A 143,713-nucleotide genomic window follows, 5' to 3' on the forward strand; every position below is an offset into this window, starting at 1 on the left:
TTGAATTCGGGGTATCTAGGCCTCTGAGCCTGAGCCTCTCCCCAGCTTGTCTCTGCTTTGGGTCTGTTCCATTGTCCCCGAAAGAAGGGCCTCTGTTCCTACCAGCAGCCACCCACATGGCCTCAAAGGACAATGGGACAGATGACTTGGGCCCCGCCTTGTCCTTTTCTCTGCCCTTCTGACTGGCTGACTGTGGCCTCCAGGTCAGGCAGGCCGGCTGCTGTGGGTGAGAAGAAAGGAGGTAACCCTTGAGTGGCCTCCTCATCTTTGTGTGCCTTTCATGGTGGCCTGCAGACAGAGTGTTAGTCTGTCTCCCTCCTTTCTTGGCCTTTTCATCCTCCTGACCACAAAGGCACAGAGGCCAGGCCAGCCCCTGGGGCCCCACTCAGTGGTCAGGAGGAAAAGAGGGCTCTGTCTGCACTCTTTACCCGCTCTGACTTCCTAGCCTAGTGTTCTGACACCTGACTGCAGGGCAGGGGAGGCCTCAAGAGACAGAAAAGCTGCAGATACACCAGAGACTTGTCACACCCAGGGCTGTCACACCCAGGGCGGGAGTAACCCTTCTCGGAGGCGGTGCTGTCACTCTGTGGACAGCCTGTGCTCAGGTTAGCATCCATGCACAGGTTCCTGCTGCCACTGGGCTGTTTATGCCATCTGTCTGTCTGTGTGTCAGTCCTGGGTCACAGAGCACCAGGCCTGCTGTTTCCTTGGAGCGAACAGTTAGGGGAAGGGATACTGGTATATCTGTGCCCTCTCAATAACACTCACTGATGTATCTAAGGTGCAGCACAGGTCGATGGGGACGGAGTCCTCTGAACTATCCTCAGTGTAGACAGGAAACCCTGGCATGGGGACACGCCTAGGTTATGTCCGACCGGTTCCTCCCTGGGCTTCACTGTCTAGAGCCTTGTAAGTTCCTAAGTCAGACAGAAGTCCCAAAGTATAATAGGGTCTTAGGTCTTCTTGGGGTATACATGTATCTAGGAGTCCGGTCCCCTCCTATTGAGACCAGCAGTCCTCCCAAGGGGATGCTATCATGGCTATATAGTTCCAGGTCTTCTCTCCCACAGTGTCTCATGTGAGGCGAGGCCTTAGCTGCTTTCTCCAGTCCCACAAGGCAGCCCACCTGGACCTAGCAAAGGTTTTGCCTCCAAGACCATACAGTTGAAGGTACGAGTGGCAGCTTTGTGGCTCCTCAGTACATGTCCTAGTATGTGTGACCAGGACCTGCTCCCTGGGGCCAGGAGATCATCTAAGTATGATAAGTGTTTATATTCCATTTCTGCATCCTTGAGGGATTTGGCACAGGTTTTGGCCATTGGAGCATGCTTATAAAGTATGGCTTCATTAATAAATGAATGACTGTAAGTGTGTAAGTAGTTACCATATTTTTTTAGGTTGGTAGGCAAGGTGGTGGCCTGAAGAACTCAAACAGATATTCCGGGGGAAATATAACACGTAAAAGGACAAGGGGAAGTCAGAAGCAGGAAGAGACCTCTAGTTCACTTGAGGAGCGGGAGATGCTCAGAAGGGCGGAGTACCAAGACAACCTGTCGAGTCAGCAAGAAGCTCCTGAGCTCCAGTGACAGAAGATAAAAATAAAAATGTCAATCCCAGGCCTGGAGGTTTTATCCCGAGGTATGAGAGTCTCAGGAGGAAAGTTGGGAAACTCGGTTCTAAGAAACTCATTTTAAAGTGGTTAAGATAGAACCAGGCTGTGGTGAAGACAGGGGTAAGAACTTCAAAACCCTGCTCCTCAAAGACTCTCCAGGGACTAAGCTTTGCCACAGATAGACTTAGAGCAAGAAATTGCCCAGTGTACCAGGCACTCAGCATCACAAGGGGGACAGCAGATGTAAACACTTGTGGAAACTCAGATACGATAGCAATCCAAAAGGTAAGTCTGGTCGTCTGTCAGAGTCTGCAGAAGAATGGTTCTTGGACCTCCCGTGGATGCCAAAATCCTTGGATGCCCAACCTCTTGCATCCACTGGCATTGTGTTTGCACAGAACAGTCATGCATCACATACGTTAAGCCATCTCTCCAGAGCTATAACACTTGGGATGATGTTAATGCTGTGTGTGTGGCTGTAACACTACGTTGTGCAGAAACAGTAACTCTACAGAAGTATGTTCCTTAGAGACCCAGCCCTTTCCTGGTATCCTTGGACGTCCATGGATTGACTATGGCATACAGAGACCTTGTTTAAGAGAAGACCAACTAGGTCTAAAAATTATAGAGGGTTAAATGGAACCCACAGGACAGAGCAGGATGAAAACAGAAGCTTGGTTTGGAAAAGGACTAAAAGCAAGTCCTAGAGATGGGAAATGTTATCAAAGAGTTACAGCTGGGGACAATCCGGGCTTTGGCTCAGCTGGGTCCTTCATCTGTGATTTCAATAAAGCCACCAGGACCCTTAGTCAACAAAGTTTCAACCTTAGAGCATTCTTACTTAGTATCAGAGTGGAAGGTTCTATGAAGTCTATAAGTCATGCTGCCTCATAGACACGCCTTCAGAGCCCTTGGAAGGGTTAGCACGGTGTCACCTAGGAGGGCAGGAGGGCTCCCATTTGTTCCTCCTGGATGCAGACCCCAGGGTAGCACAGAGGAGGGAAGGTCAGGTTAACCCCTCAGGGATATCTGAATGCCGCACGATGCATAAGCAGAGGCGGTGTGTCGTCCCCCCACCCCCATGCTGCAGGCTTATCCCTTGGGGTCTGAGTTGCTTGGTGATAGGCTTTGGGGAGATAGTGGGATTTTGAGAGTGCTGACATAATCAATATAATAACTCCCTGATGGATCCATAGCATGGCGGCATTATTGAGGGATGGTGAAAAAGATGTGGTAGGGGCTGGTTAAAAGGACCCTAGAACATGTCCCTGTGAGCTATAGCTGACCCTGGATCCTTCATACTCTTTCTCTGTGCTCACTGGTGGTCATTTGCTTTATGCTGCTGTTGCCTAGAATCATCCAACCCAAGCACTATGAAACCATGATCCAAGACAAAGCTTTCCACACAGAACCTGAGTAACACACCTTCCTGTTTGCAAAGCATCCTGTGAATGTTTGGTAGGGATGACTAGTGGTGAAACCCCAGAGGGCGGTTTGTGCAGGTGGGGTTTCCATCCTGCCTGTTACTTACCGGGTCCTGCTTAGTACATCACTGGCCTGGTTCTCTTGTCTGTGATACAGTAAGAACAACCTTCAGGTTAGCTTTGAGCTCCCATGCATTTACATGGAAGGATGCTTAGCAGCCATAGCCTGCTAGCTTTGGCCTCAGGAGATGAGCAGAGGTCTGCCTCCTGGGCTAGTCATTCGCCTGCTCACAGTGTGGCCTTCACATGGAGTATTTGCCCTTTGATACTCCGTTCTGTCCTTCCAGACTCTAGGGTGCCTGGTCTTTCCTATTCTCTCCAGACACTTGGCATTTCATCTGAGCTCTCTACAGCTGCTATTTCCTCTTCCTTAAGAATGGAACTCTGATTGTACCTGGGGCTCACCAGTACCATCAGTCACCATTGTGGGTAGCAGCAGAAAATGATATAGTCTGTGCCAGTAAGATCCTTATTTAAGTTCTGAATACAAAGGCATAGGCTCCTTGGGGAGAGTGTGGTGGTTTGAATATGCTTGGCCCAGGGAGTGACACTATTAGGAGGCATGGCCTTGTTGGAGGAAGAATGTCACTGTGAGGGTGGGCCTTCAGATGAACATGCAGAATTCTCAGTTCTTTCTGCATCATGACTGCCTGGATGTTGCCATGCTCCTGCCTTGATGAGAATGGACTGAACCTCTGAACCTGTAAGCCAGCCCCAATTAAATGTTGTCCTTTATAAGAGTTGCCTTGGTCATGGGGTCTCTTCACAGCCATGGAAACCCTAGCTAAGACAGAGAGCACACCCCTCTTCTTGTGCCTGAATGGTAGATGTAAGACTGTAGGCATTGTAGCCATCCTGTAATCAACGGAACAGCAGCAACAACAAACGTGTGGAGTAGAAGGGAGAACACTGGCTGTGGGGCAGGCAGACCATAGTCTTCTACTTTCTGGCTGCATAATCTCAGGCGTGTTTAAAATGGTATCTGTAAAATGGGGATCAAGACCTTCATTTTGCACAGTCGTTTCGCGGATCCAGTGCTGCGATAAACAGGAATCTATGTTCTCTACTGAAAAGCTCTCTCCTGTGTTGCAGTTGTTTTAATGCATAAATAAATAAGTGTGACTTTAAGGCAACACGAAGGAGACCATTTGTTTCTCCTCATGGACATGAACCTTCTGTCAACCAGCTCTGATCTGTAGCCCATCAGCTATGCAAACAGGAAGAAACTATGCAAATATCTGGAGCTGCAGGGGGCTGGCCAGGGTCAGCCTCTCCCAGCTGAGTGTCTCTGAAGGCCAGGATGAGGCCCCTCCTCCCAGGACAGAAGTTCAAAGCCATCCCTTTGGGTTGTCCTCCCCTGGCCTTGGTCAGATCACCCTCTGTCAGGGGAGACCCATCCTCACTGGCTCCTCTAAGCTGTCCCTGTTCTTTGCCCCTCCTCTCTGTCCCATCACAGTGGGAATGGGGTAGTTTTTTGTTTTTGTTTTTGTTTTTTTAATTGTTGCTTTTTCTTTCTGAAATGCAATCTGCTTGGGTCGCCTGTCTCAGAACGTTTCCATGGTTTTCTGTTCTCTAAGGATTAGATAAAGGCTATGCTACCTTCCAGGCTCTAGATGGCTGGCCCTTTCCCTCTTGTTTCCAGCTGTACCTCTCCAGCCATGCTGACTTCTGTTTAGTTTCTGGAATGTGCTATGGTGACCCTGAAGGCTTTCATACTGTTCCTATTTTCTCAGCTTTTAGCTCCTACTTCTGGGGCAGGGGCCAGGCTAAGCCTGCAGCAGGAACAGGCCTACCCCAGCTCTAGCGTTTGTCCCACCTCACATCTGTTCCTGTGGAAGTCTCATGCTCTCTAATTGCAGCCCAGGACAGGGATTTTGGTCTGTTCTCTTCACAGCCACATCCCTTGCCAGGTAGACAGTGGCCCAGAAGGTCTCAGCTGTGGTGCAAGTCAGGAGACAGGCCTGCCCTACCATGTGAAAAAAAAAACGCGCACCAGGCACAGCTAGGCTGAGAGAGCCTCACGGCTGTTCTGCTCTGCAAAGGCTCCAGTCTGCTCCACCCAGGAGCAACAGGCTAGAGGACAGCTGGTGACTTGCCAAAATTACACATCTGTCAACAGCCTTGCTAGAATTGGAGCCTGGTCCCAGAGTCTAGCTTCCTGCCGTGTCCAGCTAGCACAAAAGGTCACTCTAAATCTGTTTCCTCATCTGAAGAATGGGATCATAACAGGTCCCTCTTCACTGGGCTTCCTAAGGATGAACTGAAACAAGCCCATAAAGTGCTTTTACTTGGGCCTGCCTGTACACAGTGCGCAGTCAGTGACAATCAGGATCAAACTGAAGAGCCAAAAGTGGGTATCACTGATTGCAATCCGCGAGTAACAAGTGAAAGGATTTCATGGATGAACAGGAGCGTAAACAGATGGATGGGCCGATGGATGGTAGTGGAGTACTGACTTACGCAATGGAAGAATCATTTGTACGAATAGCTGAAGACCGGAATGAAATTAGAGTGCATAGCGTGGATGCTCGCTCGGTTTGGGAAACAGGACCCCGCCCCATCTGCTCCCTCCACCCCCCCAGTTGCTGCCCCACTCACCGCTCACCTGTAACCTCTAAGCTCTGTCTCCAGTCGCTGCACCTGGCGCTGCAAGCAGGGGACGCGCCGCGCCAGCGCCTCCAGCTCCCGTACTCTGTGCAAGCTGCGTCGCACCGCCTGCCGAGCCTCCTCGGTGCGCAGTCGCACCTCCACCTGTCCGCGCTGCAGCCGCCGGGCGCGCGCCTCCGCCTCTGCCAGCGCGCCCTGCGCTCGCTGCAGCTCGTGCGCTGCCGCTTCCGGGATGTCCGACTGGCTTTTCCAGAGGCCGACCTGCCCACGGGAAGCCACAGTGAGTGACCACTGCATAAGTCTACGGGGTCATCCCCTTACAACCTCAAAGCTCGCTCACTGAGCAACTGGCACAAGCGGCTAAGGCAAGTGTATGCAATCCCTCCCCCTCCGCCCCCAACGAGGGAAGTTGGGACAGGAAGTCCACCCTCTGTTTTTCTGCATGGTGACAGTAATTCCCCAAAGTCGTGCCTTCTAGGCTTAATTCCTGCATCCAGTGTACGCTGCTCCTAATTCACTGGACTCAAGGCACAGATTAAAGAGCAGACTGAAATTTCCGCCCTTTCTGAGATCTGTGCTCTGGACTGTCCTTGGAAACGGGGGTGATCTGTTTTGTTTTCTGCAGTGTTCCAAAGCATAAAGGAAGCTGGAACAATGTGCCCAGTAGGCACTTGAGCGTGAAAGATGGAGAGACCCTTTTAAATGAGAGACCCAGTCTCAGGCAACACACACACACACACACACACACACACACACACACACACACACACACACGACTCTACGCACTCTCAGGGTTCCTTCTGCCCCATCTTACACTCTCCTGGCAGACATATGAACTATGGAGGCCACTTTGACACCTAGTTGTACTCTGCAGCAACTAGGAGACAGGAGACACCAATGTAACGCAGGTCCTCTTCCTATACGTCTATAAGGACCCCTTTTCTCCCTTGGCTGGTCACCTGAGCTACACTCAACACGGAGGGCTCAAGTGTTCGTTGACTGATCCCAGAGACCAGCTCACTCAATGGCTCCACCTCAATAGCTCAGAGTGAGCCTGGCCCTCATTGCTGGCCATCCGGTGTCTTTCTCACCTGGGCTAGAGGCCTGTCAACAAGTTTCGCTGACTTGGGGAAGGGCAGTCCTTTCTGTTTTCCTTAAACCTCCCCGAAGAAGGATGTGTGCTGACCCATCACTACATGGCTACTTAAACAGGTTCCTTCTAGGATTAGAAGGGACTTGGGTAGGAAGTTGGGATCTTAAGGAATGATACATTGGGGTGAAAGTTGGAATGAAGGGGGTGGAATGGGGAAGGGAGAGAACCAGCTGAGGAGGGGCTGGGCCGTGGTGGGGCGCCTCTGTCTCCACCCACGGCATCCCGCGCACCTGAAGGGCCAGGCAGCGCGCGTCACTGCTCTGCAGCGCAGCCCGTAGGTCCTCCACCAGCTCGCGTAGGCTACTGTTTTCCTCCTCTAGATGTGCCACGCGCTCTCCATAGGCGCCACTGTGCAGGTTCGGTGAGCCAGGCCGGCGGCGGCGGCGCGGGCGGCGGAGGCGGATCTGTGTCTCGATGTGCTCGCTAAGAGCTCCGCGGGGCAGCCGGGGCCCCGCTCGGCTACTGAAATAGCCGCAGAGGCGCGCGTGGAACTGGCGGAAGGTGAGCTCTGGAGGGTCGGCGCGCAGAGCCAGGCGCGCCTCTTCCCTGACGTCCGCGTCCCCGCCAGCGATCATCCCAGCAGCCGGGTTCGTGGAGGCCGTCTCCGCGGAGTTTGCGTCCTCCGTGGCCGTCTCCCCGTCAGCGTTCAGCCCCAGTACCGCGCAGAGCGCACGGAAGTCGGCGCGCGGTAGGCGGCCCGCTCCCCGGCAGTCCAAGTGGTGGAAAACCTCCTGCAGATACTGGTCCAGACCGGTAGCCAGCACCACGATCTCATTCTCCACGCCGCGGTCCAGCCCATAGTGGTGAGCCAAGGCACTCAGCAGCCACTGAGTGCGCCGCGCCGGCCGCCGGTATGGGTCGCCCGCCGAGCTCTCCATGCCCAAACCTTGGTGGCTTCTCTCGGCAGATCGGCGCCTTCAGACAGCCGCCCGCGACCGCGGAGGGAGGGGCTGGGCGGCCACCGCCAGGCCGGAGAGGCACGGGACCGTATCCAGGCAGCTGCGTGGGCTGTGCAGGACGTCTGTGTTTGTCCCGATGGGAGGCGCTGGAGCTGCGCGCTCTAGTAATGGCTTTGACCTGCACTCCCCATCGCTCCGCACCCCTATCCCTATCCCCATCACTGTTACCAGTCCCTGACTCAGTTCTTTTGCCCTCTCCAGGCCTTTCCGCTATTGTCACCAGAGGCTGGAGCGCCTGCGCCTGCAGTTGTGTTCTGCAATTCCCAGCCCTCGGCCGCCAGGCAACCTGCCTAGTGTTCTCTGACTCTTCTCAAGACTGCTTCCTAAGCTCTCTCTCCCTCCTCGTAGCTAGAACCGAGGAGGAAACGAACTTGGACGTGGATGAAGTTAGAGTTTTGGTAAGAGGAAAGTGGTTGCCTACCGCGGCCACCTTTGGGCTCCAGGTGGTTACTTGGCCCGAGTTTCTTCCGCTGGCTGGGATGAGGTAAACAGAGTTGTTTGGCCACTATTTTCTCTGGTGCCCTAGAACTTGATTCTGGAAGATGCTGGGCAGACTTGCTTGCTCGCTTTTCTTCTCTCTTTCACAGAAATGTAGTATTGACTCCGTCTAGCTCTTGCCATAGGAACCTTACCCAACCACATTGGAGCAAAGAGCAAGTTCAGCGGCCCTTGACTATTAGATAAGCAGATCTTGTTTTGTGTACAAATCCCAGTTGAAAAGCATTATCATTTTGTTTCCTCCATTATAGCACCCCCGACCAGCACTTTGTCCTTTGTCCAACACATTTCGGGAAGGAATCAGACATCCCAAGCATTTTGGATATACATGTGTACATATATATGTTAATTATAAAAGCAATGACAATTTAACGGAATAATGTTCAATACCATACCTTGGCTTCTACCTTGGAAAACCACATGCACTGCATGTTCATTGACCACATTATTGATTATAATGGCTAGAAGCTGATATTCAGCAGGGGCCCCGGCAGGACAAATCGTGGAACAGAGATAAACGAGGAAACACGCTGCAGCAGTTTTTGTGACTATTATGACGAATGAATGGTATGTGATAATAACAACACTGCACAGAACATTACTGGATGCTTCCTACAAGGATGCACAGAAGGAATGGCAGCCACAGAACATCTGGTTGCTGTTTCTGGTGATGGTGAACCCTTTGCTATCGGTGCACTGGCTCTTCTGCTGAAGTGGGAGATTGCACTGTAAGATGTACAGATCAACCGTTTTTAGTATGATACAGTTATCTGACCACAACTACAGTCTAGTACTTCAACATTGCTACTCCCTCCATCCCCACCCGGCCCTCGCCATGTGCACCCCAATACTGTTCAGTCTCTAACTTGTCCTTCTGCTAAGGGAAGCTACTACTTTATGAATCCATAATCTGCTTATTCTCGATATTCATATAACTGGGATCTAATAGAAGGTGACCTTCTGGGGCTGCAGAGATGGCTCAGTGGTTAAGAGCACTGGCTGCTCTTCCAGAGGACCTGGGTCCAATTCTTGTCCCCACAAGGTGGGTCACAACCATCTGTAACTTCAGTCCCAGAGAATCCAATGCCCTCCTCTGCATGCACATGACACATAGATAAATAGAAGCAAAACACCTATACACATAAGATTAAAAGGGGGAATTTAAGGTGGTCTCCTGTGTAACTGTTATTTGTGTGTTTGCTTGCATTTTTTTTTGTATTCCTAGATCATCTTTATTTGATTTTTTTTTGGGGGGGGGAGAGAAAAATGTAGGTAGTGTAAAACACTTTTTATATTAAAACAGGTGCTGATAATATTGAATAGAATATAAAATTGACATTACTTTTTCAAAGTACTTTTGACACCAAAGACATTTCTAGCCAAGCTACTCATGAGCTTTAGGTTGTAACCCTGAGCAGGAAAGGACCGCCATGCTCATACTACCTAACATCGCAGCGTCTGCTGCACTGATGGAAATCCAAAGGCAGCAAATTCAATACTTCCTTACTTGGCAAAGCACAAGTAAGCTACTTAAGCGACACCTTATGCTCTCTCTCTCTCTCTCTCTCTCTCTCTCTCTCTCTCTCTATCTCTCTCTCTCTGTGTGTGTGTGTGTGTGTGTCTCCTTTAAAGATTGATATGGGATGAGGGCCCATCCTACTGTTTGTGGAGTCACCCTGGCACAGATAATCCTGTATTATATAAGAAAGCAGACTGATAGCCGGGCGTGGTGGTGCACGCCTTTAATCCCAGCACTCAGGAGGCAGAGGCAGGTGGATTTCTGAGTTCAAGGCCAGCCTGGTCTACAGAGTGAGTTCCAGGACAGCCAGGGCTACACAGAGAAACCCTGTCTCAAAAAACCAAAGGAAAAAACAAAAAAAGCAGACTGAGCAAGCCATGTAGTCAGTGAGCATGGTTTCTCTGTGGCCTCTGCTTCAGTTCCTCCTTCAGTGCTGTAGTGTGGTCTGTAAGGTAAATAGACCCATTCTTCCCCAAGTTGCTTTCGGTACCACAGCAATAGGAAGCAGCCTAAGACAGATGCATCCTGTGGTAGTTAGATGTCTTCTTGAGGAATGGCCCCTGTCTTCCCCATAGAGGCCTCTGTTTTCACTGACACTGGCAGCACACTACATGTGTTCTCCAGTGTGTTGAGTGATTCAGAGATGCTCAACCTGCATTTTCTTCACTGCAGTGCCTGGCACCAACCTCTTTCTTCAGGCCTGTACCAGTCAGCTGGTACCATCACGGTAACAGGTACTTTAGGGGACTAGCTTCATAGGAAGAGAGAGATTTATTTTCGCTCACAGTTTGCTTTGGGGCTTTTGGTGACATACAGGCATACATGGTGGTTAAAATGATATACACTTCATAGGTGATGTGGTCATTTGAATACAGTGGCCCTTTAGGTCCATGAGAAGTGGCACTATTAGGAGATGTGGCCTTGGAGTAGGTATGGCCTTGTGCACTTATGCTATGCCCAGTGTGGCTCACAGTCTTTCCCTGCTGCCTTCAGATTAAGATGTAGAACTCTCAGCTCTTTCTCCAGCACCATGTCTGCCAGCACACTGCCATGTTTCTCGTCATGATGATCATGGACTAAACCTCTGAATTTGTAAGCCAGCCTAAATTAAATGTCATGGTGTCTCTTCATAGCAACAAAACCCTAACTAAGGCAGGTGGAAAGAGGAAGAGGATGGGATTAGGAGTCCACAGTTGTCCTTAAGGACACGACCCAAGTGACAAGCTACTATGTCTCATCTCTTGGACTTTTTACCACCTCCCAAGAGCAGCACCCAAGGGACCAAGGTTTTCACATACATATCTTCAGACGACATTGCAGATCTGAGTTATAACAAGGTTCCCCTGAGGCATGCCTAGATCCTACTGCAAGCTGAAACCTGTCCTGAATCTGCTTCCTTCCTAGTGTGCTGTGATTACTCTAGCTCAAGTTCCTTACACCTCTCTCCTGTGGGATTGCTTCACCTGCCCCAAAGGCTTGAATTTTATGTATGTATGTGCACACACACACACACACACACACACACACACACACACACACACATTCATGCCCTTGAATGCCTGTGTCCAGTCCTTGAGGGATGCGGTTAATCTTAAGTTATACCATGACCCTCCTCCTCTGCTCAGAACTCACTAGGGATAAGAGACAAAGTCACCATCTTGACCCCAAGGATGGCACATCAGTACCTACCGTCCCTTTAACTTTTACCATCATTGCTTCCTGCCTCAGGCCTTGGCATCTGTTCACCTATCCATAACGCCTTTACCTTACCTACTAAGGATCCTGTCAGCCCTGGAAGATTACTTCTTTCTCAGTGGCTCATTTGCCTTCTGTAGGAAACACCAGACTGATGAGAGGAACACTGCCCACCTGGAATAGTATTTAACACACCAGAAGAGATAGACCTATGGCTCCTAATTTAGCTCCGTCCCCATGGTTGTCACAGCAAGTGGCATTGTGGCATGTTGCTTGGTGTCTGCTCTTATTGTTAGTCACAAATAATAGATGTCTTTTATTGGCATGTGAGTTTTAAAGCAACCCTCAGACTACATCAGGTATCAGCTCCGTACATGGCCTGAGCCACTTTAGGCTGGAGACCTGGTGCTCCGACAATCATCACAAAGTAGGGACTTGGTTGTTTGGCTTCACACCAATTCATAGTTGCGAATATGAATTCACAGCACCAAAGGGTTGAAAACTACTTCTGGCAGACATCCATGGATTTGAATGTTCTCTAGTCCAGTGATGTTCAAGCCCTTGAGGTTCCAGGTGTTGGAAGTGGAACCATGAAGTTCTGCTGGACCATGAAGTCCTGGCCTGAAGCTTAATGTAGCCATTTAAGGCAAATATCTGGGCTGTGACAGAGTCCTGTTCTTTGCAGATGAACCTTGGTTTTATCTCATGCCAGTTTTGAGGGCTCAGCCTAAGATGCTACAAACACCTTCCCAGTCCCATGCTGGTAACCACGTTGCTGAAGGACTCCTCCAGACAGTAGCTTTCCTGGGCCAGACAGTATAGAAAACAAAGCTTTTCAGTATCTTCCCATGGGCCGTTCCCCAGCCTCCTGCAGCTTAGTGGGGAAGGGTTTATAATGGCGCGCTGTTAGGCCTGTCTATCTGTGGGCTGTGTTACTAGGCACCCCCCGAAACAATCCCACTTGGATCCAGAAGGCTTTTGTTGGAGGTTCAAAGCATGTAAACTCAGAAGGTTTGTGGGTTCCTTTGTACGTGCTGGGGGGTGGGATGTCTGTGGGGGAAGAGTTACAGTCCTGGCAAAGAAATTACTTTTGAAGTCACTTCAGGATTGTTTGAGCTGCTTCCAATAGAGTACTGTTCAAAGTGTCATTATGAAGTCTAGAAATACATTAAGAAGCGGAGGTCACCCAAGATTCTGCAACCATCTAGCCTACAGTGTATTTGTGATGTATTTATTCTGGATTTTTTTTTTTTCATGTATTGGGGCATGAAAGAATTTGGGTGGCGGCTGCTTGAACTGCTTTGTGGTTGGGCTCACAGCACATCTGACACTTTGAAAGAGCAAAGCTTGTGGTTTGCAAATTAAGAGGACAGTGATTTGCTCAGGAATCTGATGTAGAGAGGGTCTGATGGTGACTGTGTCTGCTCTATGTGGCGGCAGCCTGTGTGCTTATAGGCCTGGGGACTGACATTGGCTAGGAGCTCTCAGAACAGTGCTGCATGATCCTGGCCTGACCATCATACTTATAGATAACACAGAGACTGTATTTGCAGATGAGGCTCCAAACAAGACAGCAACAGGCATTGTAGGAGATGATGTCAGAAGTCACATGGTATGACATCTATGAGCCTTATTGGCTGAACTACTGGAAGGGAGGAGTACTGACCACACAGAGGAAGAACATGAGAGGATGTCTCAGAAAACACAGTGACAGTGGTCCCTAAGCCTTATTCCTGAAGAGTTTTCCCTCAAGGCCTGGAACGGAGCCTCAGAATATTGTTGTTGCTGTTGTAAGTATTACTATTATGCTGGGAGTTTAACCTAGGGCCTGGCACAAACTGAGCAAGCTCTTTACCATGGAGCTATATCTTCTTAGTTTTTATTTTGAGACAGGGCCTCCCTAAGCTGCTCAGGGTGATCTTGAACTCACGCTGTAGTCCAAGATGGTCTTAAACTTGTGATTCTCCTGCCTCTGTCTCTTGAATAACATAGTATGTCAGGCCTGTGCCATCAGACCCAGGAAAATCTTATTTTTGATGCATTCTGGGTAACATTGATGTATATTTAGGAGAGGCTTTGGCCCTTTGGCTTAGACCGATGGCCTCTCACCCTGAGCCTGGGGAACGTGGTGATGTGGTGGTCACATCATTAGGTGATGTGATCAAAGACACTTTGAACTCTGTTGCCAGGTCAACGTGATTAGGGATCTTTCTCTATTTCTCTCTGTTTCTCTGTCTCTCTCTCTCTTTTTGTCTCTCTCTCTCTCTGTCTTTGTCTCTGTATCTCTGTCTCTGTCTCTCTCTCTCTGTTCCTGGGAAGGAACAATTTGGCTGTGCCTTATTGCTGAGGTGCCTCCACCTTGGTGAAGTGGATATCTGATAACGTGAAGAAGTAAGCTGGGTGTGGTGGCACATGCCTTTAATCCCAGCACTTGGGAGGCAGAGGCTGGTGGATTTCTGAGTTCGAGGCCTGCCTGGTCTACAAAGTGAGTTCCAGGACAGCCAGGGCTACACAGAGAAACTCTGTCTCAAAAAAACAAAACAAAACAAAAAAACAAAAAGAAGAAGAAGAAGAAGAAGAAGTAAAGCCAGACTTCATGTGGGTTTCGTTGTGGGCCATGCAATCTTGACATCCAGTAAGACTTGTTCCTGGTGTTCCCCAGGCACTCTACTATTTAGCTAAGGAAGGAGTAGCTAGTCACAAGTATCTTGAGATGAAAAGAGAGGCTAAGGATGTTAAATCCTGACACAGAGCTGAGTTTACCAGTTGGCTCATTATTACGTGGGACCCTGGGCATACAAGTCATTCAGGTCTCCACACAAGTAGAGTGTATCTGTCTGCACACTTCATAAAAATCATGGTGTAAATCAATTATTACAGGACCCTTCTGTGGGAAAGGGGTCCACTGTCTGCTCCTGAGGGATGGAGCTGCTGACCTGTTTCTGTTGCTGGCTGGCTTTAGGAGCTGCTGTATCTCCAGGCTCCCCCCTCCCCCACTCCACCCCCGTCTATTTTCAGCACATCTTGGTACATGGAGTGGACTCACTAGGATGCTGGAGTGTGGACAAGGTGAGTAGCTTTCCTTAAAGGGACTTGCTGCCATTCAGCGTCAACCCCTTCAAGTTTTTCTTGAGGTTCCGGTTTTATCTTGATTTAACCCAAGGGTTCCATTTACTATGCAGTATTCTGGAATGTTCTCTCATCCGATGACCTAGAAAAGTACACACTGGGAAGCTTGGGACTTGCTTCCAGCTACAACTCTGCTGAGGCTCTGCCCTGAGACTAAAAGTAGGTCATAGTTCAGCTTCAACTCTACTTTTCTCAGCAGCCAAATGTGTGTTAAGCCTTGTGTTCCCTTTTCTTTATTAAACTGGCTGATGGAAAACTCCCTCTCTAGAGAACCTACCGGATTCCACCAACCCTCCACAGTCCCCACCACCTTTGGGGGCTGTGTACCAAAAGCCACCTTGCCCTTCATTAGTTTGCTGTGAACTTGTCATGAGCCTTCACTTCTAGGCCTTGTATCTGCCATTTCTTCTGGATAGGCTATTTCCTTCGTTCACAGCTCTGTCTGATTTTCATTACCTCTTGAAGTCCATCCCTGTCCCAGACCTTGGCCAGACCACTGTGGGGTGTTCCTCTCTGGCTCAGGTCACTTGGTGTGCAGTGGCCTTCTGGGTCAGAGGCAGCAGCTGGGGTGCTTAGCCAGGGTGCTTCAGTGTGGGTGGGCTTTGCTGTGGTGTGCAGGCCTTGGTGGCCAGGAGTCTAGATTTCTGTCCAGTGCTGCAACATAATTTCTGTGTGCCTTCTTCACTCTTTTAAGTCTGCAGCCTCATTTGGGGGGGGGGGGGGACGACGACAGGATTATCATGATATTTTGAGGTCTGAATATGTAGATACTATCGCTTCCTTTAGCTTTATTTAAGCGTGGGAGGTGGGAGTGGACGGAGACATAGAGAGGATCTAGCAGGTATTCAGCTCAGAGTGAGAGTTTTAAAAATATTGGGTAACTATCCAAATCTAACTATCCAATCTTCTACCTTTTGACAGGTCTGGTGCACCAAGGCAGAGCAGACGCTGTGTGGTGAGAATCTCATTCTCGCCCACTCCTCCCCCACACCCCGTAGTGAGTTCCTTGTTCAAAAGTTCATACTCCCCCCCCCCCACCTCTGCCCCCTCCTGCCCTCCACACCCCCCCCCCCCATACTGCCAGGAGCCGAACTGAGCTGGAGGAAGGAAGCCCCGCCCCCAGCCGTGAACTAGGTCTCCTGGCAACCGCCTAACAAAGTCCCTTTGGGACTCTGCTCTCTTAGCGCCTGCGCCTAGCTAGCTCCCTTGATTCCAGTGGCTGTAACTGTGCAGCAGGTGCAGGAGTCAACCGGTGTGCCTATTCACAGGTAACCCTCGAGCCTTGGGTTCAGCCTCTATTTCACCCCAGACGTCCCAGGTCCCCCAGGCACCGACTTCCTGTTAGCTAGAGTTCTGTGTCTCGAAACCTGAGTGATGTCCAAGTCAGAACTCTTTATCTCGCTTTAAGTCAATTTCCCAGGGATCGGTATATACCCGGCCCACTCAGTTTCCCCTTCTGCAAGCGGGAGCTGCCAGTTCTGTGCTGTTGCCACATCTGGGACTCTGCCTCACGTTCTTAAAAGGAGTCAGATCCCTGTCTTCTGGTGCCCCCTGGGTCAGTGGTGACCTAGGCTCACCTGGATCGGTATGCCAAGAGCACCCCCTGACCAACTCCTGATTTCTGAGCGAGGAGTAACTGAACTCAGGTCGGAGAAACATCACTGATCCTTCACTGCCAGCTGCAGTTCTCTGGTGGTTCCTTCTTTCCATCTGTGGAGCACTCACTGTGAAGCAGGCCTCTACCAAAGCCTGGGACATTGGAGACAGGACAGAGATGGGACTGGGAGGGTGGGCCTTCCTGCACTGGGCAGATTTACTCCTGGGATCTTTGCTGTCTCCCACCAGGACCATTCGAGTGCTGTGCACCATGTCCCTGCAGGCCTGGGATTGGGAGGAAGAGGAAGGGTCAAGCATGGGGCCCCACTCCGTGGCCAGCGAAAGCGAGACGGAGGAGAACCTGAAATCCAGGATCCCAGCCCATGATTGGGACTCTGAGGACCAGTTCAGCAGCAGCCTGCATTCCTCAGAGGGGCCTGCCTGCATCTCTAACTCTGATGTGCCCCAGATTGTCCCCTGCAGATTTGAGATCTCACTGGCCTTCCCTGTGCTGCTAGGTAGGTGCTAAGGAAGAACTTTGCCTCTTAGCAAGGTGGCACATGACTGGCTTCCATATCTCTTTCCCTCCACCGTTTCCCTCCCATGCTAGAGTAGTTGGTACCAATGGAGGCAGAGGTCAGATAAAGGACAGACAATTTGGGCCCAGCTATTGGTTAGGCATGGAAGTGATTGTGGGACTTGCACTTAGCTCGCTCAGAGGCCACAAGAAACAGGCCTCCTCACCTCTCCTCCCTTACCCTCTCCTTCTCTACCTCTACCCTCTCTTTCTCTCTCCTCCCTTCCCCTTTTCTTCTCATCCCCTCTTCTCTCCTCTTCCCCACCCCAGCTTAACAATCTCTGCAAAAGTTAAGACTTGGTTCTCATAAACCATTACCCAATGCCTTGCTTAAGACACATCCCAGACTCATTGGCTAAAATCTCTTGAGTCAAGAGATTTTACACTACACAACAATATAGTAGTGTAGCAGACACAAAAGGGGCTCCACCCTCCCTGGTTGCAAGCAGGAGTCATAGTTTCTTCGTCAGGTTGCCAGTCTAGGCTGGGCTCTGGACAAGTGGCCTTTCTTCCTCTGTTCCAAGCCTTTAGTTTTACTTCTTGCTAGATGTAGTACTTCATACACACTGGCTTACTATGGACAGGCTGGTGCAAACAGAGGGTAAACCTAACCTATGATAGTTTATCTTGATTGCCAACCTGATGGACTTTTGGGTCATGGAAAGAAACAGCCAGGTATGTGGGCAAGGGGTTGTCTAGATTAGGTTGAGGTGGGAAGACTAACTCTAAATGTGGGCAGCGCTATTCTGAGAGTTGCAGACAGGAAGTGAATACAAAGGAGCCTGTGAGCCGGATAGCTTCATCCCCCTTTGGTGACTCCTGTGATCAATGGGAGGAAGTGACCAAATAAGGGACTAGACCTTGATGGCTAGCTTTAGGACTGTAATCTGATGGTTTTTAGCAAGGCAGAGGGAATGAGGAGAGAAGGACAAGACGCTCCAGAGCCATGCTCGCCACATTTGAGCTAGCCAGAGTCTCTTCAACTTCTGTAGCCCTAATTCTAAGAAGTAGAATTGTTCTCAAAGTATGTACTTAAAATTGCTTGATGGCTGTTGTCAAATTGCCCTTTTAAGGATTAGAATAATGTACCCTCCTAGTAATAGAAAAATGACTCTATCTGCTCATGTCTCTTTTCCTTTCCTTTCTTCTTTCTTTCCTCCTCCTCCTCCTCTTCCTCCTTCTCATTTTCTTTTTTAGAGACAGGATCTCATTGTGTAGCTCTGGCCAGTCTAAAACTAGCTAAAGTAGACCAGGCTAGCCTCAGACTAACAGATATAAGCTTGTCTCTGCCTTTTAACTGCTGGGATTAAAGGGGTTGTTTTAGGGTTTATATTGCTGCGAAGAGACACCATGACCATGAAAACTCTTATAAAAGAAAACATTTAACTGGGGCTGGCTCGCAGTGTCAGGGTTTCATCTGTTATTATGGTGGGAAGCACTGAGGCAAACAGGCAGACATAGTGCTAAAGAAGGAGCTGGGAATTTTATATCTTGATTTGAAGGCAGCAGGAAAAGAACCCTGTGAGCCATTGAGCCTAGGTTTGAGCATCTGAGACCTCGAAGCCTTCCCCGCAGTGACACACTTCCTCCAACAAGGCCTCACCGACTCTAACAAGGCCACACCTCCTATTAGTGCCACTCCCTATGGCCAAACATTCACACATTGAGTCTATGGGGGCCATACCTATTCAAACCACCTTGGGTGTGCACTGCCATTTCTGGCCATTCGTTCATTTCTCGATTTACCTTGATTGGATCTGAACAAATTCTCTGGGCAGTTGTACTGTGTCTTGGTTAATAAAGACTTTACCGTTGTGATCAGACACCATGACCAAGGCAACTCTTTTTTTTTTTAAGTTATCAAAATAATTTATAATAGTTAAATGCCTCTTAAATATACATGATATCTTCTGAAGCTAAAAGTAATATGCACCCAGTCTGTCTTTAAAATCTATTCAGAACATTAAACATGATAGAAGTAGGAAAAAAAACTCTTATGAAGTTCTCTATGAAAGGAAGTTGTGAAAAGTTTCTGATTAGACAGAAACTGCTTTATCTCCAAGGAAGAATACTCAGTGTAACTGTGGCTCCATAGAATGAATTGGATAGTGTTCCTTCTGTTTCTATTTTGTGGAACAGTTTGAAGAGTATTGGTATTAGGTTTTCTTTGAAGGTCGGCTAGAATTCTGCAGGAAAACCATCTGGTCCTGGGCCTTTTTTGGTTGGGAGACTTTTGATGACTGCTTCTATTTCTTTAGGGGACATGGGACTGTTTAGATTGTTTATCTGATCCTGATTTAACTTTAGTATTTGGTATCTGTCTATAAAAGTGTCCATTTCATCCAGATTTTCCAGTTTTGTTGAATATAGGCTTTTGTAGTAGGATCTGATGATTGTTTGAATTTACTCAGTTTCTGTTGTTATAACATCTCCCCTTTTCATTTCTGATTTTGTTAATTTGGATACTGTCTCTGGTGGAACTGCTGTGGAGGAAACCACTCCTCTCAATGTCAGCCATGGTGGGGGTTGTGGTCAAAGACAGACAGAGGGAAGAGATGCTGACATCCCAGTGTCACCTCTGGGGATGTACTTGCACTGACCCACTCTCTAATGAAGTCCAACTCTTAGTTTCTACTTCATTCCTGGTATTGGCACTGGGCACTGGGCCCTTGGAGATGTTTCCAAACCATAGCAATGTTTGTTGCCTTCAGGGAGCAGTGGGGCTAGGCCTTCTTTCCCCTAAGTTAAAACAAGGCTCATTAAACCTGTGTCTTCTAGGTAATAAGGGAAAACCCCCAAATGTACCTGATAAAAAGAAGTCTGCTAAATCAGAAACCCGGGCTGGAAAGGCTCGTCAATTCTACCACATTGAGTATTTTTTCCTGCCTGATGACATAGAACCCAAAATAGTTGATGTTGTGGTGTTTCCTAACGTAGCCAAAGTGTTTCTGGAGTCGGGAACAAAGGTGAGTGGTGTGTGTGTGCATGTGTGAATGTGTGCCTGTGTGTGTGTGTGTGTTTGCATGGAGCCTCACACTCAGGATGCAGACTGTGTCCCACTGACCTGCAGCAGGCTCAGCAGTGGAGTTTTCTAGATATGTGGGAAAGTGAGGCCACCTCAGAACTAAGGAATGAGAAGGAGAAGAGCAGAATGGTCCTACAAATGCAATTACATGACCTCTTTAGATATCTTTACTCTGTAGGTTCTTGAATGTGTCATCAAACAAGGCTTTAGTTTTATTTTAATTTTTTTTAAGTACTGAGCATTCACTGTAGGCCCAGAAGGTTCTTTCCTACTATGCACACATACGTGTGTGTGACTGTTCATGTGCAAGACTTATATCAACATACATGCACACATAAAGACTCCTGGGATGCTTTGACTTAGAGCCATTGCTTGGAAGTCACCATCAAGGGCGCTATGCATATACTTGCTTAGATTTCCGTTTTCAAGGAACGGGTAACGGGGACACTGTCCAGTGCTCAGGACTCACTTCCCTGTGATTGAGAGCTAGGAGAGAGGCAAGCCCAGAAGCCAGCTAGACAGAGAGGGCATCAGCCCTACTGTGCTGCCGGGGCTAGGCCAGTGGGAAGTGCCTAATCTGTAGGTTGGTCCTTCATCTCCCACTGTGTCTGAATGGTATTTTACACAGACTGTAAAGCCATGGAGAGATGACGACAAAGTCTGGGTGTCATGGAGCCAAACTTTTCATGTCAACATGACAAAGGAATTGTTAAAGAAACTGAATTTCCACAAAATCACCTTGAGGCTCTGGGACACCAAAGACAGAGTCTCAAAAAGAGCCAGGTACCAGCGGGTGAAGGCCTCAGCCTATTCGGAAGACTTGGAGTCTCTTGGTAAGTTGGCAGTTTTGCTTCTATTTTAAATGTTTCTGGCGACTTGTGTTTTCTCACTACAGGCTGGACGTCGTACCTAGTCTATGAATTTAAAAGGCTGATGTGGTATCAAGTTTGATACTCTCTGAGCCCTGACAGGATGGCCCAAGTGGAAAACTCCACAGCTGAATTCACATGACAGACGAGGGTCATCAAAGTACCAGCCTTCCTAATGCTGGATCTTTTACCGGAGTTCCTCAGGTTGTGGTCACCTCCCAGCCATAACATTTTCATTGCTACTCCATAACTAAAGATTTTGCTACTGTTATAGATTATAGTGTAAATATCTGTGTTTTCTAAGGGTCTTGGGTGACCTCTGTGAGAGGATCATTTGACCCTCACCAAAGGGGTCTCGATCTACAGGTTGAGAACCACTGCCTTATAGCATCTCCTCAGAACTATGAATGGAGTGTTCACACACCTTGAAGGAATCTCCTGTTTAGAGTTGAGCTTCTTCCTCCAAGGTTCTTCATTTGGAAATATGAAAACATTCCAAAATCTGAAAAAGTGCTCCAAGTCCCAAGCGTTTAAGATGAGAGGTTTTAAATTTATAACATCAGAGTAAAAAGCCAGTGTTCCTTGTGTCCTTATGAGATTAGCCTGATGCACATATTGCTTTCTGTGTTGGGCTGTGACATCCACCCAGGGCATACCTGGGGAGTCACAATGTGCTTGTGTACTTGGGCAGTGTTTATATACCTCCTTTACCTTTGGTGAACTTTCGATCCAGAGCAGCTCTGATATGAGTTACTGTCACTGGGTTGTCTCCCCAAACTGATATCGTGTGTTGACTCAAAAGTAAATAAGGATACCAAGAAACAAAAGAAAGGTTTGGCTTGTGTGTACAGTTCAGTGGTTAATGGGCAAGCGTTGCATGTCTGAGTTTCTTCTATAGTACTAGAAAAAGAAACAGAATGTTAAAAATTGTACCTCCTCTGGCTGGGACGATGGCTCAGTTGGAAATGCCTGCAATGCAACTATGAGGACCCAAATGGCCAGGCAGTGGTGGCGCACGCCTTTAATCCTAGCACTTGGGAGACGGAGGCAGGCAGATTTCTGAGTTCAAGGCCAGCCTGATCTACAGAGAGAGTTCCAGGACAGCCAGGGCTACACAGAGAAACCCTGCCTCAAAACAAACAAACGAACTAACAAACAAACTAACAGGACCCAAATCTGACCTTCCAAAACTCATGTAGAAAGGGTGGGGGTGTTGACTTGAATCTGTAACCACGGTTTGTGGGAGGTAGAGATAAGTGGTCTCTGGAACTTGAGATCAAGGTCTAGCCAAGTTGGTGAACTTTAGGTTTAGTGAGAGTCTGTTTCAAAGACTAAGGGAGAGAGTGACTGAGGAAGGTAGCCAGCCTCAGCCTCTGGCCCTGCATGTACCCTCACCTCCAAACATGTGTGCTCATACCCAACCCCACCTCTCTCAGGTCAACACGCTAACACCCATATGCAACCCACTTCAGAGGGCTTTTGTTGTCGTGGTGGGGTGGTGGTGGGAGTGGAAACAAGGTCCTGTACTCCTGGGCTCCCACCAACCTTCTTGGTACCCCTCTCCCAAGTTTAACTGGAGACAAGCAAGATCTTACTAAGTCACCCAGGCTGTCCTGGGACTTTTGATTATTCTGCCTCAACCTCCCTAGTGCTGGGATTACAGGGCTATTCCTAACAACAGAGACCTTTACTTGTGTGAGTATAGCAGTATCAGATCCTTCTGAACTTCCCTGAAGCAGCAAGGAGGGAGGGATAGGGATTCTCACGATGTGATGTCCCAGCCATCTAGTCCCATCCCCTTCTTATCCTAGCTGCGGAATGTGGACGAGTTCTTAAACATTCCTCTCATCTGTAAGAAAGAGAAATTAGTACCCATTCCACTAGCATGCTACTGGCAAGGTGGTGAGAGTGGTCTCTTAGGACTCAAGCAACAGGAGGGAGGGGGTTGTTCTTGGAGAACCTGAACACCAGAATGAAGTGCTACTGAGGAGCGGGTGCTGGGTGCGAATCCTGACACTCTCTCTAATGCTTAGAGACACAGAATGGGGTTTGTGCTGCCTTTGGTGTTGGCTTTCAGGTAAGTGTAGTCACCCACCCTTGCAGACCACCCTTATACAGCAGTGGGCGGGGCAGAGCCACACCCCAGCTCTCCAGGGAAACCTTGAGGGAACATTAGCTTCCCAGGTTGCCTGCCTTTCATACCCCAGGCTTGGTTGTAGTTTTCCTTGGTAACCTGAGCTTTGCGGAAGCTTTGGGCCAGGTGCTTCCTGGTTGTGGGCTTTCCTGAGGATAACATTAGCAGCGCCTAGGCTCAAGAATTCCTTCCTATATTGCAAGATATCCTTAGTGGTTCAAGTCACCGCTCACCGAGAATCACTGATTTAAATCTAAACTAATAATTGGAGAGTTTCTATGGGAGAAAACGGGAACAATAAATAACTTTTGCCACTCGGACCAAAGGAAAAACCCTTTAGGTGTCTTCTGTGGGTTCCAGGGCCTGACCTGGGCCTGGATTTCTTCTGGTGCATGTCTGCTGCCATTGGAGCGGGTGTGGGGCAGTGGCTTCTGCTCTGTGTAGTGAAAGGGCCCTGGAATCCATTGGGTCAGAAGAAGGAGGTCTGGGCCCTGCAGGGAGGGACCCTGGCATCTACCTTGTAGCCACAGTGACAGCTTTTTGTTAAACCCTGTCCCAAGCCTAGTGTCCCTGACTCTTATTTTAAATATATATTTTCCCATTAAAGGAACAGTGGATATTCACTATATAAAAACGATTTAGAAATGTGTAGGAAAAGGAAGGAAAACCTAAAACCACACAGTGTCTGGTCCAGAGGTGGTCATAATTAATAACCTTTCTGTGGGTCTGTCTTTTGTCACTTAAGGATACCTCAACCATGAGTCAAATTTAACCTCCTCTTCCCCTCTCCCCCTTCTTTCTTGAGTTTTTTTCATGCTCTTCATTCACTCCATGCATTCATGGAATGCTTAACACTGTCATATGTTGGGGGGGGGGTCCATGCTGAGAGAGAGAGATTGGCAAGGGGGTGCAGCTCTCTGGCTAGGATCAAAGAGTGTTTGTGGGCTTGGTTCTTCTGGGGCAGCGGTTCTCAACCTTCCCAATGCTGTGACCCTTTAATGCAACTCTTCAGGTTGTGGTGACCCCCAACCATAAGATTATTTTCATCGTTACTGCAGAACTGTAATTTTGCTATTGTTATGAATCATAATGTAAATATCTGATATGTGACCCCAAAGGGGTTGGCCACCCATGGGTTGAGAACCACTGTTCTAAGGGCTGTGATACAGAAGAGTTACCCATTAGCATCAGGTACTCCATGTCTGGAGGACAACTCCTCCCTTGCGGAGATGCAGAGAGCCAGTGGCATGTCACACACAGTTGCAAGTGTGTGACCTAGTACTTGGTGGCAGTGTCATAGATTATCCTCTCATCTTCTGCTGTGTGTCCCTGGGAGGTGTCAGAGGACTGGGTGTGGCAGATGTCCATTAGGCATATTTGACTAATCCATTTTCTCATTCCAGAGGAAGTGAAACATTTGGTTTTGAGTCATAAAAAGTTGTCTTTAGTTTCCATTGGTAAAACCAACACTATCTCCGAAGAGTTGAAAGAGGAGAACCTACCAGGTGACCAAGAAAAGGCAGAAAAACACTTGAAGTCTCCACAAGGTGAGGAATGAGGGCTGTAGACACCTGAGCTCAGCTCTGTGCCGGGAGACCGGCTCAGTTTGCATCCCCCCCCCCCCAACCCCCGGCATCCTATGCCTGTCTGCTCATCGCTCCAGTGCCCTTGGGCGGCTTGATTTGGAGTTTTCTTCCTCGACCTGCCCTGGCCTCCCCTGTCTTCTTCTCTTCCCCCTTCTCATTCTTCCTCCTCCCTCTTTTGAGCCAGGCTTTCCCTAAGTAAGCCTGGCTGGCCTAGAACTCACTATGAAGGCCAGTTGGCCAGGCTGGTCTGGCCTTGAGTTTGAAGTAACCCTCTTGCCTTAGGCTCCTAAATGTTGGAATTGCAGCTGTGAGCCAGTATGCGGCAGATTTAATGGATATTTGTTTCACAACTTAAAACACACACACACACACACACACACACACACACCCCACAGATAAAACAGTTAGCCACCTTGTTGGGAACTTGAGACTCCCAGAGTGCTTTCAACATTCTACAACATATTCATAAGCAGGACTGAAGGGGACACTTATAGCAGATCCTTCTCCTCCTCCTTGGCTGGTAGGGGTCTGCTGGCCTTTGTTTGCCCAATACTTGGAATGAATCATGTTTGTATGTTTCATTCACGAGCAAGCCCTTCTTTCTAAAAGATGCTGCTGTGTCAAGCCTTTGCCCGCAGATGTGTCACTGAAATGAGCAGGGACATCATTTGCTTTGAGCTAGCACAGAGTGAAACTTGCAGACTCTTGCTAACATTTGGTTCTCACCAAGCAGAGCCTGAAACCCCTTCTAAGAATGATGAGGAGTGTGAGAAGTTACTGAAGATGGAGGAGTCTCCTTTGTCTAGGTAAGGACTAGCTGCTTAGGTGGCGTGGTGTTGGGGTAAGACCACCTCCTCCTTGGCCCTGCTCTGAGTCTTTGGACACTTTCTTGCTGGTCTTGGTTAAAGTGACGCTAAGACAACCAAGGAAAAAGGAAAGATCAGGGAAGGAAATGGAGGCGGTGCTTTGGGGTGCACCAGGCACCCTGTCTCTGCAGGAAGTGCTGTATACCTTGACTGACCCACAAACCTTGGATTGGTTATCAGGCTCCACTATAGGCACAAGGTGACGAGTGCTTTCATGAGTTTCACAAAGTCAGAAAGCTGGGATTTGGGAGCAGCCAGGAGTTCAGCCCACAGTCTCAGCTTGTGTAGCCTCAGTAAGGGCGTCCAGAAAGTCACAGCTCCAGAGCTCAGATCCCCAGGTTGGTTCTGGAGAAGCAGGGGTAGAGAATGGAAACACAGCTATGGTCTGGGGCAGGTTGAGGATAGCCAAGAGCCCATGCTGACAGATTCCTCTTCACTCGGGCTTCTAAGCTTGGGCCATTCTCCTTGCCCAGTCTTCCTGAGTGTGCAAGCAACAGACCTAGCTAACAATTCTGACATATTGTTTTTATTTGAATTTGCATTTTAACTTGAGATATTTGACCTTTGTTTGCCATCACCCACCTCCCATGATCTCGGCCTATCTTTTTTTACTTAACCAGGCGTCCTTCTTTATAGACTTAAGCGGAGATGACATTCACCTCCTGGAAATGTGGTTAAGTCTTGTGGGTTCTTAGATGACTCATAGTTTTAGGTACCTTATATATATTTTCCATGTTTTCTACTTGTGCAAGTGTGGCCCACTGGCAGATTTAAGGAGTCTCAGGCTGCTCCAGGCTCCCGAGGGATAACTCACATCTGACAAAAGCCCTAGGCTATCCCTATGGATATGGTTTTAAGAAGTAGGGACAGGCCAGCGAGTAGACTCTCCAGAGATGCCACCTGTATGCTTTCTCCTTACTGTTCTTCTCTGTGAGGTTTCTCTAGACGGACCATTTCAAAGACACCCATTTCTCTGAGTGGAGCAACCATGATGGAGATCAAAGAGCTCATTGAGAAACCATCGTTGACCAGCTTAACAAACATGCTGGAGAAGCAAAAGTCTCAGCGTGAGTCAAGATGGGTCTGTGCTTTTATGACGTGACTAGATCTGAAAAGTTAGGATATATTTAGATTTAAGGCTCGTCAATAAGATCTGTTGGCATTTGATTAAATGAGATACTATGCACATTCACTTGTTCATCGACCCATTCATCTGTCCATCCATCCACCCACCTTCTCATCCATCCAGCTCTCCAGTTGCCCGTCTGTCCATCTGCCCACCTATCTGTCCATCCACTCACCCGCAGAATTTTGTTCCTTTCCATTCCGGTGGGTGGTTTTGGATTCCCGTCTCATGAGTTGCATAAATGCAGACATGAAAATGTCTACTCACTAAAGGTGAACTTTCCAATGAAAGGCTGTAACTCTGCATGGTAGTGCTGTGTTGGTAGGCTCGGGGTTGTTGAGGTGATGGAAAGACTCTCCATGAGAAAGGATGGTTTGCATCTTGGGGAGGTGAAGGGCACAGCATCATAAGTCACAGGGCTGTCTCAAACAAAGCATGACATCCTAGCCTGCAGAGCAACAAGAACCATCAGAAGCTGCTTGTGTGTGTGTGGGATCCTTTTATGCACCATGTAAAGATGGTTGTTTTTATTATTCAAGTGCTGATTTCTGTGCAGGCAGAGAGTTGAGAGCAGACCCGACTTGGGTATTGGTATTCATATGGCTGCGTCATATCTTTTAAGCATTCCCTCCATCATCTTCTGGTTGGTTTAATAAAGTGCTGAGGCAGGAGAGGAGAGGTAGGACATCCAGGGAGAGATAGGACTCGGGGAATGTCAGGCACTGGAGGGTGTGCCAGCCAGACACTGAGGAGGTTGGGTGTGTGAGACTGAACCTGAGGAGAGGGAATGAGTCATGTGTGAGATTAGTGCAAATGGGCTAATTTAAGTTAGATGGGAGCAAGTAAGCTAAGGCCTAAAGCTTCCATAATTAATAAAAGGTCTCTGTCATTATTCGGGAGCTAGCACCTCAAGAGACTATCTGGTTATACTTGTCCTGGTTGACATTTCCTCTCTCCCTCCCTCCTCTTCCCTTCCTCCCTCCCTCCCTTCCTCCCTTCTTCCTTTCCTCCCTTCCTTTCCTCCCCCTCTTCTTCCTCCCCCTCCTCTTCTTCCTTCTCCTCCCCTTCTTCCTCCTCCTCCTTTCTTGATCAACTCCACACAGGCTAGAGTCATCTATGAAGAGGAACCTTAACTGGGAAGATGCCTCCATCAGCTTGCCTGTAGGCAAGTCTGTATGGCATTTGCTTGATTACTGATCTATGTGGGAGGGCCCAGCCCATTGAGGGTGATGGCACCCCTGGGCTGGCGGTCCTGCATTGTATAAGAAAGCAGGCTGAGCTAGCCAGGAAAGCAAGCAGTCCTCTATGGCCTCTGCTCATGCCTCCAGGTTCTTGCCAGCTTGGAGTCTTGCTTTGGCTTCCCCTGAGGATGGGCTGTGACCTGTAAGCTGAATGACCCCTCTCCTCCCTAAGTTGCTCTTGGTCATGGTGCTTTATTGCAGCAATAGAAACCCTAAGACACCAGCCAACCTTACCTTCTCCTTCTTAGCCTGGATCTTCTCACCAGTAAAGGCAGTGTGTATCTAGTGAGAAGTGAAGCTCCCCATGACAGGCTGCCTCACTTCAATCCTGCTGCTGCTGCTACAGCTGCTTCCTCACCTGCCAATCATCAGTTGGTCCCTGAGGCTGCAGAGAAATGACTGTGAGTCCAGCTCTGGCCAAGGTGCTGGAAGCATATGGGTCTCTCCGACTTTGGAGACCCTGAGGCACGGTTCCCACACTCACATTTGGAAACCTATTAAGTCCTCCAGAAGGTTCTTGTTTCTAGAAAATGTTTTTTGGTTTTTGTTTTTGTTTTTGTTTTTGTTTTAGCTTTTTAGTGAGAGTTTTCCAACCATTCCTTTTATTTTGAAAGAGACAGAAAATTCACAGAAAATATAACAACTATGTGGCCACAGTTTAGGATTTAATATTTTACCATATTTCCCTGCTTCCTGTTTTTTCCTTTGTGTGTGTGTGTATGCATGAGTTTGTGGTTCCATGAATGGCATGATGTACATTTCACAGTCAGAAGACAACCCTGCATGCTGGTCCTTGCCCTCCACTTTGTCTGAGACAGGGTCTCTCTTTCTCTGTGGCTTCTGGGGATTCCCCTGTCGGTACATGACATCTCACCCTGGCAAGATTTAGTTATTTATTTTATGTATATGAGTACACTGTAGCTGTCTTCGGACACACCAGAAGAGGGCATCAGATCCCGTTACAGATGGTTGTGAGCCACCATGTGGTTGCTGGTATTTGAACTCAGGACCTCTGGAAGAGCAGTCAGCAGTCAGTGCTCTTAACCACTGAGCCATCTCACCAGCCCACCTTTGTGCCCCTTTTTGAGGAACAAAAGATAACAGATGCAGAAGTGCTTGTGGAGTCCTGCTCTTTGAGGGACACACCTTTCTTGTTTCCTTCCTGCAACCCATCCATTCTTACATGTTCAGATGACATACTGGTCTTTTATTCCTGTGAAGTGTGGAGATTGCGCGATGCCTTCTTGCACCTTCAGTTTACTCTTTGGGTTCACCCTCATTTCTGAGGATTGCACATGTCCACATATGCAAGGATACTACCTTTATTCTGTTTGCATAGTGCCCTGTCAGATAGACCACTGTCCTTCATCTCATCCTGTCAGAGGGCACTTGAATTTCCCTATGGCTTCCTGCCCCTGGCACCATTGCAGTGAACACTGTGTTCCCAATGCTTGGAGAATGCGTGGCTAAGACAGTTGCCTGCAGCTGGTTTTGGTTGTTCTTGTGTAGGTTGGGCTCTAATCAACTCCCCAGTGATGGGCATTGAAAGTGTCCCTTTGGCCCACTTCCAGTGCTCAGCCACACTGGATCTACAGCTTTGGCTTCCAGTGAGGCTGTACAGCATCCCAGAGGCTTCTGTAGTCCCAACTGCTTCACACTGTAGGATTTGCTTCACACTGCCTGCTAATTATGGGTGTCAGTGGTAGACAGTCCTCCCAGAGAGGGGTACGGCATCCTTGTGTACCCCTGAGGGGTTTTGCTTTGTATAACATTTTACTGCCTCTTTTAGTTCATACTTGGCTTAACACCTGAGAAAACACTTCCTTGAGTGACCCCAGTGCAGGCCCAGGAGGTCTATTTGGTGATTCTGAGAAGTCTATTCAGGAGTTCATTTCAAAGATGGGATAAGGTTGGGATAGCCCTGCAGTTCCATTTGCTTAAAATGGTCATCTGCAGCTCGCCAAAGTCCCTGCTTTCCTGCTGCTTTGAAATGTCACCTCTGGCTCTAATCAGCTCTCCCGAGACCCTGGGCTTTGCAGGCAATTCCACTGGCTTTCATGCTCCTCGAGCAAGTAGCACCATGCTGTTGCCTCTTTTCTTTTCTTTTCTTCTCTTCTCTTCTCTTCTCTTCTCTTCTCTTCTCTTCTCTTCTCTTCTCTTCTCTTCTCTTCTCTTCCCTTCCCTTCCCTTCCCTTCCCTTCCCTTCCCTTCCCTTCCCTTCCCTTCCCTTCCCTTCCCTTCCCTTCCCTTCCCTTCCCTTCCCTTCCCTTCCCTTCCCTTCCCTTCCCTTCCCTTCCCTTCCCTTCCCTTCCCTTCCCTTCCCTTCCCTTCCCTTCCCTTCCCTTCCCTTCCCTTCCCTTCCCTTCCCTTCCCTTCCCTTCCCTTCCCTTCCCTTCCCTTCCCTTCCCTTCCCTTCCCTTCCCTTCCCTTCCCTTCCCTTCCCTTCCCTTCCCTTCCCTTCCCTTCCCTTCCCTTCCCTTCCCTTCCCTTCCCTTCCCTTCCCTTCCCTTCCCTTCCCTTCCCTTCCCTTCCCTTCCCTTCCCTTCCCTTCCCTTCCCTTCCCTTCCCTTCCCTTCCCTTCCCTTCCCTTCCCTTCCCTTCCCTTCCCTTCCCTTCCCTTCCCTTCCCTTCCCTTCCCTTCCCTTCCCTTCCCTTCCCTTCCCTTCCCTTCCCTTCCCTTCCCTTCCCTTCCCTTCCCTTCCCTTCCCTTCCCTTCCCTTCCCTTCCCTTCCCTTCCCTTCCCTTCCCTTCCCTTCCCTTCCCTTTCCTTTCCTTTCCTTTCCTTTCCTTTCTCTTCCCTTCCCTTCCTTTCTTTCTTTCTTTCTTTCTTTCTTTCTTTCTTTCTTTCTTTCTTTCTTTCTTTCTTTCTTTCTTTCTTTCTTTCTTTCTTTCTTTCTTTTCCTTCCTTCTTTCCTTCCTTCCTCTCTCTCTCTCTCTCTCTTTTTCTTTCTTTCTTTCTTTTCCTTCCTTCTTTCCTTCCTTCCTTCCTCTCTCTCTCTCTCTCTCTCTCTCTCTCTTTCTTTCTCTCTTTCTTTCTTTCTAAGGTAAGGTCTCATTATGTAGCCCTGGCCAGCCTTGAGTTCCCTGCTGTGAATCTCTGCCTCCTGAGCGCTAGCTAGAGTTAAAGGTGTGCACCATTATGCCTGGCTGAGCTGAGTGTTGTACTCTCCCCAACACCCTGCTGTCATTAGACAGATGCGGTATCTTGGGTTAAAAAGACCTGTCCTGAACTACCCTTCCCTTGTAGGAAGGTACAACAGGGCTTGGAACTTAGCTCAGCCCCATAGCCCAACCTCAGCGCTGGTCTGTGACTAAGTGACTTAAACAGTTGGAACACAGTACAGTGTCATCATCATGGTGATTTCAGTCTCAAAGGGCTTGGGGACACCTTCACCATGTACCTGCTTATAGCTGACAATCACTTGCCACCTGAGCCTAATTAACTTTCTGGTAGTTAGGAAGAGACAGCAGTACAAAAGATAACCCCTGATATAGAGAGAATCTCTTGTACTGTATGGAAGAGTCACCTGTCAATAAAAATACTGTTAGCCTATTAGTTTAGGCAGGAAATAAGGAGGTGGAAGTTCTGGTACAGAGAGAGCATTCTGGTAGAGTCCGGTGCAGAAAAGAGGATTTCACTGCCCCTGACCCAGAGGAAGATGGTCACATGTAACTGAGGACCAGGTCATGTGGTAGAACTTAGAAGAGAATAACAATGATTAAGCTATGATCTAGTCAATGCATTGGAATGATTCCCACAGCATTTGGCCAAGGGATTTGTAAATATATTTAAGCCTCAGAGTTGGCCATGAGGAGAGGGTCGGGAAGACACCATGGGAAAACACCTGGAGCAGAGAAAGCCACATCAATACTAGTATGCGAGTAACTTGGGGATTTTGGTTGGGAGGTAGCCAGATTAGTTTAGAGGATTAGAATAGCTATTGTGCTGTAAGGCTTATTAAATAAATCTGTAGTCTCTGTTGCAGTTATTTGGGAGCTAGCCAGGATAAACAAGAAACTGCTACTTATAAAATTGCTCCTAATACCCCGGTTTCTAGGAGTTTCCAGAACCTTCCTGATCACAATAGCATATATAAGTGCACATATCAACGCACAGCGAATCCCTTTTAACACGTAGTTTGTTTGGTTCCAAAGTTAAAGGGAAAGATACAGAAGTGAAGAAGAAAAACCCAAAGAAAGTGAAGAGGTACCAGGCAGAAGAAGAAGGGGACCAGAAGCCGGAAACCACTGCTGCCTGGAAGCAGAGCATCTTTTCCATCCAGTTACCCATCGTGCCGCTCCTTGCCGGTAGCTACCACGTTCTCAGAATGCTAACGAGACACTTGCGGTGACTAAGACTTTGCTCTGTCCTCATTTCATCATCACTGTCACCTCGGGAATGTCTCAAGTGTACAGAGAAGGAAATGCAGGCCCAGGGAGGCTAGCTACCCTGCAAGATCACACAACTTACAAGTGTAGCCAGGATTTGACTCCAAAGTCCAAGGAAGCCAGTGAGAACTTAGCTGTCAGTTTTGTTTGGAAAATAAGGTGCTGTCTTGTGGTGACTGTTCTCCTGCAGGTTCTCATGGAAACATCTAGGAAGGGGACAGATGGATGCAATGGATATGGACCTTTGTGACACATTCCGTCATGTCCTGTCTTACTTCTTGCATGAGAGGCTTGTGTCCCTTAGTGTGCTATGAGCAGGTTGCAGGCGGGGATTTTAAAATCACCAGTATTGTTTTACAGGGAGGAAAAACCATGTTAGTAACTTACCCAGTGCTGACAGGTCAGTAGTGGAGCAAGGGTTGGATGGTTTTGACTTGTAAGAGTTTCCATGTTTTATAAGTTCTGCTTCTACCTCCTGGCAAATGATGAACAGATGTTTATCGTATTCAAACACTTTGATGCAATTTAAGGATACATTTTAGGTTTAGATTAAATCATGTCATTAAAAAAAAGAGTAATAGGAAAACAATATATGTATTTCTTCCTATTTAGAGAAAATAATTTCAAACATCTTTCAAACCCTTTTCTGGGTTTTCGCTCTCATGTGCGCCCTCCACTGGCTATTTTGTAGAGTTGCAGGCTCCATTCTGAGATGGCAACAAGGTACATAGCTGTTAAGTCGAAGTGTCAACAGAAGACAATGTGTAAACTGCTCAGTGCAGGATCTTGCCAACAGAGGGATTCTGAGTGGCTGGCAGGGAGGTGACAAGCTGGACCACAGAGGGGGGGGTGGCGGGGGGTTTGGCAGATATCGGAGGCTGGTGGTTTGAGGAAAATGGAGTGGAATCCCAACCCTTACAGCAACTGCAGGTGGCAGTCAGCTAGAATGGCCTGGACTCAGGGCCAGCTGCCCTCACCACAAAATCGCAGCCCAAGATTGTCCATTGCAAAACGTGCACCATTTTGTTTGGTAAAAGTCTTCCATTTCATACTGTCCAAGGAGACATTAGTTGGCTTGTATCCTAGTGGGGCCTTTGGAAGGTCCCAGGCTTAGGGATGAACTCTTACATTAAAGGAGGGGGTCGTGTGTGGAAAGCTGGGGTGCGTGAGCAGCCGGGGCAGGTGCCACAGCGTAAGTGTTTGGAGACCTTGAGGGATCACTAAACACCCGAAGTTCAGTTTCTCTTCTGTGAAGTGAAGATGACAGCCATCCTGTAGGAGTGTCTCCAGGATCAAGAGACAGTGGTGTTTGTTTAGGGGAGCGCTCAGGGAAGCTCACCTCTCCTTCCCTCATGTAGCACCAAGCTTTTCTTCTGGGAAATTATATCTCATGGGGGTGGATGACTTGGCGAGGGCGGGTGGGGGAGCATTTTTGGTCATCACAACTGGGAGCCGCGTGGTACTAACACCCACCAGGACATTCTGTCATGCACACAGCACAGGAGGGGAAATAGAGTGTAGCCACGGGTGTTGGTCATGTTCTCTGTAGATACCTGTTTAATGGCCGCAGTTAAAGAGGTGCCTCCTCGTGGACTCCAGGTACCTAGGTGGACGTCAGTTGCCGTCACTGGTGTTTTGTTTTGATTCAGTTGCCAACTGCAGTGTAACTGCTGATGTTGCCTGTCGTGAAGGCTAGGCTCCATGCCTGCCAGCGCACAGCCACACAGCCACTAAGCACCTGAGATGTGGCCAGTATGGAGAAGGAACTGTCTGTAAGTTTTACTAAACTTGCAACAGCCCCACACAGACAGTGGATGTCACCGTGGTGGTGCAGGTCTAGAACAGTGGCTGTAGTCCCCTCCCTGTGTGGAAGCCACACATTGGACCAGTTATCTCTGTGTGGGTGGTACCTGTGCAGCAATACTTTTTTACTATACTCAGAGTAATTCAGAAAATACACTCCTTGCCTTCAAGATAAAATGGTAAAAATTCAGTCCTCTTAGGTAGCTGCTTCAACCTTGGTTTGAGATGTTGTTATTTGACATTCCACCTGTGAGCATTTCCCAGTTTTTCCAGTTCTGAGGATGGATCCCATGGCTTGGGTATACTAGGCAGGTCCCCCACCACTGAGCTGTATCACAGCCCTTGGATTTTGGAAACAAGGGTCTTGCTGTGTAGACAAGGCTGGCCTGGAATGTGAGCATCTCCTGCCTCATCCTCCTGACTGTTCATATCACAAGGAATTGCCACTAGGCCCAGTGTTCTAGTTCTTTTTAAAGGTTTTCCCTTGTTGTATGAACTTTTAATTTTTCTTATCTTTTCTTTTATCAAAAATGTATTTTTTCTACAAATATCCTGATTATGCTTTCCCTTCCCTCTATTCTTCCAAGTTCCTTTGTCTTAGTCATTGTTTTGCTGCTGTGAAAAAAAAAAAAAAAAAAAAAAAAAAAAAAAAAAAAAAAAACACCATGACTCAGGCAACCCTTAAAAAGGAAAACAGCTTGAGAAGTAGCTAAGAGCTAGGTCCTGATCCTCTGTAGGGAGGGAGAGGGGGAGGGGAAGGGGGGAGAGAGGGAGGGAGAGAGGGAGGGAGGGAGGGAAGGAGGGAGGGAGAGAGAAGGGCAGAGAGACTAAAGACTGGGCTGGGCTTTTAAAGTTTCAAAGCCCTTCCTCAGCATCACACTTTCTCCTACAATGCCACACCTCCAAATCCTTCTTAAATAGCACCCCACCCTGATGACTAAGCATTCAAATATATGTACCCCTGGGGACCATTCTTATTCCAACTACCATATTTCTTTCCCTGGTCCCCATGGGCTTGTAGCCATATCATAATTTAAAATACATTTAGTCTAACTTCAAAAGTCCCTATAGTCTACCACAGACTCAGTACTACTTAAAGGCCCAAAGTTCAAAGTCTTTGAGATTCATGTAATCTCTTAACTGTAATCCCCTGTAAAATCAAAATAAAAAAGCAGATCACATATTTCCAAAACACAGAGGCATAGAATACACATTACCAACCCAGTAGGGAGAAGAGCGAACATAGCAAGAAACTACTGGACCCAAGTAAAACTGAAAACCAACAGGCGAACTTGAAACTCTACATCTTCATGTCTCATGTCAACCCATTCTTCAGACCTCCAGCTTCTCCCAGCCTTGTTAACTGCAGCACACTTCTTCTCTCAGGCCAGCTCCACACCCACTCTGCCACTTTCCTTGGCAGGTATCCCGCGACTTGGCATCTCCAACATCTTAGGGTCTTTAACACAATCCAGGCTTCACCCTCACAGCTTCATGCAGGCACTTCTTTGGGCCTCCATACAGGGACACCCCTGGCACTTGCTTGACCTCAGTGGCTTTCCATAGCTGGGGAGGGAGACTGTACAACCTTTTTCACAGGAATCACACAGTCCTTGATTCTAAAGCTAGAACCAGGCACCTGAAGCTGCTAAGTTCTCCTGCTTGATGGGGCTAGATCCTGGTGGACTCCTTCAGTTACATTTCTATCAGCTTTCTGTTGCTGATGGTTTCCTCCATTGCTTACATTTTCTTTAATCCCTTTTCTTTCACAAGCTGGGAGCTTAGTCCGAGTGATTTGCCTTGACGTGATCACTTCCTTTACTCTGCTTAGCATCAGGCTTCTTCCCAGCTTTCTATTTTCTTGATCATAGAACTTGGCTTTGTTACATTGCCTAGTGCTCCTTGCCTCTTCAAACTGTGTGTGTTGTATTTCTCCTCGCCATGTTTGTTTCTTTTCATTGTAAATCTTCATTAAGTAAGCATAAAACACAGGAAACACAGGCTGTCTTGAAATCTCCTCTCCCAAAGCCATTAATCCAAAACTCTTCAGTTTAGTTTCAGGTAGATTTTTTTAGGACAAGGGTTAAAAAAAAAATAAGCAGCCATATTCTTTGCCAGATAGCATAAGATGGTCTCTATGCCAGCTACTAATATTCTTCCTCTCTGAAACTCCTCAAGCCAGTATATCATAGTCTACATTGCTCTCAGCATCGCTGTCTTCGTGCTCCTACTAGTAGGTTCCACTAAGTCCCACTTAAGGCATTCAGCTGTTCACCTAATCTAAAGTTCACAAGTCTATATTCCACCAAGCAGCATGGTCCGGCCTGTCACAGCAGTACCCCAGTCCCTGCTTCCAATCCTGTCTTAGTCACTGTTCTATTGCTGTGAAGAGACACCGTGACTAAGGCAGCTCTTATAAAAGAAGCATTTCATCAGGGACTTGCTCACAGTTTCAGAGGTAAAGTCCCGCAAAGACAGAGCAAGCTCCCTTCTTTCATGTTCTTTATATAGGATGCCAGTAGAAGATGTGGTCCATGTATCTTCCCAGTTCAAAGATCAGGACTAGAAGCAGGTCTTCCCACTTTAAATGATTTAATTAAGAAAAAAAATCCTAATATCCACTTCTCAGTGAGTGCATATCATGTGAGTTCTTTTGTGACTGGGTTACCTCTCTCAGGATGATGCCCTCCAGATCCATCCATTTGCCTAAGAATTTCATAAATTCATTGTTTTTAATAGATGAGTAGTACTTCAAGCCCAGAAACTTAGACTACCCAAGATACAATTTGCAAAACACATGAAACTCAAGAAGAAGGAAGACCAACGGGTGGATACTTCATCCCTCTTTAGAATGGGGAACAAAATACCCATGAAAGGAGTTACAGAGACAAAGTTTGGAGCTGAGATGGAAGGAAGGACCATCCAGAGACTGCTCCACCCGGGGACCCATACCATAATCAGCCACCAAACCCAGACACTATTGCATATGCCTGCAAGATTTTATATAGCTGTCTCTTGTGAGGCTATGCCAGTAACTGGCAAATACAGAAGTGGATGTTCACAGTTATCTATTGGATGGAACACAGGAATGTCAATGGAGGAGCTAGAGAAAGTGCCCAAGGAGCTGAAGGGGTCTGTAACCCTATAGGAGGAACAGCAACATGAACTAACCAGTACCCCCTGAGCTCTCGTCTCTAGCTGCATATGTAGCAGAAGATAGCCTAGTCGGCCATCATTGGGAGGAGAGACCCTTGGTCATGAAAAGATTATATGCCCCAGTACAGGGGAATGCCAGGGCCAGGAAGTGGGAGTGGGTGGGTTGGGGAGCAGGACGGGGAGGGGGGAGGGTATAGGGGACTTTAAGAGAGGAAACTAGGAAAGGGGATAGCATTTGAAATGTAAAGGAAGAAAATATCTAATAAAAAAATTGAAAAAAAATCCTGCTGGGTGATAGTGGCACACTCTTTTAATCCCAGTGCTTAGGAGCCAAAGGCAGGCAGATCTCAGTGAGTTTGGGGCCACCCTGGTCTACAGAGTGAGTTCCAGGACAGCCAGGGCTACACAGAGAAACCCTGTCTCTAAAAACAAACAAACAAACAAACAAACAAACGAATCAATTAACCAACAAAACAAACAATCCCTCCCGGTGTGGCCAGCCACTTGGATTTTAGTTAATTTCCGATGTAGTCAAGTTGATAACCAAGAATCACAAATCCACTTCCTGTCAACTTGACACACAATCACATCTCCTCATGTCATGCTCAGTTTCCAGGTGAAAACAATAACTAGGTCATAATCATGTCTAACATGGTATGGCTGTCCCATGTACAACTGAAAACAGTATATATTTAACTAAGTCATAATTATGCTTGATAAGATATAACTATTTCACATACAACTGCAAACATATTATAAACAGAATAGGTGGCAATGTCTCTTGAAGGGACAAATATCTGTACAAATGCATTCTTAACAAAATACAACAGAAACACTCATATGAGTTATAATCCTTGTTTCTATAACTGGTCATGTGGCCTTAGCTGGTATTTATATCTACCTCCCTTGACTACCCATTCTGTATTTCCTCCATTCTCAGCAAACACTGCATGGGCTTGGCTCTTTTCCTGGAAGAGCGATCCACCTTCATTCCCGAGGAGTCTGTGCCCTTTGTCATTTTGTCTGGAGTAGGTTGTTGTAGTTTCCCATTGACTTTAAATACAGAATACAGTAACCCTAAAGGATCTTCTGCACTTCAGACATAATCTTTCTTACCTCCATTGCGGGAAAACATCTAATCCCCTTGGTACAATACATCAGTCACATTGCCTATCGCTGTTATTGCTTTCTTAGTCTCTTGCCTTAGGGGCATTAGGAGCCCAACATGGCCTTGGTGGGGGTGTGGGGTGCTGGGTGTGGGTGTGGGTAGAGGGGTCAGGGAGTGTTGAGGTGTGGGGGTGTAGTCTGAGCTTCCAGTTCAACAGAATGTTTGTTGTGTTTCCTGGCAGGAGTGCCAGAATAGTAATACCTGGTTTTATCCTAGATCCTGGGCTATTTATCTCAGGTTCCTGGCCACCCAAATAGCACTGGGTACGAGCATCACCTCATGGAGTGGGCTGTACACCAAATCAGATATTGGCTGGTTACTCCCACAAGCTTTGCGCCAATGCCTTTGGTAGTCTGCGGCATTGTGGTTATGAATTTGTTACCAGCTCTGGTGATATGAATTTGTTATCATCAGGTTTGGGGTGAGAACCTGCTCCTTACTGCCATGGCTAATGGGAGCTAACGCTGCATATTTTTTCTTCTAGGCTGGCAAACGGTCATCTGCCGTGGCAGTGAGAAGTCGGCCAACATTTTAGATTGCTTTTTGACTTTAAAAACAGAAGTTCCTATCATGACTGAACAGCAAAAACAAGACCTGAACCCCCTGATCATAAAGATCAGGTGTGTCTCTTGCCTTCCGATCCAGCCTGTATCCATTCATGATCTGGAGGTAAGAATGAACCCCTGCTTTCCCCACTAAGAGCACCTCCTTTATCCCATGCAGGTGGCTATCGTGTGGCGTCTTTAATCTTTCATGCACTTGATGTGAGAAAATATCATCCATAGTTTACCACTTGGGATTCTGTAGGGAGACATGAAACAGACAAAATTTCCAAGAGCTGGAACCACCAGATCTGAGCTTTTTCACTACTCCCTAAGTGTGCTACAAATGGAGATCACTGGCCTGCTCATCCTCTTGTGCATGCTGCCATTTGGGGGCTTTTCCTAGTAGATGCTTAATGTCAGGTCACTTCTATAGAATGCTCGGCTTCTCTGAGCACTCCCCATTTTTATGCCTGGGAAGGAAGAGCCTAGGCACAGCACAGGGAACTTGTAGGGACGAGATGTGAGTGGACCATGAAGCAGGTCCCAGACTTCCAGTCCTTTTCATTGTCCTGAAGACTAAACCTGAAGAGTTGTGCAGAAAAAGAGCAGTCACTTGTCAGGCACTGGGTCTCAGTCAGAAAGGGGAATCTATCGGGTGGGGGTGGGGGGCCTACTGAGACATCTCACTAAGTCTCCTGTCTTTAACCATCCTCCTCTCTTTTCTTTCTACCCAGGCTTTGGGTCTCCGAGTACTGAGTTCTGGGACAAGTATGGGCTTGCCTCCTGGTCGCTCTGCACACTTGCTGCGAGGCTTTCTCTTTCCCCAGTCGTCTTCCCACTGTTCCCTCTGACCTCTTGCCCACGCCTTTTATCCTTTACTGTGGGCTTTCCTGGCTTTATCTGTTTGCTTCCTTTCTGTGGATCTCTAACACACATAAGCCCTGGCTGTGGCTCTCACATTGCAGAAACGAAAACCAAAGGAGAGAATGCAGCATCTAGGCATCTCTTCACACGCTCTTAAACGGTGGCCTTGGTTTGCTTGTGTTCTGGACCACAGCAGCCCATTCCACCACTTAGTCACACCCCAGTAGGATTGCCTTTGCTAAAATACACTTTCCTTTACCTCGTCTGTGCCCAGGATTAGGACTGGAATTAGAAGCAGATGTAAAAGAAACATCCCACCTATGTCTCCATGGCACAGACTGTTTGGGAAAGGGCGGGGGGATCACTTGTCCTTAAGCTTGTGGCCCATGCCTTGTGATGCTCATGTCTTGTTCATGCACACAGCCTGAATGCCTGTGCTGACCTCACTGTGTGGGTCTGATGAAGGAGGAAGCCCAGGCTTCAGGACTTTGGGGGTAGTGAGTGTGCTGTGCTGGGCACACAGGTGAAATATGACCTGCTGTTCCTCTCTCTCTTGCAGAGGCTGTGTAGCCCTGTGTACTGCAGATACCAGTTCCACAAGACTCCAGTTCACGAGACCAAGAGAGAGCCCCATGGGACTCATGTAGTTTTTCGAGATATCAACGTCATCTTCCTTGGGGCCATGAACCCTAGTGACGTGAGGGAATACCTGGAGGGGCCCCCCATGGTCGTTGAAGTCCATGACAGGGATCGGAAGTTAGAGGAGTATTCCCGGAAGCCTGCCCTGTTTGGAGAGGACCTGATAGATTCATACTTCAATCTCCAGGCTTTCGTCTCTCACAGAGACACAGAGACGAACCCCTATGAGTCGCAGAATAAGATTTGGGATCCTTATGGCGTTGCCCGGGTCAGTTTTGCTGACCTCCTCCTTGGTTATAAGTACTTGAATCTGATTGTCCCCATCCACAACTGTGAGCCAAAGTCTCCCAACTGGAGCCAGGATAGCAGGAACCGAAGGACTATGGGAGTCCAAGTGCCCACAGATGTCCTTCAGCACAGCTCAATTCCCAAAGGCAACTACCTGGAGGCCAACTCTTTACTCAAGCTCCGAGTGGACATTGCAGTGCCCCTGAGTGGTTGGTCCAGAGCTCCCGAGTTGGACCTAATGGGTACCCATTTTGGCCGCATCATTTTTGTGTTCCATGCCAAGAAACTATCCCTCCTCCAGAGCCTGCTGCAGGACATCACCATGATCAATGCTAAAGCCCTGGAACTGGACTGTTATCCCCTCCAGAACATCCAGCAAATCCTGTCGGCCTTCAAGGTGCGTGTGAAGATCCAAGAGCAGCAGGACTTGGATGTGCTCACGGGCTTCCATCTGCTGGATGGAAAGATCCATCTTTTTATTCTAGAAGGCTTGGCAGACCGTGGCTTGAGGCAGCTGTGGGAGAGTTACCAGAGCAGGTAGGTAGACTCTGTCCCATTCAGAGGAAAGCAATGGCAGTCTGGATACAGGGCAAATGGCATTAGCTCTTTCAAAGCCACGGCCAGGTTCAGTGTCCTCTAGACATTGACAACAGGCAGACCTGGCTGTTTTAGCTGGGAGGGGAGATGTAGGATTGGGCTAGTGAGATGGCTCAGTGCATATAGGTGTTTTCTGTGAAATCCTGGTGCTCCAAGTTAAATCTACAGAACTCACAAAAGGAAAGGAAAGAACTGACTCTACAAAGTTGCCATCTGATCTCCATTCATCTGCATTGCCATAGTGCACATAATGATGGTGGTGGTGATGATGATGATATAAGCATTTTTAAATGAAACAGAATTTAGGGTGATTTAGAACATAGTACCCCTCCCCAAACCAACCAACCAACCAACCAAACAGAACATAGTACCCAGAGAGGAATCCGTGTACGTAGGGACAGGCTCCTTCTTTACTGGGAAGGCAGGTTTCATGGCCTCAGACCTCATTTGGTAAGAGCTGGAGGCCAGAAGTTTTTTTATCTATCCAAGAGAGGGCTGTACCACGGTGGGCCTGTCCTGATGTGCTGACAAGCTGAGAGACACCAGAGAGAAGCATGACTTCTCTTTAGATCTATACCTGAGACAACCAAAAATGTATACCCACACCAAGATTTGTAAATGAATGTATAGTACAGTCAACAAGTAGAAACCAGCCAGGCGTGGTGGCACATGTATTTAGCCTCAGTACTCTGGAGGCAGAGGTAGGTGGATCTCTGTGAGTTGAAGGCCAGCCTGGTCTACAAAGTACATCCTAGGACAGACAGAACTATTATATAGAGAAACCCTGTGCCCCCCAAATCAACCAACCAAACCCCCAAAACCCAGAAAACAAGTAAAAAGTAGAAACCAGGTGAGACGTGGTATGCAATGTGTAATGTAGTGGGGCATGCAGTGACACCTGTAATGTGGTCACAGAGCAAGATTGGACTTCAAAAACCCAGACAGAGAAATACAAACAGGGGGTCCATGGCAGGCAAAAGTCAAAGAAAAGGATCCCTTTCAATAATGAGGTCTGGACAATGTTTTCTCCACAGGAAAAAAAGGGAAACAAGTTCCTTTCAAGCCGTTCATAAAACCAAATTCAGCTGATTAAAATCTATGTGGTTTAAAAAAAAGACAACATTTTTATTAAGTTCATTTTATGTGTTTGAGTGTCTTATGTGCACGTTTGGCTGTGCACCTTGTGTGTGCAGGCCCGTGGAGGACAGAAGAGGGCGTTAGATCCCTTAGAACTAGAGTTACAGATGGTTGCGAGTCACCATGTGGGTGCTGGGAACCAAACCTTGGTCCTCTGCAAGATCATTAAGTACCCTGAACCACTGAGCTCTCTCTCTAGCCTCTCTAGGTAGATTGTAAGCTTTTTGTTTTGAGATAATTATATATAAACAAGAGACTCAAAACCGTTCCCAGGAGACCCTCTGTCCCCCTTTCAAGCTTCCCCATGATGTGCTATCTAACTGAGGGTTCTGACAGTGCCATGTGGGCACGCTGCACATGAAATCTGTCACGTATGAATTATGCAGCCACTATAATCAAGATGCAGAATTATTTATGTCACCTCAAAGATTTTTCTCCAGTTGCCCTAGTAACCATGCCTACCTTCCTTAACAGTTCTTAATTCCCAGGAACCACACATTTGATTTATTCTACAAATTTGTCTTATTATTTTGAAAATACTATGTTAAGTTTCAAGTGCCAAATACTCTTTGATGGTTTACTGAAGCATAACTGATTTTCATAAGCTGACAAGCCAACTCATTGAGTGAAGGAATTGTCTTTGTTTTGGGAAATTCGTTGATGTTTTCTACCTAGGCCACCATGTAAGAGGGGTGACGTGTCCCCCTTTCCAGTCTGCCTGCTTTTGTTTCCAGGGGTGCTAGGGAAATTCGCAGTGCTCCTTTCTGTGAGTGGTGGATATAAGCAAGTTCACCTTGTGTTGACGATGCACAGAAGACATTTAATCTTTCTCTGTGGTGTAAGGAGTAAGGCATCTGTCTCTTGGTTCTCTGTTGGCTTGAGGAGGCATCTCTCTCTCTGCCTGCTGTGCTAAGGGTTTCCAAAAGCACTTCTTTACATAGTGCATGAAAGGCAGTTGCAAGTAGACGATAACACCTCTTTTTAAACTGTGAGCTTGGAAATTATTAAGGATTCACAAGTTGCAAAAATAGTAGTTACTCATCACCCCACTTTCCTGGGGGCAACATCTTTATAACCTCCATGCGTCATTAATTGACAAAGCACAGCTAGCTAGACTAAGATGGTCTGAACTTTTAAAATCCTTTTTTTGGTTGGGGGGAGGAGTGGCGGAGGGTGTAGAGAGATAGCAAGCTTCACTGTGTAACCCAGGCTGTCCTGGAACTCAGTAGCTTAGGCTATTTTTAAATCCGCATCTATTCCTCTGCCTCAGCTTTCTGAGTTCTGGGGTTGCAGATGTGAACTATCATGCTGACAGTTTAAAGAATCTATTTCTGAGAAGCAAAAATATCAAAATTTTAGATGACAAGAAAACACACCCATGATATCAGACTAGAGACAAATTTCTCCAGTAAGATACAAAGAATAGAGAGAGAACGAGACATCTTTTGGCTACAGGCAAAGGAGAACTTTTTCTTCAATAAACTACCATACAGTTTTGAAAATGAAAGCAACAAATTGAAAATATTTGCAATATATGGAACAAGACTGGCAGTCTTAACTGAATTAAAAAACAAACACACAAAACAGCAGCAGCAGCAACAACAACAACAACAACAACAACAACAACAACAAACCTGTGTTGAGCATGGTGTGCGTGTTCCAGCACTCAGGAGAGAGAGATAAGAAGGGATCATGACTGAGCTATCCTGGGCTGCCAGAGAGACTGTAAATGAAAGTTCTATGAATCAGTATAACAGCAAGAAAACATCTGAGTGGAAGCTTGGTGGGCGACCCAAATATTTCACATAGGAAGAACTACAGTGTCCAAGGAGAGGTTTCTGAGGGAACAGGAGGGCGGGTATAGATTTCACCAGGTTTCACTTATAGGAACATCACCTGAGGCACTTACAGGGTGACTGTATTTAGGAACCTGGCCAGGTTGCCACTGTTAGAGACCCAAGGGTGATCCCTGGTCAAGGGGGACAGAGGAATGGGAATGGGGACAGCTGGCCTCAGCTGCCACTGTTTTCAGGGTCCATGTTGGGTCTACCCAGTGTATTTGCTACCATTACGTTCTCTACATTGCTTTTAAATAAAAATGAAAGAAAACCCCTGCTGGACAGAGCCAAGCCATCATCAAGTGTTCCCAGGACTCATGGGCAATGCTATTTCTCCTCCTTTCTAGTGTTACTGCCGCCAACCGTGCAGCATGCAAGGTGCTCTATGACTCCAGGTTGCTCTTCTGCCACCGCCTGTACGCTGACCTGGAGACCATCCTGTACCACGTACATTTGTTCAGGCCTGTGTCAGTGCTCCTGCGGTACCCTGCACTCTATATTCGTGGGGCTGTGTCACGTATGGCCTTTAAGGCACTGTCCAGGTGAGTGTGGATGGGGCAGGAGGGACAGCCTATTATCTGGAGGCCAGATGGGCAATAGGGACAGCAGACAAGAATGTTCTGAACTTCCCAGGCTCCAGGAGAAACAGATGCAGGTTCTCCTGAGATGTATCCAAGTGTGTTAGCTGAAAGGGTGCTGGCCATTAGGATGAGCAACTCTGCCCAGTCTGTTCCCATGGGGAACATTCTAGAAGGATCTGAGGAGGAAGCAGCTGGTCAGAGTATAATCTCCAGTGAGAACTGGGCTTACAGACTGCAGAATCAGCCGCAGCCTTTCCTTTGATCCAGTGCTTCCCTTCCCTTCTGCCCTAAGGCCAGTCCCACAGACCCTCTCTATCGCTGAGAAAGCCTGTTGCCAAACAGCCAGCTCTGGAAGGAAGTGTTCCCTTTGCTATGCCTTGCCGGTCAGGCTTGCCTTTGTACCAGGTGCCCAGAGGGCTTTACCATCCCTCTGCAGACCAGCCTTGGCTAAGGGGTGCTGGAAGCTTGAGGCCCCAGTTCAGAGGAGCTGGGAATGAGGCACAAGTAATGCAGAGGAGATGCTACATGGGCAGGTCCCTGTGCGTCCTTCGAGGCACAGGAAAGCAGCGGGACATCTGGGGAGGCAGGGAAGAGTGACCTTGGCGAGCCACTGAACGTTATTACCCTGACAGCCACTCCCAAGCAATTTTAGGAAGCTCTGACCTCAGCTAGTGCTGTTGAGTTGGTGAAGCAGAAGGAGAGAAAAGAGTTGAGGGAGCAGAAACCCTGGAGGAAGAGAAACAAGGAAAGGAGAGCTCAGGGTGGAGAAGGCTTTCACTTGTTTCTTGATTTCTTCCTGCATTCAGGGAAGGGCCTGGGATGGGTGCTCCAGCATTTGGGTGTTAGCGGCAAAGGCTAGACCTTCCATTTTGGGAGATGATGCAGTAGAGTTGGAAGTTGGGGAATCTATATTGGGGGGAACCAGTGTTCACAGTATACTTTTTGTATTAGGTGATTGTGATGGTTAACCATTTATTTATTTATTTATTTATTTATTTATTTATTTATTTATTTAGAGATAGGGTTTCTTTGTGTAGTCCTGGAATTTGCTCTGTATACCAGGCTGACCTAGAACTCACAGAGATCCTCTTGTCCCCACCTTCTAAGTGCTGGGACACTTCTAAGGCGTTTGCCATGTGATGGTTGATCTTAATTATCAACTTGATGGCATTTAGAATCACCATGGAAACACACTTCTGGGTGTTCCTGATAGGTTAACTGATCAGGGAAGATATATCCTGCATGGGGCCTGTACCACCTCACGGGCTGGGGTCTTGGACTGACCCCAGGAGGAAGAAAGTGGGCAGAGCACCAGAACTTTTTATTCTTTGCTTCCCGACTGTGGACATGACGTGGCCACATCCTCGCCAGGATGGACTCTATCCCCTTGAAGTGTAGGTGAATCAAGCCTGCCCCGCTTAAGTTCACTCTTGTCAGGGTTGATCACAGCAAAGGGAAAAGTAAGTCATATAGAAGCTTGGTTCTGAGAAGTGAGGCTGAGGTGGGAGAAGCATGAAGGTATGGTTCTCGTGTCCTTGTAACTGGTTCAAGAGAAGATGTGGAAGAGCCAAGTTCTACCAGCTCAAGATACAGCTTGGTGTACTTGGAAGAGCCTGGAACTGGGGACTAGAGAACCATAGCATGCCATAGCAGACATTAATAAGCCAATCGACTAGGAATTTGAAAGTCCAGAAGGCTGAGAGAAATGCCGGTAGTCGAGGTCGGGCTTGTTGTGATCCAGACAGAAACAAGGATTCTAATGACCTAGTGGCCATTTGTGTTCTACGTAGGTAAAGACTCTGTCTGCATGATGGCAATGTCCTGAGAACCTGAGTGAGGCTGATTAAAACAGTGATAGGCTACTTTGTTTATCAGAAGAAAACCCAAGACAGGAGAACATTCAGGCACTGTCGTAGTTAACTGCTTTCTGTCCCGATTCAGATCAACATTGAGAGGGGTGCAGGGAGAGCAACAAGGGGGGCGGAGAGATGAAAATGTGCTGTTTGCCCTGCGAAAGGAATTAGTTTTAAATGGCAGCAGTGTGGCTGAGAAAATAGTTGTAATTTTTAAAGATTAGCCCCATTACAGAGAAACCCTGTGTTCAACAGGAAAGGTATCCAGAGGGCCAGAGGGCCAGTCCATCTTGTGGAAATGTAGAGTCATTTAAAGGGTGAGGTCCTAATCTGAGAATACCACTGAAGGGTATCAGGGTAGTGTTGCCCACCAGAATCAGCCAAAAGGGGCTGATGCAATTGTGGTCCAAGTACACCAAGCTGTATCTTGAGCTGGTAGAACTTGGCAGCATTGTCCATGTGGTACTGGATTTGCTGGCATTAAAAATGCAAGAGTAACAGAGTCATGGAGACTTGTACAAAGATACTTGAAGGCCAGCGAGGCCAGACAACATGTGGTAGGGTTGGAGTGCCTGCACGGGGTTCCTGAAAGGTCACTGCCTGAAGCTGTGAAGGTAAAGACTAAGTTTCAGTGGAGATCTTGGGACCTGGGTGATATCAAGGCCACAGGATCTCAGCTAAGAAAGACAGGTGCAGAGTGGAGTCTGTCCAGGAGCTCCAATGTGCTTGAGTGCTGCTGGAGATGGAGTTGGAGCCCAGGTGATTCTGTCACAAGCTCCAGATGCTGGATACGGAGCTTCAGGACTTGCTGTTTGCTGTTTGTCTGTTGCCTTTGGGCTTGCTTTGGTCTGGTCCCATCCTTTTGGGGGATGGGGATATTATTCTGTGTCATTATATACTTGAACCATGTAACTTGTTTGTTTTTTAAGGTGGTCACAGTTAAAAGATTGCCTCAAATCTCAGGAAAGGCTTTGGATTTGGGACTTTTGAATAATTCTAGGACGGTTAAACACTGTGGGGACTTTTAGAGTTGGATTAAACAAAAGTATTTTGGAATATGAGATAAAAATAAGACTTTAGGATTAAGGGGTAGAATGTTACAATTTCTAAGTGATGCCTTTAGCAGCTAAGTTTACAAGGGTTGGACATGTGATGGATAATTTTGATTGTCAATGTAATGGTATTTAGAATCAGGGAATCATCTTTCAGTGTGCTTATGAGGATCTTTCCAAAAAGAATTCACTGAGCAAACATTTGCCCTGAATGTGGGTAGCACCACCCCTTAGGGGTGGGGTCATGGGCTGAGTAAAAAGAGAGAAAGCTTGTACCAGACTTCATTCCTTTCTGCCTCCTGCCTGTGGCTGCAGCATGACCAGCTACCCTATGCTTCAACTCTCCATGCCTTCTCAGCAATGAGGGACTGCACCCCCTTCAACTGAAAGCCAAAATGAATCCTTCACTTTCAAGTTGCTTCTTGTTAGGTATTTGATAACAGCAACAAGTGATTAATGTATGGCTACAGCCACCATCACTGTGTCTTTTCTTTGTTTCTGACAGTTGTGGAAAGAGTCCACTAATTCAGGAATATACCTCACCTCAGACTTAGGGGTAGTGAGTAGCACCCAAAAGTTCCCAGATGCTGTCAGTGTGGATCCTGGGTCCACTGCAGGCCAACCTAGGTGTGGCCCACTGCTACCCATGGGGTCCAGGAGGTAGCACTGCCACTCAGGCTACAAGCTCTGTGCTGGCAAGAGCTGTGATTACATCATCCTATCTACTGCAGGAGGACTCTGAGATCTACCTGCTGAGAGTCAACTAGAATATTGGGGTGCTTCCCTAGTGGGGTATGGGGTTGATGAAGACCATGAATCAAAGCCACAGTCAGAAAAAACACTCAGTGCATATTGTGGGCAGTCTCTAATTTTAGCAGGCTTTGGGGTAAAAGGCATATATCAGGAGTCCTAGCCAACCAAACCAGCTCTGAACCGGCACCACTAATCAACCTGACCTTTCACTTCTGCTGTGTAGTGGGGGTGTTTATACAGGTGATGCTGAGTGGCTGGCCGTTCCTCATTTCAGGATCCATGACATCTGCCACAGTAGCACCAGGCTCAAGGAGGTGGTTATGAGAGACCTGCTGCCTTCCTCCTCCATGATTAAAGAACTGAGCCAAGAGTTTGGGATCCCCATTTCTCAGGAAGATCTCACAGATGGAAAGCTATTGACCGCATTGCCCCAGCCTGATACCAGTAATGAGGATATCCAACGTCGGACTTCTACTCTCCCACTGGAGATACAAGTCCACCAGGAGAAGTACCTGCAATGGCGGAACGACATGCTGCTAAAGAACCAGGTCCACAGGGATAGCATTGTCCAGGTGGGCACTCTCTTCCCTCCATGCTGATTGTCCAGGTGGGCACTCTCTTCCCTCCATGCTGATTGTCCAGGTGGGCACTCTCTTCCCTCCATGCTGATTGTCTAGGTGGGCACTCTCTTCCCTCCATGTTGATTGTCCAGGTGGGCACTCTCTTCCCTCCATGCTGATTGTCCAGGTGGGCACTCTCTTCCCTCCATGTTGATTGTCCAGGTGGGCACTCTCTTCCTTCCATGCTGATTGTCCAGGTGGGCACTCTCTTCCCTCCATGTTGATTGTCCAGGTGGGCACTCTCTTCCCTCCATGCTGATTGTCCAGGTGGGCACTCTCTTCCCTCCATGCTGATTGTCCAGGTGGGCACTCTCTTCCCTCCGTGCTAATTGTCCAGGTGGGCACTCTCTTCCTTCCATGCTGATTGTCCAGGTGGGCACTCTCTTCCCTCCATGCTGATTGTCCAGGTGGGCACTCTCTTCCCTCCATGCTGATTGTCCAGGTGGGCACTCTTTTCCCTCCATGTTGATTGTCCAGGTGGGCACTCTCTTCCTTCCATGCTGATTGTCCAGGTGGGCACTCTCTTCCCTCCATGTTGATTGTCCAGGTGGGCACTCTCTTCCCTCCATGCTGATTGTCCAGGTGGGCACTCTCTTCCCTCCATGCTGATTGTCCAGGTGGGCACTCTCTTCCCTCCGTGCTAATTGTCCAGGTGGGCACTCTCTTCCTTCCATGCTGATTGTCCAGGTGGGCACTCTCTTCCCTCCATGCTGATTGTCCAGGTGGGCACTCTCTTCCCTCCATGCTGATTGTCCAGGTGGGCACTCTCTTCCCTCCATGTTGATTGTCCAGGTTGGCACTCTCTTCCCTCCATGCTGATTGTCCAGGTGGGCACTCTTTTCCCTCTGTGCTGATTGTCCAGGTGGGCACTCTCTTCCCTCCATGCTGATTGTCCAGGTGGGCACTCTCTTCCTTCCATGCTGATTGTCCAGGTGGGCACTCTCTTCCCTCCATGTTGATTGTCCAGGTGGGCACTCTCTTCCCTCCATGCTGATTGTCCAGGTGGGCACTCTCTTCCCTCCATGTTGATTGTCCAGGTGGGCACTCTTTTCCCTCTGTGCTGATTGTCCAGGTGGGCACTCTCTTCCCTCTGTGCTGATTTTCCAGGTGGGCACTCTCTTCCCTCTGTGCTGATTGTCCAGGTGGGCACTCTCTTCCCTCTGTGCTGATTGTCCAGGTGGGCACTCTCTTCCCTCTGTGCTGATTGTCCAGGTGGGCACTCTCTTCCCTCCGTGCTGATTGTCCAGGTGGACACTCTCTTCCCTCCATGCTGGGGCTCCCAGATTCCAAGGGGGTTAGGGCCCAGCAAGAGATACAAGCCAGATGCCTCTGGCCTCGGCTTTCTCTTCTGATTTGGGACACTGGGCTGGACAGGCAGCAGTATGGAAGGCAAGGCTGAATTATGCTACAGAATTTGCTTCCAGTCCCACTTATCTGAGCTGTCCTTGAATATGAGAAAGAGTGATCTTAGGCATAGAACACTTACCACAGCACCAGTATTTATTTTAGAACTGCTATGGGTATAACATCTTGCTTAAGCTGCTAAGGCCATGGGTATCACACAATATATACATTATAATATAATATATATTCTATATTACACATGTAACAATATGTAATATACAATATATGATTAATATATAAATATAGTATATATTTTAGATAAATATATGTAATAAATATAATATATAATAGTAATAAAGCATACAATGTAAAGTAGGAGATAATAGAGGATGGAGATGCTGGTGAAGTGATGGAAGATGAGTGGTGTGTGGTCTGGATGGCCAAGGATAGCAACTTAGCCCAAGCTAGCTCCAACACCTTGGAAGTGCAAACATCTCAAGTGTGACTTGAGTCTGTCTGCTCATGATCTCTCTTTGTGAGGCCCTCTCCACCTTCTACCTTCATGGTCCACTTCTAGTCTCCAAGGCCCCCTTCTGTGTGTCTATCATTATTTACTTATTGGTGGCTATTTCTTTAGCAATTTAAAGGTAATCTAACTCTACATCAATACATTTTCTGCTGAAAGTGTGCAGTTGTTTTTTAGGATATATACTTAGGATTAGAATTGCTGATTGCTATCTCCATTGCCTAGATCATATATTATTTTTCAAAATAGTAATTAAGTCAATATATGCATGTAGCTGGGTCTTTGCTATTTTGAAGATTCTTTTTCCCCCCATCCTTTATCTTCCTGGTTTCACCCCTTAACACTGGATAGGGGAGAAAAAAGGATAGAGGGCTTAGGAATTAGGAAGACCCCTGAATCTACTTTCTTTCCTTTTGTTTCTTCTTTGACTATGACTTCTAACAAACCACAACCAACCTCCCTAAATGATCAACAACCCCCCTCCCCCCCCCGACTCTTGGGGCTATAACATTTATATACTTTCTGAAAAGTTCCCAGAATTCCAAACATCCCACAGTCTCAGATACTATCTGGAGCTGGCAAAACCATGCGTCTGCTAGAGCACGAGGCAAATCATAGTCAGCTGCTGCAGCCAGTTCAAAGCAGCCCCATCTCTCCCCACCTGGGATTAAAATGAAAGCACATTCTTGTAATGTTTCTGTGTTTTATAAAAAGAAACTAAAATTCAAAGTTATCACTACATATTCACTCTTGTGTGGGAAGCCCCATTCTGTACATCCATGCTATGTGCTACAAGTCAGACTCTGAGATGTTTAATTTCTGATGCTTAACAGGGTTTTGAAGAGGTTTTAAAGTTGCTGCTTCCTGATGAAGCCTAATATCTCTTCATACATTTCTTGATTACTTTGTCCATGTTTAGATAACATTCTATTTTGAAATCCTTAAAAACAACCCAGTAGCATTAATTCTTTGATTTTTTTATTTTAATATATTTTTGAGACAGAGTTAACCATGTAGCCCTGGCTGACCTGGAACTCACTGTAGACCAGGCTGGCCTCTAACTCACAGAGACCCAGCTTCCTCTGTTCCCTAAGTGCTGGGATTAAAGGCTTGCACCACTACATTTTGATCTTTTTCAGTCTCAATGGCATCTTTAGCAGAAGTCACTTTAAATTTAGTATTTTTTCTTATTTTCTCATTTTTTTGCTTTACTTCAGAAATCTTTTCCTACTCCAAAATTATAAATCTTTTTTCTTCTTTGAAATGCTTATTTGTTTGTTTATTTTGAGGGTGGGGTGCCTCAGGATCTTATACAGGGCAGACAAGTATTCTACGACTGAAGTGCATTCACCATCCAGGTTCAAATGTTATCATATTTTAACTTAAATCGATCCGGACATTCTTTTTCTTTGCTATAAAGTTCTGACTGGCTTGCAACTCACTGTTTAGATCAGACTGGCATTGAACTTATGGGCAATACTCCTGCCTCTGCCTATTGTATGTTGGGATGACGGGGTGAAGCACCACACTTAGCTGGGGTTTATCACTGTATGAAGGTGGAATTTCCTTCCATTTCCCCCTCATGAATGATGACTTGTATCAATATTCTTAGCCTACATCTATCTCCAGTGGTTTGTTCTGTCAAATCAGTTGGACCGAGTTGCCTTGGATCAGGTCTGTTTATGGTGGTTGGGATCGACAATGAAATCACATCTCTTCTTCTTCTTCTTCTTCTTCTTCTTCTTCTTCTTCTTCTTCTTCTTCTTCTTCTTCTTCTTCTTCTTCTTCTTCTTCCTCCTCCTCTTCCTCTTCTTCCTCTTCTTCCTCTTCTTCTTCTTCTTCTTCAAAAAGCAGTGATATGCTTTCTTGGTTTCCATGTTATATATTTACTTGATTTCTGATTGTATTTTTTTATAATATTTGGGTTTAACTTCTTTTTTCTGACTTCAGATGGAAGTATAGATGATTGATGTATTATGAAATCATCTTTATATAACTTAGTTGAAAATGTACAAACACCAAGCACTTCTCATGAGTTTTTTTTTGCATTTATTTATTGTGTGTGTGTGTGTGTGAATGCACTTTACATAGCACCTGTATGGAGGTCAGAGGACAACTTTTTGGAGTTGATTTTGTTTTTCTATCATGTGGGTTCCAGGGATTCAACTCTGGTCATTAGGTTGACCTCTGCTGACAACTCTGCTCTACTAATTTCACAAAATCTATTGTTATTATTTTATTTGTGTGTGTGTGTGTGTGTGTGTGTGTGTATGAGAGAGGGGAGGGGGAGAGAGGGGAGAGAGGGGAAGAGGGGGAGAGAAGGGAGAAGGGGACAGGGGAAAGAGGGGGAGATGGGGGAGAGAGGGGGGAGGGGGGAGGGGGGAGAGTGAGGCAGCCATGAGTGGGTATGGGTGCTTGTAGAGGCCAGAAGTGGTCATCAGATCTCTTGATGCTGGACTTCCAAGGGGTTGGATGCTGAAACCAGACTCAGGTCCTCTGGAAGAACAGCAAGAGCTCTTGATGGATGAGCCATCTCTTTAGCCTTGAATATGTATATTTAATTTCTATTTTTTATTTTTATTTCATGTGTATGGGTGTTTTACCTGCATGTATATTTGTGCACTGTGGCCTGGTGCCTGTGGAGGCCAGAAGAGGGCATAGGATCTTCTGGAACTGCAGTTACAGAGGGTTGTGTGGGTGCTGGGAACCAAACCCAAGTCCTGTGGACAAGCAGCAAATTCTCCTGACCTCTGAAGCCGGCTCTCCGGCCTTTCAAAATACGTTTGTCAATTCTATTTCTCACACATCCTGACTTTGGGTTCTACCTTAATCCCATGGACAGCAGTGAGTCACCTTGTGTCATTTTACTGTTGAGACTTGCTCCATAGCTCAGTCTCTTGGGATGCCTGGGGATGCTCCAGTGTCTGTGGAAACAATGTCTGCCCCAGTTACTCAAGAGCAGTGCAGGTCTGATATGTCAGCTTGTTGAGTTGTCAGGCTCGCTATATCCTGGTTATTTTTTTTTCAAAAGCAGAATCATAGTTTATTAAAGTAGATTTTTAACACAGATTTAAGCAGGGACCATTAATAAGTATATGGAAAGAATGGGACAACCCAAGTGCTGATAAGGGCATTTCAAAACAGTTACCTGGTTGTTGTTGATGTTGTTGTTGTTATTATTATTATTGTCTTATCTTTTTATTTTTACTTTGGTTTTTCAAGACAGGGTTTCTCTGTGTAGCTCTGGTTGTCCTAGAACTCACTTGATAGACCAGGCTGGACTTAAACTCAGAGACTGACTTCACTGTGCCTCCTAAATGCTGGGATTAAAGAAGTATACCACCATGCCTGGCATTATTGTTATTTTTCTCAGTGCTAAAGGTTGAATTCAGGGCAGCACACATGCTAGGCAATTACTCTACGGCCAAGCCATGCTTCCAGTTAGTCTTTGAAACTTGATTTTTTTTTTCTTTTCTCCAGTTAGTTATGAGGAAAAGCCTTGACAAAATCAACTATGGTTATGTGTTTATTTTTTGTTAGGTGTCTCTTTTGGCTTTTTAAAAAAATATACAAATATGTTTAAATATATACAAATATAAAAATAGGACTTTTTATCATTTTGATTTGTTCACTATATAGCTACTTATAGGACTTTTTATCTTTGATAATATTTTTAGAAGTATACATTAAATAAAATATACAAATCTAGGCTGGTGAGATGGCTCAGTGGGTAAAAGTACTTGCCATCCAAGCCTGACATCCAGTTCTACTCCTGGAGCCCATGGTAAAAGGAAAGGATCAACTCCCAAAAGTTATCTTCTGATCTCTGTATGTGTGCTGTGAAATGCATGAACCTGCAGAAACACACACACACACACACACACACACACAAATAATAGCAACACATTAAACAAACAAATACAACCCCTCTACAAATCTCAGATATATAGCCCTGATCCTTATTATCCATGTCTGTATCTGTGAAAACTGTATCTAATTCAGGGTGTACAACATTCTACCACCCACAAAGTGTTGTGTACCTGTTAATCACTATTTTTAATCCAAGTACCATGCAACCATTTTGTATTGAACTTTGCTTAATAAGAGCCATACATGTGTGGTCATGCACGTCTGGTGTTTATCCCACACATGTACTTTCTAGGATTTCACACGGTTTTGCATATATATTTAGCTCTGGTCAAGTTTTAATTGAGTATATACCATGGCAGATTTACTCACTTTTCTACTAAATTGTTCTCTTTTTTTTTTTTGATTTTCGAAACAGGGTTTCTCTGTATAGCCCTGGCTGTCCTGGAACTCACTTTGTAGACCAGGCTGGCCTCGAACTCAGATTTCCGCCTGCCTCTGCCTCCTGAGTGCTGGGATTTAAAGGCGTGCGCCACCACGCCTGGCCTCTACTAAACTGTATGTGGATTGATTCCCCTGGAGTTTTTTGTAGGCTGTTGGGGTTGGTGGTGATTGGGTTCCAACACAGATTAAACCTTCTAAGGACAGGAGGTGTTATGGTTTGTATATTCTTGGACCAGAGAGTGGCACCATTTGGAGGTGTGGCCTTGTTGGAATAGGTGTGACCTGGTTGGAGTAGGTGTGTCACTGTGGGTGTGGGCTTAAGACTCTCACCCCAGTTGCCTGGAAGTCAGTCTTCCACTAGCAGTCTTGAATGAAGACATAGAACTCTTAGCTCTGCCTGCACCATGACAGCCTGGATGCTGCCATGCTCCTACCTTGATGATAATGGACTGAACCTCTGAACCTGTAAGCCAGCCCCAGTTAAATGTTGTTTTTTATAAGACTCATCTTGGTCATGGTGTCTGTTCATGGCAGTAAAACCCTAACTAAGACAGGAGGAAACGTAGACAAATAACAAAATGTTCTTACCTATGGTCCATATGGCCATGACTAGATCCAGTGATGCCTTTCGCTAGTCTTCTTGCGAAGACTGACCCTTGCCTGCCTTGGCTCTGCTGCTGAAAGCCACAGCAGCCACATCTAGCCTGCATAGGTGCTTTCCTTGTGTGTGAATAACAATTGTAACCCTTCTTCTGACTATATCGTGGTCCTCCTTGGGACTCTAGCCCAGCCACCGGCTTACGTTTAGGTAACCATTTGGACCTTAAATGCTATTTGTTGAGCAGAAGGTAGTTATTGTTGCAAATTCAGGAGGCAAATGACAGGCAAGGAGAGAGTGTGGATTGGCTTCTCTGAGCCACGTTTCCCCTTTCTGGTCCCACCCATATTCTCCTGCCTTGTTTCCTGTTTCATCTTTTGTTTCTTTTCAGTCTCATGTCAGTCAATTTCATCTCTTTTTCTCTATTTCCTTTTCATTTTTGCTCCTGGTGATTGAACCAGGTCCTTGCACAGACTAGGCAAGGGCTCTACCATGGAGCTGCCACGCCCAAACCTTGTTTTTGTTTTAGTCAGGTTCTCTTTGTGTAGCTCAGCTGCCTTTAAACACATGATCCTCCTGCCTTGGTCTTTCAGGTGCTGGCTTTACTGGTGTATACACCATGTTCAAGTTATTTTATTTATAATTCCCCAGGAAACTCACAGGTTCACCATCCTTCAACTTATTTCCTCACCATCCTTTCTGGAGAGGGAATAGTCTTCATTTCCTTACCAGGTTTTCTGGAGAATCCTATTGTTCCTGACATACCCCGTGAAACACAGTACTAAAAGTCAGCCATGGCTGCCTTAGGACACAGGGTCCCCTATCTACATCATGAAAGGGCCTCATATTTCTGACCATTTGAACTGTAAGGTTTTTTTTTTTTAATCATTTCTACTAGGTGTATGCAGTAATAGAGGTTCAGTGTGTGGTGTAGTTAGTGTCCTTGGGAAGTCTCAAGATTTTATTCCCCCAAATTCCACTTTGGACAGTGACATGTTGGACTAATTGGCCTTTTGTCATGGCTGTGTGACTATAAACTCCACTGGAACTCAAGGATATTTGACCAGTTTCTGCACTGTGGCTCTGTGTCAGAGAACATTTACTGTACACGAGAAGGGTCTGGTATGGGTAACAACTTGTATCTATCTCTTCAGAAAAATATCACAGAAGCCTACCAGTTCACCAAGAAGTCTCAAAAGCCAATGAGGAAAGTCATTAGAATTGCCATCCCTGAGAACAAAACTGTCCACAACTACAGCGCCCAGACCATGAATTCCACAGAGCTTGCTAAGAAGCAGATGCTTAAAGAGATGGCCAAGGTGAGCAACCTGGCAGCTGGCTAACACACTGTCTTACGCTTCTGCTGCTGTGAAGAGACACCATGACCAAGGCAACTCTGATAAGAAAGCATTTAGTTGGGGGCTGAGGGTTAGTCGATAACCATCCTGGTGAGAAGCAGACAGGTGTGGTGCTGGAGCAGAAGCTGAGAGCTTCACCTCCTGATCCCCAGGGCTGAGCAAATGAGCAACCGGAAGAGAGAAAGAGACACGGGCTGGAGAGTGCTTTTGAAACCTCCAAGTCCACCTCCCATTGGGACACCTCCTCCAACAAGGCCACATCTCCTAATTCTTCCCAAACAGTTCCACTCCCTGATGACTGAGCATTCAAATATATGAGCCTGGGGGAGGGGCATTTTCATTCAAACCATCATACATAAAGCTTTTCTTTCTCTGACCAAGGGTGGGTGAAGTCAACCACTTAGGGACAGTGGACAAAGGATCAGGTGAGAGGAGAAGAGTCTGACTCTCCATGCTCTAGAGAGAGCCTGAGGTGCCCAGCACATTCTCAGACACACATGGTTGAGAACAGTATAGAAGCCGTTCTTCTGGGGAAACACTGTGTTGCTTTGGAGACAACTGTCAGCCATAAGAAAAACCCTTTAGGGTTTTAGCACCCAATACACGTAGAAAACAGATTTCTCTGTCAAAGGGGACAATGATGTGACCCTCACAGGTCTGCCTGTTTGAGTACAGAGTGTCAGGACTTTGTGTCTATGCCTCTAGATGTTTCTGATACCTGCTTGGTAGCTTGGTTGTTACTAAGCCCTATTTAATGCTGTTCTTACAAGAAGTTGTCTTCTCACTTCCAGGAGCCAAGAAAGAGATTCACGTATTCACAGAATTACCTCTCAGCTATGGTGGATCTTCAGGACCCAAAGGAAGAGGAGAAGAAAGCCCAGAAGAAGTCCCGCCAGGCCTGGCTCACAGCCGGTGGGTTCCAAGTATGGGGTCTTCAGAGCAGCACTGGAAGCAGCCAGCAGGATCTTAGACTGCCACCCATCAGAGAGCTAAATGAGGTCTTCAGGGAGGAGCAGGGCCTCAAGTCGGGGGTGCTTCGGGATGTCCTTCCACCTTACTCACTTGCCTCTCTTCTTTAGGAGTGGCAGGAAAACGCACTGTTTACTAATGTGTTGAAGCCTGTGTTGGACCGGGATAGGTGGACCTGGAGCCAGCGCCACCTGGATTTTGACCTGTACAAGAAGCCGCCACTTTACTTTAAGTTGCCCCGTCTTCCATCTCCAAAGGGCGCATCTGGTAAGATCACACTTCTGAGCTGAGCCTGGAGGAACTGAAGGCAGACAGAGCTCGGGTCCACTGGGCATCTTTAGCACTGTGTGCTGGGTTTGCATTTGTAGTCATCCTTTCTGGGTTAAGAAACCTGGATTCGGAATGGGTCTGGTAGATGTAGGGCTGAAACTCAGGATACCTGGGCTGTAGGTCTGTGTGCGGGGTGCTGATTGGATGCTTTTGGACAAATCTCTTTGGGCCCAGTTTCTTGGGTATAAAATGGGAGGTTAGAAGGTATATTAGTAACTTGTGAAGTTTCAACACTGTGACATGGGACTGGCCTCTGGATCCCTGGCAAGCTCAGGGCAGGGACCTGGGAATCTCACGAGGATCTTCTAACTACTTCATTCTAGTTCTAGATGCTGCTGGAATTACTAGGAAAAAGTGAATAGTATCAGAGGCACAGGTCTTGCTTTAACCAGTCTCCCAAGTCCTTTTGTTGTCCTTTATACAGTCTGTTTATAGAGAACATTTTTTTTCTCTAAAAGAAGCTGAAACTTTGTTCAGGGAGAGCATATACATTTATCTAGCAGTGAGGTTTGCCAGACCAAAAATATCAGAGAATGCCAGATTCAATAAGCAAGAGGATCTCTCTTCTGGACTCCAGAGGGACCTGGCAACATTGCAATAGTTCCACAAAACCAGAAGCAGTGATAAGTTGCCTGACAGGTGCTCTCTTAACTAAGTGTGGATGCTGCTCCTGACCTCCGGGGCAGGCCCTTGTGTTTCTTAGACTGGAGAGAACCTGTGTGCTGCTGCCCCAGTTCAGAGTCAGTGGTGCTGTAGACAAGGCTCTGGTGAATGAGCAGCACACAGCACAGAATGCCAGGCTTGCCACTGGATTCCACTGCTGGCCTTTCCAGCTGAACCTCCCTGTAAAGACAAGAAAGAAGTTCATGTGAGAGCTTACCCACTCCCATCAAGAAAAACAGAGGAGAGCCGAACTAGAGTCTAAGCCTCTGAAATCCAGATGGGTAAATGGACAGCCTGGTGTAACTGCCCTATGGGCCAACACATGCCACAGGGCTGCTGAGAACAGGGGTTAAAGGCTCTCCCAAGCTTCCCTCATGTATTTTTCCATTAGCCCGTATTCTACTCTAGTGACCTCCCTTGGGCAGACATCAGCAGGGCCTGCAGAGGGGGCTTCCATCTACAGAGATGAACTTGAGCTGCCCGGCTTTGCTGTTGTGAGCACCACTGCTCTCTTGGCAGCAAACCCTGGGAACAGAGCTGAAATGGCCTCACAGACAGTGCCTTGTCTTGGGCCCTTGACCCCCTCCAGCATTACCTCAATTATGCTTGTCCAGCTGGTACACAGCGAAGAGATTCTGGGCATAGCCTTCCATGCAGAACACACCAGCCAATAGAAACAGCAGAGCTGGGGTCAGGAAGGATGGCCATTGAGAGCTCTGAAGTGACCACTGAATACTGGGCATGGTGGCTGAGGTCAGAACGCCTGGCTCAAAAGGTGCCTCATACCCTGACTAAGCTTCTGCTGCCTGGAGGAACAAGTGGCTTAAAGTCTGGGAGACCATTTCCTTCTCTGTGAGGTAGCTGCCTGTTGGCTGCTCTGGGATGCTATGTGAAGAGCGTGCTACCCATAGGTGTTAAGTGACTGCATTGCTTCCTGGGCAGGGTGAGGAACATACAGGCAAGCCATGAGTAAGGGTGCTTGGTGAATGGGCTCATCACTCACTTGCCTGTTTTCTCTCAGGTAGGAGGCGAAAGGCAAAGATTGGGTCTTCAGGACGGCGTTGGCGAAGTCGAGTTCCATCAAAGCCACTTAGTTCCCCTGAAAGTTCCTCTACGCACCCTCAAGACTTATTCTCTCTTAGTGACCATCACCTGGTACTAAAGACTCTGTCTCGCCTAACCTCTGCATCTCGTGGATCTTCAGTGGGACTATACCACCCAAATCCCACCTTCCACAGCCGTTGGTTTCATTAAAATGTAGTATAAGGAAGGGACCATTCTCGGTACCCATAACCCTGTTACAAATGCACACTGGTTCCAAGAGCAAGCTGTTCTGTGTGTCTGGCCTGTCTTGTTTTGTTTTTTAAATAGCGGGGCATGTGGGGTTCACCTGGTTATGATTCCAGTGCCCAATGTGGATGGAGCAGCTGGCGGGTGATAGCGTGGCTTTCATCTCCTATAGGTGGATGAGAATGTTAGTCACTCTAACATCTGCTGTTTCTCATAGTGGTCTGGAGCAGATGCTCATTGTGAACCCCGGCTGCTGCTGCTGGCCCTTTCAGAACTACACCTCTGTTGTCTCAGCTACACTTTGCCTTTCAGCAACTGGGACCCATGACGACTCTCCCTCAGTGTTGTGGGAGTCTGGTGTCGGTTGGTCTGTCAATGCAACCCCAAGACCCAGAAATTTGTCTAAAACCCTAGGCCAGCACTTAGTGGGCTCAATGTTGCTTTTAGAAACAAGAACTCCACAGAGCAGCCCCTGCATCTAACCCTGGCTGGGTGACTCCTCTTTATTTCAGGGAGCTTTTCTCTACCTGGAAATTTCCAGAAGGAGACTATCGAAACCCTCAACATGCAGGATCTACAGGCCAGCTGCCCCAGCCCATGGTGATCAGTTTCTGTTCTAGACCTGGTGGACAGTAGGCACAAAAGAATCCTGTGGCTGCTGGGATGGTGATGCTAAGTGATGGTGGATGCTGCGTCCCAGGCCAGCAGGGCATATTTATCTTCCAAGAGCATTTTAACAGCTTGACCAAATTAATACATGTTCACTTCTAGCTTGCCCACACTGTCCTAACAGGGCAGACAACACTTACTCTTCCAACCATATCCTAATTGACCCACTTGACACAGCCAAGTAGGGTTTCCAGGTAGACAGGGCAGAGATGGAATCGGGCATTGAAGTGCTCATCCAACATCCCTGGAGAAGTCTAGAGGATAGTTGTATCCCTCTGTAATAGAAATACGAGAAGGGAATGCAAATGTGAGGGGCTCATGTGCTGTGCCTACTCACCCCAAATTGAGGTACACAAACACCAAGATTGCCTCTCCCCCCAAGTCTATGATCCAGTTTAGTAAGCCTTGAAGCCTCCAGGCAATGATTTCTTTGTTCACTATGCCTCCTTTCAGCTCTCTGCAGGTCGCTCACAGTGTTGTGACTGAAGGACTGGCAGCATGGAGCTCTTGTGTTCGCCTATCTTGGGCATGTAGGCTCCTTCTGGATAGCATGGTTCTCTCAGATTATCAGAGAGCAGCAACCAGCCATATGGAATATATGGTGTGTGTGTGTGTGTGTGTGTGTGTGTGTGTGTGTAGCCAGTGAGGCTTTCTGCTGGGGAAATAGTCTTGGGACAAACCTAGAGCACAGGGTTATCTATCATTCTAGACTAGCTGGGCAGCTCAACCCTCTCATTGACTGCTGCAGACTCCATGACCACTGCTCAATGAGTCTACCTGGTTTTCAGTACCTGCCTCACAGAAGTACCCAAGTCTGTCATGCTCAGAACCACCTATGGCTTCCAGAAGTCCTGTGTCAGCAGAGCTCTTCTCCAGGCTGCTTGCTTTCCTAACTGCCCCACCCAGATTTTGAATCTCTGTTCTTACTCTGTTCTACTAAATGAGCCAGTCCACAAGCAGGGCAGACTGACAAACATGGAAAAAGTTTCTTATTCCATATGGACCTAGTGCTTACCACTATATGCAGTCTGCCACTCACCAACTGCCCGCTGTGGTTATGGGAAAGGTTAAGGGTTAGGGTCTGAGTCATGGACAGGACCTGGGATAAGAATGAGGGATTAGGGTCAGCGTAACACAAGCCAGGGTCATCGAGGAAGAGGGAATTTCAATGGAGAGAATAGGCAAGTCTGCGGGCTATTTTCTTGATTACTGATTGCTGTGGGATTGGCATCACCCCTGGGCAACTGGTCATTGGTTGCATAAGAAAGTAGATTTAGCAAGCCATGAGGAATAAGCCAGAAAGCAACATCTTTCACAGCCTCTGCATTGGTTCCTGCCTCCATGTTCCTGCCTGGAGTTCTTGGCCTGACTTCCCTTCTGCCCAAGTAAATTTTGGTTTCCTGGTTCTGTATAGATTTCATTGGAGTTTTGATTAGGAAGAGGGACAAAGAGCTCCAAGGTCCCCAAGTTCATCTTCAGCCTCCTAAAATGAGGCTAAGGTTTAAGTAGGGGGCCAGCATTTGAATATCTGAGCCATCTCCAGTTGCAAGGTGTGGCCCTGCCCATTACTGCTGTGGTTCTAGTTGCTTTAGCAAGGTGTTCTGACAAGTTGACAGGACTGTGAAATCTCTCCGGGGATAAGTCTCTCGTCTTGATGGGTCTGCCTTTTGACTTTTTAATCCAGCATGAGATTACTAAGGAAAATTCCAGTCTCAAGGCCCACTGTTCTGAGAGCCAAAATGAGGGTCATAGTGACTCTTTAGAATAACTCCATTTCCCCTAGGCTTGTGACAAGGTGGCCTCTTGGGGAAGAGAAGACCTTGTGCCTCATGGAGGCATTAGGGGATAAGACTCCAACTCCATGACCTTTGCAGAGTCCTGTAGTACAGGCTTTAATATGGAAGAGAAAGCCCTCCAGACACAAGGCCTAGCTGAGGCTGTCCTCAGCCACAAGAAAGGAAAAGATCTTAAGAGAGCAGTGCCAAACTCTGGGCCAGGCTTCCTCCAAAGAGAAATTACCCTCTAGCTGGGAGCCCTGAGCTTAGCAACTGGTTTCTCCATAGAAAAGACCACCTTTCCCCTCCATCCCGTCCCTGTAGGTTTGCCCCCCCGCCCCCCCCCCCCCCCCCCGCACCCTAGGTTTGCTTCCCCCAATCCAGGCCTCCACCAAAGAGAAAGACAGGCCTGCTACAGATCCCAGCCAGAGAATATACCTCTTTTATAGAGAAGGAAGATTCTCCGGCCCCGTGGGCCAAGTGCCTAAGCCAGGCTTCTGCCTTTGAAAATAGAAGCTCCACTGGCTGCAGATCCATCCCCAAATGAGCATGTGGCTCCTGCTCAGGAAAGTTAATGACTCTCTTGAGGCTGAACCCTACAAGTCTAAGTCCAGGCAAACTTCTTGGAGTAGGGAAGACAGTCCTGCCACGGAGGCCTTATTCTAGCCGAAGCCGTCTCCTTATGGAAGAGAAGGGGAAGAAGCAGATACACACATCATACTCCCTTAGGAAAAGAACATCCCGCTCTGTTGAAGTCACAGGGCCACGGGGCCAGCACTGTGGTAATTTAAACACTCAGGCCAACCCTCTCCAAAGGCCTTGACGTCAGGACTACTCTAGCCCCACCCCTGCCCAAGCGCGAATCAACCTAGGCGCAGAGATGCGCGTATTGCCTTCTGGGATTGGTAGTTTTTCCATGCAGTCTGCACTCCGGAAAGGAGCCGAAGGGAGGTGTCGGGAACTACAAGACCCAGCGTTCCATGAGTCCTGTGAGAGGAAGTGCTGGAAGATTGTGGGTGTGAGTTCCAGTTTTTAAGCTGTAGTTTGGCGGTCAGTTAGTTGACAGGTACTCCGTGCGCGAATCACAGGCTCTCAAGGAGTGGGGATTCCGGAAAGGGAAGAAGCACACCCCCAGGAAAGGAGCCTCGGGTTTCACACCCCTTCGGGCCATGCCCAGGGAGTCTGAGGGAGGTGGCTACGAGGTATCACCTGGCGAAGGAACCTTCTCTTACCGCCATGCCTTCGGACTTCTTTCTGCAGCCTCTGGACGGCGGTCCTCGCGTACCCGTGGGGCCGGGGCAGACTGTGATAGGCCGCGGGCCGCTGCTGGGAGTAAGTGTGGGAGGTAGTGTGGGCGTGGGCAGCCAGAGCTTGCTCGGCTGAGGCTGTCTCTGTCTCCTGTCCTAGGGGATTCCGCGCCTTGGCTCTGCTTGTCAAGATTTTATAGGTTTGGGGCAGTAGTTTTCAAACAACATTAGTCAAGTCCCAGACATTTCTTTTTGATGCCTGAACGGAACGAGTTAACATCATTATCCTATCCCGCTGGCAAACGAGGGCCAAATCCAAGTTGAGCTAAGTTCAGGTTGTAAGATGTAAAATGTAAACAGACCAACTAAACAAAACCGCTACTAGTATTTAAAGACGAATAGTACTCTAAAGGTTAGTGTGTTGCATGTTGACCTACAAAGCTTACAATATTTACAGTACTGTATGAGCCATCACAGCGAAGGTTAATCACCCAGTGACCTCCCTTAAGCTAACTTCTTTTATCTCCTGGCCTCCTCTGCTGGGCTGGTGGGCCTTACCAATAATAGCAGTATCCCTTTTGGTAGTATCAGTAGCTGTCTTTAAGTTGTCTGGGTAGTGAACCAGTCATTGTTCTAAAGAGATAACTTTAATTTACTACTTTCAAAACTTTTTGAGTTAGGCGCTTTTTATTAGCCTTGTTCAAATGAGAAAGTTGGAGTATAAACTGGTCATTTAAAGGTGATACATGTACAAATGGCCACTATGCTATATATTCTTTACCCTCTTTGGGAGGAGTAGGAACCAGACCGTTTGCAGTTTGCACTATGAAATTATATTTGGTGGTATTAAGCCATTTAGCATTGCCACAAGACATATCATTTACAAAGGCCGCTCTAGAGAACCTGCCGGTCGAGTTGAAATATCACAAGGGAGAGATGGGCTAGACATTAAGAGCCTGGAACTTATTACAGAGAACTGGGTTCCCAGCACCTATGTCAGGCAGTTCACAAATGCTTGTAATTCTGCCTCTCTGGGCAATGTACATACATGCATATCCTAACATACAGGTATATATATATATAATAAAAATAAAATTTTAAAAATTCACAAAAAATTGTTTTAAAAATCTCTGCCATTATTTCCCACCTGAGTGGTATTTTCTGTGTTCTTACTGCCCTGTTTCTTGGTTTCTTTTCTCTGTGTTCTTCCCCATTATCATAAGAGTTTTGTGCTCCAACATAGATTGTCAGATTGGTGTTCATGTTTTTATGAGCATGGTAGTTTTATAGTTTCCGTCTCTGGGTTGTGTTTTAGATTTTGATATGTTTTGCTCTAGCTGTTGATTCTTGGAGGATGTGTTGATATGTTAGAATTTAGGTTATCTTAAATATAGTTGCCTTTAAAGAGAGGGTCTCACAACATAGCCAGAGCGCCCCTTGAACTTGCAGTTTTCCTGCCTCACTTCCAAGAGCTGGGGTTACAAGCATGTATGTTCCTAGCAAAACCACGTTTTTTGGGGGGAGGGTGGGGTGGTAGTGAAGACCTGATGTTAGTAATGAAATAAACTATGTGTCCACCAGAGGTCGCACTGTGCTTTTGTATTATTCAAAATACCCCTTTTCTCCTAGTGTTAGGCACACTTAAAAGATAGATATAAAAGATCTATTATTGCTTATAGTTAGTGTATAAAAGGAAAGAAGCCTAAGAAGGACCATTAGAGGAACCATCTTGCTATCTCATGGTTTTATCCTGGCATTCCTCTGATGGTTAGGGAGGTATCAATGAGGCCTTGATGCTCAAAATACGAATAGGACCGGCTTACTCTGAGCTGCCGTGGTGATTTGCATGTCTTTGATTGCTTCTGAATTACATGGGTCTAGTCATGTGACTGTTTTCTCACATTAAACCACCTGTGTTTATTAGTAAGAGCGAGGATCTTGAACACTGGGTATTCTGAGAGGGACCACCCAAGTTACCTAAATCCTCTGGGCTTTCAGGACCCAGATATGTAGAATGAACAGTGGCAGCAGTAGCACTATGGCGAGTCTTGGTGTGTAGCTGAGCATGTGGCGATGCACATGATAAAGTCCGTTCTTAGTAACTGCAGCTGACGCTGGCCCAGTCAGGCACACGTCAGAACATGAGGGAGTCTCTCAGCTGGGTTTTTTTTTTTTTTTTCTTTTTTTTAAGTTAGGATATTTACTTCTTTGAAGAAGCTATATTTTAAATGAAGTTTTGGAGACATTTTTTTCTAGAAATTAATTTTTCAACTTAACTCTTTTTTGGGAAGAATGACTTTTTGTGGTCCTCACACTGTGGTGACGCTGTGTGTTTCAGATTATTAAGTGTGGATTGTGAAAAATGAGTACCTGTTTGTGGCAGTTCCCATGTTCTTGCAGCCTTACTGGGTTTGACTTTATATGTTTCTATAGTATGTTTTGAGAGAGAATGCTGGTTCTGCTGTATGTCATGCTTAGCTTCGAGTACTCGATGGTAAATGAGCCAATCGTAAGGCAGGTGAGATAATCGTGATGTTGTAGAGTTGTTGCTTTAGAGGTTTCTCTCATGTGTCAGACCGGGCTAAACGAGTTAATCTCAACTATTATGTTTACTACGAGGTAGGAAGGGCAGTAGTGTTCAGCATTTAAAATATAAGCAGTTTGGAGCGTTGAGGTGGGTAAATGATTGTGAGTGTAAGTTGACCATTATTAACTCAAAACAGGAAGTGATTATATTGAAGACGTAGATGCTGATCTCTTCTGCAGTGTCAGAGTTTGGCTTGGGCTATGTCCCCCTACCCCTGCCTCATGTGGTCCCAGAACAGAAATGCAGTTTGCTTATCTGCGTCTGGCTGTGTGGTATGGTCACACTCTTCAGAGTTACCCCTTAGTTTAAGACAAGCTGAATTTTTATATTTGAAATGTTTCCTATTACATATTGTTTCCAGTACATATTGGATACACTTTTCTTGTTTGGTAGATTGATGAGTAGAACCCCTGTCTAGGTGTGTTTCATGTATGGGGACTGGAGGGTTTGGGGCTACATAGACTGCAGGCTTTTATGGTATTCATTTACTCTTTCATGACCTTGGTAGGTCTCCTCTCTCCATCATTTCGTTATCTGTTAAATGAGGGCAGTTAGTTGATATGCAGTTTTTGAGTTAATAACATATTTAATGTCTAGCCTACTAATTTCATATGCGTGGCTAAGGGTTTGTTTATTTTTCAGGAGGTGGCTATACTTGACATTTTTTTCCCTTGTAGATAACAGACAAAAGAGTATCCAGAAGACATGCCATTCTTGAAGTGGTTGATAGTCAGCTTCGAATCAAGCCAGTGAGTATATTGATTTATTTTATCCCTTTGCCTCTTGTCCTTCTAGCAACTGACTGGAGAAACCTAAGGCTTGGAGATAGGGAATTTATGTCAGAACCCATTCTCCTGATACCTGCAAGCTAAGCACCTAAATAGTAACTTATTTCTCATAGGACAGAGCTGAATCTGAATGGTTAGACTTGTGGAAGATGATTGCCTCTGTGTAAATTGTAATTTTGTTCACAATTTCCATAAGGATACCTGTAATGAGGGTAAGTACACATCCTGCGTAAGTGAGCTCTGATCCCTGGCACACATGTGAGAAGGCATGTGTGTCTGTAACCACAGTGTGAGGGGAGCTGAGACACTCGGTGTATCTGCAGCTTGCTGGCCAGCCCGCCGAGCTAACAATGGTGAGCTTAGGTTCAGAGAGAGTCCCTGTCTCAAGAGAATAGGGAAGAGCGTGGTAGGGGAGGAAACTCCTCTCCCTCCAAGGGTATGTGCAATGTGCCCCTCCCCCAAACAAGGGACTGTCTAACTAGGCAGTGCTTGGTTTCATGCAGTGTCAGGGTTGTACTGAGCACCCTGGAGTTGCTGTACCAAGTGCCTCAGCAGTGTCAGGGCTGTACTGAGTGCCTGGAGCTGCTGTGGCTCCTCTCTGGAGCTTCGGTTTCTTACTTGTCTTAGTTGCAATTGTTAAGCTCACTGACTATGGGGAGTTGGCTCTTGTGTCTCTGGTACCCACTGGCTGCCTGGGCTGTGTCAGGTTCTTCGTATAGTGGATAGCATAAGTCAAAGCTGGGATGAGAAGCACGGTGAGGGCGAGGGTGTTTGGAGGTAGGGATAGCAGGGGGTTTATAAAAGCACTTACGCTTCAGTATCTACTTTCTAATGAACTACCATGGCTCAAAGTAAAGACGTGATACTGAAGGGCCTTAAGGGAAGAGTAAGGGAATTTCTATTCCTGTTTCTGATATGTTATGTATTTAGATTTAGTTGGTTCAGAAAAGCAAGGATGGATAGTAATCTGTCTGGCCTCAAGTGAAGGATTTGTGATAACACTCAACATTCTGAAAGATTTAGCTTGATTGCTCTGTAATCCATGTGATGAAAGGAGAAGTGGACACGTCAGCTTTGGACTGGGAGATTCCCTAAGAGCGCTTGATGATTGGATTTCTGTTTTTAAAATGAGCTTAGACTTTTCTAGATTGTACTGTTAGTATTCAAATCCTACTGATGGTAAGTAACATGTGCAAAGAAATAAACCAATATCATTTTTACAACATATGTAAAGCCTAATTACACTTATTTGTGGTGTGTGTATGTATATATCAAAAATACATTATTAGGAGACCATCCTGTATACTAATGCATGGAGATTTCAAGTTTATTTAAAAATCTCCTGGTGTTAACTAAAGACATTTGTATTCTACAACCTCAAATAGTTAAACAAAACTTATTTAATGTGTATGGTGTTCTGTCTGCATGTATGTCTGTGTTTCATGTGTGTGCAGTGCCCACGGAAGCCAAAAGAGGGCTTTGGATCCCCTGAGACTGGAGTTACCAGTGTCTATGCACCACCGTGTGGGTGCTGGGAATCAAACCTGGGTCCCTTGCAGAGAAACAGCCCATGCTCCTAATCACTGAGCTGTCTCTCCAGGCCTAGAATCTTTCCTAAATTAGCTCATTACAGGTACTTAGTTCTCCCCATAGTTGGGTGAAAAATATTCAGATGTACTCTTACTTCTGTGGCTATGTGAGAATACTGATAATATAAATGTGCACAAATAAAAGAATATGTTAATGGAAAAATTTCTCATTAAGTTTTTTCAGGACTCAGATTTTTTTTTTTTTTTTTTTTTGAGACAGGGTTTCTCTGTGTAGCCCTGGCTGTCCTGGAACTCACTTTGTAGACCAGGCTGGCCTCGAGCTCAGAAATCCTCCTGCCTCTGCCTCCCAAGTACTGAGATTAAAGGCGTGTGCCACCACTGCCCGGCTGTGAGTCAGATTTCTGCATAGGATTTAGCAATGTCCAGTTAAAATTGCTTTCTTTGAAGACATACTTTACCATTACTGAGTCATTAATTAGACTTTGTTCCAATCATAAGACAACAATGTATCCCTGAGCTTTGACAGGAAGACAGGCGGATTCCAAACTGAGGTGCTGGTTGTACCAGAGGTATCTGTCGGTTTGCAGAAGTAATGAACCCTTCCCCACCGAAGAAAAGGGAGGGTGCGGCCACCTACAAGACAAGCAAAAGTTAAGTTGCTAAAATTCCCTGGCGGGAATTTCACCTTTGCATTTTGTTGCTCTCTTTCCTGAAATAACGTGGGAGATGCTCTGATCTGTCCCTCTGCTTTGCTTCCGCGGGACTCACCCAGTCTTAAAAACACGGCATCATTGCAGAGGCCTCTGTATTTTGCAGCTGCCCTTTTGTAAGAAGCACTTTTCCCAAATAAAATGATTAAAAAAAAAAAAAGACAACAATGTATGACTTTACTAGTATCTTTTGAATACTAGACTGTGCTAGATATATTAGAAACTAGGACAGAACTTCTTTGGGGCCAAGGATTTAGGCAGGTAGGTAAAAGCACTTGGCACATAGGCCTGAAGTCTTGAGTCGACTCCAGAACCCATGTAAATAGTTCAGTGATGTGTTCCCCTAAGCTGAGCACTCCTTCAGAACAATGAGAGAGGATGAGAGTCCACTGTAGAAATGAGGGGTGCTTCTCAGGTGGAAAGAGAGAGTGAACTCCCATGCATACTGCGGTACGTGCATAAGCCCCCACATACAATAAACACATTTTAAAAAGTACAGATTATAGATAGAAAAAGAAAATTTACAATAAAGCACTAAAGTTAAGCATTTAAATTATAATTATACTTATGTTTATCTTTTAAATTTTATTGTGTGTATGTGTATGTATATAGAATTTTCCAGTAAACATGATCCTTAGATGTAGAAGAAAGGAAAATATCTTTTTACTCTTTTCTTGGTATTGTTTTTAGAAACTTGACATTGTGTCAAGGTTCTGGAACAGGTCCGATCTTAGCCACTTTTGTGGTGGGAATTAGAATCTGAGATCTTTAATCGTATGGAGTAATTTTTTTCTCCATTTTATTATTTCTGATTCATGATTCTATAACTATTAGGTACTTTCTTTAAAAATTTTTATTTGGTGTTAAAATTGCTGATTTACCTTATGTGTTTTAGTGATTTATTTGAATAAAATTTAAGATTATAAACAACCATTTAATCTATCTAGTCTCAGGTCTTGTCCACTTTAGCACCTTTACCTGCTAGTACTTATCTCTGCCTTGTATCTGCAATTTTCAGAAGATATTTAAAAAATAACTTTTGAAGAAACTATCTTTGGTAATTGGAGGCAGTCAGTGGAAAAATATAATCTAAAATAATGCAGTATTAATTTTGTTTTTGATATGTGTCAGTTACATGTAATATCAATCTAAATTATCTTCATGGAAGGAGTTTTATTCAGAAGGACAATTGCTCTTCTAAGATAGCTGCAAAGAAAGCAGTGATGCTGAGAGAGTAGATCATCATCTCTTGCCTCGTGGCTTTTCACTTTTAAATTGTGTTAGAAATTATTAGGAGAAAATCCATAGCAAGTGAGAGCTGTTGCTGGGACAGGTACATTTTGGATAAACTGGAGACTCTTCCCGTGCTGGGAATTATTTATTTTTTTAATCTTTCTTATCCACTGAGTAGTTCATTTAACTCATCAATTGATAATTTTGTTTGTTATCTTGGATTCTTTCAGAAATGGAGGGTAGAGCCCCTTCTCATATGTAAATGATTGCAGTAAATGGTGCCAGGCTTACTGACCTTTTTAGTGTAATTTTATACATAGTTGTTTGGACACCAGAATTGTGGATCATTCATATTCAGTTATATTTTTCACAATCTGCTGCACCGCTGTAGCTGTATTCTTTATTGATTAGATTCATAGGAATCCATGTTTCTACCAGTCCTCGGAGAAGAGCCAACACTCGCCAATGGAGACGCAAGTGTGGAGCCAGTTGCATCCCGGGGATAGCTTTTCCCTGTTACTTGACAAGTATGCTTTCCGTGTTTTCTCTGCAGAATCTGAAGTGGAGATGGAGTGTACTCTGAGGTAAGATTGCCTGTGAGATGCAGGTGAGTGATGGTGTTGTATCTGATCCCTCCACCTTCTCAGATGCTTCAGGGAAATCACTCTAGGGCTGCAGTAGTCATGTCATTTGTCTTTCTGGAAAACACTTGGCTTAGGAAACTTAAGCCTCGTGCTGTTTGCTCCAATGTGTGCTGTCTTTTACCTTTGTATTCCTAAGGTTTCCACAAAACAGAAAACTAGTTACATGTTTACTTGAATTTTTAGCTTTCTTAATTTTAAGATATTAATCCTGACTCCTATAGCTGAATTTTTCTTATAATAATACCATAAAGTGCAGAGTTGAAGGACTGAAGACAGGTAGTAGAATAACTGTGCTAAATCACAAACTAGTTTCTGAGGCAGGTGTTAGGAAGTTACTGGGGTTCATTTTTCAGGCTTTAAGTGACAGAGTTCAAATACTAGACCCATAGGACTAATTGAAAATATATGAAGTATATATGAAATATAAATTTCATGATATCATTGGTGTTTTTGTGTATTTTGGAATTACCGCTATTTTGTATTTGTTACCATATCAAAAACTTAAAACCATTGATATCAGACTTGTGTTCATCTGCTCGACACTGAAAAGCCAGTATATGGCAGAGAGTTGTAGAAAAGCAAGTTTACTCAAGAGCCAGCACCCTAAAAAGTAGAGGGGGCTTTCTTCTCCCCAGAAGACCATCTTGAGATGGAGAGGAGGTGCAAGCTCAGTGCGGAGGCACAGCCGTGGGATGGAGAGGTAGCATGCATAGTGTGGTAGCACAGCCATGTGCTCAGGGCCTTAAGGCAGCATCTTCATCATCAGGCATGGGCTTTATCTTTTATTTTATTTTATTTTATTTTATTTTCCTGAGTGGGAACTCTAAACTCCTAGGGCTAATAATCTCTGTATTCCTTTAGACAAGCACAGTATTTGTTTGCAGGTTACCCATCCCAGCAGTTCACACACTCTATGTTAGTTGATGTGTCAGACACGGGATAAGGAGGGATGCCTTGTTTTCTGATGTCATCTGAGGGTTGCCATGTGTTCTGGTTTTTAAAGGACGATTATAGCAGTTAATGTCTTGGTCACCTAGGTGTTTTGTATTGAACATAGAAGGGAAAGGCAAGTAGAGGAAACTCAGCCAAACACAACTGCTAGGAGTAGCCACTGTAAGCATGGCAAAAGCTTCATGTACTTGAACACTGAGAAATTATAACAGTGACTGTGAGGGAGTCACGCTACTGATATCTCTGTGCTGCGCTGAAGAAGGCAGAGGCGTTTTGAGACTTGCCTAGGGTTACATAACAAGTCCAGGTTCCAGACTAGTATTTCCAGAATGATGCTCTTACAGACTACCCTCTGCTGTACCAGAATGACTGCCTGGGTCCCCACTGTGCAAGTGCCCAGAGGATGGCAACGTCAACCTGGAGTAGTCTTATATGGAATGAAATAGGGAAGGAGGAAGGGAGGAGGGAGAAGGAGACGGTGAGAGAGAGAGAGAGAGAGAGAGAGAGAGAGAGAGAGAGAGAGAGAGAGAGAGAGAGAGAGAGAGAGAGAGAGACTGTTAGTGTTAGATCCATGTTAAAACCTGGGAAAATCTCTCTAATGTGGTAGGAAAGTTACAAGTATGTAAAGTGTATTTTGCATTCTTGTTAGGTCCCCAGCAGTGGGTGCAGAGTGGGTGTTGGCGCTTGATTATCAGATTGAGTGATATTGTGGTGAGGGTAAGACTTTTTTCCTTGGCTAAACTTCATTGTTGATAAGGAAGGAAGTAACACCATTTTGTCCCTTTGTGATATTTTCTTCCAGGAAAGCACGGTATATTTTTGACATATTAACTTATTTTTTCCAAAGTACTAAAATTCTTAGCACTTATATTCCATGCAAATAACTGCTGGTTTCAAGTACTAATTCTGAACAAAGCAATAGCATGTTTATAGAAATCTCATTTTAATGTGACAATGAATAACTTTAACATTCATTTGTAATTACAGAAGGGTGTGGATTTGGATGGGAGAGGAACTGGAAGGATCTCAGAGGGGAGGGGAAAAAGGATTCAGAATATATTGTATGAAAAAAACCCTATTTACAATAAAAGAAAAACGAAAGGAAAAATTTATAAAATCATTTGTAATTCTTTTAAAATCAGTTTCTTTGTATTAGCATATTTTATATTAAAGACATAAAAATAAGCAACATGTTTGAACATAATTTAGATTATATTTTGAACCCTTAAGGATAACTTAACCTCCAATACAATCTTAAGTATGAAGACTATTACTGAAGAACTCACATTTCCCAATTTCAAAACCTGCTACAAAGTGCAGTCATTATGTCTGGCATAATGGCAGACATAACTTGGTGGAGTTGAGGGTTCAGAAATTAGCCCTTATATTTATGGTCTTTACCTTGGACAAGGGCACCAATTCTTTTTTTTTTTCCCCTGATGGCTTAGGATGATGAACATTTTTATTTTTATTTTTTTTATTAGATATTTTCTTCATTTAAATTTCAAATGCTATCCTGAACGTCCCCTATATCCTACCCCTGCCCTGCCCCCCCAACCCACCCACTCCTGCTTTCTGGCTCTGGCGTTCCCCTGTACTGGGGCATATAACCTTCGAAAGACCAAGGGCCTCTAATTCCATTGATGGCTGACTAGGCCATCCTCTGCTACATATGCAACTAGAGACACAAGCTCTGGGGGTACTGGTTAGTTCATATTGTTGTTCCTCCTATAGGGTTGCAGACCCCTTTAGCTCCTTGGGTACTTTGTCTAGCTCCTTCATTAGGGGCCCTGTGTTCCATCCAATAGATGACTGTGAGTATCCACTTCTGTATTTGCCAGTTACTGGCATAGCCTCACAAGAGACAGCTATATCAGGGTCCTGTCAGCAAAATCTTGCTGGCATATGCAGTAGTGTCTGGGTTTGGTGGTTTTTTTATGCGATGGATCTCCGGGTGGGGCAGTCTCTGGATGGTCCTTCCTTCTGTCTCAGCTCTGAACTTTGTCTCTGTAACTTCTTCCATGGATATTTTGTTCCCCATTCTAAGGAGGGATGAAGTATCCACACTTTGGTCTTCCTTCTTCTTGAGTTTCATGTGTTTTGCAAATTGTATCTGTTAAATCCATTTGTTTCATAACTTCTGTTAGTTTCAGTAAGGGTACCAATTCTAATCAAACAGGCTGAAGTTAGTTGTCCAGACAATACTGGAACAGCTAATATCCACAAAGAAGAAAAATGAAGTTAGACTTTCACTTTATATCACATAAGAATCAAAATGGATCAAACATCTAAATCTAGAGAGGGCAGCATAGGTATAAATCCTTACCACCCAGCACCAGGTAATGGCCTTACAAGTCCAACAGCAAAATATCAGCATTTGATAAATTGGATTTCCTCCCATTTGAAACCGTGTATGCTTATGAGAACAGTCAAGAAACAAAAAGGACAAGTGAATGGCAAAATATTTATAAGTCACATACATCTATATCATCAACATCTAGAATATATAAGCAGTTACAACTCAATAACAAAAGAAAAAACTGATTTTAAGATGTTCAACTGATTAGAATAAATATTTCCTAAAATGAGCATGAAAAGATAGTATCACTAGTCATTGGGAAATTTAAGTCAAATCTATAATGTGATTCTCATAACATTTTGAAAATAAAAAATGCTTACTTAGCTCCTAGGCATCTGTAATCAAAGACATTAGTAAATGTTGATATTAGCTTATGGAGAAACTGGAGTCCTCATATACTGTGTGGTGTTAGGAAGTAATTCATTCTCTTTGGAATGCCCATATTGTGATAATTCTTTAGATTTTAAAAACAAAAAACAGTTGTATGGCCTTGCACTGCCCCTGTTAGGTTTATGCCCCTAAATTGAAAACATGAGTTTACACAGAAACGTATACATGGGTGCTCACAGTGACGTCATTCATAGTAGTCAGGGTGGGAGACAAGCCGAACGCCTCGGCTTTGGAGTGGGTAAGCAAGTACAGAGTGGAGGATAGTTCCTGTCATGCATTATGACTCCTAACATTGAAGTTCAAGTCTGCTTTTGAAAGAGGTTATTCCTTATTTTAAAACTGCTGAAAGAAAAATTTAGAACTGTGAGACTCTTGAGCTACATGTTTCTGAAATCTCTCATCTTCTGTTTTAATGGTGTATTTAGTTTCATTTTATGTATGTGAGTGTTTGCCTGCATGTATGTGTGTAAGTGCATCATCTATGTGCCTGATGTGCACAGAGGCTAGAAGAGGGCATTGGAACTGAGGTAACAGACAGTTGTGAGCCATCATGTGGGTTCTGGGACTAAACCCAGGTCCACAGTGGGCGCTCTTAGCTGCTGATCGATCTCTTCAGCCTTGGTCCATGATTTTTAAAGACTAATGTATGATGTGATAATATATGAAAAACATGTACTGTAGTATTAACTGTGGTTTTAGGCTTTAGTTGGACAGAATGAGCTGAACAGTGAGAGGTTCTCAGAAGCATAGAACTGAACAGCCTCAAGGCTGCTACCATTTGTTATAACTAATAGAAAACCAAGTTCCATTTTATTTTATAGAAACAGTCAGATGCTTGATGAAGATGATATATTGAGTGAGATGCAGAAGTCCCCTGTGGTTAACTTACCTGGTAAGACAACTGGTGCCTCACAGCTGCAAGGAAGCTCTGAAATAACCAAGACCAAGTGTCCCACCATAGATCCTATGGTGAGAATTGTAAGACGCATCATTCTAACCTGGTCTTTATTTCAGGGAGAGAGAAGACAACTGACATCATGCATGTTACAACGCCTTGGGTTTTTAAGTTAGTCTGTAGAGGTCATGCTAGGCTGACAGTTAAGTGAATAGGTAATGAATTTCTTGTAAGAACTTTAACCGTGTGGATAGCTATGTTAATGCTAATTTCCTTCAAACTAAATCCTTTTTCAGATTCACTAAGGGTAGGTGGTTACCTTTAGGAAATAATTTATGGTTCTATTAGTCCTCTTCAGGTGAATGCAGAGCGTTCGGTGAGCACCAGCCACGTCCTACCCAGAGGAAAAGAATCCTCCCAGCTTGGATGTTGGCGGCAAGTCTAAGTGATCGGAGCCTCTCCACACCAGCAGAGGGGGGAGGTAGGTTCCAGGCTTTGCTACTGTTGAGTGTCGAGGAAGCATTAAAGACAATGTTAGGTTCTTCTCAGCAAATAGATGTAGAGTGGTGGCTGCATGCGGTATGGGTTAGCCTGGGACTTAAATTCTGTTCTCTCTATTTATTCTGAGACACGATCTTAAACTTGCTATGCCCCTGCCTCAGTCTCCTGAGTATGGTGTTACAGGTGTGGGCTTGCCATGCCTGCTAACCTACATGTATGTGGAATATAGTATAAAACATAAGCTGCTACTTTATACCATTTGTCAAACCGCATTCTATCTGTTGATACCGTGTTGAGCATGTGGTAGTCCTCTTATTGCTAGATGCACTGCTAATACATATTCTCAGGTGAGCCTGTGGGTGTCACATCTGAGATGAAAGGGCACAGCAACCAGAATATTAAACTAATTAAGTAAGACAATGCCAGGTACCCAGTGTTTGTGCTACAACTTCATGTGATCTTGTCCCAGTCCAGCTTACTGTCCCAGCAGCCACCTCAGTGATTCATGTCTTTCTGCTGGGTATCCACTGTTGCAGCACTTTAAACATGCTCTTTTTCCATGTCAGGCCCCAGGTTTCCTCCACAGCACAGAACAGAAACAGAAACAGCAGCTTTTAGTGTTCATGTTGGACACTGTGACTCTGTTAAGCTTGTACACTAGTTCTAATAGGTCTTTGGGGAGGTTCTAGAGCAAAACTGTCTTTGTATATAGAATTTTACTTCTTTTCAGTTTGTTTTTAAAATTTTTATTCACTTCTTTCTCTTTTTGTCCAAGTTGTCTACAATTTTGTCCAGTACAGTTTTGACGAGTGTTGGTGATGTTAAACATTTTTCTTAGTTATGATAGAAATAGCTTTTTCCTCCTTAAGTTTGTTAATAAAAATTATAGGTTTTAAATGTATTCTCTTTTTCCTATTGAAGTTCTTTTCTGTGATTTTCTCAAGGTTGCTATTTTAACAAATGTTAAAAGTTAAGTATTTTTCTTACACATAATTAGCATTTTGAATGTCAGACTCACTTTCTTTGATAAACCTCTTTGACTTTGGGCAGTTTTTTTGTTTGTTTGTTTGTTTTGTTTTTGTTTATATTTTTAGGCATTGAACTCAGGCTTACTTGCTGAGCAAAGTTTACCTCATATATATCCTCTGCAGATTTTCTCTTTTTATGTCCCCTTTATTTGTTAAGGATTTTTAAAATTGCTGTTTTAAGTGGTGTTCAGCTATAATTATATTAGTGTAAAGTCTTTTAAGAGGTTTTTGTTTTGTTTTGTTTTGATTTTTTGTTTTTTTGTTTTTCGAGACAGGGTTTCTCTGTATAGCCCTGGCTGTCCTGGAACTCACTCTGTAGACCAGGCTGGCTTTGAACTCAGAAATCTGCCTGCCTCTGCCTCCCAAGTCCTGGGATTAAAGGCGTGTGCCACCACATCCAGCGTTTTTAAGAGATTTTAATGTAATTGCTGGTCTGGTAAAATGTATTGAAAAATGTTACTCTTCTCTGTTTCCTGTGTGTTGTGATAGAGTACTATCGCAAAGAACATTTACAATTCTGAGGGCCAGAAATCGAAGATGTGGCTTATTGATAGCTATCATTATGTATCATGCCACATATAGACACTGACACACACACAGACATAGATACACAATGTCCCGTCCAGCAGGACCTAGTTATTCCGTGAGTCAAGGAGGACTGAGGCCTGCAAGAGAAGTGGGCAGAGAAAGGGGAGCGAGACCAAGCAAAGAGTTGTCAAGGTCTGTTTAATGGAGGCTAGGAGCCTGATTATAAGCACACAGTGAGAAAATAGGGAGGGGTCGAGGGGGCATAATAAAATACAGAGAAAGGGGTGGACATCTGGGGCGAATGCTGATTACAGGCTTCTCTTAGCTTATCTTAGAATGTCGGCCCTGAAACAGTCCCGGGCACCAAACGGAGACATGGAGGAGGAGGTGAAGCTGCCTTCATCTAAGCAGTTCTAGGCGCCAGGTGAAGGAGGGAGTGAAGCTGGCAGTCTCAGGTGCCAGGTGGAGGCAATGAGGAGGGGGTGACATAATTCCCTTCAAAGAGTCAGTTGGATCTTTAGGGTGAGAATTACTGGCGGGACCTAGTTTCCCACAGTTTGGTCTCTCACAACACCAGACACACACAGACACTCACTCAACACACTCAAATGGGTGGGTGGAAGAGCAGAGATCTAGTGTTCTCTTCCCTCAATCTCATGACCCAAACGCTTCCTATCCCAATCACAGAAGGATTAGGCACAGTCACACAGGAAATTTGAGATGTAACAGACATCCATTTGTAGCAAATTGCCTGTGTCACTTACTTCTCTTATGCTTTGGAGACATTGAATACAAGCACCAAACACAGCAGCTGGTCTGAGAATGAGAATTCACGAGTGTGAATATGCCAGAGACTCATGTTCAAGGAAGAGGGAGCAGGATAGTGCAGATTCCAGCGCAGTACTCAGAAGAATATGTAGTTCAAAATGGATGAATTTTTATTTCTAGAACTTTCCATGATTGACAGTAAGTGAAACTGGGGGAAGTTACTCTGTTAATTCCATTTTGGTTTGATTGATATTCCAATTGATAATATGGACACTTGCTGAACTGCATAGTCTTGGGGGATAGATTGGGTTATTGCATACAGCATACAGCTAAACAAGGAGGCAGGCTTAATTAATATCATTAGGAACAGTCTCTGTAGGAGAATGGTCTTCAGGCCATAAGTATCGGGGAGAAAGCTGTGGTGAATAGTCTCTGCACATATTGTCAACATCCACCCTTAGACTCCTGTAGAAGGCTTTGCCCAAACTCTCTTGGAGCTCAGACATTGCCTATGTCAACAACACACATTCATTCACTCAGGGCTTCCTCTGTTACCTGCAGCCTGTTTGGCATTTTTTCCCTGAACTGCTTCGGGCCCCTTGAATGTTCTTTAGAATAAGGCTAAGAGACCAAGGCCCATAGGTCAGATGTGGCTACTGCCTCCTTTGATAAGTAAAGCTGTGTTGGAATACAGCCATGCCTACCTGTCTGTATCTAATGACTACTCTGTTATGCAGGCAGAGTTGAGTAGCTGTTATAGACATGCTATGGCCCAAAGAGTCGACCTCTCCTCTCCTCTCCTCTCCTCTCCTCTCCTCTCCTCTCCTCTCCTCTCCTCTCCCCTCCTCTCCTCTTTCTCTCTCTTTCTTTCTTTTTAGAAAAAGATTACTAATCTGCCTTAGAATAACAATGACTACAGATTGTTTGCATATTTATACCCTAGCTCTTAAGGGAATCTTCAGACAAATTTTGGTTATATTCATAGTTCACTTAGTCAGAACATTTGGGCACTGGTTTTAGGAGGCATGTTTTATGGTCTTGCAGGGCACATGAAGTCTCTGTGCTCATAGGGCCCTCAGGGCAGTGTGCAGTGCACAGTCAGCCACCGATAGTTTCCTCAGGGTACGAAGCCTGTTTCATCTTTTTGGATGAGATGGCTATGAATGTGTTGTCAGGTGGGACACTGACTGAGGTTCACCAACTATACTGAACTTTGGTTACTATATGTGATATGATGTCCATTGTTACTGAGACTTTTTGATTTACAAAGTATAGAGGGCATTCTCTCTGAGGTTTTGGAATTTCTAACCTATATTTGAAATAACTTAAGTTGGATTCCTAACTCGATGGTGGGCATTCAGGATATAAAATTCATTGGGTTACTCTGTATGCTTTTCTCTTAGAGAAAATTAATGATACAATTTTAAAAAATCATAACTAATGTGTCAGGCCCTCTATTAGGTCACATCTTATCTCATTTACTTCTGGTGACTCCGAGTTCTTATAGTTTCTGATTCCAGACTAGACATAAAAGACTTTCTAAGAGTTGTAGTGAAACAGTTACAGCGAGCACCTCAGCCTGGTGCACTCTGGGGCTGGTGTTCTCAGCCACCATGCTGCGGAATGCTGTTTGGGATCTGTAACAAGTGTTTCCCAGTGGACATTTCTGTAGATGTGATTTTGGTCTTGCAGGTGTCCATCTCTGTCACTCAGGCATAGCCCTTTAAGATAGGATCTCTCACTGAATCTGGGGCTTGCTGGGGTTTGGCTTCACCGGCTGGCATCCATCCCAAGTGATCTTTCTGTCTTTGCCTCTCCTCCCACACACTGCCAGGGTTACAGGCCCACAAAGTCCTCCCCCGAGTTTCTTTCTTTTTCTCATTTTGGTGTTGGATATCCAAACTCAGATTCTTAAGCTTGCACAACAAATTATCTTACTCACTGAGCCGTCCCTCAGCCTGTGAGCCACTTGCTATTTGATCTTTTGGAGCTATGTGGAGTATTGACCTTTGAAGATACAGGAAGTAATTTTCTTCTTGTTCTTTGTATATGCGTGTTTGTGTGTATGTTAGATAAGGATGTCATCCAGAGGAGTGGAAAAGCAGGAACCTGTGAAGATAGAACCCCAGGAAACACATCATGGCATGGGAAAAAGCGGCTTAGTCCATCAGGAAATTCAAAAAGTGTGTCAGCGGAACAAGACCCTGGGAAGAAGTGCAGAAAGGCTGACCAAGAAGGACCCGGTGTTTCTTCTGAGGTGATTAAAGCTGTGTTGTTTATTTTCTTTGTCTGGTATTTGAGACAGGAATAACTTCCTTTCAGCTGTTGGAGAAGATCAAGTGATAGGCATGAATCATATGCTGGATTTATAAAACAACCTAAGCTGCCTTTTATTTTCTATTTATGTAGATTAAAAACTAGCTCAAATTTTTTGTTTTATTGAAATATAATTTTAATATAGAGGGATAATTTGCATTGTAGAATAATATTTCACACTAGAGAAAGGTGGAGACCTCTTGGCACTGGTTTTAATTTGGCCTCTGAAGGCCTGGTTGTGTCCTCTGTGGGCTTCACAGAAGCACTGTGGGTCAGTGTGGCGAGGAGATGGAGGGTGGACTGGATCTTCACAGAGCATGGGATTACTCCATTCTGCTGTGGCTTTACGGTGATTGTACGCCTGTCATCCCTCTTTCAGTACAGTCCTCTAGGATGACCTGGCTGAGTTGGCATTCCTCGATACTAGATATTAAAAAGAAATGAGGCCTGATTATTACATGATGTTTTTTTTTTTTTTTAACTTGGAAGCTATAGCACATTTTGTTAACATAAGCCAGACTTTAAAAACAACAATAATTTTATTTATTCTTTGGGAATTTCATATAAAATTATTACCCCCTCATCTCCCATACCCACCCTCCCCATCCTTGTATCCGTAGCCACCTACCTGAGTTTTCTTCTCCTCTGACCCGTCACAACCACTGAGTGCGGCACCCAGAGTTAGGGGTGAGGCCTGCACTGACATGCACTTGGTCTATAGGGGTCACATCATTGGAGAGCTGGCCACCCTCCCAGCCACCACGGCAAGAGCTCCTCACTGCTGAGAGTTCGTGCCTAGCATCTCCCCTCTGTGCTGGCTCCTCGGTAGCCTGAGCTTGCATAGGGCTTGGACGTATCGATGCATTTAGCTTCATTGAGAGGTGGCTCCAGGGCAGGAAGCCCGCACATTGTTCTTCCTTCCAGAGTGGTATCTTAGGTGACTTTCTGCATGGACTTGTAGGCTGAGCTCTGTGGGTCTCTCAGTCTCAGGAAGCCAGGCTGGTCCTACCTTGAACAGGATGGACTGGGTCATTGAAATGTCAGCAGCTGTCCCTGAGGTCAGTCTCAGTACTACCTTCATGTTCACATCCTCTCCTAGGAGAGAGCAGCACCGCCCTAGCACATCTCCCAGCTAGAGAAGTGGATCCAGTCTCTAAGACTCAGTGTCTTCGCTTCCTGATGGGGCCAAGTGTAATAAAACAAGATGAATTCTGGCTCATCTATATGTGCCTTTAAATCTTAATAAAATAGAACTTGTCTTATTTAAGCTTCTTGCCTTCATATACTCTATTTGAAGAATGAGCTTATCAATTCATTTTGCCTATTTTATAAGAAGTTACTTAGTTTCAAAGAGAATTTATGTTTTAATATGATTTATCATGACTAAGTTTGGTAATTGTAAGAAAGACTTTAGAAGAAGTAAGCAGATCTGAGTTGTTCAAAGTGTTTGTGAGACCTTGATGACATCAGGCGAGTATAGCAGATGCAGGAGGGGCCCGAGGGCTCCACTTGGCTGACTGCTCTGCCTTTAAGGGGTTTATTTCTCCCTGCTCAGTAGAAAAGAGGCCCGAGACAGGGAAGGGAATTGGTGGTCATGGTGACATGATGAAGAAATGCAGACTTTGAACTACTTGGGGACAGTGAGGCATTTGACTGGTAGAGTATCTGAGAAGCAAAGCTTCCGTGCCTGATGTCTGAACACTGGGGCTGGGGAAAGGAGAAGGGAAGGCAGGCGCCAGGTTTCCATCAGGGATCATAGGTAACATATTAGAGATGTTATGGTAGAGAATCAGAGGTAGGGTTTCAGTTGTGACCTTTTCAGTTTCAGGGAGAGACTTCCCAGGAAGAAATACTTAGCTAGTGTTTGAACCACCAGTCTGAGGCTTGTGTATGAAATGGAATTTTCCACTACTCTCCTGGGAATGTTAATGGATACAGGATTTTTAGGGCAATGTATCAGCATGGTCATTCCTGCCAAGAGCAGCTTGGAAACAACAAATCACCTTGCTGAATTATGTCAGAGGGAAGGTCTTTATTCCACCCCTTGCAATACATTGAAATCAGGTGGGTGAAGGGCAGGAAAGTGCTTCCTAGACAAGCGGATAAACTATTTTAATGGTCTTAAGAGTACATTCTGGTCTTACTCAAAGGACCACTAGCCTCATAATCTCTGACGTCTCAGACACACACCTTTACTTCGTAGGTGATCTTTTTACTGTTACCATGACTCTAGCCTTTAACCTGTCCATCAAATTGTAAGTAAGGAGCGGTGGCAGATGTTAGTAGATCTGATGCTCTCGTTCTCCTGCCTGCTGTAGGTGCACCTTACATTTTCCCTGTCCCCTTACCCACCAGGTCAGTGTCTTCCTCAAGCCCTGGAGCTTTGGAATTGGCACAGATCAAATTTATATATCAGCAAACTTAAAAATTACTGTGTGTAATGGATTTTGGGATCATTTATGAATAATTGAAACCAAGAATGTTAAATTCTTGAATGCCAAGGATGCTATATATTAATATTGCATGGAGTTCCATAAAGAACATTATGATTTCCAACTTTTGTGTCTCTTATTTGATTTTTTTTTGTTGGGGGGGGGTAAGTGTCTTAGGTCTCTACATAATCCTGGCTGCCCTGGGACTCATTCTGTAGACCAGGATGGCCTAAACTCACAGAGATCTGCCTGCCTCTGCCTCTCAAGTTCTGAATTAAAGGTGTACACCACCATGCCGAGCTGTCTCTATTATTTGAAATCCCCTAATTTATAGTATTGGCATCTGTGATTTTTATGTTTCTTTCTCTCTAAGAAAGCGAGCATGTTGTGCATGTTCCTTGTGAGGAACTAAAGGTTAATTTCTAAGGAAACAGATTCTTTTGTATGTTCCTTGGAACTACTACAAGTCATACATTTCATTCTCTGATTTTCACTTCCAAATAGCAGAGTAATACAGATTTATTGAACGTCTTATTATTTAATTTAGTCATAATTGCATATATGATTGCAAATAGAATATCCGTAAGCATATTTATTAAAGAGGAAAACTTCCATTTGACTCAGCCTTCAGTCCCATTGTTGTACTGATTTTTGTAGCAGTACAAATTCCTCACCTGGATTTATACAGGCAAACACATGCACACATAAAGGTGCTGCATTTATTTTCAACATGTCCTTTCTCTAGAACTCAACTTGGCTCATGTGTTGATCTTTCTGCCACAACCTCCCAAGTACTTTGATGACGTATGGGTATGTGCGACTGCACTTGGCTATGAGAATTTAATTAATTTTTTTGAGTTTCATGCTTGAATACTATATTTACATAATTTCTACTCCCTTTCCCCACTTCCATTTAAGTTTATGACCTCTTTCTCTTTAATTATTGTTAAAAGCCCATGCATACGCACAGCCTACATTTAGGGGTGCTTATATGTACGTGCCTTCCCCCTTGGGAGTGGATGACCTGTCGGAGGACTCATCCCTGGAGAAACCTGATCCTCCCTCTCAGCAGCGGTTGGTTGCCTGTAACTCGTCATAGGAGTGGGGTCTTGTTAATTTTTTAATTCACGTCGGCATATTAAATGGTCTCATTTAGGCAACCGCATTGTTGAGGTTTTGTGGGTAGTTTCCCTGTCATGCCTAGTAGACATTGTCTTGTGGCAGGTATTATGGTCCTCTGCCTCTTACAGTCTTTCTGCCCTGTTTTCCATGACTTCCCTGAGCCTTAGATATAGGAGTCGGGTCTGGGTGACCCACTGTCACTTGTTGTCTGCATTCTGATGGTGGATCTCCGTAATAGTCATTATCTGCTGCAAAATCTTTGATGGGGTGTGGTGGTGTGAGAGGTGACTTAAAACATTAAACACCAGCACAACATTGTTCTCTATTTAAAAACAGGCTTTAGAGGGGCTAGAAAGATGCCTCAGTGGGTAAGAACACTTACTCTAAAAGCATGAGAACCCAAGTTCAAATCTCCGGCACCCAGAGCTTCACTTGCCTGTCACCCCAACATTGGAGGGAAGGGATGGGCTGACCCTGAGAGTTCTCTGGCCAGCAGCTTAGCCAAAAAGGCAGATTTTGGATCCAGGGATATTCCTATTTTGAGCTAGTGGTGTAAAGAGTAAGAGGGAAAGATGTCAGAGGTCTTGCTCTGGTCTCTGCATGTGCGTACGTGGGCATGCATGCACTTCTGACCAAGCCCGCTCAGTCAGTCAGCGGGTTCTCCAGCACCAGCCAAAGGGTTCCCCAGCACTGGAGTGAGGATTAAAAAGAAAAAGGACAGTTAGACAACATTGTAGCATGACCCCAGTCAATTCTGAGACTGAAGGCAAATTTAATTTTCCCAATCCACTTTTTATACCATTTAAATTACATGCAAGTATTAAGGGTGAGCAGTACCATAAGGAACTAGAAAGACAATAGTCAAGGAACAAGCAAGATAATAAGCACACAGCCCCATGAACGCTCGTCCTGGTGGTCGCTGTTTCTAAGGATGATCAAGATATCTGAGCCTACTTCTTTGTTCTACCCTAACACCAGATTCTTACTGCCTTGTCCTTGGCCAATGTCGGACCCCTGCCTGAACTTACTTCTTTGTCATGCTCCAGTGTCAGATTCCTACCTTAGCTTACTTCCTTGTCACAGCCAATGTCAGATTCCTGCCTGAAGCTCATTTCCTTGTCCTTGGCCAATGTCAGACTCCTGCCAAGCGGCACCCCAAAAAGGCTCTCCGCAGCCCCGTCAGACACATCAGTAAAATAAAGCCATCTTTTCAAAGTAAGCCTGCCATGGCACCATCAGCTCAGCATCTCCACAATATTTTATAGAGAGGATGTATTCTAATTCATTTTATTATTGTCCTATGTGTTTCTTTGTTCTGAAATCAATTGTATAAGATGTTGAATGGGATTGTTTCTCCCCACCCCCAGCTTCTGCTGGAACCACAGTATCCAATGTTTGGAAGGAACGTTAGCGGTGAGAGACTCACCCCTGGCATGGAGCATGGGCCTGAGAGCTGTTTAGCCTTTCGCTTCCAAGCTTGTGCAGAGGTTGCTGAGAAGCTGGATCCTTCAAGGCCCAGGGGAGCACAGTGCTTCTGAGAATCCCTTCCTCCCTTTCTAAGGATGGAGAATGACTTGCAGAACCTAAAAATGCCACAGGAACAATAATCTAACAAGGTCTGGGCTATTAGCTCGGCTACCAGACTTACTGACTCGCTCACTGCTGAACAGGGACGAAGGAAACAGGGGAGAACTTGGAAATAGTGTATGGTGTAGAGGGATGTAGCATAAAGATGCCACCATCCAAGGGTGAGTTACAAGAAGTAGTCAACTGGCTGTTTTCAATAGATGATCTGCTGCTGTGCAGAGCCGTGATAAGACCCACGCTCCACCGAGAGTGTGATTAGCCAGTATGAGTAGTATTTTGAAGTTACACATTCTTTTAAAAATATTGAAACATTTAAATAATTAGTTCAAAAGAAATCATGTGAGTAATATGTTAAGAAATTTGAAATGTTATCAATCTATTAGTACTAAAATCACTTTTTGCCAGATGGCAGTCAGCAGCCTCAAACTTTACTTAGAAACGGAGGTGAGCGTTCACGTGTTTGGTGTGTGGTCCACACATCTTTGACAAGGTTCACAAGGAGCCTTGTGTTAAATGAGCAATGTTTCTACTCCACAGAAAGAGGCGTACTTATGTGATCACTTTCTAAGGCTAGGCTAACTCATTATGCTGGTGGGCAGAACAAATTAAACAGAACACATTAAAAAGTGGTGATTAGAATATCTTCTTGGTTTAGTGCACCGTTTTTTGTCAATATTTTTAATTTTTGAGAATTTTGTGAGTGCAATCCTGATCATAATTACTGCCCCCTTCCAACTCCTCCAGGATACCCTGTACTCTCTCTCAAAGTCATGTTCTTCTCCTTCTCCTCCCTTCTGTTATTATTTATTATAATATAACCTAGTGAATCCAGCTAGTGTTGTCTATATGCACATGGGCAAAGCGCTAACCACTCGGATGTGGGCAACCTACCAGGAGGCTCACCCCTAAAGAAAAGCGAGTCCCTCAGGAAGCCATGTCTGGCCTAGCTCCTCACCTAGGGGTAGGACCTTATAAACTGGATGGCGTCCACCCATGCAGGGATACTGACTAGTGCGGTCAGTCTTGTGCAGGCAGCCATGACGTGAGAGTTCATAAGTGTATGCTCCTGTCATGTGCAGAAGACTCTGCTTCACAGGAGTCCTCTCTGCCCTCACAGTCTTCCAACCCTCTCTTCTGCACTGTTCCCTGAGCCTTGGACATAGGGGTTGGATTGTAGATGTCTTGCCAGAGGGTGAGATCTCAGGCACTTATTCTTTGCCCTCTGCCCAGCTGTAGTTAGTTAGAAGAGAAGCCCCTTTGATGAGAAGAGCAGTAATCTATAGGCATAAGGATCAATTTTATAAAGCAGTTGTATATTTTATCCATTTAATAAGATGGTGGTTGGCGGCTCTCTAGGCTTAACTGGCTAACCTGACACTTTTATCAGATCATGTCAAAGGAAAGTCGCTTGCTTTCTGCAGCTGGTGATTGCGTTCGTTCCCTCACACCCATTCTTCTGTAGACATAGCCAGTTTTGCTATTCTGCCCTGTGAAGAATACCATGGCTTAGAGAGAAGTTCCAAGGTCGCTTTCAAGAGATTAGAAGGACAATAATACCACGTAAGAGCTTCTTGAGTGAGATTATGTGACAGTGAACTAGAGTAGCTTCCCGTAGCTGGGTGATGGTGGCGCACGCATTTAATCCCAGCACTTGGGAGGCAGAGGCAGGAGCATGTCTGTGAGGTCCAGGCCAGCCTGGTCTACATAGTGAGTTTCAGGATAGCCAGGGCTACACAGTAAGACCCTGTCACAGAAAATAAGAAAAAAGCAAAGCCAAAGCCAAAGCAGCAAAAGGAAATGGAGTGTCTTCTCACGTTTCCTTTGTCTGTTTTCTGGCTGTTTTTACTAAATATCTGACATAGTTGTAAAGGTTCACTATAGCTGTCAATTGATATTGTAAGAACTACAAATTGTTAAAAAGTTTCTAAACTAAAAGCAGAAAATGGTAGCATTAGTTACTTTAAAATAAGTTTAAAAGTTTTAGGCTTTTTTTGTATCATGGAACTTGTATTTTTGTCCTCTTAAACTTTAATTTATATATTTCTTTTTTTTTTAATTTTTGGTGTTTTGGGGCAGGGTTTCTCTGTGTAACCTTGGGTGCCCAGGAACTCTCTCTGTTAGGGCACACTGACCTTGAACTCAGAGATTGGTGGGATTAAAGATGTGTGCCACCACTGCCCGACATTTGCCTTTTTTAATGATGCCTTTTCTGTATTTCTTTTACAGAATGTTCCAGAATCGTCATCTTCAAACATAGCAAAGGACCCAGATGTGGATATTGTGCAGACAAATAAACAGAAGGACGGGATTTTAAAAGAGGAACTTGGTGAGGTCTCTAAACATAAAGCCGCCACCAAACCAACCACAAACGAAGAGGGCGAGAGTTGTGCAAGTGTCCAAAGCAAGTCACCTCCTGAGAAATCTCAAGGAGGCCATCCTGAGTCCAGCTCTGCTCCCTCCAGTCCTGATGCTTCGCACACAGACACAGCTGACCCAGTGCTGGGCTGTTCAGAAGAAAGCAAGGTCCGGAGGATGGCCTGCATGTATGGGGCCAACTGCTACAGGTAAGGAGGACCTGCAGGCGGCACCTCAGCCCATTCTTCTATGCCATCCCACCCTGTGTGTATTAAAAGCCTAATGAACCATTGCCTTCCGGTCAGTGCTTTGTGCATTCTGCTAAGTCCTGCCAGAAGCTTTTAGGATGCAATGGGGACTTAAATGTTTTATGTGTAGACATGCTGACTAATGCAAGGGCCCAAATACTGGGGAATCCAGACTTAAATACCTGCTTACTTAGTATCTTAATTTTAAAGAGATGCTTTGGGGAATAATTATTGTACTCATCTACTAAGGTGATTTTGGATTATGTTTAGGCATTGTATTATATTTAATTATTTTCTTCACATTTGTCTATAAGATAGACATTTTTCTACTTTGAAAATTAGGAAAATGAGATTTTTATGATAGTCATTGATATGATTTATGATATGCGATGACATTTCATGCATTCAAATCATAATCTTAGTTCAAGAGTGTAGCATAACCTGTAAGGTTTCTGGCAGCATGTGCTAGTTGGTCTGTTTCCGTTGTTTGCCATCCTGCCTGCCAAGCTGTGTCTGCTGTGCACCTGGGGCTGTGTGCTGTGCACGTGTGTCCACAGTGCTGTGCATGTGTGTGAACAGTGCTGTACACGTGTGCTCACAGCGCTGTGCACCTAATGCTGTGTGCTGTGCATGTGTGCTCACAGTGCTGTGCACCTAATGCTGTGTGCTGTGCATGTGTGCTCACAGTGCTGTGCACGTTTTAAAGAGGGGGATAAAAAAGAGAAATGAACAGAATCTATGGTGAACAGATGCTGAGCACACGTGCACAAAACACATTGTCATTTTAGCATTAGAGTAGCTGTATTTTTCACTTTCAACTGTTTTGAGTTTTAGATTTATACATAATATTGTCTGTGGAATGTACTTGTGCCTAGAATATAATGTAAAAATATACAGCAGATTATAAACCATCTCTTACTTTGGATTTTGAAAAGTCCTGTTTTGCGTTTGGGTTAGTTGGCTAAAGTGGCCGTAAGGGAACACCACAGACTGGTGTCCCTCACTTAGAGATTGGCCTTCTCTCTGTCCTGGACATTAGAAGTGCTAGGTTCCAGACCTTGCAAGCCTGGCTTCCCTTCTTGCCAACGTAGAGGGTGGCTGCTTCCTCGGTGCCTTTTCTTGACAGGGCATCCTCTGGGGTATCTTCCTCACCTAGGAAGATGCCAGGCACTGTGTTGGGGCCTCAGCATTATGGCCTCACTGAGCCTTAATTATCTCTCTCATAGGTACATTGGAGATTAGCACTTTCAACACAGGGGTCTTGAGAGGACACAAAGTCAATGAATAGCAGAATTCAACCCTGTCATTTCCTTTTGTTAAAGGGGGTAAATGTTTTTTCAAATAACAATTTATTTACTTATACTTTATAATGATGTTAGTTTTAATCACTCTTAGCTTTAGGTAGTAACTAACTTCTCATAGTTTTGAAATAAAGAATGCCTGAAATTTGTTTAAATCAAAATGTTTTTATTTGTAACAAAGAGAAGAAGTAACTTTCATTGAAATGCTTATATTTATGAACAAGGGCGGGGGGAGAATGGCATTTTGAATTTGAGATATACCCACATACCCACACATGTACAGATCTATAAAATCATTACAAAAATCTACCTGTTCTTCAGCCTCTGTGTTATTGCTGTAAACTCTCCCTTCTTTCAAATGGATAGTGTCCCAAGCCTCTATATTTTCTAAATTTACATTCCTCTTTGTTTTGTGTTTTAAATTTTTAAAAATTAATAAACAAATGGGTTTTATTACGATATTTGCATATATTTTATTATAATTTATTGTAATTTATTATAATTTATCCCCTCTGATATCCTCTGTGCTCCTTTTTGTTTTCTGTTTTTGTTTTTTTGTTTGTTTGTTTTTGTCCTTTTTGTTTTCTGAGACAAAGTCTTCCTATATATGGTATAGGTCTGGCTGTCCTGGAATGTGCTGTGTAGGCCAGGCTGGCTTCGAACTCACAGAGATCCTCCTGCCTCTGACTCCGAGTTCTGGACTTAAAGGCATGCACCACCATGCCCAGCTCTGTGTGCAACTCTTACCCTCTCCCTAACTTGCTGGTTCCTTCCCTTCCCAAATAACCCCTTCCTGCTCTCATTCCATGGCTATTACCTCACCCTGACTCTTTCACTTCTGCCTGAAGATCCACCTCCCTCTTCAGCCTCTTTGTAGTTTAATGGCCTGTAACGCCTGTCCTCCCTGCCCCTGCCCACTAGTATAGGTTCCATATCTGAGAAAAGTGTAGTATTTGTCCATCTCTGTCTAACTCATTTCACATAACACAATGGTTTGCAGTTCCCTCCATTTCTCTGCAAATGGTATGATATTTACAATGTGGTTCTCGTAAGTATGCAGTAGAGTTCCCTAGAGACCACAGAACATTATTGTTGTTAATGATCAAATGCAGAAACGAGGAAAAGCCAACTGCTTTTTCTTAAGCATGCATTACATCTTCATGAATTTTATATTGGCATTAAAGAGTATATAAGGGCCAGTAGAATGACTCAATGGCTATGCTAGATAATTCTTCTTTTTGTTGTTGTCATTGTCGTCATCATCATTAATTTTGTCAACTGGACACAGGCTAGAGTCATTTGAGAGAAGGGAGTCTCAATTGAGAAATAATACCTCCATGAAGTTGGGCTGTGGGTGAGACTGTGAGATATTTTCTTGATTGATTGCTGTGTGATGGCTCAGCACATTGTGGGCAGTGTCAACCCTGGGCAGGTGGTCTTGAGTTGTATAAGAAAGCAGGCTGAGCAAGCCTTGAAGAGTGAGCAAGCCAGTAAGCAACATTCCTGCCCTGACTCCTTCCAGGATGAAGTGTGACCTTCTTAGGTTGTGAGTGGAGATAAAGCCATTTATCCTCAAGTTAATGTTTGGTCATGACGTCTTATCACAAGCAAACCAAGACAGTGGGTAAAGGCACTTGCCACCAAGCCTTATGACTGAGTTGGGTCCCTAAAACCCACATAGTCCAGGGAAAGAGTGAACTCCCCCTCCCCCATATAGATAAATAAATAAATAAATGTAAAGAAGATTTTTTAAAGATGTTAAGATGTTATTTATAATATGTGAAAAGACATTTTCACTGTTATCTTAATTAAACAAGTGTACTTTTCTTATTTCTCATTTTAAATTTATACAGGGCAATCCCCCCACATAATCAGAGAGCACTCAAATTCTAGTAATAAATTTTAAGGCCATAAGAGAGGCTGGAACCAAAGAGTTTGAAAAATAGTTTTAGAAAACAGGATAGTATACTTTGTGTAGTCAAAAGAGTTTAAAGATCAGAAACATTGGGTCTTTCTAGAATGTCGGTAATGTTTTTATCTTAGCATAGGATGCACAGTCTTTTAAGGCTATAGATGCTTATGTTTGTTGTATACCTACATGAACAATGTAATGCTTACAATCGACCTTTTATACATGTCACTGATCATGTGACACTGAGAGTCCTGTGCTGACTCAGTATCCCTGCTCGAGAGAGGAAGGGACCTGGGAAAATGAAGCCCATAATGAAATGGATCAAAGTCTGATCCAGTAGGCAACTTTATTCAGAACCCTGGACAGTGTATACTGTGGGGTAAGAAAGGTCACGGGAGTTAAGTTCTCGAGAGTTCAGTCTGAACACAGTTACAAGAACTGGCTGCACACGGCGAAAACGTGTTTCCATAGAGGTAGAAAGGATATTCTAAACATTTCATTGACTGGCAGCTGCAAGCAATAATGAGTGATTGGAAGTAAAGTCATTCTTACCTGCTACACCTGGGAGGGGCACAGACGCACCTTCAAGATCAGCTCTGCGTTTTGAATAAACTGAAACTACAAGACTGTGTTTCCTCGGAGTGTTTGTTCTCACAAGCACCCAGAATTCTCTTCACAGGACTGCGTTCCTGGACCATTTTCCAACAACCAGATGTCAAGTTGGTGGACAACATGGCATGGGGATGTCACCTGTGTTTACATCATCAACATGGGCATTTGGTTTCTTTCTGGAATAACCAGATACTGGCTGGCTTCACTCTGCAGCCATTACAAACCCATAGCTTCCTATTGTTTTTTCCTCTGACAGTAAGTTTATCGTCCTCCCAGGAAGAACCCCCTCCACTTTCAACACTTCAGCCACCCTGGTGACAGTGACTATGGAGAGGTACATGGCACAGATGAAGGTGTGATTGGTGACAGGCCCGAGTGTCCCTATGGGGCGTCTTGTTACAGGTAAGGAGGCTGCGCCATGTGGCTGCCCTTCTCCCTAATGGCTTCTTAGCCAGCTCAGACGGCCTGACTGGAGCCCCCATCTCGAGCCTACAGCATAGATTTTATTAAGTTTATGTGGAGCACAGAGTTTCTCTCATGTAACCCTAAATTGTTATTAATCTTATAGGTAACTGAAGTTTTTCTGTATTTCTGTCTAAAGTGCAGTCAGGTTAACTTAAGACATCCTAATACATGCTCTATGAAGACTCTGAGGTGTGATGTAAGCCTACTGGGGATTTAATTTCTGTTTCTGCTTCCTCAGCTTCTACTAATCCACTCCTCTTGCCAACACCCAGAACTCAGGCACAGCTGAAGAACTCGGGAGCCTTCCCTTTGCTCGTCCTCACTGTCGCCTCCTCCTCAGGCCAAGTAGACCTCTCCACACCACAGTCTTTCTTGACCAGAATGTCTCCCCACCCAGGCAGCAAGCACGTTACATTGACAGAAAGGATTCTTGGTATTTTGAACCCTTGTTTATTAGGTGAATGAACTTGAACTTAACCAAAGTACAAAATCAAGTACAAAACAAGCCTAAGGAACTCTGCTGCAGACAGCGGTTTGTTTTTAGGTGGTCCTGAGTGCAGGTTACAGACTGAATCTTTTGGCTACTAGAAAGTTGATGCGGATAGCCTGCTTGTACTGAGCAGAGCAGGGACACTCAACGCATGTATTCTGCAAATGCTCGAGGCTAGTTTCTGTGGAGATTTGATTGTGTACTGTGGTGTTTTTCAGATTTTCCACATCCTTACTGATTTTATTCTGTTGTTTTTGTTACTAGGAAACAATTTTTAAATCTCTTAATTTGTATGTTTATCTTTTTTACTTAATCCTGTCAGGTTTTTCTAGTCTCAAAAACTTAAGAAACTCACTGAAAAAGCCATAAAAATGGACATTTAAATCAGAGCCTCTTCCACATTGGTGATATTTAGGCACTTTTCAAAGCTCCCGTGGGTGGGGTTATTTCCCCAATTTCATGTTTTGCAAGTTCATTTTTGGTGTTTAGAAAAGCTGCTCTTTTGATGTTGATTTTACGGCCTGCTGCTCTGCTGAAGCTTTCCACTGTAAGTCTCCTGGTGGAGTTGCAGGGTCTCTTAAAGAGAGGACCACATCACTGACACAGAGGGGTAATTTAAAGAGAGGACCACGTCACTGACACAGACAAATAATTTGATTTCTTGCTCCCCCATTTGTATGCCTTTTATTTCTTTCTCTTGCCCTATTATTCTGAGATTTCACACATAATGAATAAGAGTTGGGAGTGAACAGCCTTTCTTGTGTCTGACTTTAGTTTTTCCTCAGTCAGCATGATATTATCTTTGGGTCATGGTGGACTCAATACTGTGTGGATTTCATTTAAGCAGACATGGGTCTTGGAGCCCGTACAGCATGCAGGTGCTAGGGAATCTGTCTTCCTGGCTCTGGATCATCCCTCAGAGATTGGGGGTGGGGTGGGCCACTGAAAGTTTCCTATTTGAGCTTTGGAAGTCATGGGTTCCTGTGCTGTCCTGTGCCCAGGAATCCATAGAAGAATCAGTGCTGAACCACTGGGTGTTGGCCTACAGCACTGGCCAAGCTACCAGGGAAGGAGAATGAGTTAAGACTGCAGAGAGCCCTGTGAAGATAACCAGGTCTCGGAGGAAAGGGAAGCTCCTTTCCACCAGAGGCATCAAATAGAGAGGCCCTCTGAGTTCCAGGGAGTGGGGGGTGTGGGTGGAAGGAAGAGACTAGATGCAGGAGTGACCGTGGAGCCAAAGTGCTGGTCACTTCATCCTGTCTATGACACTGCATCTTCATCTTCCCTTTGAAAGTTACAGTCCCGTCCATCTCAGCCTGCCATCCTTTAGCTGCCTGTCGTAGGGTTTTACTGATGTCAACAGACACCATGACCAAGGCAACAACTCTTATAAAGGACACCATTTAGTTGGGGCTGGCTTACAGGTTCAGAGGTTCAGTCCAGTATTATCAAGACAGGAACATAGCAGCATCCAGGCAGACATGGTGCTGGAGAAGGACCTGAGAATTCTACATCTTGTTCCAAAGGCAAACAAGAAGGAGTGAGATTGGCATCCTCAGGCAGCTAGGAGGAAGCTCTCAAAGCCCACCCCCACAGTGACACACTTCCTCCAGCAAGGCCACACCTACTACAACATGGCCACACCTCCAAGTAGTGGTACTCCCTGGACCAAGCATATTTAATCCAGCATATTCCACTCCCTGGCCCTCATAGGCTTGTTCAAACATAAATCTATGGAAGCCATACCTAAACGTAGCATAATGCAAAATATATTTAATCCAACTTCCAAAGTCCCCATAGTCTATAGCAGTCTCAAAGTTCAAAGTCTTTTCTGAGATTCATTCAATCACTTAACTGTGATCCCCTATAAAGTCAAAGATCAAAAAGCAGATCACAGGATATACTATATATATATATATATATATATCATGGGATATACATTACCATTATAAAATGTCATAGTGAATAAATACTGTGACAAACAAGACTAAAAGTCAGCTGAGCAAACTGCAAATTCTGTATCTCTGTGTCTGATGTCAAAGCTTTCAGACCCCACACTCACAGTAACACACTTCCTCCAACAAGGCCACACCTTCAAGTAGTGCCACTCACTGGGCCAAGCATATTTAAACCACCACACTGTCCCTGGGTCAATTCTTTTCCTTGCTTTTAAAGCCAAACATTTAGTTACTTGAAATTTCTAAACCAGACTTTGAGGGACACTCCAGTAATAAATAGCTAAGATCATGTTTAACTTTTCAATAATCTTATTCAACTATTATTAAAGGAAAAATGCCAAAAAATACTGCCTGAAACAAACATATTCTTAGGGAAAGACCACGTTAAGTTTCAAGTAGTCCATGTAGAACATGATACTTACCACCTGAGTTGTAGTTCAGTGGTTAGGGTACTTGTCTGGCATGCTCGAGTCTCTGGGTTTGAGCCACAGCACTTCTAAAGGGAGGGAGGGAGGGAGGGGAGAGGAGAGGGGAGAAGATGAACATTTGTCAGTGGCCTATTCATTCATTTTTGTAGGTTTTAAATTTTTAAAATAATAACTAACAAAAGTCCTCAGGTGCCCAGCAGTGGTTCTAGAGTGAAGACGGACCTCATGTGTTCATGCCCTGCTGTGCAGCTCCTTCCCCTGTGCCCACACTGACTGACCTTTCACCGAGCACTGAGTTTACAAGTCCGTGACTTGCACCAGCGTGTTCAGTAGGGAAGGCATTGCTGAAGCTTTTCCGTTTGCAGCTCCCTGAAGCACATGTCAGTTGTTCATTTTTCCTCAAGCTTAGAGTTTCCGTTCAAGCAGGAGGTCAGACCTGGGTTAATTACCGCACACACAGCCTTGTGCAGACGCTGTGTTCCCGTCTGCACACCTGTTGAGTTATGACCTAATTAGCTGTACACTTGCACTCCTGAACTGCCTGCTGCCCACCCACAGGAAAAGATAGGAAGAAGGAGATGCTGTGAAGAAGTGCCAGACACCTGGCACAGGGCTGGCCTGCAGCAGGCAGTCTGACTGACTCTGGACCTGCTAAGGACAGAGCCTCCCACCCACCAAGCTGCAGCTTCAGCGGCATGTGGGCTCTGTGGATACTCTCCTCAGGCTGGGAGACTGCATTAGTCTTTTCCCTCTTTTCAGTAGTAAGGTTTCCACCATAGAATCTTTACTTTCCTGGAGAGTCTGTAGAGGATGTTTGGTGGTGGGGGGGTTTTAAATCAAATTTAAGTTGCTCTGGAGTGGGCAGGAGATCTAACGTGCTTTTTTTTTTTTTCTTTGTGTTGTTCAATATGCTAGTCAGATTTCCTATAATTTAACTAAATTAACCAAAATCAAATACATTCAAAATCTGGTTTCTCAGTTCCAGTGTCCACATGCAGTCGCTGTTTAGTGTGCTGGATAGCACACAAAGAGATTGTTACAGAGATTTTAGGGATTTCAGTTACTGTGACTCTTAAAATTAGCATTAAATTCTGTCAAGAAAATAGGTCTGTCATTACAACTTACATGCAACAACATTGTATTTTTCTAAATCTCATTACTTAAAGTTATGTTTTTATAATAACTTCCTATTGCCTTGAATAAAGAAAATTCCTGGAACAAATACAAAGTATTAGGTAATGCTAAAGCTCAGGAAACAATTATTTATAAACCAGATGGTTCCACATAATTAGAAATTGTGCTTTACTCAGTAGTGTCAGAGGCACAGAAGAGAAAAAACATAATACTTTAAAAGTATAATTTTATTATGGAACATTTTAACAAAGTATGCACGGTCTTAGCTGATAAAAAAAGAAAACGTGCCCCTCAACAGAGGAATGGATACAGAAATTATGGTACATTTACACAATGGAGTACTACTCAGCTATTAAAAAGAATGAATTTATGAAATTCCTAGCCAAATGGATGGACCTGGAGGGCATCATCTTGAGTGAAGTAACACAATCACAAAAGAACTCACACAATATGTATTCATTGATAAGTGGATATTAGCCCAAAACTTAGGATACCCAAGATATAAGATACAATTTGATAAACGCATGAAACTCAAGAAGAATGAAGACCAAAGTGTGGACACTGTGCACCTTCTTAGAATTGGGAACAAAACACCCAGGGAAGGAGTTACAGAGACAAAGTTCGTAGCTGTGATGAAAGGATGGACCATTTAGAGACTGCTGTATCCAGGGATCCGTCCCATAATCAGCTTCTAAACGCTGACACCATTGCATACACTAGCAAGATTTTGCTGAAAGGACCCAAATATAGCTGTCTCTTGTGAGACGATGCCGGGGCCTAGCAAACACAGGAGTGGATGTTCACAGTCAGCTATTGGATGTATCACAGGGCTCCCAATGGAGAAGCTAGAGAAAGTACCCAAGGAGCTGAAGGGATCTGCAACCCTATTGTTGGAACAACATGATGTACTATCCAGAACCCTGGAGCTCTTGTCTCTAGCTGCATATGTATCGAAAGATGGCCTAGTCGGCCATCAATGGAAAGAGAGGCCCATTGGACTTGCAAACTTTATATGCCCCAATATAGGGGAATGCCAGGGCCAAAAGAATGGGAATGGGTGGGTAGGGAAGTGGGGGGCGCTATGGGGGACTTTTGGGATAGTATTGGAAATGTAATTGAGGAAAATATGTAATAAAAATATTAAAAAAAAAAAAAGAAAACGTGCTTTTACACTGCTGCTGTAATTTATAAATGGAGGCTTGACTCATCTGAGAATTATGAAGCTCTTGAATACAGTTGATTAATTTGTCTGTCCTCTCTATACTGTCATTTCTTGGGTTCAAAAGCACAACCCTGGCGTGGGATGCACAGTCAGTAAATACTGTTACGAGAAGGCAAAGACTACTGGGCAGAGTAGCTCGTGCCTGCAATCCCAGCAGCCAAAGGACAGAGGACTAGGGGTTCCAGGGAAACCTGGGATGTGTAGCAAGAGCCATTATAGATGGTGGTGGTGGTGTCGGTGGAGGGGAGGAGGAGGAGGAGAAAGGAAGGAAAGAAGGGGAGGAGGGGTGGGAGCAGAGGGGCAGACCCTTTCATGGGATGCTGCTTGGGCCTGCCTTGATTAGCAGCTTCCTGAGCCCACTGTTATGGTCATAGCTCTCTCCAGGCCTTGGAGAACTCTATCCCATTTTTGCTTCCTTTTCTTTTTCAGGAAGAACCCCCAGCACAAGATGGAATATAGGCACAGTGCACTTCCGGGTAAGTACTTCAGCCAACCCAAAAGAAACCGTTGAGTAATTCTCCCATTAAACCGGGTATTTCAAAAATATTGTTGCTTTTGCGAGTTATTGTTGCTGATTTAAATTACTTCTCCTAGATTATTTTTAATGAGGTTTTAGTTAATTCTTTTTCTAAAAGATTTATTTATTTATTTATTTATTTAATGTGAGTATACTGTCGCTCTCTCAGACACACCAGAAGAGGGCATCGGATCCCATTACAGGTGGTTATGAGCCACCATGTGGTTGCTGGGAATTGAACTCAGGACCTCTGGAAGAGCAGTCAGTGTGCCTAACCACTGAGCCATTTCTTTAGTCCCCACCCCTTAAAAAAAAAACAAACCACAACGAACTTTCAGAAGCTGAGTTTGATAGCTCATACCTGGAATCCTAACACTTGGGAGACTGGGGCAGGAGATTGCCTCAAGTCTGAGGCTAGCCTGGGCAGCACACCAATTTCCTGTTGCAAGTGAATGAAAGAATTATAAACTTCTATATAACAAATGCTTTCCCCAATCGTAGCCTGGTAGCATGTGCTTCTCCTTTGTCTGTTTGGCATGTCTTATATTCAGGTACCTGAGAACAAAGTATCAGGCTGGCCTAGCAATGGTAAAAACACACTGACTTCTGTACTGGGAAAGCCTGAGGGTGGGGCCTGGGTCTGGACTGTGCTGTTGGGTTGGCTCATTATTACTGTCAGCAATGTTCCCATTCCTTGATCGTTCTGTCTCAGAGGGCTATTCCTTCTCAAGGCGTTTGCTCTCAGCTAGAGGAGAGCACCCTCTTTTACACCCTTCTTAAGCCGGAACAGTGTGATCAGTGTTGACATCTGAGGGAAGAGTGAATTTCCCTCCTTTAGATAGCCTAGACCCCGTGAGCCATTCTTCCCTGTGAGCCAGTCCCCATGAGGGTGATTATTCTGAACGAGTGCGTGAACCTTCTCAGGACCACCAGGATTGTGGGCATCCCTATGAGAGTGTAAACCTCTAGCTGCCCAATTGGCCTTTGTTTTGCCTGTTTTTGAACACTTTAAGAATTTTCCTCTCGGTAAGTCTCAGCCTCTTTGTGCAGAGTATATAATGTGAGGACCAATTCAGCAAATAATAGCTTTGCCTGAGAGGAGAGAGAAAGCATATGCTGGCAGGCTATGCTCTCTAGTTCTTGTACCTGCATATGTGACCAGCTTGTGACAGAGCAATGCAGATGACCTCACAGAGCAACACGGAGTATCTCTTTAGTGTGCTAGCCCTCCAGACAGAAATGGACCCTTTGTTGTTGTGGCTGGCAGGGCCTAGAAGTTGTTATTTAACAAAATTGCTTCACTTAGCTGCATTCAATGATTTTTCCAGCAATAGTATAATAGTATTTTATTTAATGGCATTTTACTGGCAATTTATGTGTCAATATATTGTCCCATACCCTTTACCCTAAAGCTGTCAATATGCACCACAAAGCACCATAAAATGTCTGAACAGTCTTTACAAAGTTTGTGGGAATTTCAGCGAAGTGTTTTCTAAATGAAGAATATACTTTAGAACAGTGAACTTAATTTTTTTTATTTTTGATATTTTAATATAATTACAGCATTCAACACTGGACATGTAAAGAAAATCTCTCTTGTACTGTGAAGCCGTGTTTTCTTATTATCAACAAAAAAGCATATACATTTAGACCATGTTTCACTAGTCACTATCTCTCTTCAAAGATAGCAAATAGAAAAGTCCTTAATAATTCATAAGCTTCATCTAGTTATTGTATTCATTCTACTTTCTTATTGTTGCTATTAATCTGTTTCTGTGTCTGATTACAAATGAAGCTTTATCCTAGGGGGGAGAGGGAGAGGGAGAGGGAGAGGGAGAGGGACAGGGACAGGGAGAGGGAGAGAATGTGTGTGTGTGAATGAATGTGTGATTTTATACGTGCATGTGTGTATGTGTGTGAGTGTGTGAATGTGAATATGTGTGAATGTGCATGTGTGAGTGTGTGAGTAGGCATACTTGAGTGTGTGTGTGTGTGTGTGTGTGTGTGTGTGTGTGTGTAAATGTGAGTGCTAACCGGCTCCCAGATCCCAGTGGTGTTCCTGGAAGAGCTGTAGGAGGAAGCAAGTCTGTGGACTTGGGAATTGCCCTGTGCTAATGTAATCAGAACATCTTTGCCCTCTCTAAACCAGTCTGAATACTGTAAATATTAGGCTAAATGTTACAGTCTCATATTTCCTAATTCAGAGATGTCTAAGACATAATTCTGGTAGTTATTTTTCTCCTAAATGTTTAAAGTTCATCATTATCCAGTCTCTAATCTCATGTGTATGTAGATTAATTTCTTCAGTGTTGTGTAGCATCAGCAGTAAAGCAACCACACTAGGCCCTGGACATGTAACTTCTCACTTAGCCCCCCCCCAAAAAAAACCCGCTGCGTTTTCCTACTTGTTGCAGCTAAGGGTTGCAGAGCTCATGCATTGTTCTGCTGCCCTGTGCCACATGTCTTCTGCGCCAGCTGACATGAGGTCTTACCAGCTTTCCACACATGTCAGACTGCTGGAACTTTGACAGAGATGGTGAACACAAGAGAAAGAAGTGCCAGGAAAGTTTTGTCATGTACTTCATCAGCCGTCTCATCTCACATCTGACTTTTGGCGTGGTTCTTCCAAGCCTCCTCCTATGTGGTATCATCCCACTAGGCAGCGGCTGATGCTGTTATAAGAACCCAGCGATTACTGAGAATTACTTTAAATGTTCATAAACTTATATAGTGGGGTGCACATGTTGAAATGCCCTCCATCCCCTAAGAAACTGAACCCCAAGAGATCTTAGAAAGAAAGTTAAAAAGAACAACAAGGCTTATCTGAGATTTAAGCTGCTGCTTAGATGGGAAGAACTGAAAGAGCATAGGAGCACAGGCTGTCAGAGCCTGATGCAGTGGGAGCATGATCTGTCAGAGCCTGATGCAGTGGGAGCACGGTCTGTCAGAGCCTGATGCAGTGGGAGTACGGGGTGTCAGAGCCTGATGCATTGGGGTGTCAGAGCCCGAAGCAGTGGTGAGAAAGTGCAATATAAATTTACAAGCTACTTTTCCAAATGTGGAATCCTACTACCAGCTTGATACATTAAAACAAAACAAAACAAAACACCAAACTAGTGTTTTATTTTACAGTTAAACATTAAAAATAATATATTGTGTAGTAAAATTTCCTTCTCTAGAAATATTGTACCAAATAATATTTATGGGAAAGAAAAAGGAAAATAAAAGCTGGAGAATTAAGTATTAATTTGCTGAGAAGGATGTGTAGCAGCTATTTGGAAAGATTCTCCTGGGAACCACGCAGGGTTTTGTGCTAGGCGAGAGCTCTGCTGCTGAGCTGTGTCCCCAGCCCTAGAACTGTCATCCTCACATGACAGCTCCCCCTGAAGAATAGAGAAGGCCAACATGGCCACATCTAATCCTGTCTGGTGAGTAGTGGGCAGGGTCGAATGTCTGGCTTATTACCCTTCTGAAAGGCATTTTCACCACTGTGTCAGGTAAGTCCTTTCCATCCGCTTGTAAAGACAAATGACAGGGAGTTCTGTGCTGTCCTCACGCTGTCAGTCTGTCTTCACACTTCACGTTGCTACACTAATTGGTAGAGGTGTTGAAGAAGACTATTTTGGCTTTAAAATGAACATTTTAGAGTTACGGCTGATTTTTAAATTGACTTCCATTTGATAAGGTAACCTTCTGTCCTGGTTATTGTGAGCTTGATGCAAACTAGAGTCTGCAGGGAAGAAGAAACCACAATTGAGAAATTACCCAAATCAGACTGTCCTGGAGACATGTCTGTGGAGCATTTTCTTGATTGCTGGTTGATGTGACAGGGTCTAGCCCACTGTGCAATAGCATCCCTAGCCATGTGGGTCTGAGCTGTGTAACAAAGCTGACTGTGTATAAACCAGAAAGCTAGCCAGGAAACAGCTTTCCTCCTGCATTCCTGCACACACACACACACACACACACACACACACACACACACACACACACCAGATAAATAACATTTAAAGCCATGTTAACACATGTCTAGCCAGTTCTGTGACCTAAGCACTCTGGAAACTGAAGCAGAAGAATCACAATTTTGAGGCCATCCTGGGCTACCCAGCAAAACTCCGTCTCCAAAGGGGGAAATGAAGTATTCATGGGGCAGTGTTAACAGAAAAGGCCTGAACTTCAGCAGTCATCTCCCTAATAACGCAGAGATGTTTCTTCATTCAGAAATCTGTAAAGCACTGGGCTTAGGAAATTTACCATCATCAGACTCTAGGCTTCCTATTACAGAGCATAAATAATATGAATGTAAAATGCAGAGAGAGAAAATAAGGTTCTTCTGATGAATAGGGCTCAGTACCTCAGTGGAGCTGGAATAAAGCCCTGTGCTTGTGGAGTTTTACAATGATGAGTAGCGCATGTCTGAGCAGTTAGTTACATGATGTTGTAAGCATGCTTGTAGCACTGACAGAGAAGAAAAGTCTGTGTAGGAAAATATAATAGCTGGGATACTGGGGCTGGAGGAAGGCACCCTTCCCACACACAGTAAAAGCAGCACTCTGAGGTTTTGACATTAGAGCACAGGCCTGCAGCGTGGAGAAAACTAAGAGTTCAAAAGCCTCCTGGTCTTAGACTGTGCCAGGACCAACAACAGGTGTAGAACTGAACAAATCGAAAACCACACCCATGACTTAGCACTTACAAAGCTGGGAAATGCAAGGTCAGGCCAGCCTGGGACTTTGCCATAGGAGAAAAAAGAGGAGGAGAGAGAGCAGAGAGGCATGCAGTGGGATCAGACCACAGGGATAAGTGCATGGAAATGACTGAGTGAGATACACAGCTGCTGGGGGCATTCTAGGCTCTTGGTGGGAAGGTGGCTAGAGGGAACGGTTGCAGGCTCTAAGAGAGCATTGTATCCAGGAAGACGATGATGCTGATGAGTTAGGACAGAGTGGGTAATGGAAGCAGAGGTGACACATGAGAGGCAGAGCCTACCCGAGTATTCCAGATAGTAGAGTCAGTTTTCAGGGACAGAGAGAATCAAAATGACTCTAGCTGACAGGTTGGAGAGTACAGGAGTTGTGTATCCAAGACCGTGGACAAGATAAGTAGGTTTGAGGGAGGGGACTTGAGAGTTGTGTCCTGGGAGCGATAGTTTCCATAGCCTCTAAGTCACCTGAGTGGATATGGTATTCAGGAAGCCATATGATGGAGTCCAGAATGGTGGCATTTGGTCAAGGCTTAGACATACGCAGGAAGAGTTAGGAAATAATATTAAATAGAATCATTAATAAATTAATCCGAGACAGGGCCCCAGCTTGAAATACAGGTGGTCTACAAATGAGAACACAGAGGTGAGAGCACCCAGCAGAGGCAGACTAGGTGTCTGGGTTCTGCTTTAAGGCCTGTTTTTCTTGTGGATCCTTAAGACGCTTTCTAGATCTGAAAGACACCGGCTTATTGAGTTAGCGATAGCATATTAAATGCTAGTGCACAGTAAATGCTTGCTTGTGTTCGTGTCTAACAAGCATGCAAGAGACCTCCAAGAGGAGCATGCGCGAGGGTGGATACTGGCTTTCCTTGCTTACTCCGCACCTCAGTTTCAAGCTGTTCTGACATCTAAGCTATTTTGTGAATGCATTTACCATAAGAAAATGAGGATGGGTTAAGATTAGCTGAACGTGAAACATTTTTCAAGCTGTTCAGTATTAGATTCGTCTCCAGCTAAGTGGGCCACAGTGTCTCCCTTGGGAAGGGGTGTGCGCTTCCTCTGTATGAGAATTGTGTGTATTACTATGTAATCCTTTAAGCTTTGGCTGCTGAGAAATTTAAACTGCTTTTTCTATTATTAGCTGTTATTTTTATTTGCATTATATTATTACATTATCATTAATATAAGCTACCTGAAACCCTTTCTGAAATGAGCTGTGATATTGAGAAAAGTGTAAACATACTGGGCTGTAGCAGTAAAAGAGTGGACATATTACTTGGGCATTCATTTAAGCTATAGCGCTACATCACATGTGGATATTACATAAAACAACAAAACTACGCACAAAAGTGCAGGTGTTAATACTTTAAAAAAAACTAGCTAAAACATTTAAAATAATGTTTTTAAAACATCAGAGAGATTATAGAGTAGGATTTGCAGGCAGTAGTGAAGTTGAGCATCTAGGACAGCAGAAAAGCCCTAAGCCATCTTCCCCACAAATTATGAAGTACTCTGCTTGGACAGATGAGTCAGGGTTGAAAAGAGTCAGAAAGAACAGAGGTGGGGGATCTGGCAGGAAGTATTTTCCTACAGCAGTTTGGGGTCCAAGATCAGAGTAAAGTTAGACGGGACCTGGAACAACCTGGAGAGACTCCAGGCCTGCTGGGACTTTCCAGGCTTGATGGAGTGATGGCCTGCAGCTGGGGAGCCCCCGCCGCTGAGATTTCCAGAGAAGCTTCCAGGTTGGTTCTTAAACTCCGTCCGTTTCCAAGCATCTGCGTACAGATGGCACGTGCTGTGGCCACGCCAGTGGGGACGGGAGGATGACCCTCTCAGGAGGGACTGAGAGGACCTCATTGTGGAGAGTTAGGACAATAAGAAATAAGTGATCACTTTAGTGTCTGTTCTAAAACTTGCAGTAGTAAGGTATATGTTAATAAAGTCTTGCTGAAGGTAGACATTTTAATAGCGACATCCCTAACCCAGGCTGAGTAGTGACTGCTGTGATTTGTCAATATTCTGGTTTTTTGTTTGTTTGTTTGTTTGTTTTTAGCCAGAGTTGCTCTGGATGAAGATGACGATGATGTCGGGCAACCCAGTGACGATGAGGACGAGGAAGACTATGAGCCGACAGATGAAGATTCTGATTGGCAACCAGGAAAGGACGATGAGGAGCAGGAAGATGTGGATGAGCTTTTGAAAGAAGCAAAAAGGTTTATGAGAAGGAAGAAGTAGCGTTTCTGCAGTGACTCACATTTGCTTTTTTTTCTCTGTGGGAAACATAATCATTTTTTTCTTTTAATAGTTCTTTGCTCTTGAAACATTGAAACACCAGCCGTCAGTGAAATAGGTGGGATGTATGCTATTGCCTATTTTAGTGCCTGTTTAATGCATCCATCAGTGAAAGCAGGTAAAGAGGTTGGGCAGTCTGATATTTTCAAATACTTTACATACTGCAAATAAAAAGCCATAGGTTGTACAAACCTTTGATCATCTGCCCTGAGGTCTTTATAGAGCACCCTGCAAGCTTAGCCAGGTGATTACAGAACAGTGGAAGAGCCAACCCCACACTGCTGTTGAAAGAGTCCCTCACAAAGCTAGACTCTAACAAATGACAGCCAGCAGTGTGCCATGTCTCTAATATATTAGATGTGGCTTTCTGATTTCATTTACGGCTTTTGTCCTTTGAATCCTGGGAAGACTATTAACAAAAAGATGCTGAAAATGATCCTGTTAACCTATAGGGCAGCAGTACTCACCTATAGGGCAGCAGCACTTACCTATAGGGCAGCAGTACTCACCGTGCAAGGAAATGGTTTTTGTGCATCCCCAACTGTGTATGTATATCTGTGAGAGTATAAAGAAGACTGCGGAGCCCTTGCATGACTCTCACACTGCCCTGCCCACATCACGCCCCGCCCACACCGTGCCCGGCCAGACTCCTTTGCTTGCTCTGTGCACCTTTACCCTGAGGACGCGAGAAGCTTCAAGCCACCGTCTTCTCAGAGGGTCACCTGAGAAGGGTGAGTTCTCTGCTGTGGATAGGGCTCTGGGCTCTGAAGAAGCCTCTGCTCCAAGGAGTGGAGCATCTCTGGTTTTAGGCCGGTTTCCCTCTGAGCAGTCTGCAGATTGGGGTACATCAGTTCGTGAAGCAGCGAGCCAGAAGCTCCTTGTCATTCCTCACTCAAGAGGAAATAAAATGCACATCTCAGAACAGAAGGAGCCACATGCTTTCTTAGTATTTCTGAGTCTCTCCATATAATTGTACAGTGTTAAATTTACTTAAACTGAAGAAAGGCAGAATAAATATTTCTCTATTATCAGTTGCTGTGGCTTATTTGCAAACTTGTTTTCCCTTCCGTATCAGGTTCTTTAGAAGAGCAGAACTGATAGTATGTATGCTACAGGGGATTTATTAGATTGGCTGACGTGGGGAGGGCTGGGTAGTCCATATGGCCGACTTCATCCTGAAGAGGCAGAGAGCTAGCAGCTGCCCAGTGCATGAGGCTGAGAGAAGTCCTCAGCAGTCCAATCTGGCATAGTGGCCTAGTGGATTCTGGAGAGCTGCTGGTCCTTGTTGTACATTGGAAAGGCAAAGAAGTGAGATTGCACGTGCTGGCCTAGGATATCGCACAGAGGCAGAAGTAGGACTGCCGTGTTCACCAGCAGGCAGGGCAGGGCAGGCATGTGGCAGAAGCAGCACAGCTCTCTCGCTGCTTTAGATCTGCATGCACCTCTGGGTGGCAGCCCGCTCGGGGAGGGTCTCCTCCCTTCCCCAAGTCCGTCCTTCTAGGAAACACCCTCACAGCCCTGCCTAGAGGCACAGGTTTTAGCTAACCCCAGATCCAGTCAAGTGACAAACCAAGATTAACACTCACACCTTCTGTTGTCTCTGTTGTGGAGGGGTTGATGTACCTGTGAGTCTTTGACTTCTTTCCATCCTGCACTGACTCAATCTTTAAAGGTTCCTTTAACCCTTCCACTCAGTATAAATCCAAGGATGTTGAAAACCCATCCATTGAACTGTAGGTCACCCCTTCAGAGCATTGGTCTTTGTAGTCAGACATTACATGTGCCAAGTGCCTGTTGGCCAGTGAGTGAGTAAAGAGCCTACTAAGGGCATTGTGGAACAGTTGGCTATAACAAGAAGTGAGGCACTGATATGGGTCACGGTGTGGTCCTTAAAAACATGTTGGTATTAGATGTCTAAAATGGGCAAATCCTTGGAGACAGAGCAGAGGTTGTTAAGGGCCTTGGTAGGTGGGTAGGGAGGCTGCTGGTGAGTATAAAGTTACTATTTGAGATATACCAAGATTGTAAGATTAGGGGTGAGAACTGGACAGTGACAGTAAGCCAGAGTGAAGGAGGACACACGTGAAAAGGTGAGTCAGCATTTGAGTCTCTGAAGCTGAGAGTGGTCTGCAATAGAGCAGGGTTTTTGTTTTGTTTTTTGTTTTTTCTACATGTCATGGGTACTGGAATTTTAGGCACGTGCCATCACACCTGACTTATACAGTGCTAGGAATTAAATCCTGGGTCTTATGCAAATACTCTAATAGCTGAGCCATACCCCCAGTTCAAAAGCACTATTTAAAAACTTTTTTTTTTTTCTTTTTGAGGTCTCTCTGTGTAGCCCTGGCTGTCCTAGAACTCACTATGTAGACCAAGCTAGCCTTGAACTCACAGAAATGTACATGTCTCTGCCTCCTGAATGCTGGGGTTAAAGGTGTACACTACCATGCCCAGCTTAAAAGCTTGCTTTTTAAAATTAATTTCCCTAACGTCAGTTAAGTGCCTTGTTCTCTAACGGCGTAGTCAGTGGATTTAAACTGTTCCAGCCTTGATCTTGGGACACTTTTTTGTTACATTGTAACAATGAGAATGCAGGGACTGGTGAAAAGGAAGATTTTAAAAGATGTGATTGTCAAGGAATGAATATTTTTATTATAGTTGGCGTTAAACTTAAATTTTTAACTTTTGAAATTAAAATATAATCACATCGTTGTGGTAGTTTGAATGAGAACGGTCCCCAAAGACTCTTTATTTTTATAGAATTAATTTTTTTATTAGGTATTTTCCTCATTTACATTTCCAATGCTATCCAAAAAGTCCCCAATACACTCTCCCCTCCCCTACCCACCCACTCCCACTTTTTGGCCCTGGCGTTCCCCTGTACTGGGGCATATAAAGTTTGCAAGTCCAATGGGCCTCTCTTTCCAGTGATGGCTGACTAGGCCATCTTCTGATACATATGCAGCTAGAGTCAAGAGCTCTGGGGTACTGGTTAGTTCATAATGTTGTTCCACCTATAGGGTTGCAGATCCCTTTAGTTCCTTGGGTACTTTCTCTAGCTCCTCCATTGGTGGCCCTGTGATCCATCCAATACCTGACTGTGAGCATCCACTTCTGTGTTTGCTAGGCCCCGGCATTGTCTCACAAGAGACAGCTATATCTGGGTCCTTTCAGCAAAATCTTGCTAGTGTATGCAATGGTGTCAGCGTTTGGAAGCTGATTATGGGATGGATCCCTGGATATGGCAGTCTTTAGATGGTCCATCCTTTCGTCACAGCTCCAAATTTTATCTCTGTAACTCTTTCCATGGGTGTTTTGTTCCCAATTCTAAGAAGGGGCACAGTGTTCACACTTTGGTCTTCGTTCTTCTTGAGTTTCATGCGTTTAACAAATTGTATCTTATATCTTGGGTATCCTAAGATTTTGGGCTAATATCCACTTATCAGTGAGTACATATTGTGTGAGTTCCTTTGTAATTGTGTTACCTCACTCAGGATGATGCCCTCCAGGTCCATACATTTGCCTAGGAATTTCATAAATTCATTCTTTTTAATAGCTGAGTAGTACTCCATTGTGTAAATGTACCACATTTTCTGTATCCATTCCTCTGTTGAGGGGCATCTGGGTTCTTTCCAGCTTCTGGCTATTATAAATAAGGCTGCTATGAACATAGTGGAGCATGTGTCCTTCTTACCGGTTGGAACATCTTCTGGATATATGCCCAGGAGAGGTATTGCTGGATCCTCTGGTAGTATTATGTCCAATTTTCTGAGGAACAGCCAAACTGATTTCCAGAGTGGTTGTACAAGCTTGCAATCCCACCAACAATGAAGGAGTGTTCCTCTTTCTCCACATCCTCGCCAGCATCTGCTGTCACCTGAATTTTTGATCTTAGCCATTCTGACTGGTGTGAGGTGGAATCTCAGGGTTGTTTTGAGTTGCATTTCCCTAATGATTAAGGATGTTGAACATTTTTTTCAGGTGCTTCTCTGCCATTCGGTATTCCTCAGGTGAGAATTCTTTGTTCATTTTTTAATGGGGTTATTTGATTTTCTGGAGTCCACCTTCTTGAGTTCTTTATATATATTGGATATTAGTCCCCTATCTGATTTAGGATAGGTAAAGATCCTTTCCCAATCTGTTGGTGGTCTTTTTGTCTTATTGACGGTGTCTTTTGCCTTGCAGAAGCTTTGCAACTTTATGAGGTCCCATTTATCGATTCTCGATCTTACAGCACAAGCCTTTGCTGTTCTATTCAGGAATTTTTCCCCTGTACCCATATCTTCGAGGCTTTTCCCTACTTTCTCCTCTATAAGTTTCAGTGTCTCTGGTTTTATGTGAAGTTCCTTAATCCACTTAGATTTGACCTTAGTACAAGGAGATAGGAATGGATCAATTCGCATTCTTCTACATGATAACCGCCACTTGTGCCAGCACCATTTGTTGAAAATGCTGTCTTTTTTCCACTGGATGGTTTTTGCTCCCTTGTCAAAGATCAAGTGACCATAGGTGTGTGGGTTTATCTCAGGGTCTTCAATTCTGTTTCATTGGTCTACTTGTCTGTCGTTATACCAGTACCATGCAGTTGTTATCACAATTGCTCTGTAGTACAGCTTTAGGTCAGGCTTGCTGATTCCACCAGAGGTTCTTTTATCCTTGAGAAGAGTTTTTGCTATCCTAGGTTTTTTTTTGTTCCAGATGAATTTGCAGATTGCCATTTCTAATTCCTTGAAGAATTGAGTTGGAATTTTGATGGGGATTGCATTGAATCTGTAGATTGCTTTTGGTAAGATAGCCATTTTTACAGTGTTGATCCTGCCAATCCTTGAGCATGGGAGATCTTTCCATCTTCTGAGATCTTCTTTAATTTCTTTCTTCAGAGACTTGAAGTTCTTGTCATACAGATCTTTCACTTCCTTAGTTAAAGTCACACCAAGGTATTTTATATTGTTTGTGACTATTGAGAAGGGTGTTGTTTCCCTAATTTCTTTTTTTTTTGGGGGGGGGGGGAGGAAAGGGTTTATTCGGCTTACACTTCCATACTGCTGTTCATCACCAAAGGAAGTCAGGACTGGAACTCAAGCAGGTCAGAAAGCAAGAGCTGATGGAGGGATGTTCTTTACTGGCTTGCTTCCCCTGGCTTGCTCAGCCTGCTCTCTTATAGAACCCAAGACTACCAGCCAGGGATGTCCCACCTACAAGGGGCCTTTCCCCCTTGACCACTAATTGAGAAAATGCCTTACAGTTGGATCTCATGGAGGCATTTCCTCAACTGAAGCTCCTTTTTCTTTTTTTTTCTTTTTTTTTTAATTTTTAATATTTTTATTACATATTTTCCTTAATTACATTTCCAATGCTATCCCAAAAGTCCCCCATAGCGCCCCCCACTTCCCTACCCACCCATTCCCATTCTTTTGGCCCTGGCATTCCCCTATATTGGGGCATATAAAGTTTGCAAGTCCAATGGGCCTCTCTTTCCAGTGATGGCCGACTAGGCCATCTTTCGATACATATGCAGCTAGAGACAAGAGCTCCGGGGTTCTGGTTAGTACATCATGTTGTTCCAACAATAGGGTTGCAGATCCCTTTAGCTCCTTGGGTACTTTCTCTAGCTTCTCCATTGGGAGCCCTATGATACATCCAATAGCTGACTGTGAACATCCACTCCTGTGTTTGCTAGGCCCCAGCATCGTCTCACAAGAGACAGCTATATTTGGGTCCTTTCAGCAAAATCTTGCTAATGTATGCAATGGTGTCAGCGTTTAGAAGCTGATTATGGGATGGATCCCTGGATATGGCAGTCTCTAAATGGTCCATCCTTTCATCACAGCTATGAACTTTGTCTCTGTAACTCCTTCCCTGGGTGTTTTGTTCCCAATTCTAAGAAGGGGCACAGTGTCCACACTTTGGTCTTCATTCTTCCTGAGTTTCATGCGTTTAGCAAATTGTATCTTATATCTTTGGTATCCTAAGTTTTGGGCTAATATCCACTTATCAGTGAATACATATTGTGTGAGTTCTTTTGTGATTGTGTTACTTCACTCAAGATGATGCCCTCCAGGTCCATTCATTTGGCTAGGAATTTCATAAATTCATTCTTTTTAATAGCTGAGTAGTACTCCATTGTGTAAATGTACCATAATTTCTGTATCCATTCCTCTGTTGAGGGACATCTGGGTTCTTTCCAGCTTCTGGCTATTATAAATAGGGCTGCTATGAACATAGTGAAGCATGTGTCCTTTTTACCGGTTGGGACATCTTCTGGATATATGCCCAGGAGAGGTATTGCTGGATCCTCTGGTAGTACTATGTCCAATTTTCTGAGGAACCGCCAGACTGATTTCCAGAGTGGTTGTACAAGCTTGCAATCCCACCAACAATGGAGGAGTGTTCCTCTTTCTCCACATCCTCGCCAGCATCTGCTGTCACCTGAATTTTTGATCTTAGCCATTCTGACTGGTGTGAGGTGGAATCTCAGGGTTGTTTTGATTTGCATTTCCCTGATGATTAAGGATGTTGAACATTTTTTTCAGGTGCTTCTCTGCCATTCGGTATTCCTCAGGTGAGAATTCTTTGTTCAGTTCTGAGCCCCATTTTTAATGGGGTTATTTGACTTTCTGGAGTCCACCTTCTTGAGTTCTTTATATATATTGGATATTAGTCCCTTATCTGATTTAGGATAGGTGAAGATCCTTTCCCAATCTGTTGGTGGTTTTTTTGTCTTATTGATGGTGTCTTTAGCCTTGCAGAAGCTTTGCAGTTTCATGAGGTCCCACTTGTCAATTCTCGATCTTACAGCACAAGCCATTACTGTTCTATTCAAGAATTTTTCCCCTGTGTCCATATCTTCAAGGCTTTTCCCCACTTTCTCCTCTATAAGTTTCAGTGTCTCTGGTTTTATGTGAAGTTCCTTGATCCACTTAGACTTGACCTTAGTACAAGGAGATAGGAATGGATTGATTCGCATTCTTCTACATGTTAACAATTAGTTGTGCCAGCACCATTTGTTGAAAATGCTGTCTTTCTTCCACTGGATGTTTTTAGCTCCCTTGTCGAAGATCAAGTGACCGTAGGTGTGTGGGTTCATTTCTGGGTCTTCAATTCTATTCCATTGGTCTATTTGTCTGTCACTATACCAGTACCATGCGGTTTTTATCACAATTGCTCTGTAGTAAAGCTTTAGGTCCGGCATGGTGATTCCACCAGAGGTTCTTTTATCCTTGAAAAGAGTTTTTGCTATCCTAGGTTTTTTGTTATTCCAGATGAATTTGCAGATTGCACTTTCTAATTCGTTGAAGAATTGATTTGGAATTTTGATGGGGATTGCATTGAATCTGTAGATTGCTTTTGGCAAGATAGCCATTTTTACAATGTTGATCTTGCCAATCCATGAGCATGGGAGATCTTTCCATCTTCTGAGATCTTCTATAATTTCTTTCTTCAGAGACTTGAAGTTTTTATTATACAGATCTTTCACTTCCTTAGTTAGAGTCACGCAAAGATATTTTATATTATTTGTGACTATTGAGAAGGGTGTTGTTTCCCTAATTTCTTTCTCAGCCTGTTTATTCTTTGTGTAGAGAAAGGCCATTGATTTGTTTGAGTTAATTTTATATCCAGCTACTTCACCGAAGCTGTTTATCAGGCTTAGGAGTTCTCTGGTGGAATTTTTAGGGTCACTTATATATACTATCATATCATCTGCAAAAAGTGATATTTTGACTTCCAATTTGTATCCCTTTGATCTCCTTTTGTTGTCGAATTGCTCTGGCTAGGACTTCAAGTACAATGTTGAATAGGTATGGAGAAAGTGGACAGCCTTGTCTAGTCCCTGATTTTAGAGGGATTGCTTCAAGCTTCTCACCATTTACTTTGATGTTGGCTACTGGTTTGCTGTAGATTGCTTTTATCATGTTTAGTTATGGGCCTTGAATTCCTGATCTTTCCAAGACTTTTATCATGAATGGGTGTTGGATCTTGTCAAATGCTTTTTCCGCATCTAACGAGATGACCATGTGGTTTTTGTCTTTGAGTTTGTTTATATACTGGATTACGTTGATGGATTTCCGTACATTGAACCATCCTTGCATCCCTGGGATGAAACCTACTTGGTTAGGGTGGATGATTGTTTTGATGTGTTCTTGGATTCGGTTAGCGAGAACTTTATTGAGGAATTTTGCATCGATATTCATAAGGGAAATTGGTCTGAAGTTCTCTTTGTTGGGTCTTTTTGTGGTTTAGGTATCAGAGTAATTGTGGCTTCATAGAATGAGTTGGGTAGAGTACCTTCTGTTTCTATTTTGTGGAATAGTTTGTGAAGAACTGGGATTAGATCTTCTTTGAAGATCTGATAGAACTCTGCACTAAACCCATCTGGTCCTGGGATTTTTTTGGTTGGGAGACTATTAATGACTACTTCTATTTCTTTCGGGGATATGGGACTGTTTAGATCATTAACCTGATCTTGATTTAACTTTGGTACCTGGTATCTGTCTAGAAACTTGTCCATTTCATCCAGGTTCTCCAGTTTTGTTGAGTATAGCCTTTTGTAGAAGGATCTGATGGTGTTTTGGATTTCTTCAGGATCTGTTGTTATGTCTCCCTTTTCATTTCTGATTTTGTTAATTAGAATACTTTCCCTATGCCCTCTAGTGAGTCTGGCTAAGGGTTTATCTATCTTGTTGATTTTCTCAAAGAACCAGCTCCTCGATTGGTTGATTCTTTGAATAGTTCTTCTTGTTTCCACTTGCTTGATTTCACCCGAGTTTGATTATTTCCTGCCTTCTACTCCTCTTGGGTGAATTTGCTTCCTTTTGTTCTAGAGCTTTTAGGTGTGTTGTCAAGCTGCTAATGTGTGCTCTCTCTAGTTTCTTTTTGGAGGCACTCAGAGCTATGAGTTTTCCTCTTAGAAATGCTTTCATTGTGTCCCATAAGTTTGGGTATGTTGTGGCTTCATTTTCATTAAACTCCAAAAAGTCCTTAACTTCTTTCTTTATTCCTTCCTTGACCAAGGTATCATTGAGAAGAGTGTTGTTTAGTTTCCATGTGTGTGTTGGCTTTCTATTATTTATTTTTTTATTGAGGATCAGCCTTAGTCCATGGTGATCTGATAGGATGCATGGGACAATTTCAATATTTTTGTATATGTTGAGGCTTGTTTTGTGACCAATTATGTGGTCAATTTTGGAGAAGGTACCGTGAGGTGCTGAGAAGAAGGTATATCCTTTTGTTTTAGGATAAAATGTTCTGTAGATATCTGTCAGATCCATTTGTTTCATAACCTCTGTTAGTTTCACTGTGTCCCTGTTTAGTTTCTGCTTCCATGATCTGTCCATTGGTGAAAGTGGTGTGTTGAAGTCTCCCACTATTATTGTGTGAGGTGCAATGTGTGCTTTGAGCTTTACTAAAGTATTCAGAATTGATAGCTCCTCTTGGAGGATTTTACCTTTGATGAGTATGAAGTGCCCTTCCTTGTCTTTTTTGATGACTTTGAGTTGGAAGTAGATTTTATTAGATATTAGGATGGCTACTCCAGCTTGTTTCTTCCTACCATTTGCTTGGAAAATTGTTTTCCAGCCTTTCATTCTGAGGTAGTTGTCTATCTTTTTCTCTGAGATGAGTTTCCTGTAAGCAGCAAAATGTTGGGTCCTGTTTGTGTAGCCAGTCTGTTAGTCTATGTGTTTTTATTGGGGAGTTGAGTCCATTGATATTAAGAGATATTAAGGAAAAGTAATTGTTGCTTCCTTTTATTTTTGTTGTTAGAATTGGCATTCTGTTCTTGTGGCTGTCTTCTTTTAGGTTTGTTGAGGGATTACCTTCTTGCTTTTTCTAGGACGTGGTTTCCATCCTTGTATTGGTTTTTTTCTGTTACTATCCTTTGAAGGGCTGGATTCGTGGAAAGATAATGTGTGAATTTGGTTTTGTCGTGGAATACTTTGGTTTCTCCATCTATGGTAATTGAGAGTTTGGCTGGGTATAGTAGCCTGGGCTGGAATTTGTGTTCTCTTAGTTTCTGTATAACATCTGTCCAGGCCCTTCTGGCTTTCATAGTCTCTTGTGAAAAATCTGGTGTAATTCTGATAGCCTTGCCTTTATATGTTGCTTGACCTTTTTCCCTTACTGCTTTTAGTATTCTATCTTTATTTAGTGCATTTGTTGTTCTGATTATTATGTGTCGGGAGGAATTTCTTTTCTGGCCCAGTCTATTTGGAGTTCTGTAGGCTTCTTGTATGTTCATGGGCATCTCTTTCTTTAGGTTTGGGAAGTTTTCTTCTATAATTTTGTTGAAGATATTTGCCGGTCCTTTGAGTTGAAAACCTTCATTCTCATCTACTCCTATTATCCGTAGGTTTGGTCTTCTCATTGTGTCCTGGATTTCCTGGATGTTTTGAGTTAGGATCTTTTTGGATTTTGTATTTTCTTTGATTGTTGTGCCAATGTTCTCTATGGAGTCTTCTGCACCTGAGATTCTCTCTTCCATCTCTTGTATTCTGTTGCTGATATTTGCATCTATGGTTCCAGATTTCTTTCCTAGGGTTTCTATCTCCAGCGTTGCCTCAATTTGGGTTTTCTTTATTGTGTCTACTTTCCTTTTTAGGTCTTGGATGGTTTTATTCAATTCCATCACCTGTTTGGTCTGGTTTTCCTGCAATTCTTTAAGGGATTTTTGTGCTTCCTCTTTAATGTCTTCTACCTGTTTAGCAGTGTTCTCCTGCAATTCTTTAAGGGATTTTTGTGCTTCCTCTTTAATGTCTTCTACCTGTTTAGCAGTGTTCTCCTGTATTTCTGTAAGTGTGTTATTAAAGTCCTTCTTGATGTCCTCTACCATCATCATGAGATATCCTTTTAGATCCGGGTCTAGCTTTTCCGGTGTGTTGGGGTGCCCTGGACTGGGCTAAGTGGGAGTGCTGGGTTCTGATGTTGGTGAGTGGTCTTGGTTTCTGTTAGTAAGATTATTACGTTTACCTTTTGCCATCTGGCAATCTCTGGAGTTATTTGTTATAGTTGTCTCTGTTTAGAGATTGTTCTTCTGGTGATTCTGTTAGCCTCTATCAGCAGACCTGGGAGACAGGCTCTCTCCTCTGAGATTCCGTGGTCAGAGCACTCTCTGTAGGCAAGCTCTCCTCTTACAGGGAAGGTGCACAGATATCTGGTGTTTGGACCTCCTCCTAGCCGAAGATGAAGGCCCAAAACAGGACCTTTCCCAGAAGCTGTGTTGCTTTGGTGGGCCACAGAAGCTGTCAGCTTGTGTGTTGCACACTCTCACCTGTGCAGACTATGTTCGGTGGAGTCCCGGAACCAAGATGGCTACCGCCAATCTAGAGGCAAAAGCCTCCAGGGCCGGGTGGACACCTGTCCTCTGGCCAGGATGGTGGTCGGATGTCTGGGGCCCGAAAAGGGTGCTGCCTCAGTAGCTCTGTGGCTCCCACCTGTCCCAGAAGCTGTCAGCTTCTGTGGTGCACACTCTCACCTGTGCAGACTAAGTTCAGCGGAGTCCCCGAACCAAGATGGCTTCCGCAGATCCTGAGGCAACGGGCTCCCGGGCCGGGTGGACACCTGTCCTCTGGCCTGGAGGGTGGCCAGGTGTCTAGGGCCCGAAAAGGGCGCTGCCTCAAAGGCTCTGTGGCTCCTGCCTGTCCCACAAACTGTCAGGTTCTGTGGTGCATACTCTCACCTGTGCAGACTAAGTTCCTAAGTTCGGCGGAGTCCTGTAACCAAGATGGCTCCTGCCGCTCCTGAGGCAAAGGGCTCCCGGGCCGCGTGGAGACCTGTCCTCTGGCCGGGAGGGTGGCCGGATCACCTGAAGTCTTAAGATCCGGTGGCTGGTGTTGTGAGTAGCTGGCGGGTGTCAGCCCACTCTGCGCCCTAGCTATCCCTGTGCTGGTCGGACCGGAAGGGGCCCCCAAAGACTCTTATGTTTGAATACTTGGTCTCTAGTTGGTAGGAGATTTGGGGGTGGGGGAGGGATCAGGAGGTGTGGTCTTGTTATAGGAGATATGTTTCTGGGGATGGGCTTCAAGGTTTCAAAAGCCTCTGCCATCCCCAGGTTGCGTTCTGTTTCCTGCTTGTGGATCTGGTTGTGAGCTCTCAGCTGCTGCCTCAGTGACCTGCCTGTCTGCCTGCTCCTATGCTCCCCACCCTACCAGGGTAGTAGTAATGGACCCTGAATCTCCGGAACTATAAGCCCAAATAAACCCTTCCCCCCTAAGTTGCTTTGGTCACGCTTTTATGACAGCCACAGAAAAGTACCTGATATAATGATTTCCCCTGCCCTTTCTTCCCCCCAAACCTTTGTACCAGCTCCACCCCTTGGTTTTTCAAATTTGTGGCTTCTATTTCTTTAATTGTTATTATGTATACAGCTTTAACTTACATTTATTAAAACTGAGTTTCAACTTGGTTGTGTAATACAATTCCTTCTGAGGAAATTTTAAAGAAGTGCTGTGCTCCATCACAAACCTTTAGGTCAGAATTTTTCAGATGAGCACTGGTACTAGTGGCAAACAAATAGACCTTCACACCGTAGTCTGACATCAAGGATGTGATGATGTTGAAGGGGACAGAGGACAGACAGAGTGAGCCTTTTTTTTTTATGTGAGTCGCCAGTGAGCAGCACAGTCCCAGCAGTAAGGACATCTCAAAGGAAAATGGCACCAAAGCTTAGCATGAATCTGGGAGATATTCATTTTCATGATAAAGATAGGAGCTGTAGCAAGTCTTCCTTGAAACCAAATTATATGTTCAAGGCTTTCATCAGCATCCTATATTAATCTTCACATTTTAAACTTTATTAAGTGTGAACTCAGCTTCTCACTACCAGCTCGCTGTAACCAGAGAACTCAGATATGTGAAGTGGAGAGCCAGATCTGTGGAGCCCATGGTGGAGACCTTCAGTAACAAACACCTAGAGGATGAGAAAAATAAACCTGTCCTTATTCCATTTCCTGTTGCTGCAATAGAATATGCACGGACAAAAACAACACAAGGAGAGGGTTTATCCTGGCTCAGAGTTCAACAGTACACAGTTGTTCATCATGGAGAAGCTGGGGCAACAGGAACTGATCTCATCGTATCTATAGTCACTCAAGAAACAGGAAGTGGATGCTTGCAATGGTCATCCTCCATTATACGTACCAGGATCTCCTGCTCAAGGGATGAAGGAAGGGATGGAGAAGGGAGATTCTAGATTCTCTTAATAACATCAATCACCACACTAACTAATGTGAAATTTTAATCTGAATAAAATCATCTTGTGCAAAAAATATCAGATGGAAATTTTAAGTTAGAAATAATTACAACATTGTGTGATACACAAATATATGCTTGATGGATATTTTGTTTTAAATGTATAAGAGAAAAGATTAAAAATAAATGAACTGGGTGTTTTACCTCCAAAGCCAGACAAAAGTATCTATATAAAACCAGGAAAAGCAGGACAGACTATAGTAAAAATCTGAAGATAAAGGACTAAAATAAGCAATAGACTTAATTAATAAAACAAAAAGTCTTTGAAATGATCAATAAAATAGACAACTCTTCACAAGACAAGAGTTAGAGATGGAAAGGGTTTCAACTGTAAATAGGGGTATTTTAAAGTTTGCAAAGGGGTATATATAGTTTTCTGTCAGTTTTCAGATCTACATGAATATGGCTTTTAGAAAAGTACAATTGATTAGAATTTACTTCTTGAGATTTTTTTTAAAGATTTATTTATTTATTTATTATATGTAAGTACACTGTAGCTATCTTCAGATAGCACCAGAAGAGGGAGTCAGATTTCATTACGGATGGTTGTGAGCCACCATATGGTTGCTGGGATTTGAACTCAGGACCTTCGGGAAAGCAGTCAGTGCTCTTAACCGCTGAGCCATCTCTCCAGCCCCACTTCTAGAGATTTTTAAATCTTAATAGATCCAAGGAATAGGAAATATTCAACTCTGGCTCACTGAATTCCTGGCTTTATGTGTAGTCCACCAAACCTTAATTCACAAAATAGCTTTCCCGTTAGAAATCTTCAGATGTGGGGAAATGTGGAGCCTCACATTTCTTTAAGTCATCTGAAGATAGCACTGAACACCTTAACAGCAGATCTCACTGTGAACACAGAACGTCCTACTGACTGATCGGCTCCCCCATCTGCAGTGAGACAGCAGACCTGGCAGGGCTTATGCTGCAGATTCGAGGGATTTCAGAGCCAGGAATGGATCCCAGTACTCCATCATGTAACTGGGGGTGGGGGTTAGGATAAAGCCTGAATTCCAGAAGCACCCACGAGTCATGCTTGGCCACCCGTCCCTTATGCCAATTACAGAACTACAACAGCAGCAACAACGAATAAATGAATGAATGAATGAATGAATGAATGAATGCAAAGATTATTTAGTTTGGTGACATGGGGAAGAGGGCCAAAGGCATCCAATAGCACCAAATGCAGACAGGAGGAAACAGTTCTTGATCATCAAATTTTCAGTCTAAGCACTTATAATCCCTTCAGTGTCTTCACACTAATTGCTAATTGGCCAGATCTTTCTACAAGTCAATTTAATCATGGCGAGTATCATTGAAGTCTTTGCCTCAGCTATTCCTATTTTAGGAAGCTGTCCTGCAGACACATTTGAAGCTCACTGTTAAGATGAACACACCAAGAAATATCTATCTGTACTAATTGGGGAAAGGAAAACAAGCAATGAAATAATGCAAAAAGAAAAGCTGTAGGCAGAAATTTTTTGTAATCTACTTTTAATAAACACTGAACCTCTTCTCTAGCCCCGCACCCAGCAGAGGCAGTGGGAGAGAAGAGTTATTTAGGATAGGGGAAATGGACCTGTTCAGCAGGACAGGGGTCTTTAGGGGCGAACACAATCTTCTTTCTCACAGTTCAGCCCAGTGGCAAACACCAACTCAAACCAGCAGCTGCAGTCCAGTCTTCGGCAGCAAATACCACACAGGAACCAAACCGGCAGCGTCGGTCCAGTCCTGAAGAAACCTCAAGGCTCACCAACCAGCCTGAGGCCTCGGAAGAGGCAAGAAGTTGAAGGAAGCCCACAAGCTGTTCAGTTTCTCTCAGTGGAGCATTATCACAAGCGGAGCTCAACCAAGCTAAGTAAGGCCAACCAACACATGCTTGTCCTTAGTGAAGACTAGCAAGGCGGAGCAAACCAAACCAAGGCTCCCTCTCCCGCTGTCTCTGGGGTCATATTTATACTCCTTTGTCATGTGTCCTTTCCTGTGTCGGCTATTGCAAAACATCTTTTCACCTGTGTTTGCTTCAGGAAAACATTCTTTCCCATGTCTGCTTCAGCAAGACATCCTTTCACTGGTGTGCCCCAGCAAAACATCATTTGACGTAACTGACTTTCCAAAGAAACCAGAAGTTTTCACTTCAGGAAGCAACCTAAATTGTCCCTCAGGGGAGTGAGGAAAAGTTATGTATAAAAATGATAGCACTAACTCAAGATGAATTCACCAAGGTGAATGATGAGTCAGCATAATTGTATGCACAGCAGTTATCTGTATATGTATTTACATAATAATAGAAAACAGTGCATGCCTAACTGCTGGAGAACTGTTCTCCCAATAAGGATGGCCATGGGAGGGCAGGCGCTAGGGGGAGACGATCAGACTCCACGTACATACTAGTATTCTGACTGCGTCACATCAAAATGTGTTCCAGTAACACTTGTGCCCCAAACATATGTTCCTGGGCCTTACATTTGATTCTGGAAGTGAAAGAGACTGCAAAGCCATCTCAGGATGAAGCCCTGGGAGACCAGATAAACTGTTATTTCTGGTAGCACAGAGATGTTTCTATCAACAAACCGTTTGGCTAAACAGGGCTGATGCTCCCCACCCATCCCCTGTGGTGTTCCACTAAAACATCTTTAACAAAACCTCTTTAACCGTTAGAATTTTAGGAGATTTTATGGATTCCCGGAATATTCCTCATTACAGGTTAAACAATGACTTCCCTGGCCCACCTCTGGTGCCTGGACTTCCCTCGTAGTCCTCAAATTCCGGGAACTTTCAGCATAGTCTTGTAAGGCACTGTTGGGTGGGATTGTGTGCGTGCATGTGTGTGTGTGTGTGTGTGTAAGTGTGTGTGTGAGTGTGTGTGTGTGTGAGTGTGTGTGTGTGTGAGTGTGTGTGTGTGTGAGTGTGTGTGTGTGTGAATAAGTGTATGAGTGTGTTGTGTGTCTGTCTGTCTGAGAGGTATGAAGTAAAATAGGGGGAGCCCAGTGAGTGATGTCCAGAAGCGATTGCACCATCTGGAGATTTGCTCACTTTCTGTGATGTTCCATCCCTGTGATGCCATTGGGTGATTGATCATGTTTCTCCCGGATGTCTGGGAGCAGGAACTCTGCCACAGTGCTGATGTCGCTGGGCCAGCAGTGGACACAGAGTGCTCATCTGTGGAGTATGGCTTAGAGGATGGCAGAACTTGTACTGATTACCACAGCACAGCACAACACTCTCACCTCAGTACTTAGGTAGGGGGTGCAGAATACTCTCTAATTGTATTAATGCTGGTTTAATGAAAGATTATCATCAGAAAGATTATCATCTCTTTGGCTTTATAAAACAAGTTATTTTTTCCAAACCCAAGATTAAGCAAAACATACCAAGCTTCCTCGATTACCTGTTTAACTTACCTCTTTCAACTGTGTTGGAAGGTAAGCTAATTGGCAGGAGATAAAATGTAGTTGCTTGGTAGGTCTAATTAAGGGCCACAGATTGATGCCTGATAGTCTTCGTAGATTCAGTACTTGTTTCTAAATAACGGTTGACAACTCAAGATGGTGCTAATCACTGTGTCTATTAACCATGCCACCTGGAAGAGCTGACACTTGCATGGCTTAGCTGTTTTCCATTCTGTATAAAACAGCTTCTGAGAATTAGCTAGGATTTCCTAGCCAGGGTACATGTTTGTTGCTGAGGTAAAGTTAATACGGGTCTTTTAGAATGTCTCTATGTGATAGTCTGGGTATTTACTGAGACAATGTCTAGGAACTTAGGTGGTCATGCAAGCACTTATGAAATATCATCCCCTGAATTCCAAATGCATACAGGGGCTTCATTAGGAAAAGTTCTGTGGGTCTTCAGAGATCTGTGTGCAACGCACCATGCTGATGTGTTTAGCTGGCTACAGATTTATGTACAGCTGGAAGCTTCAGCCCAGGGGAGGGGAGTTTTAGATCAAGCACATACTACAACTAAGGGAAAGCTTGACTCAGAAGTTAGGAAGCAGAACAAAGGCCACACAGGCTACAGTTCTTGGCAGGCTGAACCTTTCCTTAGGGATGTCCTTGCCTACTGCCAAGTAGGCACAAGTGGGACAGGCTCCAGCAACACATGCTAAATACTGGACGGTGAACCCTGCCTCCCCATCACTTTCCATACCAGCTGCTTCCCTTCTATTGTGTGAACTTGGCTCTGCACAAGCCCACTCCTGGCCTCGTTTTAAAGCAACTCAAATTCATGTTTGTACAGGGTGAGTAGACATCTCCGGCCCCAGCCTGGTTATACAAAAATGCAGTAACTAATCTCTTGGGCCCAGATCCAGATTCGAGCACCAAGGCTGGAATTTCTTAGAGTAGGCAACTCAAAAAAAGAGGGTGATGTGAAGTTCCAGGCAGTGGAGAGGAAGGACTATAAGAGTAGTTAGTGTGTATGGTATACATGTATTTTTTAAAATAAATTCTTATAGAAAACATATATAAATGTATATATATATATAAAGATATTTATACGTACATATAGACACACAGAGAGAGAGAGAGAGAGAGAGAGAGAGAGAGAGAGAGAGAGAGAGAGCTTTCTCTGTCTTCTACAATGGCAATGGAGTTTACCATCAAGTGCAGGGTAGCAGCATCCCCTCACCCAGCCTGGCACAGGGCTGTATGGCATTCAGCTTGGATGGGGATAGAATCAAAGGCCAATAGAACCGGGGGTGACGGTTGATGTTTATTGTCCACTTGGCAGGATCTGGATTCCCTGGAAGGTCAGCCTCCAGGCATCCCAGCGAGGGCTGGTCTCAGCCAGGGAAACCGAGGAGAAGACTCACCCTGAATGTGGGCTGCAGCATGACCTGGGCTAGTGTTCTAGATCACATAAGAAGGAAAAGTCTAGCCAACACCAGCATTTGTGGCTTGCTGCTTGCTGACCAAAGAGGCAGTGTGGCCTCTGAGTCCCTGCTGCTCTGAGTCCTCTGCCCTTACAGAACGACCCCTGTGCAGTGTGATGCTGTTCCCAGGGAGATGTGGGCAAATATCCCACCCAAGAAACGGAATCCACAGTGGGCCAAAGTAATGACACCACCAAAGTCCAGCTAGGTGAGACAATGAGTTTACTGAGGCTACTTACAGGAGGGTGGATGAAGTGTTTCTTACAGGCTCAGGGATGGTTCGAAGACCCTGCGTCACCAGAAGTCCACCTCAGCATGAGTGACAGCTCACAAAGGCTGGACCCCCAGGACACACTGCACAACCTGCAACAGCTCAACAGGTCCAGAGTCTCCTGAGCACCCTTTACTGTTTATAAAACCTTGGTGACAGAGAGGCCTATGAATCTGGGGAGATTCCAGAGTTACTCACTTCCTAAGTCTTAGTGAGTCTCCTTTTAGAACCTGTAGAGTCTTTCATGACATTTCCTCAAGGGTGGAATGTTTCAATTTAGAGAAAGTTGGTATGCAAGACCCTAACTGTGTGAACCAAAACCAATCTTTCCTTCCATGAGTGACTTTGAATGGGCATTTTGTCACAACATGGTGAGTGACCAAGAGAGAGAGAGAGAGAGAGAGAGAGCTGATGCTGAGAACTACTGTTGTAGTTAACTTCGCTGAGTGGTTCTTAGGTCGTTGGAACTGCCTTGTGGGAAAACGTAGATGTATTTGCAACTTTGGGCTAGAAAAGTTCTTGAATGCTTTCGGCAGAACCTAATGTGACATTCTGATGGGATTTGGAAAAGTCAGAAGAAACAGAAAAATGCAGACTATAGAAGCCAGGCTCATGTGGCTTTAGCAGGGAACAAGGGACCTATCAGGAACTAGGGGACATTTTGTGTGACATTTTAGGCGGGAATCTTGTTTCCTTCTGCCCATACCCTGAGAACTTGAATAACATTGAAGGCTGTGGTGAGGCTACTGCTTAGTGCACTATTTCAAGTCTACAGAGAAAAAGAGCAAAAAGTTGGGAAGATAAATTTAGATTTTTTTTTTTTTAAGTCTGTTGAAGCAGCAGAAAGGGTGTAAAAAAGTTAGAGGGTGAAACCAAGGAGCAGGCTAAAATAGAGATTACAACTGTTAAAGAGATAGAGATTATATAACTGTTAAAGAGATAGAGATTATATAACTGTTAAAGAGATAGAGATTATATAACTGTTAAAGAGATAGAGATTATATAACTGTTAAAGAGAAGGGTCCGCTAAACAATGGGGCTGTGGCAAATGTGCCCGCCAGGGCGGGACCGCGCTTGTAAAGGGCTCTAAATTGTGAGAATGCAAACTGAGTTGAAAAGAGACATCTTGAACTGAGAGTGTAGAAGAAGGGTTCCTCTAAACCCTCAAGAGCAAATGTCCAGGGAAGTGTTTGTTCAAGTTCAGGACAGAAATGAACACAGCTAAAAGCATGCAGGCGACATCTCCAGCTGAAGATGGAGCTGAGCGTCATTTATGTAATGCTGGTTCTTCATGCATTAAAGGTGCAAAATTGGAATCAGGTGAAGTCTTGCTCCACAGTTTCTGAGAGCAGCTGAGGCCCAGCTGTGTGTGGCAGGGTCAGAGTTCCTTCAGTGAGGCTCTCAGAGACCACTGCTGGAAGCTGTCAAGCCGAAGGAGATGCAGGTGAGAAGCCAGGCTGTTGGAAATGCCAGAACCCTGGGATGACCACCGACGAAAGCTCTGTGCAGAGTGGGGCTGTCTCAAGAGAGATGCTGTGTGGGCTACAGGAGCAGGGCTGGCAGGGCTACCCAGGGTCTTTGGTGGACCCCATTAAGAAGCCCCAGATGGTAGCTACAGGCCTGCTACCAGAGGTCCATGTCTGGCTTGTTTCCAGGTTCTTGGTCCCTTAGTCAAGACTTGAAGTAAAAGCACACAGAGCGCAAGGTTACAAGAAAACTGTTAATAAAAAGAATTGGTAATACAGATCAGAAAATGCCGTCAGGAGCGGCGTGCATGAGAGTGCTCAGAGGTCCAGGCTACTGTTTGTGGCTTCTCATTACGGTGTTCAGGAGGAGGAGAAATTTGGCTGCTAAGGGATGTAGTGACTCTGGACTGACAGGCTTGGATTGTGTCAGCTGCATCTCATTGTATGCATCCGTTCCTGTAATGCATCCGATTTTAATCATACGCACAGCCAACTGTGCATGGGCATAAAATGGTAAATAGGGCGTTCTCCCTCACAGTTCACGTAGAGGACACATTTTACTTTATGCTCTAACCCAACCACTGCCCCCAAACCAGTTCAGTCTAGACCAGCCCATCTCCCTTTCTTTGGGATGTGTTCTGAGACACGTTTGTACAGAAATTATCAAGGGGTTGCTGAAGGGCATAGTTTCCATTGTTTAAAGCAGACATGTGTGCAGCACAGCACAGCTCAGCGGCATAGGTCGACTGCCCTGTAAGAGAAGAGTGTGTTCATAACGCGTGCATCTGAGCCAAGGGCACTGTTAGCAGAGGGTGTGTGCACAGCCCAAGCCCCATGAAGTGGCAGCTCACTGAGCTCAGCCTGTGGCTGTCTCAGAGCCATGAGATTTGTTTGTTTTCCAGGCGCTCCTCAGCCTTGGTTTGGTGTCACCGTTCCTTGCTGCGACCCATTGTTCCCTTTGGGAAAGGGGATTATTTACTCTGTGCTGTGTGTATTGTAACCATGCAACGTGGCGGTGGACGTCATGACGTTAAGAGATTGCCTTGAGTCTCACGTGAGACTTTGGGCTAGCTTAATCTGTGTTGCTGTTCTCACAGGCTGTAGGGACTTTTGGAATTGGACCGAGTGCATTCTGCTTTTTATGAGATGGTCATGAGCTAAGGGGACAAAGGGTGACAACTTATGGCTCAAAAGTGGTAACATTTAGGTGTTGGGTGGACGAGGGATGACCTCTGATGGTCAGTATTGATGTTTAATTGGGAAGGCTCTGGAATCTTTAGGAGACAGGCCTCCCTCTGAGCATATTCTTGAGGTATTATCTGGATAAGGGTAGTTAAGGTGGGAAGACCCACCCTGACCACGAGAGGGGCCCTTCTCAGGGCTCTGCACAAATGAAAGTTAACCAAGCACAAGCACGGCTCCCTGTTCCTTGACTGAATGCTCTGTGAGCGCCGCCTCAAGCTCTGCCGCACTGTCTCCTCTGCTGTGATGGACTCAACCCTAAAACCTGGAGCCAGACTAAACCCTTTCTTCCTAAGTTTCTTTAATATGATATTTTGTAATAACTTTATTTTTAAAATAACTGGGGGTGGGGGTGGGGATGCTAGTTTCAGAGGGATGGTTTGGATAAAATAATACCTCTTTACAAGCTCCCTGTCAGTTGTGGGAGTCTGCCTGGTGTCCTGCTGACTAACTCCTTGTGGCTCTGTTAGCAAACAAAATGCCCATCCCCCTCACCTCCGCTGAGTGGCTACCAGGGCACCAAGCTTGTCTTTTCCCAGTGAGCCTGGACTGCTGAGACTGGGAGGCTGTTCCTGGCTGAGGAAAGGGAAGGGTAAAGGGTAGACTGAGGAAGGAAGGGGCACAGGGGCTGCTGGAGGTCATTCCTCCCCTAAAATATCTCCAGCAGATGGCCACATCTAACTGTAATCCTTCCACAGGAGCTATCTTCTGTAGGAGAACTAGATTCGGGTGCAAAGGTCTAAATCTCAAGGTGCTAGGTTCAGATGGGCTCTCCTTTGGAGGCACGCCACTGATTATAATAAATGAGTGTGTAACGTGGATCGTGAGCCTCAGACGGGAGGGTAAGTGTTACTGAGGACATTGGCAGATCTGTGAGGATTCCTGATTTCCTGCTGAGGGCCCTGACCCAACAGGGAAAGCATGGTTGGTTGTATTCCCCATGTCACCAGTGGGTTTTCTGAGGGTGAGGGTGGTCTTTATTCTCACACAGTACTTAGCCCGGTGCTGGGTACTGATCCTATTCACAGCCAACAAAGACCAGGTCCATCTGCTAAGTGATAGATTCTCTGCAACACGGGGAACGCTATGAACATTTCCATCATAGCCAAGCGAGACACCCAGGTGACTCAGTGTTAAAAATGAACTCCAATGGACACACTGAACAGCTCGCATGCGTGGGGCCGGGAGGCTGTTTTCAAGTGTGTCTGCAGCGTGGAAGAGAGTGGTAGGAGACCTCAGACCGTCATGGGTGTCAGGTGCATGCTTGGCTATTTAATTTTTAAAGTTCCAAAGCTTTTAGTTTTCAAAGTTTTACCATGTTTATCTAATGAAAGGTAATTTGGAAAGTCAATTTCTTCTGTAACTGTATTTCATCAGTGTATCTGAAAAAATATTAAAGTCAATTGAAAACGTGATTGTTTGTGCCGTAAGTGGTTTATTAAATTCATCAACGGTTAGCTCATTTCCCTGGATTTTCTTCTCAGTAGCTTTCAACCAGACACCAGCCTCAGAACGTACTTCTGTCAGTGTAGTGACTAAAGATGTGCCAGGCAAGAGTGGAGGGGCCATCGTCGTTCAGCGTCACCTTGACCGAAGAAGTGGGATGTGCTATCCCTCTAACGACCTCAAGTATAAAGTATCTTCAAAAACGACGGAAGAGGGTCAGTGAGATGGCTCAGTAGGTAAAGGAGCCGGCTGCCAAGCCTGACAACTTGAGTGTGATTCTTAAGACCCACACGGTAGAAGGGGAGAGTCAACTCTCAAAAGTTCTCCTCTGACTGCTACATGTGGCATGCACATGAGTGTGAGTGTGAGCATGTGTGTGTGTACAAACACACACAAATTTAAAAATGTAAAAATACAGAAGAATATTTGTTATTGAATCATGTAACTGAATACTAGGGAAACTACAACGTGTCATAGTTAAAGAACATTTCAATTTTATAATATATAATGATTTCATCTCAGTAACACTAGAGAAAGCAGACAAGCAGAAGACACAGCATACAATCCATGTGTAGCTACTGCCCAGTCAGCCCACCCGGACAACCCGTCTCGGTGTAGTCTATTCCTGTTTTGCGGCTGCCAAGTTACACTAGCGTGAAATGAACTCAATAAGGTTACAAGGGAAAAATAATGGCAGTGATAGGCTTAGACGGGAGTCACATGACCACGACTGCTTCCTCATTTGCTCACATGCAGCAGTCATGGCTAAGGAGCGCCATCCTGCCCCTCCCACTCGGAATCCGACCATAATTAGCGTTGTGTTCAAGAATGGAATTAGTACTCTCACGCGGACTATACCTCTTCGTGCCTAAACTTACAAAGTGCATGAGGTCTGGTTTTTATCTTGTGCTTTGATTTTGCTTTAAGGCCCCACTGATATCACTGTCGTGGAGAACTGTCTACTGAACAGAGCAAGCTGCCATAAAATGGTGAGATGGGTGCCCAATTGGCATCGTTCCTCTAGCCATAAATGAAGTATTTTGACAGAGGAAATTCTGATTAGAGACACAAAGGCACAAAGGCCCCATTATGGTAATCGCAGCTGATTTCCTGTGTCAAATGTCTTCCTGCTTCTGTTACTGGCAGTGACTGACAGCTGGCTTAATCAAATTCAAGCACTGATTGCTTGTCTTGACCTTTCCTAAGAAACAAAATTTTGAGTGCTGGACATAAATGGGGTGTTTAATGTGGGGAGAATAATGTGTGCATCCCTTTTGGCAGCCAGGAGATCTGATTAGCTGTGCCATCTATATCCCACTCCAGAGTGGGATGGGGTGTGGCTGGGTAGTCGCGGGTCTCATTCAAGCCAAGGCTCTGGTTGAGTTAAGGAGGCCTGTAGCTAACCACTGCTCTCAAGTGATTCCCGAGCTCATTCATTTGAATCATCCCAGTAGGTTACAGTTTTCTTTGAGGTGGATGAGTTGAACAAACTCTTTACCGTTTTCCTTCCTTTCTTTCCCCCACCCCCTGCTTCCATATGTGCTCCCTGCGCCCTCTCCTGGGAGAACTGGGTAGTGCAGCAACTAAACTGCCATTCCCTACCCCAACCCCCACCCCTCTGCCAAGTGTGGACTGCTGGTCATTTCAACCTTTGCAAGGATGAGGCCAGAGGACTTTCCGTGTGTCCAGCGTATGCTTGGTACCTGATCTTACTTGTATATCCAAAGTCATCCTTATGACCCATCTTTCACTCACTGTGTGGTCTTTTAAACTCCAGCATATTTTCTTTTTCGTTTTCAAGACAGGGTGTTACTGTGTAGCCCTGGCTGTCCTTGAACTTCCTGTGTAGACTAGGCTGGCCTCGAACTCATAGATCTCCACCTGTGCCTGCCTCCCAAGGATTGAAGGCGTGCGCCATCACGGCTCCGCTTCAGCATATTTTCTAAATTCCTTTATTGAGAAATTGCTTGGGAGAAAAGTTTCCCCTGCACATCAAGGTTGACTTGGGTATTCCAGAACCTGCCCGGGCATTTCCTGTACCCGGTTGTCATCTACTTTGACATCTCCTCCGTCCTCTCCTGGGAGTGGTGAGTTCAGTCTGTGGGTGGCAGCCCTCCTCTGTGAACAGAATCCAAGAAAAGTAATCGGGAGTTGCAGAAACATGTGTTCCGGAGTGCAGGTGCACACATGACTCCTGTGCAGTCAGCCTAGCCGCGCGGCTTCGTCACACGCAGAGACGCTAACGTTTCAGAAGCAAATGCTTTTGAAAATACATATTTAATAACCAACAAATGAATTATATTTTATTAACAGACCTGTAAAACTGTTGTATTCAAACTTTTTCAAAAATAAAAATTAAAACTTAACTATATATGTACGTACAATTTATAGAAATTGCATCTTCTGACTTAAGATGGCATTAGTCATTTTATTCTTTGTACAGATTCTTGTACATTAGTCAGTTTCTTAGCCTTATCTGTTTTTATTTAATGAGTATTTTACTGAAGAATACATTTTAAAAATATATATGGCCTTATTTTTACATCTTCATAGTTTCCATGTATGGGAAATCACCTCGAAATCATTTTACTTTTCTTCGGAAAACACAACGTTGCCAGTGGATAAAGAACCTACCATAGATGCAGGAGTATCCAGTGACCTTAGAACAAACTTTGCTAAATAGAGCTGTCCCAAATGTACTTAGTTTTGCATTGATAGGAGGCTATGCCAACTCAAACATTTTTATATTTATATTTATATTTATAGGCCGCTATCTTGTGCCTCCACTCAGGCTGTCTTTCTATCATCTATTTTTATACAATAGACTCATCAAATATATGCTCAGCAAAGGACTGTAGATGCACTAAAAATCATAGATCTATTCAATATCATCCCGTTTCAGCACTGGACATGATTATAAATAGGAGTCTTATCAAAGTTTCTTCTTGGAGGAACAAAAAGTTTCAAGACACAAACAAAACAAAACAAAACAAAACAAAACAAAACAAAACAAAACAAAAAGACAACGGTAATTTCCCCAGTCTATAGTTACACAAATATAAGTAAGATTAAGGTTCCCTATCAGTGTGGATGCGCAGTTATCTCTAGAGTGGGGTGGAGAGTCCCTCGGAGTGTGCCCAAGGGGACTAGAGTGGGATCCTGTGGTAGATCTATTTGCAGATTTTTGAGAAGCCTCCACATTGATTTCCAGTGACTGAACTAGTTTACACTCCGATTAGCAATGGACAAGTGTTCTTCTCTATTTACAGTACATAGAATGGAAACAGCCCAGATGCCCATCGAGCCTTGGACAATGGATAACGGATTTGTGCAACATTTACACAACAGAGTGTTATTTAGATGTTAGGGAAAAGGAAATAAGAAAGTTTCTATGGATCAAGATAATCACTCTGTGTTAACTAGTCTTCTCTGTGCTAACTAGTCATCTCTGTGCTAACTAGTCTTCTCTTCAGGAGCTTACGACTGCCTGCAGAAGAGAATTTACTGATACTTTCTCGTTTCCAGTGCATGGCTTTGCAATGCATGCTGTATCCTCTTTGCTTAGTGTCTTCTAAATCCCAGATTGTTTGTCCCTTGGAAGTTGCAACCAGTCCTGCATTATCTAGCATCAGATCATTACCATAGGGAAAGTGCCTCACCCTCGAAGGCCTGGCTTACAGGCACGTTACTGTCATAGATGTTCCTCTGTAAGCAGTAGGCACTGTAATGCTGGCCAGGGTTTGGGCTTAGCTCCTGACACCTGAAGGGCTTTTGGTGTCTATATACAGGCAATACAGATTAGAATACCTGATGTCTGTGGGAGCTTCCAGAGATAGAGATCGTTTATTAATCTCATTACCTAGCACCAAAGAATTCTAGACTCCTGGAGGTGACTAATCAATATACTGCTGAGAAACTAATTACAATGTAGCAAGCGTGGCTACAGAATGCCACTCACCTTTCATTCTGATAAGGATAACCTACAAGTGTGTCTTTTCTCTGCTAAAGAGAGTTTATCAATTTTTCCCTTTTGTTATATATGAGAGATAATTATGCTTTTAAACCAAGGTTAACATGCGTGCTCCCACACATTATGGGCTCAGCATGGTGCAACTTGAACTTCAAGCCATTGCTTTTGTTTGGTTTTAAATCTGTTCTCAGAACAGGAGAATCGGAAGGGGAAGGTAAACTGGCAAGGAAAGAATGCTGTTGCTTTAGAGTCAGCCTAGAAACTCTTTCTCTATTACAGATGAAAGCATTTTCTAAGGGGAACAGCCCACAGTGGTGTTTTCTCAGGACTTCCCTGGGTTTAAATATGCTGCTCCACTTAAAAGTGCCAAGTGCCATGTGGTAAGTTCCATATTAATGTCACCTCTTATCTAGAGTTTGAGCACTGTGGAAGTCAAGGAAACCGCTGAACTGGCAGGACATTTGTTAACCACCTCTGGGGTGTGTAAAACAGAGGTCGTGTTTATGTGTGCACCACTAAACAGCAGCTAAAACTAGATTACCATTCTACTGTATAAGACTTTATGTTGATAAGGTTATGCTAAGGAGAGACTAAGATGCAGTTCAAATGGGAGGCTGGTTATCTAGCCCAAATTTATCAAACACCAAGTTTTCATTCTCTCTGAAGTAGATTTTAATGTTTTCTAGTAAAGTTTAATAGAAAGCATATATGGATTTTCTGATGCTGCTGGAGAGATGGAATTGTACTCACCTAATTGTTTGATCGTTCTTCCTTTTGACTTTCTGATGGACCTCCTCGTTCTTGAAGAGATTCTTCATCTGAGTCCTGTCTGGATCAGAGTCCCACCTGCAAGAGTCTGGTAAGTACTTCTCGAATGAAAGCCTGAAAGAGAAGTAATATCCCTCTGTATGGCAATCCTACTTATAGTGCCATGTGCTTGAGGCTGGTGAATGCAAACAGCCGAGTAGCTGATGGGTACTGTGTAGTAAATACAAACATCTGAGCAGTTGATGAACACTGCACACTGTATACAAACACCTGAGCAGCTGATGGGCACTGCACACTGTATACAAACACCTGAGCAGCTGATGAACACTGCACACTGTATACAAACACCTGAGCAGCTGATGGGCACTGCACACTGTATACAAACACCTGAGCAGCTGATGGGCACTGGACACTGTATACAAATACCTGAGCAGCTGATGGGCACTGCACACTGTATACAAACACCTGAGCAGCTGATGGGCACTGAACACTGTATACAAACACCCGAGCAGCTGATGAACACTGCACACTGTATACAAACACCTGAGCAGCTGATGGGCACTGCACACTGTATACAAACACCTGAGCAGCTGATGGGCACTGCACACTGTATACAAACACCTGAGCAGCTGATGGGCACTGCACACTGTATATAAACACCTGAGCAGCTGATGGGCACTGGATACTGTATACAAACACCTGAGCAGCTGATGAACACTGCACACTGTATACAAACACTTGAGCAATGATGAACACTGCACACTGTATACAAACACCTGAGCAGCTGATGAACACTGCACACTGTATACAAACACCTGAGCAGCTGATGGGCACTGCACACTGTATACAAACACCTGGGCAGCTGATGGGCACTGGACACTGTATACAAACACCCGAGCAGCTGATGAACACTGCACACTGTATACAAACACCTGAGCAGCTGATGGGCACTGCACACTGTATACAAACACCTGAGCAGCTGATGGGCACTGGACACTGTATACAAACACCCGAGCAGTTGATGAACACTGCACACTGTATACAAACACCTGAGCAGCTGATGGGCACTGAACACTGTATACAAACAGCCGGGCAGTTGATGAACACTGCACACTGTATACAAACAGCCGAGCAGCTGATGGGCACTGCACACTGTATACAAACACCTGAGCAGCTGATGAACACTGAACACTGTATACAAACACCCGAGCAGTTGATGAACACTGCACACTGTATACAAACACCTGAGCAGCTGATGGGCACTGAACACTGTATACAAACAGCCGGGCAGTTGATGAACACTGCACACTGTATACAAACAGCCGAGCAGCTGATGAACACTGAACACAGTATACAAACACCCGAGCAGCTGATGAACACTGCACACTGTATACAAACAGCCGGGCAGCTGATGAACACTGCACCAGGATCCAGGTAAGTTCTTGCGAAGGTGTTGAATAAACTCACGTCCATTGCCAAAGCCTGGAAATGACTTCATCCTGGTGAAGATGATGTTCATTTTTTTTTAAAAAAAGGGGGGGGGATTTGGGGGGGATTTTTTTTTTAAGATTTATTTATTTATTATATGTAAGTACACTGTAGCTGTCTTCAGACACTCCAGAAGAGGGTGCCAGATCTCATTACAGATGGTTGTGAGCCACCATGTGGTTGCTGGGATTTGAACTCTGGACCTTTGGAAGAGCAGTCGGGTGCTCTTACCCACTGAGCCATCTCACCAGCCCGATGATGTTCATTTTTGCTTTGAATTCAGGTGCGACCAACACTCACAGCTCTTCATTAAAAGCTGCTTACATTGAAAGAAGGGTCATTTGTCCTATCTTATGAAAGAGGCTTCAGCCATGTAGCTTGCATTAGCATCAGATCATGGCTCCCTCTGAACCATGTGGGCCATTTTTGAGTCTCGCCTCTGTCTAGCCTTATAGATTCCGTCCAGGGTCTAGGTGTTGACTACCTATCACGGGATGTTTTGAACACATTTAAGCTTCTTCTTACCAAATCCTGCCCTCTGAATAGTAAAGGTTAAATACATGTTTTTTTAACCTATGACCCTAGCCTGTCAGATATCATTGGATATTTGTCAAATAAATGAATGCTTCCAGTCTGTGACTTCATAGTCATCCCAAATTAGCTTCCATTGTTTAGTTTTATCTAGAGTTTTGATTGCATTGTTAATAAAATAAATTTAAATATGTTTATACTCACTAAAATCATTAAAAATTAAAACATATAAAATAATATTTATTTACATTATCAAAAAATGAAATTATGAAATTTGCAGGCAAATGAATCAGGCTGGAAACAGTCATTCCGAGTGAGGTAACTCAGACAGATGAGCCCAGTCACGTGTTTTCTCTCCTTGGTGTATGCTAGCTTTGACTCTTCAGAAACGTGCATCCCATTTGGAATACCCATAAAGACCAGGAAGTTAGAACGGGGTTCAGGGTGGATTTTAAAGAAGTTGCAATGAAATGATGGGAGGGTCTAATAGCCAAAGCCAGGCAGTTGTACATAGGAACCCATAGTGATTGAGACAGTGTGCACAGACCCAGGCAAGAGCAAGCCTGACAAAATTCTAGCATGGAGAGGAAAGGTGGGTGCAGAGCCCCAACCCTAGATAAGGAGTTATTGGCCATTGATAGATGCAGAGGGGGAGGATGGAGAAGTTTTCTTTAAGGATGTGGCCCCTCGTTGGCTGAAGCTCAAAATGTACTGATAGTTTTTTTTTTAAAGACCCAAATTTGGATGGGTAGGGAAGGGAAAGGGATATGGGAACAATGGGGGAAGAGACAGTAAATATGATTAAAATATACTGCATGAAATTTTCAAATAACTAATAAAAACAAGAAAAAAACCCCTAAGATCCTTATCATAAAGACTCCTTTAAGACTTAAGGATGTTCAAGTGAATAGATTGCTCAGTGGTGGAACCTGGCATGTGAAAGGCTCCAGGATTGATCTGCAGCATAGCAAAAGTGAACAGGCAGAAAAAGATACCCTGCAAAAATCATAAGCATATATACTTAGGCTGCACAAAATTTACTTTCAGTTAAAGACTGTTAAAAAAAAGACAAACAAAAGTATTATATAATGATTGAAAGATTAATTTACCATGAAGGTAAAATAATCAACAACATATATGTAGCATCCATTAGAGCTTGTAAACGTATAAGATAAACATTAGTGAAATCAAAGAGAGGATTAGACAGATGATGTACAGAACGGCCAGGAATCTTGACTGTCTCCTCTCTGATAATGAGTAAGTAAGCCCAGAGAAGCTCAATACACAAGCCAGGAATACGACACCAAAGATCAGTTGCAGCTGACATAAAGCATCCACCCTGCAGGAGTAAAGTGCATATTATTCTCAGGTGCACATGGAATGTTCTCCCACATAGACCAAACGCTGGGCCATGGACACATCTCAGCAAAGAAAGAAGATTGAAGTAGTACACATTCACACTGGAATGAGAATAGACATTGCGGGCATCCAGAAACTGGAAAGCTAACATGAGTGTTGGTGGCTATGCAGCACAAACAAGCAGGTGACTAAAGAAGACATCACAAGGAAAATTAGAAACTATCCTAAGAAGATGAGAATGTAGCCTAAGAAGATGAGAATGTAGCAGTAGGTCAGGTTATGGGATAAAATTTGCAACAGGAAGGACATTTACAGCATGTTAACACATTAAAGGAGAAGATGTTAAATAAAAAGTGGATGTCTACCCTGTATAAGATTAGAAAAAGATGAACCCACAGCTCAGATAAGAAATAAATAAAATTAAGATAATAATTAAGACAAGCAAAATGAGAATAGAAAAACAATGGAGTCAACAAGACAAGAATATGTTCTTTGTAAATATTGACAAAATCATTAGACTATTAGCTGCATCATGAGGAACAGAGAACCAAATAACTAAAGCAAAAGGAATCAGACACTGCCACCATTTTACAGGATTCCAAAGTGCTACAGAAACTGGCTACCTAGTAAAGAGTGGGTTAATTCCTAGAAACACACAGTCCACCAAGACTTTGACTAGACATATAACTTGCCAGGAGCTTGAGCCAGTCATGAAGACTCCACACTAAGAAAATCCCATTTGCCCTAATTGTAAACTCCTTTTGATACCAAAGCCAGACAAACATAACAGGAAATGTTTATCTTCAATATCTTCAGCGTAGATGCAGACAGAAAAAAACATTGGACAAAACTCTGCCCTTTTTTTGGGAAAACAAATCATTAAAGGAGAAACAGAAAGAAATCACATGAATGCAAAATAAAGTACATATGAAAGACAGATAGCTAACATCATAGTCAAAGATAAGGAACCCCTATTTTTATCACTTGGGTTCATCCAGACAGAAGAATCAGATGAGAAAAGTACAGAAAAGGCAGAAAAAATTAAAAGGGAAGAATCATTTGTATTTGCTGGAAGAAATCACATGTAAAAACCTAAAAGATTCTATTTTCACACATGCATACTCACACAAATACAGGAACTTACACACAATACTGCTTTAACCCATAAAAAAATCCACAAAGTCGCAACATATAAAATGATCACATGAAATTCACCCTTTCTTCATCAAGACAGAATAATTTGAGAAGGATTTAATAATAATCTAAGAAGCAACTTAACATAGTATCCAAAATAACAAAATATTTTTATGCACAAACCAGTGAGGTATGCAATGAAAACTACAAAACATGCAGAATGAAGTTAAAGAGAAGAGAACTTCACAGAAAGACCCTGGAAGATGTTATATTACACAGATGTCAGTACTTCCCACAAGGACCCACAGATTCAACAGGAGCCCTACCAAAATCCTGATGGCATTTTTTGGGGGGTATGATGCCACTTCACACTTATTAGGGTGGCTAGAATAAAAAAACAAAGCAAATCAAAGCAAAACAAAACAGAAACTGGCATGTGTTAGGAAAGATGCAGGAAACTGGAACATGTGGATCTGTGGGAGGGCTCAGTGGTGCAGCCTCTGGGCTGAACAACTTAGGATTTCTCTGTGCTTCACATACCGCTTTGGTGCACAGCCAGAAGAACTGAACGGAACATCTCAGACACATGTACACAGAAGCATTCATCAAACCCGCCAAAAGGTAGAGGCCACCCACGCGCCCATCAACAGATGTTTGGAAGGACAACAGGACACACACATTCAGTGGTGTCCCCATCAGCATAAACCCAAGGGAAGCTTGGACACAGGCTACATCATGTGAAAAATGAGGACCTAGAGCTAGGTTAAGTGATCCAGTCACAAAAAGACAAGTGTAGAATCTACAAAGGAGCGGGAGGAATCAAATTCAAAGAGATGGAGAGCTATAAAGGTGGTTGTCAGAGGCTATGTGTGTGTGAATATCTGCTAATAATGGGTATAGGGTTTTAGTTTTAAGAGGAGACAGTTGGGAGGTAGGTTACCAAACAACACGGAAGTGGTTCACATCACCAAGCAGTGCACTTAAAGCCAGTGAAAAGAGAAATGTGTGCTGTGTGGTGTTGATTTTGCCACATTTTAGAAAATTCTTTTCATGGTAGAAATATTCTGATGTACCATCAGAGTTAAACTTGTTTAAAATTTTTTTCAGTTCTTCTAGCTTCCCCAGTTGGTAGGTGAATGTTTCTGTTTAAGGCCTGTGCTTCTTAGTAATTTGCAATTCTTTTAAAGCTACACAATTTAAGTAATTTTTTCTTGTAGTCATTGAGTCCATTTGCTGAAAAATTTAAATTGTTTATGCTCAAAGAGTAGCTAAAATTTAGAGAAACTTAAAACTTTAATTTATTTATAAGGTATATTGGCTAAAAAATAATCAAAGGCATAAACATTTCTAAAATCTGACTGATAACAGAAGTAAGTAACTATCTTCAGTTTTGAACTTATTACTTATTTTTTAATGTTACAATAATGTCAAATGTGCTACTTTGTTAAAATCAACCTTACACAGAGTGACCACAACCAAAGTTGATTCTTTGTTGGAATCGGCACAATTGACATTGAGTTAGAGTCATCTGATGCTACCAATATAAAATGGTTCTAAGAAAAATTTATTTTATAGATGGAGACAACACATCATAATTAGTGCTTCAGTTGATTGTCCACGTCAACAAATGGTAGAGCCGTTTAGCTTAGAATCATCATTTAATGTAAATTAAAGTCATGTGTTAGAGCTGTATCTCATTTCATAGAGCGCTTGCCTAACATCTCTGAGGTCCACCTCCTGGATCCCACCACCATCAAAAGGTCATGTGTCATGGCACGCTGGGTGCAACCCTTTTAAATAACTTGTGTTGGTTGCCCACATGCTAATGCTTTTGTGGTGTGGTGTGTCTCCTAGCTTCATGGGCTTGGAGATGTCTTACTGAGGACAATCACCAGCTTCCCTCAGTTGCTTGAAGCATCTTGAAGGCTACTGATGGCTGGCTTGACAGGAAGCCAGCACAAGGGCCCACATTTTGCTGGAAGACCTGAAAGGGAGAGATGCCCTGAGTCTATCTGCACCTGTTCCTTACAGCTTCACATACTTACATCCATGTGACCTTCCAGGCAGGCATTTGAGTGTGAACTCTGATTCTAGAATGTTTTGCTGTCCCACCTCAGTGAGGCAGAATTTTGTTTCTAATTCTTTGATTTCTGTAGACATTTTCAAAGACCTCAATATGCAACAACCCATATTCTCAGCTTCCTGAGGCAGACTCAGCAGCCTGTGCCTGTGTTGGCAGTTTGGAAGCTTGGCTATTAGAAAGGGGCCCAGGAATGTGGACCAAGATCCATATTCTGCTCAAGGCTGCCTCCCACACTAAGGACTAGCAGAGCAGAGGTGGTATACAGTAAGAAAAGCTGCCTTGTGTTAAGAATCCCCAAGTCCTGTAGAATGCACTTTAGGGCTAAAGAATCAGCCTGCCTCCTGTTTCAGGCTTGGCCTTAGCAGCTACGGAGAGGCTTGTAAGACAGAATCTTTGCCATGGAATTTACATTCATAACACTGAAAGCAAATGAAGAAAGACCTATTATTTCAGGAGAAAGTAAAAGCTAAGAAAGGGAAAGGTAAGAGAAATAAAGGCAGGCATCAATCAGGAGCCGGAACTGTTTGGGGCAAAGATGTCCTTTCAAGTGAGGAGACACTTGAACAAAAGAGTGGATGAAGGGAAGGCCAGGCCGCATGGAGACACGGGGACCTGTGGCCAAGCACAGGGGCAACAACTGCCAAGACTTACGGGGCATGGGGTTGACATGATCCAGGAGGAAAGGGGAGAGCACAGAGGCAGGGCAGAAAGAGCGAGGACTGTGTACTACACAAGAGAGCAATGGAGACCAACGAAGTCTGGTCACGCAGCACCTTCAGCCGGGGTGTGGCTCAAAGTGTCTGAGAAACACCTGCTTTATCTAATTTTGTGAAAATGCATTCACTTGCTTCTTCCATCCTCCCTGTTTTCCCTTTCTGTGTTTCCCCGCTTTGTTCCTTTCTTCTTCCCTGACTTTTGTTCCTTTTCTCTGCCAACAGAGGCTAGGCCATGTTCCTCCTCTGAGACCGACCCAGCACCTGGCCCATGGAGGCGTATGCGTATTTCTTTGTGTGAGGGGGGAAACTGAGACCCAGAAAGATGAAATAACATTTTCAAGGCCATGTGCGTATTCAGTGGGCCAGCCAGAGCCAGATCTATCTTCTGCTTGTTTCCTGCTTCTTTACCACATCAGGCACATGAAAATCAAAAGCAGATCCAAAGAATTTTATAATTAGTATGTGTGGCTTATTTCCTGTCGCCGACTATGAACATAATCCAGAGCCACACCATTACCCACACAGGTCATGAGCTGAAGGTCACTTCCTATCTCATTTGTGAGCATTTACTGATTCACTGAACTAAGACTAATGGCTCTGGGGTGACTGTGAGTCTCCAAGATGTACTTTTTTGTAATGAAGCAGAGGGTGTGCTAAGCAAGAAGAGAGGGGCTACGCAATTGAGAGGATCAGGGATAAGTAGTTTAAGTGCAACTTTTCATTAAAGAGGAGAGAAAAGATAAGAGGTAAAGTAGTCAGCAAAATATTGTCAAAGCAAAAAATGTAGCATATCCAGAGGCCCAAAAGCAGCCAGAACCAGAACACAGGCAATTAAGAAAGACCCACACGTTGAGTAGGTATGGAAGGAGCAGACATTCTTGTCTTGTTCCTGATTTTAGTGGAAATTTGCTGTATATTGCCTATATTTTGCTGAGGTATGTCACTTATATCTTTAGCCTCTGCAGGGCTTTTATCATGAAGGGATGTTGGATTTTATACGTATGCTTATATGACCATGTGATTTTTGTCTTTCGTTCTGTTTATGTAGTGAACCACATTTTTTGATTTACATATGCATCTCTGGAATGAAACCAGCTCAGTCAGGGTGGATAATCTTTGTTATGTGCTCTTAAGTTTTGTTTGCAAGTATTTTATTGAGAATTTTTACACCTCTGCTCATAAAGGATATTGGTCTACAGCTCTCTTTTTGTATTGGGTCTTTGTGTGGTTTTGTTATCAGGGTAGTAGTGGCTTCATACAAAGAATTAGGAAATGTTCTGTCAGTTCCTATTTTGCAGAATAATTTGAGGGGTGTTGGTGTCGATTCTTCCTTGAAGGTCTGGTAGACTCTTGCACTGAATTAATCTGTCATGGGCTTTTCTAGGTTACAAGATTATTTTAAAAACAATATTTTGAATATGCATCCCTGGCTGTCCTAGAGCTCATTCTGTAGATCAAGCTAGCCTCAAACTCAGAGATGTGTCTGCCTCAGCTTGGAAGGACATGGTTTAAAAACCTGTATCTCACCAAACTGGAAAACCAAAAGGAAAGTGATAAATTTATTGATATATATCAATATATATGTAAATATATATGTATATATGTATGTGTATATATATGTATATCCTAGCAAAGTTAAATCAAGATGAGCTAAACAATTTAGAAATAGAAACAGTCATTAAAAAATCTTGTAACTAAGCCACGCATGGTTGTGCATACCTTTAGTCCCAGCGCTTGGAAGGCTAAGGCAGATGAATTTAAAGAGTCACTACAGAATGGTGAAGACTGGCAGTGCTCCAATTAGACAGCTTATGCCACCAAGTAGATCTTACAGTGCCAGGAATAGGTTACATCTTGTTGAGTTGTTGGCTAGAGGGATCCCATAGAGTTCCCCCAAATAGGCTATTGTCAAAGGTATTGATTACACTCTATAACCTGATAGTAAGTCCCTATTACTGAAGACACAACCTCCATAAGTCATTGATCATGGTGAAGCTGAGCTGGTGTCCATCTAGAAGCTTTATTTCTATTGACTTGTATCCACAGTACTAGAAGGTGCTTTGTAAGCTACCAGAGGAGAAAAGTAATCACCAGTTCCATTCAGGTACAGACCCTACAACCTCCTAAACCAGTGTTTCTCAGGGGTTGGATGACCTTCTCACAGGGGTCAGCTACAGCCATCAGGAAACATGGCTGTTTACATTATGATGTGTTACAGTGGAAAAATTACAGTTATGAAGTAGCAACAAAAATAATTTAAGGCTTGGGAGGATCACCACAACATGGAAAAGAATGAGGACAGCTGTCCTAAAGAGAGAATTGTCTGTAAGACATACTGGCACAATGGTGGCGCAATGTTAAAGAAGCAACCAACCACTGTTTGATTGGATTTAAGGCCCACTCCATGATAGACCCCATACCCGACACTGCTAGAGTGGCCAACAAAACCACTCCTAATGACAGATTTCTATCCCCACAGATTAGAGCACCACTTAACCTGCAGCAGAGAACTTCTTACAGTAGAAGGTAATTAACAGAGTCCCACAACTGGATAATGTGCAGAGAGTGAAAGACTTCGGATGGGATGTCTTTATCAAAGTCCTCCCCTCCAGGCACAGAGATCTACATGGAGGGAGGGTGCAGAAACACTGTTAGAGCAAGAGATGGTGAAGGACTCCAAGGAAAGAGCATCTTCCAGGAACAGCAGAGCTGATACATGTGTGAGCACACAGAGACCGTGACAGCATGCTCAGGACCACACAGGTTCTAATAGACAAAACCCCAGCACTGAGGAGGGGACATGGACACAGGGTTCCACCACTAACTAAGAAGGTATTTACAATTCATCCCTGTTGGGAAAGGGAAAAGGATAATAGTTTCCTACAAAGGATAATAGATGGAAAACATCAACACAAGGAGTGAAACTACACCCTACAAAAAGCAAGAAAGCAATCTTTCCACAAACCCACACAAACATAATTCCACCTCTAACAACAAAAATAATGGGAAGTGACAATCACTTTTCCTTAATATCTTTAATGTGAAAATTAA

The 143,713-nt window shown here is 44.5% G+C and overlaps 3 protein-coding genes across 4 annotated transcripts in view; 2 read left to right on the top strand and 1 right to left on the bottom strand.

Annotated features, from left to right (window-relative positions):
• The window catches only part of Efcc1 (EF-hand and coiled-coil domain containing 1), a 25,755-nt gene extending 17,902 nt beyond the window's left edge, over positions 1-7,853 (bottom strand). The window contains exons 1-2 of the mRNA XM_085840374.1: positions 7,087-7,853; positions 5,702-5,964 (exon numbers count right to left, since the gene is read on the bottom strand). Of these exons, the coding sequence (XP_085696500.1) occupies positions 5,702-5,964; positions 7,087-7,734 (911 nt within the window). The 5' untranslated portion in view covers positions 7,735-7,853. The remainder of the gene's footprint in view (positions 1-5,701; positions 5,965-7,086) is intronic.
• Positions 7,854-16,430: 8,577 nt separating this feature from the next.
• On the top strand, positions 16,431-60,374 carry Cfap92 (cilia and flagella associated protein 92 (putative)). Its single transcript, XM_085840375.1, has 15 exons — positions 16,431-16,770; positions 19,608-19,795; positions 20,483-20,687; positions 24,261-24,404; positions 25,177-25,249; positions 26,255-26,376; positions 31,832-31,984; positions 38,677-38,861; positions 40,161-41,065; positions 44,448-44,642; positions 48,614-48,911; positions 56,893-57,057; positions 57,888-58,094; positions 58,176-58,332; positions 60,080-60,374. Exons 1-15 carry the CDS (start codon positions 16,431-16,433, stop codon positions 60,310-60,312), a joined length of 3,570 nt encoding a protein of 1,189 aa, XP_085696501.1. The 3' UTR covers positions 60,313-60,374.
• Positions 60,375-63,840: 3,466 nt separating this feature from the next.
• Positions 63,841-107,071, top strand: Aplf (aprataxin and PNKP like factor). Of its 2 annotated transcripts, none has more exons than XM_085840376.1 (10): positions 63,841-64,124; positions 67,304-67,375; positions 71,319-71,491; positions 76,073-76,220; positions 76,495-76,627; positions 81,044-81,228; positions 88,655-88,992; positions 93,133-93,258; positions 98,983-99,029; positions 105,829-107,071. In XM_085840376.1, exons 1-10 carry the CDS (start codon positions 64,029-64,031, stop codon positions 106,008-106,010), a joined length of 1,500 nt encoding a protein of 499 aa, XP_085696502.1. In that variant the 5' UTR covers positions 63,841-64,028; the 3' UTR covers positions 106,011-107,071. The 2 variants fall into 2 exon arrangements, with proteins under 2 accessions (XP_085696502.1, XP_085696503.1); XM_085840377.1 differs by lacking the exon at positions 63,841-64,124 and adding an exon at positions 67,528-67,626 and having other exon boundaries at positions 67,308-67,375.
• The last annotated feature ends 36,642 nt before the right edge of the window (positions 107,072-143,713 follow it).

The sequence above is a fragment of the Mus caroli genome, unplaced genomic scaffold, assembly GCF_978045245.1.
Source record: "Mus caroli unplaced genomic scaffold, Mus_caroli_1 scaffold_7, whole genome shotgun sequence".
NCBI classification, from domain to species: Eukaryota; Metazoa; Chordata; class Mammalia; order Rodentia; family Muridae; genus Mus; species Mus caroli.

Excerpts from the sequence above, each read along its gene's own strand:
- Cfap92 (XM_085840375.1), top strand. The coding sequence starts at position 16,431 with ATGGGACTGGGAGGGTGGGCCTTCCTGCACTGGGCAGATTTACTCCTG. Across the intron at positions 20,688-24,260 it reads GGAAGACTTGGAGTCTCTTG|AGGAAGTGAAACATTTGGTT; the intron begins GTAAGTTGGCAG and ends TTCTCATTCCAG. Across the intron at positions 25,250-26,254 it reads GAGGAGTCTCCTTTGTCTAG|ACGGACCATTTCAAAGACAC; the intron begins GTAAGGACTAGC and ends AGGTTTCTCTAG.
- Aplf (XM_085840376.1), top strand. The coding sequence starts at position 64,029 with ATGCCTTCGGACTTCTTTCTGCAGCCTCTGGACGGCGGTCCTCGCGTA. Across the intron at positions 93,259-98,982 it reads TATGGGGCGTCTTGTTACAG|GAAGAACCCCCAGCACAAGA; the intron begins GTAAGGAGGCTG and ends TTTCTTTTTCAG. Across the intron at positions 99,030-105,828 it reads TAGGCACAGTGCACTTCCGG|CCAGAGTTGCTCTGGATGAA; the intron begins GTAAGTACTTCA and ends GTTTGTTTTTAG.